Source organism: Corythoichthys intestinalis, chromosome 2 (genome assembly GCF_030265065.1).
Source record: "Corythoichthys intestinalis isolate RoL2023-P3 chromosome 2, ASM3026506v1, whole genome shotgun sequence".
In the NCBI taxonomy this organism is placed as follows: domain Eukaryota; kingdom Metazoa; phylum Chordata; class Actinopteri; order Syngnathiformes; family Syngnathidae; genus Corythoichthys; species Corythoichthys intestinalis.
This window is the reverse complement of record NC_080396.1, coordinates 60,209,471-60,351,267: the sequence shown is the minus strand read 5'-3', so window position 1 is coordinate 60,351,267 and position 141,797 is coordinate 60,209,471. Positions and strand designations below refer to the sequence as shown.

The 141,797-nt window shown below is 40.8% G+C and overlaps 4 protein-coding genes across 10 annotated transcripts; 1 reads left to right on the top strand and 3 right to left on the bottom strand.

Annotated features, from left to right (window-relative positions):
• Positions 1-61,649: 61,649 nt before the first annotated feature.
• Positions 61,650-74,322, bottom strand: csrnp2 (cysteine-serine-rich nuclear protein 2). 4 transcript variants are annotated; one of them, XM_057830707.1, is made up of 6 exons: positions 73,286-74,322; positions 67,645-67,815; positions 67,304-67,566; positions 65,384-65,485; positions 63,480-63,776; positions 61,650-62,500 (listed from the first exon to the last, which is right to left on the bottom strand). In XM_057830707.1, the coding sequence occupies exons 2-6, from the start codon at positions 67,802-67,804 to the stop codon at positions 61,862-61,864; spliced, it is 1,461 nt and encodes a 486-aa protein (XP_057686690.1). In that variant the 5' UTR covers positions 67,805-67,815; positions 73,286-74,322; the 3' UTR covers positions 61,650-61,861. The 4 variants fall into 4 exon arrangements, with proteins under 4 accessions (XP_057686690.1, XP_057686689.1, XP_057686691.1 ...); XM_057830706.1 differs by having other exon boundaries at positions 73,306-74,320; XM_057830708.1 differs by lacking the exon at positions 73,286-74,322 and adding an exon at positions 72,881-73,272.
• A 479-nt stretch (positions 74,323-74,801) lies between these two features.
• tfcp2 (transcription factor CP2) lies at positions 74,802-97,615 on the bottom strand. Its single transcript, XM_057830390.1, has 16 exons — positions 97,284-97,615; positions 96,819-97,002; positions 95,406-95,557; positions 92,971-93,047; positions 91,012-91,117; positions 90,629-90,735; positions 89,818-89,970; positions 89,608-89,718; positions 89,347-89,435; positions 89,213-89,261; positions 85,453-85,546; positions 85,211-85,301; positions 85,002-85,108; positions 84,422-84,564; positions 75,383-75,434; positions 74,802-75,299 (listed from the first exon to the last, which is right to left on the bottom strand). The coding sequence occupies exons 2-16, from the start codon at positions 96,938-96,940 to the stop codon at positions 75,262-75,264; spliced, it is 1,491 nt and encodes a 496-aa protein (XP_057686373.1). The 5' UTR covers positions 96,941-97,002; positions 97,284-97,615; the 3' UTR covers positions 74,802-75,261.
• A 1,675-nt stretch (positions 97,616-99,290) lies between these two features.
• pou6f1 (POU class 6 homeobox 1) lies at positions 99,291-112,293 on the bottom strand. 4 transcript variants are annotated; one of them, XM_057830722.1, is made up of 12 exons: positions 111,964-112,293; positions 111,312-111,391; positions 109,223-109,302; positions 107,726-107,897; positions 107,501-107,637; positions 106,987-107,215; positions 104,614-104,861; positions 104,401-104,523; positions 103,963-104,196; positions 103,743-103,878; positions 103,483-103,651; positions 99,291-100,205 (listed from the first exon to the last, which is right to left on the bottom strand). In XM_057830722.1, the coding sequence occupies exons 4-12, from the start codon at positions 107,886-107,888 to the stop codon at positions 99,860-99,862; spliced, it is 1,785 nt and encodes a 594-aa protein (XP_057686705.1). In that variant the 5' UTR covers positions 107,889-107,897; positions 109,223-109,302; positions 111,312-111,391; positions 111,964-112,293; the 3' UTR covers positions 99,291-99,859. The 4 variants fall into 4 exon arrangements, with proteins under 4 accessions (XP_057686705.1, XP_057686702.1, XP_057686704.1 ...); XM_057830719.1 differs by lacking the exon at positions 109,223-109,302; XM_057830721.1 differs by lacking the exon at positions 109,223-109,302 and having other exon boundaries at positions 104,614-104,858.
• Positions 112,294-116,590: 4,297 nt separating this feature from the next.
• dazap2 (DAZ associated protein 2) lies at positions 116,591-133,020 on the top strand. Its single transcript, XM_057825348.1, has 4 exons — positions 116,591-116,760; positions 124,147-124,265; positions 124,335-124,583; positions 128,800-133,020. The coding sequence occupies exons 1-4, from the start codon at positions 116,748-116,750 to the stop codon at positions 128,926-128,928; spliced, it is 510 nt and encodes a 169-aa protein (XP_057681331.1). The 5' UTR covers positions 116,591-116,747; the 3' UTR covers positions 128,929-133,020.
• Positions 133,021-141,797: the final 8,777 nt, after the last annotated feature.

The window sequence follows — 141,797 nt, the reverse complement described above, 5'->3', positions numbered from 1 at the left end:
ATTGACTGTTAACAAAAAAAGAATTTGATAGTTCTGTGATCACGCCCCAATATTACATTATTCAATTGATCAAAGTGCTGCATCCCTCTGAAAGGCTTTTCACAATTATCGACTTTTCAGAGTTAATTAAATGTCTTTTTTTTTTAAACCTCTTTTCATGAGAAGATTCCACCTAATATCTATACACACCTTGCTATAGGGTGTTGATCTCCTTTTAGGCCGTATCCTACTCCTACCCCGTGAAGTAGTCATTATATGATATGCAAAAGTATTCATTATATGATATGCATTACATCTAATAAGCATTCAAGTTTGTAAAAGCTTGGAATTAGAAATTAAGGATAAAATAATGATACCTTAGACTTCACGATCAGTTGACGAGACAGCACCTTCAGACAATGCACCAAGGCTTCCCGTATGCGCCCGGGCTGGGCAGAGCATCGTGAAGGCTTTTTCTGGGATAAATTCAAACACGCTGCGTTCCTACGCCGGATTTAAGTGGAAACAGGACAAAAGTTTTAGTTCGAACAAGCAGGAAGGAGTGTCTCAAGAGTTATTTGGTCGAGGATTCAAGGTAATTGTTCTATAAAATAGCACAATGCATGCACATTGAAACGTGAATAAAATGAAATGAATGGAAAAAATTTGCGTAACTTTAGCTTGAAATATTTTTGTGAAATGAATATAACTGCCAGTTTCTTTTTTTGTTGCTTTGAACCAAGAATCTAGAGATTGTTTTATGTTCATATCTATAGAAATTCTGTGATTTACATATTTATTTACAAGAATTTTCAACTTAAAAAGCTCATTGTTTTGTGATGGCTACCATGTTGGATTTTGTATCCATACACAATAGTGTAACTTGACATTCCAATAATCAGGTCATTTTCGGGCAATTGCCCGTATTTTGGAGACAAAAAAAAACTAGTAATTGAGACATTTCTGCATCCATCCCCAAAAAAAAATCGTCTTTTATTGATATTATGTAACATTTCAATCTAAAGACAACGAGGGCCTGATAACCGGCAACACGTGCTGAGGCAATCATGACACTGGAATTCAACCTAAATAAGTTGTGATTGTATATAGAAAAATGCAAATTTTTGTATTAAGTTTCTTATGTGAAAAGTAAGTGATTTATCAGCTGTTGAAAACGTACCGTAATTTCCCGAATATAACGCGCACTTTTTTTCCCCAAAATCAACTGGTAAACTCATGGTGCGCATTATAAACGGGTACATGGATGGAGACAGAAATATATATGTATTACATATATATATAAACCGATTTTTTTTCATTGACACGGCCACGTTGTGTTGAAGAAACGTATGCGGCCACCCGTTGCCGACCATTACGGTACGTGACGTCACCGTTTTGTTTCGGTAATACTTCACTCTAATCGGCCGAATGATTTCGTCTGTGTTAAATTCTGCTTTTTTCACTCTTCATAAAGCACAGAATTTTGTTTCTTGAACTCATTTGAGTCGACGTTTATTGCAGCTCCGCAATAGGGAATGGGACGTACTATGTCATTGTTTGGACGCGCCTCCATGCTGGCAATATGATTCACTTCCGGGCCGGCAGACTCAATGCGGATTGTAACGTGTGGTCGTGCTAAGCTAACTCTTTCGGTGTTTTAGAAAGAAATTATGGGTGTGTATTGTTGTGTTACCGGGTGCAACAGCTTCTCCTACGACTAAAAAAAGGGCGAGGAAAACTGGACTCACTTTTCACCGTTTTCCTGCATGGAGGACCAAATATCAGATCACGAAGGCACGACGGATGGCTGGGGCGCAGCGGTTCGTTGGAAAAGCATTTCTCTTGATCATATTTCTGCTGGAATGAGAGTGTATTCCCCTCATCTCTACTCTTGTAAGTTGAACGATTTATCCGTTTTGGTTTCAATACGTTTTTTGTTGTTGTTTTTTTAATGTTGTGTAAATCTGCCTCGGTAGCAATGCTAACCTTCTCCTCCTCCTCACCTACCTGTTGTGTTACTAGGAAAACCTGCATATGAAATGCTGACAACACATCCCGATTGGTCACCATATCTCTTCTTGGGTTATTCTGAGGTCAAGCGCACCACATCGGAGCGTTATGAGAGGTTGGAAAGGCGAAGAGTGCACGCTGAAACTTCAGTTTGCTCTGCTCTTACAAACACGATCCCAAGTGTTGTTGTGAAAAGTCAATAAAATATGAATACCAAAACATGACTTGAACAACTTCTTGACAAACTGTAACTGCTTGTTGTTTACTTCAGGTCTTCATAATAAACAGGTGTAATAATTACAAAGTCAGGTGACTTAATTTTGTTATTCTATTTGGAATATGCATTGACAATTTTTGGACAGTGTTGTAGACAAGAACTGGGACTGATAAGTTGCAATAGATTTATTTCAAGTAATGCAATTTCTCCAATACGATATTTGAATTGACAGTTTAAAATCTTTAAATTAGTGCAAACAAGGCCCACCCTCTGACGGTGGCAGCAAATATTATATAATTATAAGTAATACACAAATACAAGATCACAATAAACGTGTCTTTGTCAAAGCAGTTTAAAACACTATTTACTGGCCTTGGGTAAATTGCCAGACAGGATAAATATGTGCTTTAAAGTTCTTGCATTTCCATTTTAAGTATTGCAAGTACTAGTCTCCAACACAGTATTTGAACTGACAGTTTAAAATCCTTTTAGTACAAAATGGCCCACACTCTGGCAGGGGGCAGCAAATATTATAATACATAATACATTATAAAAAGCTATATACTATATAAATACAAGATCACAACAAAACCTGTATTTTTTCAAAGCAGTTAAAAAACATCCTGTGGCCTTAGGTAAATAAAGGTGTATAAATATGTACTTTACAGTTCTTGCATTTCTATTTTAGGTATTGCAACTTTTCCAACACTATTTGAATTGACAGTCTAAAGTCTCCATAAGTGCAAATAAGAATATTATAATTTAAAAATAATAATAGAATATATAAATTCAACATTACAATGAAACGTGTCTTTGTCAAAGTGGTTTAAAAAAAAAAAAAAAAAAAAAAAATACGTCACTGGCCATAGTTAAATAGCCAGGCAGAATAAATATGTGCATTAAAGTTCTTGCATTTTCACAAGTTAAAAGCCAGCAGTTCATCGACGAGAAGGGCAGACCCAGATGGCGTCTGCTGCAGGGGCTTGTTTAAGTCCGACACAGGACAAATGGAACCACTCCACTGAACAAATTTTCTTTGTCAAATGATCCAAGAAGAGAGATGGTGACCAATCGGGATGTGTTGTCAGCAGGTTTACCTAGGAACACAACAGTTAGGTGAGTCGTAGTAGGCGAGCTTTGCTACCGAGGCAGATTTACACAACGGTGTAAAAAAACAAAAACGTATTGAAACCAAAAGTGGATAAAGCGTTCAACTTACAAGAGTAGAGATGACAGGAACACACTCTCATTCCAGCAGAAATATGATCATAAATGCTTTTCCGACGAACCGCTGCAATCCAGCCATCCGTCGTACCTTCGTGATCTGATATTTGGTCCTCCATGCAGGAAAACGGTGAAAAGTGAGTCCATTTTTCCTAACCCCTTTTTTTGTCGTAGGAGACGCTGTTGCACCCGGTAACGCAACAATAAGTACCCATATTTTCTTTCTAAAACACCGAAAGAGTTAGCTTAGCACTACCACACGTTACAATCCGCATTGACTCTGCCGGCCCGGAAGTGAATCATATTGCCAGCATGGAGGCGCGTCCAAACAATGACGTAGTACGTCCCATTCCCTATTCGGACCATAACAAATGTAAGGACACACACTTCCTGTGTCCGTCAACTATATCGGTCCCTCGGGAAACTCAAACCCAAATAACAATAGTTCCTTTTGTTACTGTCGTGCTGACAGCTATGAGCTCTCACGGATTTCCGATTTACGTTCTCACTTTCATTTTACCGTATCAATCCATGGAAGAAACATTTATTCATCATGAGGAAACGAGCAAGTTATACAGCAGCCTTTATAAGAAAAGTCACATCTATTTTGTTTTCTCCTAGATTCTGGTAAGTCGGAGAAGTTGTCAAATCATATTATTACCGTAAATATTGTCAGTTCACGTTAATGTTTTGAACTACCAATGTGCTATGCTTGTGCGGTGTTTCACCAGTCAGTAAAATGACATCTCTGTTTGTACACAAGCTCTGTTTTCTTGTATTCTTCTATTTATTGGTGCTAAAATTAGGGTGCGCGTTATAAATGGGTACAATAATTTCCCCTAGATTTTACAAGTAAATTTGGGGTGCGCATTATACACGGGTGCGCCTTATATTCGGGAAATTACGGTATTTAAAAATTGCACTAAATTTAAAAAAATTAAGTTGCTATTTTGGGCAAAAACTTATTTGTTAAATATTGCTATTGATCCTGAAAATATAGGTATTTCTGCATTTGTTGATTTTTGTGCATCTAGCGTAAAATCTGATAATTTTATTGCCGTTTTAAGCTTTGTTATAACAAAAGAAATAATAATCTGGATTTTATTCGGGAAAGACTTTGATTTTTTTTTTTTTTTTTTTCATGCCATTCCTCAAGGAGACTCATATGCCTAAGAGGGTTGTTTTGGTTTTAAGTCGCTAGCAGCTTTGGTTTTGAAAATAATTTAAGTTTTTGAAAATAGGCCCCCTATGATGGTCAAAAATTGCCACTTGCCTAATAATTGTACACAAAGTGTATCTTGTATGAATGTTTGCCATTTGTGTGTATGTGAGAATGTATAGCATTTAGGGATAAATTATGCTGGGGTGTGCATTGGTGGATAATGTATGCTTCGATCTATCTAAGTGTTCTGAGCTTAAAAAAAACACACCAGTGGGGTTGAGATCAGGGGATGATGATGAACCCACTACTGTATCAGTGTTTTCTCACTTAGTTTATACCAATAGCAGCTTCAGTTTCAATAGTATTTTTTTCCACGTGGGGTCCTAAATTTCAGACTCCTTGACACCCCCGGGCTACAGCCTTTGCCCGCCCTCATTTAACCCTCTTTGGTGGGCTAACACTGGAGCGGTGGGGGTCTAGAGACAACCTGAGGCCAGTTATTAGCCAACTGTTAAGTCACAGAATAAACACCATTTTAGTGTTCGGGTACAGAGAGCAAATAAAAGCCCCAAGAGGTAGCTTAGTGGTTTGTACGCAACTCGGAACAATATGAGGATTTAATGTCTGTTTGGTCCTCGGGGCCATTTCCCTTTTCCTTTTGAATCTTATGCTGTCAAATGAGGGCAATGGTTTTAATGATGGAAAATGTGGGTTTTGGAGTGGGGGGGACACCCACACCGTTGAGAGAATTTGAGCTTCTGGCTCAGATGGACTCTCTGGCTCAGGAACAAGCCAGCTTGTGATCCAGACTCTAAGCTTGTCTTCCTTAAAAACACATATTGATTTTCCTTCCTCCTCCTGTTTCCTCATGTCTCTCCTCAGCTATGGCAGCACAAATGAAGCAGACAGGAAATTCCTCCAGTGTAAAAGCTTCCTGTTTCAGCAAAGTTCTTGTTCTTGGTCACTCTGGTCCACGCAGTCACTCAATTCCTATGGTATCCCCCCAAGTGATGCTGATTGTTCCAGACTGTGCGATATGACGCGTCGGATGACAGATGAGTCATGATGAAGCGGCGGAAGCCATGAGCTGGCCCTGGTTGCAGAACGGCCCGCCCTTTGTTTTCAACACACTCGCTTAGCAACCAGACGCAACGTGATTGTTAAAGATGAAGAAATCAGTGAAGGGGCTTTTCAGGGGGCACGTTTGTCATAGAAAATAATGCTGTGCAAAGAAAGGATTATCGCTATTGTAATTCCCAAACTAATTTTAGCACTCTTTAATGTCACACAAGTGTAAAAAGAAGTTAACCACTACCCCAAGTTTGCTGGGATAGCCACCAGCTACCCTTGAGACTATTGAGAAGTGGTGCAGAGAATAGATGGACTCACTGAGCAACCAAGGGGACTGAGAAGTGCGACCTTTCAACTATAAGCTACAATGCAAGATATATAAATCCATTTCAAGCTGTATGGTCAACATAGCAGTATTTTTGTAGCTCGTCTTTATTTCGCAACTTGGAATAAATAGTCAAAGTTGGTCACTTTAATGTCTTTGTTCAGTCCTCCACGTCAATCTGGGTGCGGGAAATAATATAGAGTGGCTTCTTGCCTGTGGCTCAACCCAGCCACATCAAAAGTTTGTATGTAGTTGGTATTGTGCACACCTCCTCTCGTCATACCCCACCAAGTGTATGCACAAACACGCAGAGTCACTGCACACGTATTATATAAAAACAGCATATTTCACAAAGGAAAAAGCCTCAATAGTAATAATACCCTGTGTTTTGTTGAAATTAATGGTCTCTCTTTACTTGTAACTTAATTGTAATGAGCAGCCTGTACAAGGAAGGGTACCGACTCCCTGATGCCCTGCTTGGCTAATTTGCACAATACACCAAGCTGACTCAGCACTGTGTTTCTCAGCTGTGTGAGTCTTGTTATATCATACACAAAGGTGCTTTATTACCTCATACAGATATTAATTTTCTATAGTGCTTTTCCTCATTGACTAGTGATCTGCAGCCTATGCAAATTACCTTTGAGCGAGAAAGTGGACCAAAGTAATAAAAAGAAAGTCTTGTCGGTGACATCCACGAGTAGTATTATTGTAACCCCATTTGTACTTAGCATGACCTCACCATGAAAAATGTACCAAAGATAAGAAATCCCACTACCCTTTTGCCAACAAAACAAGGTCTGGGGACTGAGATGGCCATGGGAGGAGCTTGATTTTGTGTCTGGTGAACCATTTCTGCGTAGATTTGGCCATATGTTTAGGGTCATTGTCTTGCTGAAAGACCCAGTGACGACCCATCTTCAGCTTTCGGGTAGAGGGCAACAGATTTTGATTTAAAATGTCCTGGTATTTCAAAGCATTCATGATGCCATGCACCCTAACAAGGTTCCCAGGGTCTTTGGAAGCGAAACAGCCCCACAGCATCACTGACCCACCCCCATACTTCACAGTGGGTATGAGGTGCTTTTCAGCATGCACATCTTTTGTGGCATGCCAGACCCACTTAGAGTGTTTGTTGCCAAAAAGCTCAATCTTGAGCTCATGGGTAAACCTCAACCATGAGAGACAGAATGTGGGGAAAAAAAAACAGAAAATCACATTGTTTGATTTTTAAAGTATTTATTTGCAAATCATGGTGGAAAATAAGTATTTGGTCTATACCAAAAGTTCATCTCAATACTTTGTCATGTACCCTTTGTTGGCAATAACAGAGGCCAAACATTTTCTGTAACTCTTCACAAGCTTTTCACACACTGTTGCTGGTATTTTGGCCCATTCCTACATGCAGATCTCCTCTAGAGCAGTGATGTTTTGGGGCTGTCGTTGGGCAACACGGACTTTCAACTCCCTCCTCACCCCGTGGTGTCAAAATGATAACAAGAACGGGGAGCAAAAATCCCAGAACCACACGAGGGGACCTAGTGAATGACCTACAGAGAGCTGGGACCACAGTAACAAAGGCTACTATCAGTAACACAATGCACCGCCAGGGACTCAAATCCTGCACTGCCAGACGTGTCCCCCTGCTGAAGAAAGTACACGTCCAGGCCCGTCTGCGGTTCGCTAGAGAGCATTTTGATGATCCAGAAGTGGACTGGGAGAATGTGTTATGATCAGATGAAACCAAAATAGAACTTTTTGGTTGAAACACAGGTTCTCTTGTTTGGAGGAAAAAGAATACTTATTGCACCATACTCACTGTGAAGCATGGGGGTGGAAACATCATGCTTTGGGGCTGTTTTTCTGCAAAGGGATCAGGACGACTGATCTGTGTAAAGGAAAGAATGAATGGGGCCATGTATCGAGACCTTTTGAGTGAAAATCTCCTTCCATCAGCAAGGGCATTAAGGATGAGACGTGGCTGGGTCTTTCAACATGACAATGATCCCAAACACACAGCCAGGGAAACAAAGGAGTGGCTTCGTAAGAAGCATTTCAAGGTCCTGGAGTGGCCTAGCCAGTCTCCAGGTCTCAACCCCATAGAAAATCTGCGGAGGGAGTTGAAAGTCCGTGTTGCCCAACGACAGTCCCAAAACAACCCTGCTCTAGAGGAGATCTGCATGGAGGAATGGGCCAAAATACCAGGAACAGTGTGTGAAAAGCTTGTGAAGAGTTACAGAAAACGTTTGGCCTCCGTTATTGGCAACAAAGTGTACATAACAAAGTATTGAGATGAACTTTTGGTATTGACCAAATACTTATTTTCCACCATGATTTGCAAATACATTATTTAAAAATCAAACAATGTGATTTTCTGTTTTTTTTTTCCCACATTCTGTCTCTCATGGTTGAGGTTTACCCCTCTCTAATATTTTCAAGTGGGAGAACCTGCACAATTAGTGGTTGACTAAATACTTATTTTCCCCACTGTACACACACATATATATATATATATATATGTATGTTATTATTATCATTATTATTATGGCCAGTTAGTCAATTTTATATAGGATCCAGTTAATTAAGATAACATGCATTTCTTTCATTTTTTTTAATGATGTCACATTTTGGTTAGTTACCATTGGAATAATAAAAGGTTTACCTCCCAAAGGATTTATTTTACTGTTTCTTTCAGGAGATATCTTGTCCTATATAAACGGAACAACCTACAGCCACACAGGAAATACACTCACCACTCGTTAAAGACCAAAAACTAACCATAGATACTGTAGGTCTAGACCAGTGGTTCTTAACCGTGCTAAAGGTACCGAACCCCGAAAGTGTCACATGGATTCACCGAACCCTTCAAAATTAGATAATAAAGCAATTTTTTTGTCAAATTCAAAACCGATATATCTAAGCTAGCAAGCTAATAAGTTAGCAAATTCCCGTTCAAAATTCTTCAGATTTTGACAGCACGTTTTATAAACAGGACAAAATTTGAGACCACGCTGCTCATTGGTCTGTTGTGTTCCCTCATACCAAGTGAGAGTCAACATTCCACTGAGCAAACCAGTTCCTCCTCTCATCAGATCGAGGACTAGACGTTAAAAGATAAGTCTGTAAAGTGGAAGCAAACTAGTCCAAAACCTGGTCTAAAAAGCCACTTTGCCTGGATTTAATCAGCGTACGAAAATAGGGCTCTGCGTTTCTTTACCTTCACCGAACCCCTTAGACTTACCGAACCCCTGGGGTTCGATCGAACCCAGGTTAAGAACCATTGGTCTAGACTGAAGCTTTAGCCTTTCACAAATATATCCCGGTAAATTCCTGTGTAAGGTGACGCGGGATTGCTTTCACGAGATATCCCTAGAATGATGCGGGTTGGACACTTTCACGGAGTTGTCCCGTGTTGCCCGCAGGCACTCTCTGTTGCAGGGAGGGCTGCTGGCGCAATTTTAAAACCCGGACATTAAGTCATTTTTGGTCGGCATCGGCTGTCACAATGTTGGTCAAATCGTATTTTGTTGTGGGAGCGTCCCCGACGTCATAACTGCGGCCAATTAAAGCTCATCAAGACTGTATTAAAGCCCAGGCGATCCAAGAGAAGGGTGCTGAGATATTAACTTGCTGGGTGCCATTTGATACCTCTGCTGCCCTTGTTTTGAAAACCCCTACGTTGTGTTGGTATTTGAGTGTATTTGTTTTGTTGTTTTATCGGCTCTCTGCTTACCGCTCAGGTTAGTATTACTGATCCCTCTCGACCTACTTTCACAGACCCATTGTGTTATTCCCCCTTTTCCACGACCGCGTGTATTTGTTTTATGTTTGCATTTATATTGTTCCGTCTTGGTTCCGTCTCCGTTCCAACGATGTCGAAATTCCGCGTGAAAATGATGTAGTATTCATGCCAGGCCCTAGGGAGCAACACTTAATGAAGCACATCCTTGACAACAGCCTCCTCAGACCGGAACACAACAACTCGAAACAATTGTGTCACACGTTTTTTTGTAAAACACTGCTATATCAGAAGCTTTTGCTTTAAAAGGCACAAAAACCTGAACATGTGGCGCACCACACAAAAAACAAGCCTACATTCCACCATGTTTGCTGTTGTGAATTTTTATTAGCAGTGACTGCGCATGCCCAAAGTGACGTGGGTGAGTGCTGACGTCATCGGAGCGAGAGTGTTCCATTTATATGGCTTATATGGCCACTTTGGAGGCCGCAACCATCTTCGCCTTCTGTTTTCACCATTCCACAACACAATCGTTGCATCTTGGTGTCGCAGCATCATCATGTAAACAGCCTCTCAGAAGGCCAGAGCCGAGATTTGAATCTCAAAACTATATGGCAAACCTGCTTACCACTACAAAAACCTTGTTGCTCAATTCATCATAGCTGTCAGCTTTTAGTTGCTACTTCTACGTTTGGTTGCAGAGAAGCTGCATTCACGACAACTATATTTTGGGAATCATGTGATTCAGTCACTAATTCAGCGATCCCCAATTGGTCTTAGGTGTACTGGGTCTGGCAAATTGATAACTAAAATAGATACATGAAAAAAAAACTTTGGGGAATGCCTGCAGGCATATTTGACATCAACAAACAAACATCACCGAGATAATCAAACCAGTTCAAGGCCCTTTAATAACCCTTGGGCATGGATGCTCATGCATCTACTTAAATCCAGAACTGCCTATGTCAGGTTTTCTTTGGACGGCCTATTATTCTCTCCATTTAATGGTGTACCCCCGTTGAGGTTGTTTTGTACACAGGCATCCATTTTATGGAATGTGGCTGCAAAATGTATGTATGCATGTGTGGGTATCTCGGGTGAGGCTGGAGTCCCCCTGGGTGTTGTTTTAAACATACACAAACGCACACATGCATGTACACACACGCACTTAGAATTGTTCACACATTCCCTCCAATTTGCTGTTGTTGTGTTCCCACACCCACTCACACCCACTACCCAAATATGTTTGACACAGTGCATACGGAAATAGTGGCCCCACTTTCCCTTAAGGTTAAACCACTCATGTGTTCAGACACAAATATAAACATGTCTTACTGTATATTAGTCCATCTTAAACATTGTTCTTTTTTATGTCAAATTTGGGTGTCCAGTGGTAAAGTAGTTGCATGTACCCACAAGAAATCATTGAAACAGAAAAAAGGAAACAACGCATTAATCAAACTGTCTTGTTGTTGTATTGTCCTTTATATTTTCCTTTTATGATTTGGTAGAAGTCATGTGGTTTTATTGCTTCATATTGAGTCATGTGGTGTTAAATTGGAATGCTCTTTCCCAGGTTACCAAATATGGTTCATCCAGTAGAAGGCCATTAGGCTTATGTCACGGTGACCATTTAGGAACGCCAATGAAAACAGCGGCGCTAATGTCATAAATCCGCCGCAATTAATCGGCCGTATGGCGACATATTTTTCTTCTACCTCTGGAAGTTCCTCAGGCGCGCTGCTTGTTTATACAAAAATTAACAATGTCGGGGAAATGCCACCCCTGCCTGGGATGTTAGATAGCGTACCACAACAGACGCCCTCGCCTCTCGCTCTCCGCACTTTTGTCAGCAATGAATACGCATCGGTGACACACTCCAAATTTGGATGAGTCCAAAAGCAAGAACAAAAAAATCTGCCCAAACAACACATACATTCAACATTATCATAATTAATATACTTTTTTGTGCAACACTGTTTGCAATAGTTTATTACAGCTCAGCAGAGGTTTGCTCATTAGCAAGCCTTTACATTCAAATAAATGTCATGCCTACACAACAGCCTTTACAGCGTGACAATGAGGTCCAAACATCCAGGGATTTTTTAAAAAAAAAAAAAAAAAATTGAAGACCCGGAAGTGTTTGAAAAAGGCTGCAATACCGGACATTGGCCAAACATGGATCTGGGTTTTTCTTGTTACAAATTAGAGCAGATTAGATTGACACTCTATTACAAACTTCCCGAACTTTTGAGTCTGTACTGTATGCTGACTAGGGATGTGACAAAATATCGAAATGGTGATATATCGTGATACTTTGTATCCCAAAAGGTTATCGATATGCGCCTGCCAGGAATCGAGATATCGTTTTAAAAAGGTGTCAATGTCTAAAAAAATAAATAAATAAAAAGGAACCAACAAGTTGCTACCAAAATCTTCCACCATAATAGTGTCTCAGTTAAATCTAAGGCTGCACAATCCATTTAGGCTGGGAATGTTCGTTCATTCGAAACCCGAGGATTCCCAGTCATTCTGTCCGATTTTCAGGGCATTTACAGGTCACTAGCTGTTCATTTTAGGGCATTTATAGGTCATTTCCTGTTGAGTTTGAGTCACTGCCTATTTATTTGAGTGATTCCCAGGTCACTTCCTGTTCTGTAACTCAAAATAAACAGGAAGTGACCCATAAAATACCCCAAAATCAACAGGAAGTATCTGAAAATCAACAGGTAAATGACCTTAAATGGCCCAAAATTACCTCATTGTCTGGCATTGGCTGCCACTCACGGCCATAGATGTTCAAGCCGTTTGAAGAGGGAGGGATGGCAGCGAATGAATGTTCACAGCAGAAGCTTGTTTTTCTCTTTATTAGTTGTTGTACAATATCCTAGAAAGATTTCCTGACCAATGGATCAATAATCGTTGCATCACCATATCGTCAGATCATCGTTATCTTGAGCTTTGTATCGCAAATCGTATCGTATCGTGAGGTACCAAGAGGTTCCCACTCCTAATGCTGACACTAATGCTTCATGACAACTGGGATTGAATTTGATGTACAACAATCATTAAGACCTAATCTAGTACTTAAAAAATAATTAGGAAGTGGGGGTCGAAGAATCTCTCGGACAATTTAGCAACTTTTCATCCTGCTGGCAGTTGGCTGTACCAAAGGCATAGTTTCAGGGTGCTGTCACACTAGCACTGTTTGGTCTATTTTAAATGGACCAGAGTACTTTTTCTCAGATAGTCCGCTTCGTTTTGTAAATGTGCACGCGCATCCGAGTTTGGACCAAACAACCGAACTCTGGTTCGCTACATAATCATGGGTCTCGGTCCGCTTTAAGCGCATCCTGCTTCGCTTGTGAATGCAGCCGGAGCAGGGTGCGCTTTGCAACTTTGTGTGAGCTGTGATGCTCCAGGCTGTGACGGTAAACGCAGGACGTCCTTGGAAGCACAGCGCGAACTCTATCAAAATCAACAATGGCAAGATGACAGACGATTAGCCATGGCCAGATGTTGTTGTGATGCACTAAGCAGTTGCATTTTATACACAGAATTGGGTCCTAATGTGGCGATTGTGTTTTGCATGCTGCTGCTGAACGTAGCGTGTGAGAGTGGCTGGCCGAGATAGGCGGAGCCATGAGCCTATTTTGTGAGTCTCGCTTTCCTGGAAGTGTTGACACTTTGACAGTCCAAAAAGTCACACAAGTGAGAGCAATAGCACACCTGTGTGACTTGGGGTCCCCTTCGTGGTTTAATTTTCCCCTATACATTTTTTATATACTCCAGTTCGCTCAGCATTGAGTCTGGAGGGAGTGACTTGCAATGCTGTGCTACATTGCGTTTTTTTTTGTTTTTTTTTCAAAACTTAAACTTCTGCTTCGCAAAACAGTCAGTTGACAAAAAAATTGACACATACAAATGCACGGTTATATTATGATTGCAAAATAAAAGAGTAATAAAAAAAATAAATAAATAAACTATAAAGACTTTAAAATGTAAAAATAATGCTATGCTGCATTAATTGCGTGGTGTTGTGATGCTCCATGCACCCTCCCCCCTAGAAGGGAGGTATTTCCTTTTCTGTTTGTTCAATAAATGAGTGTGCCTTTCGTCCACGTGATGCTACTCGTGAAGTTTGGTTGGCGCAGTGTGAATGCTGAACTTTTTCAACAACTTATTTGCAAGTGTTGCTGGGAGGTAGCTCTCCAACCGGACCCTGGTCCTCTTGGTCTAGTGTGACAGCGTCCTTATTCTTGAATTAGTGTCACCTGTGAAAATATGGCTTTAGGTTCAGCTGACTGCACTAACGGATCTTTATGTTGGTCAGTGTTATCTAAGCCAATAGCTTGGATTATATATGTTGACTTGTCTGGAAAAAAAAAAAAAAACAGCACACCTTTTGAAACAAATTACTTCTGCGTATTAAACTTATGTGGTACATATTTGTAAAACGATCACACTATCTAAAAAGTCCTGTACCTGAGGATGCTACATGCCAGAGGTAATTGAAGGTGGCTTGGCATTCGATATTTTCTTGATATAGAGAATTAAACTTTTCAATTTCTGATTGTGCAGTCGTAACTACAGTGTTAAACAAAAGGTTCACATTTTGGCCCAAAAATGCCTGCACATCATTGCATCCTCCGTCATGGGTAAAAAAAAAGTACAGTGGGACCTCTACATACGAAATTAATTAGTTCCAGGACCTGGTTTGTAAGTCGAAATGGTCATATGTCGAGCGGGATTTTCCCATAAGAATACATTATAATTCGATTAATTTGTTCCAAAGGCCAAAAACCCTACGCCAAATACTAAAAAACTAATAAATACTGCATGTACAAATAGCAATAACACATAAAAAAACAAATATATATAAATACCAATCATAATAATAATGTAATACTGATGATAATAATAATAATATAACAAATCCGCTTCTAATGTGGTGGTTGTATTTTGCATGCTGTTCCTGAGGGGCGCGCTAGAGTGGGAAGCTTTTACTTTCTCTTTTCATATTCTGTTGTTGTTGGCATCGGCTACAGCAGACAGTAGCCGTGTTGTGCTGCACCAGTTCTGAAATAATGATGGAAAATCTGACAAAGCTGGCGACTTCTTTGCCGATGTTACAATAATAATAACAGAGTTATCATCGAGATCGTAATAAACATATTCCAGCCATTGTCGAGCCAGTTCGCTGACGAGCACAACACGCTCATATTTTTTTATCATTTCCTTCTTAATTCCAATAGTAAGCATCACCTTTTCCCTTTTTTCCACCACCTGCACTAATCTACTTAGGACCCATGTTGATTTCTCTCACAAATAAAACAATGAAATTGCAATCATAAATCGTCGTATTCTGAGAATGTCGAGACTAGAGATGTCCCGATCCGATATTTGGATCGGATCGGACGCCGATATGGGCAAAAAAATGTGCATCGGTATCGGATCGGAACACGGGAAAAATTCCGATCCCGACTTCCGATCCAGTGTTTTTTAAAAAAATCTGGTCCGGGTTTTCCAGCGCACCAATTTACATAATCCATTCCAGTTTTTGCTTCGGTTTCCCTAAAATCCGGTCCGCATGTTACGGCACACCTTCAACACACTACCTTTACATTACCGTCTCCCAATTTACTGAGAGACTTTATCGGTAAAAATTAGTGATGCACGATAATACATTTTTCAACCGATACCGATAACCGATAATTTCCTCCTCATTCCAACCGATAACCGATAATGTCAAGCCAATAATTCTATTAAAAGATTTATGTAAAATTTTAAAGTATACACAAAAGAAAATATTACTGTGCAAAAATATGATTTATTGCTCTTTTTTTTCAACATAAAATATGAACAAGTCGTCAATTCCAACATCTAAATAATGACAGATTGTCTGACATTGTGTAATGGTAAACTTTTGGCGACAATTACTTACAGAGTAAATACCTAAGTTGCACAAAAATGCCTTTAAAAGTAAGCCATTCCTAACATATATAACATTAATACACTGCAAAATACACCTCCTTAAAACTAGTCAGTTTTAAGTGTAAATCTATTGGAAATAAGTGAAATTATCTGCCAGCGCTTCAAGTGTATGTCTCTCAGATTTCTTGGCAGAAAAATAGCTAGCTGAAAATAATCTTAACAGCCTTATTTTAAGCAATACATTATTATACTTAATCCTAAAAAAAACTTGGAAGAAGAAAAGATGTTGAATAATATTTGTGGCTACAGAATATTATTATTTCATTACAACAGGAATGTGCATATTTAAATTGACAAGTGTTAATAAGTGCCAATAAGTTATGATTATCTACTGTGACTGTAATTGAGCAGACAAATAAGTTAAATTAATTTGAAAAGTGATTGCTAATGTTATATGCTTTGTTGCACACTGTGAAAATGATTAACTCAAAAGAGCGAGATGTCATGTACCCATTCTGCAGTGCTTTGTTTACATTTGCGGCACTCACGACATTTGCTTTACAGCAGCTAAACTGATACACAGCAGTAGTATTTGGATGGAGTTGGAACTCGCATCTCCGTGCGTGTTGTTTTGTGCCTGAGTTTTGTTAAGCCGAAAATAAAGGCAGCGTTACAAAGTCATCTGACCACTCGTCATTTTACATACTGAATGCATTATTGACTGGCTGACTTCGTTTTCTCCATGTTTAAATTATCATCTAACCACTGTGCCGTCATGATAAGCTTGCTTACTGGACATCACTTTTCAAAATGTACGTGGTGAAAATGTGATTGGCATGTTTTTCATGAAGAATGGTGGTCGTATAAACTGCATTATTTTTTTTATCCAGGGCTTTGGCTCTCGGGTCATTTCGGTTTAAAAAAATCGTGTTCCGTCTCGGCGGCGGCTACATTCGTACCGGATAATCCGCCCGCACAAGCCGGTTTGCCGCGGCATATTCTGCTCGCACGCCGTGAGGGAACGCTCGAGAAAGCGGGGTGTTCGCCGGAGGTCCTGAAGCCGGGGAACCGGGCTCTGCCCGCCCCGCCAACGGCGTGGCAGCGGCGGCCTGCCGGACCAGCCAGAGCGGCGGGCTCCGTCGGAAGACGGCTACTTGCCGACTATCGGTCTCCAGTCGTGCCGGTGTTTAGCCTTAGAAGCGAGTTTACCACCCGCCTTGGGCTGCTTTCCCAAACAACCCAACTCTGTATCGTCACAAGCCACGTAGTTTAACTTAGTTTAGCATTCCCGCTAGCAGCAGCCTCGTATTCGTTCCAAAAATCTTTGTGATGCAGTTTTAAATGGATGCTGGGTTAGTGGTTTTGAATGAGGATGCTTTCTTTCGTCCTCGTGGAATTTCTGCGGTACATGTTTCGCAGATGGCGAGAGCGTCGTTTTTTTAGTAACAGCCGCCATAATATTCAACTATTTCTTGTCGTGTAAATCCCTCCTCCCTCAGGGGCTTCAGAGAGGGGTTGGGTTGAGGAGGCGCCGTGCTGAATTCTTCGGTTGTGCACATTCGGAGGCTAAATCAAGTATATAATTATCGGATTGCATTATCGGTTGAATTTTTTTATCATCTGGATTATCTGTGTGACGTCATAATTGCCATTATTGGCTGATAATTATCGGCGACCGATATTATCGTGTATCTTTAGTAAAAATGTCAGCTGTGTGGGATCATTTCACCCTAAAGGATGACAAAGACGAAGAGGCAGAGAGCAACATATGCCACAATAAAGTCAAGCACAGTGGTAAAGCTGTAAGACGTTTTAATGCAACCAACCTAATCAAGCATTTAGCGAAATACCACCACAAACAATATGAGGAGTATGTTAAGAAAACCGAAGACAAAAAGAAAGGTCCTACGCATCTAACACTGGCAGAAACTTTTGCTATGCGTGACAAACTGGCACTCAACAGTCCCAAAGCCCAGGGAATAACAAGAGTTATTGCCGAAGAATTCATTCTGGATGATGAGCCATTATCTCACGTGAAAAAAGACGCACCATCCAACACGCGATTCGGCCGCTGAAGATTCGAGAACGATTCACAAACATCCAAATTCCGATTATTGAAATATGTCAAGTAAAGCGGAACTAATACACAGCGCGGTCTTCGGGACGCAATGAGAAACTGACCGCATTGCGTCCCGAAAGTAAACATAACTTGTCTTAGACCCGGGTAATGCCAATGCTCAATTCACGGCTTTAGCTCAACTCATGCCGCTGGATAAAAAACACAAGAATACCTGACTTCTGCTGACAGCCGCAACAAACTACGTCAACGTTGTTTTACTGGAGATAATAGATATCATATGTATATAGAACCAGATGCTACACGACAGACCCGACCGCGTTAGCAACACTGAAGTATTGAAAACCAGATGCGTTAGTAAACAGCCGCCATCTTAAAGTAGAAGACTTCCCTAGTAGGCTGTTGTGAACCTTCCAAGCGAACTTAATTAACTTTTTATCTAAAATACTCCGAAATTGGCAAAATCTTGACTTGAATCTATCTTCAAAACAGTTTTAAAACTTTCACATGTCGAAAGTAGACAGAAGGGAAATTATGGAATAACGGGAGCAATTTCAACAACTTTAACAGTTGATTCGCAAAATTAAATGAATTGAATGTAGTTTAAAGCTGCTGATACAGAATAGGGACTTGAGTATTTTATTTACTGTTTTAAAATGTTAACTTGATACTGAAATAGCCATTTATTTAAACCTGAGAGGCTTTTTATACAATTTTTGTAACTAATGCACGAAACATTAAAAGCATCTAATAGCTTGGGGGATTTGTGGGATTTTCCACTGAGGTTGTTGGTGTGTTTTGCTTTTTTAAGACAGTTTACAAAATTATTTGCACGTTTTACTGACTGACTATGCCATTTCTGTTCGTTGTTTATAATGTTTTGTGTTTGTCTCTGAATAAACAGGTAAGTTTCTTGTTACCAACCGTTGTGTGTTATTCAAACTCACCTAATTCAGCTGGCTAGTTGTTATCAAGGGTACTAAAACCTTTTTCAACATGAGTCTGACAACTAAATAAGGAGGCTAAATAACTTTAAACTTTAACACATGCTCAGGTCGGTATCGGTATCGGCCAGTATCGGTATCAGATCGGAAGTGCAAAACAATATCGGTATTGGATCGGACGTGCAAAAACCTGGATCGGGACATCCTTAGTCGAGACAAATGACAAGTCAAATTTTATGTCAGATGTCGAAAGGATCGTATGTTGAATTGATCGTATGTCGAGGTACCACTGTAGTAGTCAGTAGGTTTGTTTGTTTTAAAAGACATGGAGCTTTATAAAATAAATAAAATATAAAAATATAAAAATATAAATATATATATAATATAAAAATAAAGTCTGGCGATGTCAACTGCCAGAATTTGTTTACAGTCAGCGCTTTGGGGTTCCCACCCACGGACTGACAGTGAAAATGCTGACAAACGCTGAGGAAAATATGGCAATTTTCATGGCAGCGACATGACCATTGAAATGCAAACTACAAACACTGTGGGTGACATTACCGGTGCTACGTCAAGTTCTTCTTTACAGTCTATGTGTGACTCTTGCAGACCTCCTTATACGCCTATTGTTGATGTTCACGCACTGTTCAAGGAACACTTGCCTTATATAGACGTCATCAGTGGGTGGCTATACAATCAGGCCTCTGTCACCTGGTGTGTGAGGTTAAATCCAGTGCAATTGGGAGGTCTACCGCAACACGCGGCAAGGACATCAGAGGACCCAAGGTGATTGACAGGGTAAAGTCAGCAGATTTATTAAGGAACCTCGGCGAATGTCATATCCACAGTCGGGATTAGGTTTCTAGCCAAACAAAGTGATGCTTGAGAACAAGCGAGTGGATGCAGACGGGAAGTGAGGTGTCTTCTAATGAAAGGCTGCGAGGTCAGCGGCGTTGTTATGCTTCAGACGTAGATTTTCTGAAATGTGACACATCCTCACGTGGAATCCACACCTGTTCTCTGGTCCCGTTTACCGCTCTGAACCGTGCAGTTATTTGTTCAACAGTCTGGTTAATATAAGAGCCCCTCGGCCCATTTTACAGCTGACCAGAGTGTATGTTTTCAATACGCAGTGGTTGTGTATGCTTATTATGTCTGGTTATTCTCTAGGAGCATCAGCAATGGGTGGTCTATTCCATTATTAGCCCAGCTGGTCAAGAAAGATGGCAGCCAAAAAAAAATCAAATGGCTTTACTTGAATTAACGTCAAAAGTCTTTGTCAAAATCCCAGAAGAATGAAGAATTTCAGTTCATTTGACATTCACTTTGAACACCCAAAATACTGCACATACCTGAGTGTCTTGTGAATGTATCTCTCTAAAGATGAACACAAATGTTGCCCCCGCTGTTAAATACTCATTGAACATGCAGTTTGCTGTCATTACGGAATGTAAAAACAATAATCTACATGGAGAGAAAACAAAATGATCCAGGCAGGAATTTTTATTGCAGCTGAATGGAGTTCAGGGATCTTGTTGGAAAATTTTTCCAAAGAGGCACTTTGCTTTCAGAACTGTCCTTAATAGTCAATCTGCTGCAGTTTATGACTCCTCTCCTGGCCGCAAGGAATCTATTCTTTCAAGCGCCAGTTGTGGGCTATAAATAGCTTCTCCATGATACATTCTCTGCTCACTTGTAAGGTAGGCTGAGCAGGTTTGTATTCAAGCATGTTCTTCAAACAATCCCAAATTTCCTGTGTTTGTGTTTAGGAATGTTGTGTTGTATGCTGCTGATGAAAAGCACTCTCATCATAAGACGAAAACAAAGTCGTTAACGCAGCCTAACTATTGCTCAGTGTAGTAGGTTTGACAGTCGTGCCCAATTACGGTCAAGGCACGAAATTCATTAAACCTGGTGTGTAGTTTAAATCTTATTATTGAGGTCTTGGCGAGGGAGCTTCTTTACTGCAGCAACAGTAAATCCTCTGTTGGAATTGGGATAGTGGTCATTTATAAATGAAAAACAAAAAAGAAAAAAGTCCTTTCTTTCACATTTTCGCTAGTGGAGCAACCAGCAGGAAGAAATTATCTCACCAGTGATTACCTTTGTAGAAAACTACACCAGAACAGTGGAGGCTTGCGCCACATGATCTAGTTAGGGGTTGAAAATGTCATGTTGTGAACCAAGCTGTGACTTTATCTGACCCACTGAAAAATGGGAAGAAAAAGCTGCAGTTAGTTTTCACTTCCTCCTATCATGGCAACAGTAACTGCCCAAAAATACAGTACATACACACACACACCCTCACCTAACCCTCATTCACATATGTAGAGTAAATACTAAAGACCTCTATGTAGGTTTTTTTTCTGAGTGCTAAGCTTGAAATAAATTGTAGTATTAATGGTTATTTATCTATATACCCTGCAGTTGCCTAGTGACCATCCCAGGGTGGATTTTCATCTCTTGCCTACAGTCAACTGGGATAAACTGCATCTCCTTATCTCGTGAAACATCTGTAATGTAGAATATTTAAACAATTGTCTCTGCTTTGTGCAGTTTAAATTTAATGTCATTTTTTCTTAATGTGTTAAACTGTGTTGTTTCTGTCGGCACATTTTTATGTACCAGTACTTTACCAATCATGATATTTTATTGATATTAAACTTATGCTGACTGGGGTAAATTGAACCCTGACTATTCACGGATAGGAATAGGAAACTAAGAATAATCGACTCCTACCCATCAAATGCTCTTCCCCCTGCCACAATGTCAAGATAGTATTATTCTAATACTATATACAGTGCTGCTCGAAAGTTTGTGAACCCCACAGCGATGGTCAGATTTTTTGTAAAAAAAACTAAAATAACCTTATTAAATGTTAAGTTATACCCAAATCCACAATACTGACATTCCAAATAATGGACTGAAACAAAAGAAATAGTTATATTGTCATTCTTTATTTAACAAAAGTGGTTGATTTAAGAAAAACTCAGATATCATGTGTGCAAAAGTATGTGAACCCCTTCAGTTAATAGGATATTGCGCCTCCTTTTGCAGAGATTACCTCAACCAAACGGTTTCTGTAGTGACTAATCAGCCTCTCACATCTACTTTGGGGGATTTTTGCCCATTCTTCCTTGCAGAACGCAGTCAGTTGAGAGAGGTTTGATGGGCGTCTGGCATGAACTGCTCGCTTCAGGTCCCGCCACAGCATTTCAATGGGATTTAGGTCAGGACTTTGACTGGGCCAGTCCAGAACACGAATCTTCTTCTTTTTCAGCCATTCCTTGGTTGTATTGCTGGAATGCTTTGGATCATTATCATGTTGCATGATCCACCTTCTGCCAAGCTTTAACTTCAAAACAGATGGCGTCAGGTTATGTTCTAGGATTTGACAATATTCCTCAGAATTCATGATTCCCTGGACTATGTGGAGTTGTCCAGGTCCTGAGGATGAAAAGCAAGCCCAGATCTTGACATTCCCACCTCCATGCTTCACTGTTGGGAGAAGGTTCTTTTGGTGGTATGCAGTGTTGACTTTTCGCCAGACATGGCGGTTTTGGTTGTGACCAAACAGTTCAATTTTGCACCTACATCAGTTGATGAAAACTCTTTTTAATTTAGTCTCGACAACACAACTGTTAAAAAAACCAAAAAAAACTACTGAATTGATTGATTAGGAAATCAGGTTGAAATAATAGAAAATTCCAAAATGTTGAGGGGGTTCACAAACTTTTGAGAAGCACTGTATATAGAATAATACTATAATATAGTATTATTCTATCTCACTTTTTGCAAGCTACGAGCCATAGGCTGTCACCTCGTAGTAATATTATTTTGACCTGGCTTTCTACAAAACAAAGTCTACCAACCGTGATTCTATACAGAGAAGTTTATCCCACATTGGAATTTTCCCACATATAACTTAACAGTCATTTTCGGACTTTTAGGTGCACTTGACTATTAGCCGGCACCCAACAAAGTTGACACAAAAACGGCATTTGTTCATAGATAAGCCGCACTGGACTATAAGCCGCAGCTGTTCTCCTTGTATTATGGGATATTTACACCAAAAGATATGAACCGGTAACAATTTATTTGACAAGGCATAATAAGACTGTCATGAGACCAACTGATTTATTCCTCTCTGCATCTCTGCTGCCACCTGCTGTCAACACTTTTTTCATTCAACAGCCCTCCTAGCATGCAATGCAGCGCTACAGATGTTAACAACAATAAAATTACATGTTCTGTGCTCATTATTTCTTCAGTTACTGTTCCGGTTGTTTCATTCATTGCTAGTTATGGTATTTGGTCACACTTTATTTGATAGTGGCACCATAAGACTGTCATAATTAATTAGTGTATAGTAATCATCATAATTATGACATGACACTGCCATGGGCTTTAATAAATGCTCATGACAGATATCATTTTGTGTCACCTGGCAAATTATCTTACTTTTTAATGAATGTAAAAGATCCGAGCTGGACATAAATGGAGTTAGTGACATAATTTGCCGGATGATACTTAATGACATCTATCATATGCATTCATTAATTATTAATCATAATTATGATGATCTTATGGCAGTCTTATGATGCCGCTGTCAAATGGAGTGTTATGTATTAACCCAATCATGACTCAATAAATCAACAAATAAGCTGCAAAGGACTATAAGCCGCAGGATTCAAAATGAGGGACAAAAGTAGCAGCTTATAGTCCGGTATGTTATTTCAAGGCAATTTCAAAAGATTATTTTTTGGAGGGTGGAAAATAACTGATCGGATTGTGCAATATGGGGTATTGGGACATGAACTCAGATGATTCACAGTGGACAGTTTTTGTGAAAAAGAACAAGCCAGTCATCTGCGGGACCCTCGCTTGTGTCTGCTTCTCATAAAGTGCAAACTTTGCGCGTTGGAGATGACCCAAGCAACAGAACTGCCTTATTTAGAGGATTGTTGAGAGGCAGTTTTGAGTCACAAGGCTCTGGGGGGACGTTCATTAGAGGAAATGAATCAGCATGGGAGAGAAAACGGTGTCCACAGTCAACAGGTATTACCATGAATGGTCAGCTCCGCTCACAAGTGAGACATTTTGTCTCCAGGTGGCTGGGATGAATCACAATATAAACTCATGTTCACACTTCCTCAATGAGCATGGTAGAGAAAAAGACAACTTCATGCAATTTGATTTTGTACCCCAAAGGAGCAGTGCCCAAAAAGACTGTTCAATATTTTCAAAGTCAACCCTGACCAGGATGGAAAAAAAGGTGATCAGATTCACATGTCCAACCACAGAATAATCGCACAGGATCTCTAAGAAATGGAAAAAATGCTGAGTTAATGTGAATTTACTCTGTATCTTGGTATGTTTAGTTGAACACAAGGGGATATGATTCCAGGAAGTAAAGAACCATTTATACACGTAGACGTCCAATCCATTTGGACTGGTATCATTTACTCACTTCCCATCAATACTCTTAATACTTTAAAATGGTCAGTGTCTTAATCTTAATCTAATTTTACTTGTCAGGTTTAAAGAATTGTGTGGTACTTCTCTTCTGGCATCCCTCTTATCAATCATGTATGCATGGCCAAAGTCTAAATTCCAAAAGGGGAGTTAACACACATCGGCCTCATCCTCACTTTTCACACTCGTCTGCTTTCAACCATTTCCGCTCAAGGATTATGTTATTGTCGGGCCATTTTTTAAAGAAGACAAACTAGGCATCTTGCATACATGAGTCAATATCCAAACCCTGTAATCACCACTTGTTGTAATTTGCGTCTTTCATCACAATTGCTGGTCTCTAGCCTGCTCAATTCTCAACTCCTGGCGTTGAACAGAAAATTGTACACTCTCCGAGGCCCAGTCGAGATAAGTCAATCAGGAATGTTTCATGCCAAATCCTTGAACGCTTCCAGAGAAACTCTGGAAATTATCACTTTAGAAGTTACGGTCCTCCCAGTGATGAGAATGGCCCGAGTGACGAGCCAAACAACATCCTTTTACTCAGAAAGAGTGCCAAATGTGTCATAAAGTTACTTTCCCTGATGTTCCACCACCATGGCGCAGCATGTTGTCATGTCTTTAATTGCTTCCATGACTCTCAGTTGTGGTGCGAGCCATACTGATGATGTTAGCCACAGGTGGAGGACAGGCCAGGCTCAGCTGGGTGGTGCTTTACTGGCTCAGTGAAGCTCAATGAAGGAGGCCAGGATGCCGATGACATGGGGATGTAGAGCTGAACGCACCTTAACTGAAGCTTCCATTTGTTCATCACCAATTTTATCCTCCCTTTTGTAATTCGTGGTGCTCTCTGTCTGTCTGGCTGGCTAGCATCTTTGCAATATGTACAGTATTTATTAAGGTCAAACATCTTCTTCTCACTGTATCCTTTTTGATATTGTCAGAGGACAAGAAAAAGCAAACACTAGCTAACTTTTTAACATTTATAAAATATTTTCATAACATTTGTGATAATATGCCGCCTGACAACTAGTTGACTGACACCTCTTTTATATCTTGAGGGGATCTGTATCGCTTTCACCGCACTACCGTATTTTTCGGACTACAAGTCTCACCTGAGTATAAGTCGTACCAGCCAAAAAATGCCCAACGAAGAGAAAAAAAACATATACAAGTCGCACCAGAGTATAAGTCGCATTTTTGGGGGAAATTTACTTGATAAAATCCAACACATAGAACAGACATGCCATCTTGAAAGGCAATTTAATATAAAAATACAATGGAGAGCAACATGCTGAATAAGTGTACAGTGTACACTGCATGAACAACGAAATGCAAATATACTGTCCTCACCAGGACGCTACGGCTCGGCCTGGCTATTCAGGGGCTAAACTCCCAAATGACGATGCTGGACGTCCGTATAATTTGCTGAATCAATTTCGTCCTAGATACCAAACAGGTTCGCATCGATGTAAATAAATGATAATTAGGTGCTTTTACAGCAATGACATGACACAAACGGTTAGCATGCGTTCGCTAGCATTAGCGCATCATTCAAACAACCACACAACTGGCTCTAAGTGTCCCATCGTGGGTGGAAAACACACAACAACAACAGAAAAGATGATACACACAGGCGTTGCCTCTATAGAGATATTTTACAAGCATAAACAATGAACGTAGGTTCGCCGCCGTGTTTCTCTCTCGCTAACTCACCCACTTAGTCAGAGCTACGTAGCTGTCGGTCTTCTTCTGGCGTGTGAGCGCTCTTCTTCACGTAAACAAGTGCAAGTGCGCCCCCATGTGGGCGTGAAAGCGCCACAAACTAAATGCATGCATTTCAATATAAAAAAGTCAATAATGCAATTGAACACACATTGCCAAAGGCAGAACGCGAACGTGACCATAGCTATTAAGTTATTCAGATAACTATAGCATAAAGAACATGCTAATTAGTTTACCAAACCTTCAGTGTCACTCCAAAACACCAAAATAACATGTGAAATGATATCATAATGTGTTAATAATTTCACACATAAGTCGCTCCTGAGTATGTCGCCCCCCCAGCCAAACTATGAAAAAAACTGCGACTTATAGTCCGAAAAATACGGTAATTAACTTTGAGGAGGGTGGCTGGAACCCTGCCACACAAAAAAAAACAACAAATTTGCTAACTGCTTTACAGTATACTTCACTTCCCCCCTTCCCCATCCATTATAAAGACGGAAGTCGATGCAAACGCTTTCCCGCGAATTCTGCAGAGCGACAAAAAAAATGAAAAAGCTGTCCGAGGAGGAAAAAAAGGCAGGCTACCAGGATATATAGAATAAACATTGGCCCGGCTTTTACTCGCTGGTATAACGCCCCCCCATCCTAACTTGTCAGCGCTGACGAGTTCGGGTGGGGTAGCCACACGGTTGCTAATCATCAGATGCTATTGTTTAGCCACAACTGGATTCATTAATTTATTACTATTCATCCTTTACACAGGCAACCGGTGTCAGGAATTCCGCCCCCTGAGCCCTGCTCCTCCTCTTGTGTGTATGTGTGTGTCTGTCTGCCATGATTGCGGGATTGGACCAATGGGTGAGCCTGTGTCCAGGTGCAGGTGATCATCGGTTACATCATACTTAAACCAGTCCCTGGCCTCATCTCATCGCTACATCAACAACTTTACTCCAAGAGTTTGTGACTCTAGCTACTGATAATCCCAGAATTCTGTATTGCTTTGCTTCAGTTTATTTTGCCTATGTTAACAGATCCTGCATTACTCACTTGCTCACCCACCAACTGCCCGCCTGACCATTTGGACACAGACTGCCTTCACATACCGCAATAAACAATTGTTACCACTGCCACCTTGCCTTCCTTCTCTGCGCTTGGGTCCCCCGCTCACCCAGAAAACCAACAACCGGGAGATTGATTTTTTTTTTCTGGATTGATTGATGATTTTACGACACTGTTGGTGTGCACTGGTCCTAATGGGAAACACAGCGCTGGTCCTCATGGGAAACACACTCTTCTATAAGACAAAAGACTACTGCTTTTGTAAACCAGCATCACTAAAAACACTGAAAAGTTACAAAGTGTTGCTTTGAGAAGCAAAAGTTGTGTCCCTTATTAAGCTTTCAAGTGACTCACTTTGTCCCTTATTAGCATCAAATTCAAAAATAGTGTCTTATTTTGAGAACGAACAAATACGGGTATGGTGCTTTACAGGAATATGCAGGGAAATGCTTTCCTCCGTTGTTTTCATGTTGTTCACTTTGGCCTCCATTTTCACTAATTGGATTATTACTGTGTTCTGTCAAATTCATTATATTTGGAGTGATCATTTGCGAAAATGTTATTGTTGAGGTAACTTTGAATGCACTTAAATTGCAAAAAAAAAAAAAAAAAAATACCTGAGAGTTTGTACTTTTTTTTTAAGTTTTTTTTTTTTTTTTTTTTTTTTTAAAGACAGTCAAAAAACACACACATAAAGGCTCAGGACCTCAAGCTTTGAAGTATAGAATTTTAAAAATTAGCAGATTTAGCTACAGGCGGCGCCTGGTTGACGTTATTGCTGCCAAAGGGGGGCCACAAAATATTAAATGTGATGGTCCTCTTACTTATTTTCCCCCTTCTGTCATTGTTTGCATGCTATCCTCATTAAAATATGAAAACCTATGAATGTTTGGGTGGTTTTAGATAAAGCAGCCACTGTTTTTACATCTGTGTGATTTAGACAAGGATCAGATCACATTTGATGGTGATTTTATGCAGAAATGTGACAAATTCCAAAAGGTTCAGATAATTTTTTATACCACTGCAGTATGATTTTTTTGGGTGGAATATGGTCAAAATAGCTTTTTGGGTATCTAAGGTTGCTGACTCCCGGCGCAGGCATTTTCTGCTTTAAAAGCATTTTTGTGAAACTGAAAGATTTGTGCGTCAATAATTTATGATTGTATATAGACAATGTAATTGTTGTTAATTAAACTAATGAAACCAACATTGGTAACATTTGAGCCAGTAGTGACATTTCACAGGAGCCTCTATTCTTAAGATAACAATTTTTAGTTCGCGAATGGTGGTGATTGTGTGTTTGTTTGTTTGTTTGTTTGTTTGCTTGCTTGCTTGCTTGCTTGCTTGCTTGCTTGCTTGCTTGCTTGCTTGTTTGTTTGTTTGTTTAGGGTTCCTGTCTAAGCTGTCCAAGCATTGGTAATTACCAAAGTTAATTTGTAACCAGTATTTTGTATTTCTAATTCTAAATTATCATTATTATTATTATCATTGTAACCAAAGAATTTTTAAATTTCGGGTTTTACAAAAAGTATGGCATTAAATATTTGGGAAGTCAAATTAGAGTTAAAAACAAGCTAAAAAGGACAGAAAAATGCAGTTGAATAGCACCTCAGAATGTAAGCATGGATGCACCCAACATTGTCAAGTGATTGCCTCAGGGTCTGCTGGAATGTTTACGACACTGTCTCCACAAAATCTAAGATCATTTTGTACTCTGAAGGCAACTTGTGCTCTTAGTCACCAAACAGTTTGTCTGCAAGGAATTCAAATGCGCTAACAGTTAACTCTTTAAACTCCTTTTATGGTGCATGGAGTATTAGTTGTAACTACTCCCCATTACTTAATCCGACTGAGTTATTCTTTGCCTGGAGGTGGAAGGTTTATGACTGACGTCCACATGTGCAAAGGGCCCTGAAAACAGCAATGGAAGGAGCATAAGACAACATAACAAGAGAACCTTGCGTAGAGTGGATTCGCTGTTCCAGGAGACACTTTCCTTGCAAGGGATGAGATCTGTTGTGATGTAGATGAAAATATGCAGTCAGACAGACAGGAATGTCTGGATGTGCCAGAAAGATTTACCTTTTTTCAGCTTCAATATGGACTGTTATATTGTTCCCATTTGTGCACAGCCCTACCAAGAGGGCTTTTCATAAGTTTGTGTAAATAAGTGACTGTCATGTATTTTTCTTTCGCACAATGAATTAAATTTCTAATGAAGTTAGAAAAATGAATAAATAAATAAGTGAAAGATGAATTTGTGTTGTACGTAGATATAAGTTCTAACCAGTCTTATTCCTCGGAAAACACTGAGAGATGAAACTATCGTATTGAAAACATGACAAAACCATTTGAGTATCTTGTTCAGAACCAATAGTGTCATGACTTATAATTTTACTGGGACTAACAGTTTCCCTGATATGAATACAGTGGTACTTCGACATGTGATCGCTTCGATAAATGATCTTTTCGACATCCGAGGTAAAATTTGACTCGCCATTTGTTTCTACATCCAATGACATGCTCGAAATATGAGGATTTATGACAGTGCCACAGTTTATTTGTTTTCCCGCGAAAGCGGACGCACAACAACGGGAGAGAAATCAACATGGGTTCCAAGAATTTTATTGCAGGTGGTGAAAAAAGGAAAAGGATGAGGCTTACCACTGAAATGAAGATGGAAATGATTGAAAAATATGAGCATTGTGCGCGCGTCCTTGAACTGGCTTGACAATACGGCCGTAGAATACGATCTCGACGGTCCTCCTCCGACCTCCGTTCACCAGTCTTTATAAGTTTAAGTGACAATTATTATTGTGGTAACATCACCAAAAAATCGCCAGCTTCGTCAGGTTTTTAATCGTTTATTTCAGAACTGGTGCAACACAGCATGCCTAAAGTCTGCCGCACCTGAACAAAGTGAAAGTAAAAGGTCCCTCTCTCTCACTCTGTCAAGTCAGCCACGCGGTGTGTTCAGGTTCACCACGCAAAATTTGTCCGTCTTATTAGAACCCGATTAATTACAGTATTACAGGTATTATTATTATTATTATCATTATTATTTTTATTACATTATTATTTTGATTTTTATTCATAATGTATTTGTTTTGCTTTGTGTAATTGCTATATACAATAGTACCAGCAGAATTTATTAAGGATTTAGTGTCGGTTTTCGGGCTGTGGAACGAATTAATGGAATTATAATGTATTCTTATGGGAAAATAATGCTCGACATGTGACCATTTCTACTTAAAAACAATGTCCTGGAACGAATTAAATTCGTATGTAGGGGTACCACTGTACTTACTTTTGAGGAATGGACCATTGTATTTCACTTTTGCAGTTTATCCACAAGATTTTGCAGTTGTGTTTTTTAAATGCACCAACTAATTAGGAAATGTTAATAGCGGTAAAACAGTAAATGAAAAGTTTAAAATGTGCCCATTTTATTGTTCTGCATTTTTTTCATACAATCACACACCCACACCTAAAGAAGGCATGTTCGGTATGAGCTTATCATTGGATTTTCCACTTGGGACCATGAAAGCAGTTTGGAGACATTTACTGCACTCAGATAACGGCAAAAAAAATCTGATTAAAAAAAAGATATTTAAAGAATGCTGTGGGGTTTTTCCTCCACTACTGTGTGAGACGAATGGAGACATACAGAGAGACAGATTAATTGTTTATTGATTATATTTAGAAGTGCAAATAGGGACAGTAATGGACAAATGGCTCAGTTCTCATTTATCATATTACAGTGTATCACAAAAGTGAGTACACCTCTCGCATTTCTGCAGATATTTAAGTATCTTAAGTATCTTTTCATGGGACAACACTGACAAAATGACACTTTGACACAATGACAAGTAGTCTGTGTGCAACTCATATAATAGTTAATGTATCTTCCCCTCAAAATAACTCAAAATATAGCCATCCATCCATTATCTTCCGCTTAATCCGGGGTCGGGTCGCGGGGGCAGCAGCTTTAGCAGGGAAGCCAAGACTTCCCTCTCCCCAGCCACTTCAGCCAGCTCCTCCAGCGGGATTCCAAGGCGTTCCCAGGCCAGCCGAGTGACATAGTGTCTCCAGCGTGTCCTTGGTCGACCCCGGGGCCTCCTGCCGGTGGGACATGCCCAGAACACCTCTCCAGGGAGGCGTCCAGGAGGCATCCGAACCAGATGCCCGAGCCACCTCAACTGGCTCCTCTCAACGCGGAGGAGTAGCGACTCGACACCAAGCCCCTCCCGGATGACCGAGCTTCTCACCCTATCTCTAAGGGAGAGCCCGGACACCCTGCGGAGGAAACTCATTTCGGCCGCTTGTATCCGGGATCTTGTTCTTTCGGTCACGACCCACAGCTCGTGACCATAGGTGAGGGTAGGAACGTAGATCGACTGGTAAATCGAAAGCTTCGCCTTTTGGCTCAGCTCCTTCTTCCCCACAACAGACCGGTGCAGAGTCTGCATCACTGCAGACGCTGCACCGATCCGCCTGTCAATCTCCCGCTCCCTCCTACCCTCACTCGTGAACAAGACCCCAAGATACTTGAACTCCTCCACTTGGGGCAGGATCTCATCCCCGACCCGGAGAGGGCATGCCACCCTTTTCCGGCTGAGGACCATGGTCTCGGATTTGGAGGTGCTGATCTTCATCCCAACCGCTTCACACTCAGTTGCGAACAGCCCCAGTGAGAGTTGGAGGTCATGGCTTGATGAAGCCAACAGCACCACATCATCTGCAAAAAGCAGAGATGCAATGCTGAGGCCACCAAACCGGACACCCTCCACGCTTAGGCTGCGTCTAGAAATTCTGTCCATAAAAATTATGAACAGAATCGGTGACAAAGGGCAGCCTTGGCGGAGTCCAGTCCTCACTGGGAACGAATTCGACTTACTGCCGGCAATGCGGACCAGACTCTGACACCGGTCGTACAGGGACCGAACAGCCCTTACCAAGGGGCTCGGTACCCCGTACTCCCGGAGCACCCTCCACAGAATTCCCCTAGGCACACGGTCGAACGCCTTCTCCAAATCCACAAAACACATGTTGACTGGTTGGGCGAACTCCCATGCACCCTCGAGGACCCTGCTGAGGGTGTACAGCTGGTCCACTGTTCCACGGCCGGGACTTCAGTGACTTCAACCCCAGAGATCGAAGAGCCCACCTCAGAGTCCCCAGACTCTGCTTCCTCAAAGGAAGGCGTGTCGGTGGAATTGAGGAGGGCTTCGAAGTATTCTCTCCACCGACTCACGACGTCCCGAGTCGAGGTCAGCAGTACACCATCTTCACTATACACGGTGTTAATAGTGCACTGCTTTCCTCTCCTCAGACGCCGGATGGTGGACCAGAATTTCCTCGAAGCCGTCCGGAAGTCGTTTTCCATGGCCTCACTGAACTCTTCCCATGTCCGAGTTTTTGCCTCGGCGACCGCCAAAGCCGCAGTCCGCTTGGCCAGCCGGTACCTGTCAGCTGCCTCCGGAGTCCCACAGGCCAAAAAGCCCGATAGGCCTCCTTCTTCAGTTTGACGGCATCCCTTACCTTCGGGGATTGCCGCCACGACAGGCACCAACCACCTTACGGCCACAGCTCCGATCTGCCGCCTCAACAATGGAGGTGCGGAACATGGCCCACTCGGACTCAATGTCCCCCACCTCCCCCGGGACAAGGGAGAAGTTCTGCTGGAGGTGGGTGTTGAAACTCTTTCTGACAGGGGATTCTGCCAGACGTTCCCAGCAGACCCTCACAATACGTTTGGGCCTGCCAGGTCTGGCCAGCAACTTCCCCCGCCATCGGAGCCAACACACCACCAGGTGATGATCAGTTGACAGCTCCGCCCCTCTCTTCACCCGAGTGTCCAAAACATGTGGCCGCAAGTCCGATGACACGATTACAAACTCGATCATTGAACTGCGGCCTAGGGTGTCCTGGTGCCAAGTGCACATATGGACATCCCTATGTTTGAACATAGTGTTCGTTATGGACAAACCGTGACGAGCACAGAAGTCCAATAACAGAGCACCACTCGGGTTCCGATCGGGGGGGCCGTTCCTCCCAATCACACCCCTCCAGGTCTCACTGTCATTGCCCACGTGAGCGTTGAAGTCCCCCAGTAGAACGAGGGAGTGCCCAGAAGGGGCGCTTTCCAGCACACCCTCCAAGGACTCCAAAAAGGGTGGGTATTCTGAGCTGCTGTTTGGTGCATAAGCGCAAACAACAGTCAGAACCCGTCCCCCCACCCCAAGGCAGAGGGAGGCTACCCTCTCGTCTACCGGGGTAAACCCCAACGTACAGGCACCAAGCCGGGGGGGCAATAAGTATGCCCACACCTGCTCGGCGCCTCTCACCGTGGGCAACTCCAGAGTGGAAGAGAGTCCAACCCCTCTCGAGAGGATTGGTACCAGAACCCAAGCTGTGTGTGGAGGAGAGTCCGACTATATCTAGTCGGGACTTCTCTGCCTCACACACCAGCTCAGGCTCCTTTCCTGCCAGAGAGGTGACATTCCATGTCCCAAGAGTTAGCTTCTGTAGCTGGGGGTTGGACCGCCAAGGCCCCCGCCTTTGGCTGCTGCCCAACTCTCTGCGCACCCGACCCCTTTGGCCCCTCCCACAGGTGGTGAGCCCATGGGAAGGGGAACCCATGTTGCCTTTTCGGGCTGTGCCCGGCCGGGCCCCATGGGGACAGGCCCGGCCACCAGACGCTTGCTTTCGAGCCCCACCTCCAGGCCTGGCTCCAGAGGAGGGCCCCGATAACCCGCGTCCGGGCAAGGGAAACCTGAGTCCATTAATATTATTCATCATAAGGGGTCTTGTGAGTCATGCTTTGTCTGGCCACTCACCTAGGACCTGTTTGCCATGGATGACCCTGCCAGGGGCTTAAAGCCCCAGACAACATGGCTCCTAGGATCATTGGGACACGCAAACCCCTCCACCACGATAAGGTGATGACTCACGGAGGAGTGAGGAAGTGAGTATACCCCTATGAAAAAACGTACATTCCTAAATGTCCAAATTGAGTACTGCTTGTCCTTTTCCCTCCAAAATGTCATGTGACTCATCACAGGAGTGCTGTCAGCATTGCTGCAGAGATTGAAGAGGTAGAGAGTCAACCTGTTAGTGCTCAGACCATACGCCGCACTCTACATCAAATTGGTGTGCATAGCTGTCACCCCAGGAGGACGCCTCTTCTGAAGACTGTACACAAGAAAGCCCGCCCGCCTCATCAGACCATAGGCCATGGTTCCAGTAATCCATGTGCTTTGTTGACATGTCATCAGGAAACTGTTTGCGGGCTTTCAATTTGGACATGTAGGGATATACGTTTTTTCACAGGGGTGTACTCCCTTTTGTTACCAGGGGTTTCGATATTAATGGCTATATTCCAAGTTATCTTGAGGGTAAGATAAATTAGCTATTATATGAGTTGCATACAGACTGCTTTTCATTGTGTCAAAGTGTCATTTTGTCAGTGTTGTTCCATGAAAAGATATAATTAAATATCAGCAGAAATGCGAGGGGTGTACTCACTTTTGTGATACACTGTATCATACAAGATCATTCTCCTTTATCCTTCTCTCAAACCATCTCCATTTCCACTTAATCCCCCACAGAATTTTCCACATTAGCTGGGAAGGCAAACGTACGTAAATGAGCAAGTACCTTAGCAAGAAACGGAAACTTAGCAAGAATTGCATTGGGGTCTTGTTCAAGACGTGTCCACGGCATGCATCAAATACATAAGTCTGCCACACTAGCTCACGAGTGTAATGTTATGGCCTGATGGTGAAGTGCTACCTCTATGAATGAAAATGCATTCCAGACTGTCTTCATGTTTAAGTGGGCTTCACAGCTGTCATTTATTGTTGTAGTTGTTTTCGTCCTGGCAATGATAGCTGCAGTAAGTAAATAAAAAATTAAAAAAACACTGACATGAAAGTAAAGTTATTATGGCAAATTTGTTGGGGTGTCCTTATTTATGTTGAGTACTAAACACAGAGGCAAAACAATGATGTCATGTACACACACATACCCGTCTCTGAGCATTCTTGTAACAAACCAAAGCAGCTGCGGCCCCAAACTCAACATACAAGGTTCACGTGTTGCTTTAAAACCATCATCAGCAAACAAACAAGAAAGGAGACCCTCAGGTGATTCCACAAAGAGCACGTTGATCCACCTGCTGGAAAGGAGGCGGAGCTCAGCAGTTTAGTCTGTGATTAGTAGTGTTTAGGTGCAGAAGGGTGACCTCTCCTCCCCGGGTGAGTGCTCACACTCTGCAGGGGCCTGATGAAGGGGCCCGAGAGCAGGGTCACATGCTGACACACTACGGTGCTCTCTAATCTACTGAAGCCAGACACGGGCCGGAGGGCGGTAGGATTTGTGGGGGGGCACGAGTAGCCAATTACTTGGATGTATCTCAACTCAAGTTGTAAGAGCAACTTGACTTACCCCATTGTGCACATCTCATTTCTCCGCTATTAAATCACTGTTGAGCAACGGAGGCCAATGCTCTGTGAAACAAACAAAACAAAAATGAAGAAATGTGTTTTTTAAGGACTGAAATCAAAATCCTGGTTCCCTTGTCAGCACAAAAAAAAACTGAAAAGGGTGCGTCTTAAAAACCAGTGCGCACTACTGACAATACTTTATGGTACTCATGGCAGCCAGTGTGGAAGGCCATAAACTAACCATGAACCATAACGCTCTGCTCTGACATTTTTGTTGTTCTCTTTTTTTCACAGCTCTCTAATTCCCAACCATCTCTCAGTCTTGGTTTTCATTGCAAAATCTGATCCACCAACGGGATGCTGAGTGGCATTGTTCAAACTAAAACCAAAGACCACGTCTATGTGATCCCAGTGGAAGTCTGGTGGGAAAAGAAGCATATGTCACGGAAGTGCTGAACCATAATGTTTTCCTTGGGAGCAGCTGGAGCGTGGGATGTATCCAGTGTTGACCTCCTGGCTCTTAATACATAATCTCCATGTCTACCAGTTCGTGCTGCTCAGGTAAGAAAAAACTATTACGTGACTTTTTAAAAATATACAGTTATAACTTCCAATACTTGATAAACAAGTCAACAACATTCGCAGAATATTTTTTCATAAACAACTAAAACGGCAATTTTTTTCTGATAGAGCCCACAATACATAAAGTAAGGTACATCTTGGTCTCACAAGAGCAATATAATGCAGCACATCACATACATCACAAACACGTTTATAAGAACCCTTGTTTAAATGTGCATGTGCGTGTGGATGATAGGCCAAACCGTAGAAAAAGTTATTTTTGCCAAATACCTTTCTACATGTAGACATGGTCGGACACTGCCCCAAAAAGTCCTTTTTCTTTCCTTCAATAGAGAGCGTTCGGGTGTGCACATCCACGCATGTCCCTGCGGCGGCAGCACTGTATAACCGAGCCTTCGCCTAGCCTCCGCTTGGCAAAAACTCTTTTCTAACACACTTCAGACTTGCTACTAGCAATAAAAAAAATCATGTTTGCTGTTTTTCCATTTCTGGTGCTGATCTGATGGGCGAAACGCTGTTCGTGCAAGCATGTGCACCATGCACAGGCTACAGTTACAGCAGTTACCAGTAGGCCAGACGTGGTAGTCGCGAGTAAAAAGTGACAAAGTCCATATAGCAGGTTAATGATATGATATGATATGATATGATATGATATGATATGATATGATATGATATTATATATATATACGTCATATGTAATACAAATAATAATAGAAATAACAAAAAAAAAATACATATATATGAGGTGGCGACCACACATAGGTACCAGTTCTATAATGGGAAAGAATTAGCCTCTAACAAAGACAAACTTCAAATTATGAACAACATTTTTCCCATCAAATAACTAAAAATAATATAAATTGGCAAATGTGGTTAGGATGATATATAAAATGATTCGTATTGTGATGGATTTTTTCAGCTTAATGATAATACTAGATGACCCCCAAAACAGGCCCCAAATTTAAATAGGCGTAATTTCTTGATTTTTTTTTCTTGTCGAAATAAAAAGACACTTTTTCTACAACTATTTTATTTTTTCAAAACATCATACATCGTATTAAAAATAAATGACTTTTGGCAGCAGTCTCTTTTTATTAAAGCTAGGTAATTTCTCAGTTTTGGTCGTTTTTAGTGACGCATGTGGACAAAAGCGGTAGTGTTTTGCCTTAAATGAAGATGTAAAAACCAGAATATGATTTAAAAGCTTAAATTAAAGCAACTTTTTGTGAAGAAAAAAAAAACTACTGTGTTTTGGTGTTTTCCATCCTGCAAGTAAGGGTTCAATGATGCAGCTGGACGGTGGGAAAAGTTTGAACAGAAACCAGTTTAACATTCCAGAGCCTTAAAAAGGTTCTTGCTTACAGTGAACTGTTATCTGTTAGTGCTTCCAAATGCTTACAAACATTGACATCAGCCGACAGATGCAGAGCTTCGATGAGCCAAAATGTCCAATGAGGCCGACAATCTGATGTGTTCTACGTAGATTGTTCCTGTCCCTCAAAGAGATACTAGGGATCCTCTTTCTTCAACTCCCCTAGAGATAGACCATAAATAACCCTTTCAAGTCATCTGGGATGTGTAATTAATTTCCAGGAATGGTTTTCCTACGATGGCAGTGTTTTGACCAGGCCTTTCTAGGTTGTCAGCTGCTGGTCCCACGCTGCGCCTGTTATCCAAAGAGCAACCTGAGCCAGGTCCTGAGATTTCCAGCACAAACTGACACAGTGAGGTTGTAAATGTGAGCGTTTGAGCGAGGGGGGAATATCCCTGTGAAAGCTCTCATTTTTCATTTTGATTAAATCCATGCAACACAAAACATACTGCATTCAAAACAGTAATATATATTTTACTGTGGTGCTTTGAGATACAAGTTTAATCTGTTCTATTGAGCTCAGGTAAGATGAAAAGGAAAAACACTAAAGAAAAAACATAATGTGATGACAATAAAATAGTTCAATAAAACACAGTTCAACAAGGTTACAACGCTATAGAAAGATAGAGAGATTTATTTTTATTATTAACAGACTCAATGTCCAAATCACAACAACACAGCACAAGCAAAAGATTTCAAAACCATAATAATGATAAAGATACTTGTATGCTTTAGTTCAATGTATTAAATCTTCTGTTATTGGTGTCTTTAACTTTAATTAACAGCTTCAAAAGTTTTTTGAAGTAGAATTGTTCACTCCTTCAAACTACTCCACTCATTTCACATAAAGCAGTTGCAATGTAAGTTAAACTGATTTAAATACGGTTACAGTGCTCAATTCTTGTGCTACCAAAACAAAATAAAGAATTGAGACGAATGAACAACCAATTGTATCCAGAAAAACTCTTAAATGGGGTCACTCGTATCTCACGGCAGCATTGTACATAATATACGATAATGATAATACGATTATGCGTTCAAATTATTGACATAAGACCTTATAAATGCACAAGTCATATTCAAAGTAAAATTCTTACATTCCTCTGTCAAGCAAGTGTAAAGTAAGCCTAACTTTCTAAATAAGATTAAAAACTTTCCTTTTTAATAGCTCCTTCTCTAAAAAGTTGTCAGTATTTGTGTCTGTTGACGTTTCCATGTGCCCCATATGCAGAGTGATGTGTATAGTTCTACTTACATAAATTTAAATCTGATGAGACTCGCCAATGGCCTCGCATGTAATGGGCCCGAGTTTCTCAAAAGAGTTCATTTGAGCAAAATTTGAAATAGGGCATGTCAAAATTAATATAATCCGTGATCTTTCTGGTGTTTTGAAGAAAGCCTGTCACAAACAGCGTTTGTAAACGTTTGTTTTTGACATCTGACTTTGTGTTGGTGTTTCCACGACAACATAGGAACACTCGATTTCACCCAACACTGTTTTGACAGGTACAACAGTGGAACAGGAAATGAGGCAATTGGGTCAGAACATTTTTTTTGTTTGACCGTGGCTTGTTTTGCCTGCAAAAGGTAAACAACTGAGATCTCAGGAATATGGCATTCACTAAGTGTGTCGTGACGGTGATTAGGGACTTTTTACATGATTCAGACCAAGCATGCTTTAGGGAATAAGATACATGGACAGGATGTCATCCCACTTCCTTTCCCAGATTCATGAAATGGTATTTTGCACTACTTCATTCTTGTCTCTTGGGATCAGTAGGGTATAATAACAGTGGAGTAAAATACCATGTTTCCTCAAGAGCAATTCTGTAGCTGAATTTGGGCAAGATACACCACACCGGTCACTAGTCAATAACAGTGCACATTCATTCAATCCCATAATCTCATTTAAGTGAGGTAGACTATTCTTGTCTGTTCTAAAGAGAATAAAATAGCAAAATAATGTAGACTACGTAACAGCAAACTACTGTAAATTTTACTGAATGTCCTCTTCCTTGGCTCTAATGGACACATTTGTCTCTTATAAGTAGTTCTAAAAATTCAGTGGAAGAAAATATTCGCCTGTAATGTGACTAAAAATGTGATTTCGATCATCAGAGAGCAATGTGCTGGTTAAAATGATGACGGATGCCTATAAGGAAATGCCTTCCAAAGCTGTCTCTAAACTATACACATGCCTACAGAAATGTAATGGTAACACTTCACTGTATATAAAATCTAAATGGGAAGGTGAATTGCAGACCAAAATTTCAGAGTGTGATTGGAGTCTATTATGCAAAACACAACACAGCTCTACGAGCTCCAAACGCTGGCGGGAGTTTGGCTGGAAAAATCTGACACGTTTCTTTGTCACGCCTCAAATTAAAAGCAAACAGACTGGACTACAACAAAAATGTTGGAGACAATGTGGAAGCTATAACGCCAATCACAGTCATATTTTCTGGTCATGTGCCAAACTACAATCTTTCTGGGACGATAGTATTGGACTTTTGGAGGACATCTTAAATTATAAGGTTCCCAGGGACCCACGGGTTCTGTATCTGGGATTGATCCCAGAAGGAGTTGTTATGAAAGAAGATAGGTACCTCTTCAAAATAATGATTGTCGCCTATAAGAAGGCCATTACAAGAAACTGGTTAAAAAGTTATGCTCCACAAACAGGACACTGGATGGACATTATGGAGGAGATCTACGTGATGGAGAAAATGACCTTTCATCTGCGAATCAAAGCAGGTGACTTTACGCAAAACTGGAGAAAATGGACATTATTCAAAGACAAAGACAATGCTCACTCAACTAAATGAGAATCTATATGCCCCCCTTGTACTATTTTATTTTGTTATTTTATGTTAGTTTGTACTGTCTTTGTTCCTGTTGTTCATATATATATATATAAAAATAACTAAATAAAGAGTTAAAAAAAAAAAAAAAAAGTGATTTCGGTATCGGTCCTAAACGCTTTTTTCACCGATACTGTACAGTGCTGGCCAAAAGTATTGGCACCCCTGCAATTCTGTCAGATAATGCTTTATTTCTTCCAAAAAAAATGATTGCAATTGCAAATGCTTTGGTAGTAATATCTTCATTTACAGTATTTAGCTTGCAATGAAAAAACACAAAAGAGAATGGGGGGGATTAAATCATTCTCATTTTACACAAAACTCCCAAAATGTGCTGGACAAAAATATTAGCACCCTTTGAAAAACCATGTGGTGCTTCTGTAATTTGTGTAATTAACAGCACAGTGTGTAGTGGCAGTAACTAAATCACACTTGCAGCTAGGTAAAATGGATTAAAGTTGACTCAACCTCTGTCCTCTGTCTTTGTGTGTACCACATTGAACATTGAGAAAAGAAATAAAGACCAAAGAACTGTCTGAGGACTTGAGAAGCTAAATTTTGAGGAAGCGTGGGCAGTCTCAAGGCTACAAGTCTAAACTCTAAAGACCTGAATGTTCCTGTGTCTACCGTTCGCAGTATCATCAATAAGTGTAAAGCCCATGGCACTGTGGCTAACCTCCCTAGATGTGGACGGAAAAGAAAAATTGATGAGAGATTTCAACGAAAGATGGTGCGGATGGTGGATAAAAACCTCGACTATCATCCAAACAAGTTCAAGCTATCCAGCAGTTCGAGGGTACAACAGTGTCAACCCATACTATCCATTAGCGTCTGAATTAAAAGGGACTCTATGGTAGGATGCACAGGATGACCCCAATTCTGACCCAGAAACATAAAAAAGCCAGGCTGGAGTTTGTCAAAACTTACCTGAGAAAGCCAAAAACGTTTTGGAAGAATGTTCTCTGGTCAGATTATACAAAAGCAGAGCTTTTTGGGAAAAGGCAATAACATATAGTTTACAGACCAAAAACAGGCCTTCAAAGAAAAGAACACGGTCCCCACAGTCAAACATAGCGGAGGGTCCCTGATGTTTTGGGGTTGCTCTGCTGCCTCTGGCACTGGATTGCTTGACCGTGAGCATGGCATTATGACAATACTTCTCAAATAGTGGGGCGCGCCCCTCCAGGGGGGCGCAGAGCCACGCCGGGGGTGGCGCATGGGTCAGGGAAACATACTTTTTTGCCGTATGAGAATAAAGTGTACTTGCATACCTATTATTACCATACCATATTATTAGGGCCCGAGAACTACGCGTACGAAGGCCCTATTGTTTTGCAAAGGATTTTTTTTTTTTTTTTAATTTTTCAGGGCAAATGAAAACGGCCAATTTGGAGGCCTGAACATGCACGAAAAGTCACCAAAATTTGCACATACGTCCGGAAAATTGTAAATTTCAATAATTTTGCAACGTTGCAAAAAAATATAACAAAATGGCTCAGTGGCGCCCCCTTGAAATTTTAAAATTGGCCTATAACATTAGGGTCTGTCAGCGTAGAGCAATGAAATTTGGGGGGTCTATACCTTGTCCAAAACCGCTCCAAAAAAGCATTTACATGCATATTCCAAACCCAACAGGAAATCGGTTATTTTGGATCAAATATGAAATTTTTATCGATTTACAGGGTGCACATTTGAGACCTTTTCGCCGAGGGAGTTAGTTGGATCATCTTCAAAATTGGTGAGACTGTTCAGGAGACATATGAAATCTTAAGTTTTGAAAATGGTGCGTTTTCATTCACGGGTCTGACCTGGGCGTGGTGCCAAAGTCAGCCATTTTTCGGCAAAATGACAAATTCAGTAAATGACTAATAGTTCCTTGACACAACGTTCAATCTTTTTCATATTTGCATGTATGTGTGGTATCCCACCCTTAAAACGAGTGCATTGAAATATTACCCATTAGGTCTAGCGCCCCCTAGTGAGAACAGGAAATGCCTTTTTTTACGAGACAGGTTCCTCCTCCAAGGGAAAAAAATCTGTTGACCTCAAACCTGCATCAGGGGAGCCTTAAGACCTGTGTTCAGGTGCCTGATGAAAAATATTGAGTTTTCGTTGAGGCGGAGGGGTCCAAACAGGAAAGTGAAAATGAACATCAACAATTTGTCATGCAAAAAACTTTGAACAGTCATAACTCGGCAGATATACAACATATCTGCGTCAAACTTCCCGTGTTTGTTGAGAGTCATACCCTGAAGGTTCTTGTAGGGGTCATTTGCATCAACTCTACAGTGCCAACTAGTGGCGACAGAAAGAAGTTTTAGAAAAGGCCTTTCCTATTGGGTTTTTTCAACATAGAGCGAGGAAATTTGGGGAGTAGATACCTTATGCAAAACTGCTCCAAAAAGTCTCTTGCACCCATATTCCAAATCCAACAGGAAATCGGGTATTTTGGATCGAATGTGAAATTTTCATGGGTTCACAGTAGGAGTTTACATTTGGAGGCTTGAATATGCACAAAAACTCGTAAAAATTTGCACATACATGCGGCTTTGGATAACGTTCGATAATCTTGCAATGTTACGAAAAAATGTAACAAAATGCCTCAGTGGCGCCCCCTTGAATTTTTCAAAAAGGCGTTTCCTATTAGGTTTTTTTAACGTAGAGTGATGAAATTTGGGGAGTCAATACCTTGTGCAAAACTGCTCCAAAAAGTCTCTTGCACCCGTATTCCAAATCCAACAGGAAATCGGGTATTTTGGATCGAATGTGAAATTTTTATCGGTTCACAGTAGGAGTTTACATTTGGAGGCTTGAACATGCACGAAAACTCACAAAAATTTGGACATACATGTGGCTTTGCATAACGTTCAATAATCTTGCAACGTTACGAAAACATGTAACAAAATGGCTCAGTGGCGCCCCCTTGAAATTTTCAAAAAGGCCTCTCCATTTAGGTTTTTTCAACGTAGAGGGATGAAATTCGGAGAGTCGATACCTTGTACAAAACTGCTCCAAAAAGTCTCTTGCATGCGTATTCCAAACCCAACAGGAAATCGGGTATTTTGGATTGAATGTGAAATTTTTATCGATTTACAGTGTGCACATTTTACACCTTGGCACCTAGGGAATTAGTTTGATCATTCTCAAAATTGGCGAGACTGTTCATGAGGCATATGAAATCTTAAGTTATCAAAATGGTGTGTTTTCATTCACGGGCCTGACCTGGGCTGGGTGCCAAAGTCGGCCATTTTTTCGGCAAAACACCGAATTCGGAAAATGACTGATAACTCCCTCATACAACGTTCAATCTATTTTAAATCTGGCATGTGTGAGGTATACCAGCCTGAGCAGGACTGGATTGAAAATTTACCATTTGTGCTTGGCGCCTCCTAGTGGGAACAGGAAATGCCCTTTTTTTACGGGACACACTCCTCCTCTAAAGGGAAAAAATCAATCTACCTCAAAGCTGCATAAGGGAAGCCTTAAGACCTGTCTTCAGGTGCCTGATGAAAAATATTGAAGTTTCGTTGAAGCGGAGGGGTCCAAACAGGAAAGTTAAAATGACTGTCAACAATTTTTCTCTCCAAAAACTTTGAACAGTCATAACTCGGCAGATATACAACATATCTGCGCCAAACTTCCCGTGCTTGTTGAGAGTCATACCCTGAAGGGCCTTGTAGGGGTCATTTGCATCAACCCTACAGCGCCAACTAGTGGCAATAGAAAGTCACTCGTTTTTCCAATACATGTCCAGTTCTTTTCAGGTTGGTCATTGTAGTTTCAAGACCTATTAAAATACTTATTTACGGCCCATGTCCACGTGTCTCTGTCTGTTGCCGTGACGACCCTTTATTCGCCATTTAAAGGAAATATTTTTTTTCAGAGACTCAGGCAGCTTATAGAGCCACAATATTTGGCACATTTGGTCGAATTGGCCCAGTTAGAATATTAATTTTGGTTTTGAATAAGGGCTTGGCTGCACAGCTCAGTAGTACCTCCTTTTTTGTAGTACTCTCTCCAATAGTTTTTTTTTTTATCTGTTAGGTGTGTGAATGTAAAAAGGCGACTTTCGAGCTTGTTAGGTTCTAATGAGATGATTAGAGAGGAGGATCTGCCACCACCCTGACCTGCACACAGTCCGAGTTGCGCTAGATTGCGAGGGTCCGTTCAGTCCTGCTTGCAGGCCTAGTTATTATTATTATTGATTAATTTTATTAGGGCCCGAGCACTAAGCGTGCGAAGGCCCTATTGTTTTGCAAAGGATTTTTTTTTTTTCAGGGCAAATGAAAACGGCCAATTTGGAGGCCTGAACATGCATGAAAAGTCACCAAAATTTGCACATACGTGCGGAAAATTGTAAATTTTGATAATTTTGCAACGTTGCAAAAAAATTTAACAAAATGGCTCAGTAGCGCCCCCTTGAAATTTTAAAATTAGCCTTTAACATTAGGGTCTGTCAGCGTAGAGCGATGAAATTTGGGGAGTCTATACCTTGTCCAAAACCGCTCCAAAAAAGCATTTACACCCATATTCCAAACCCAACAGGAAATTGGTTATTTTGGATCGAATATGAAATTTTTATCGATTTACAGGGTGCACATTTGAGACCTTTTCGCCGAGGGAGTTTGTTGGATCATCTTCAAAATTGGTGAGACTGTTCAGGAGACATATGAGATCTTAAGTTTTTAAAATGGTGCGTTTTCATTCACGGGTCTGACCTGGGCGTGGTGCCAAAGTTGGCCATTTTTTCGGCAAAATGACAAATTCAGTAAATGACTAATAGTTCCTTGACACAACTTTCAATTTTTTTACATATCTAGCATGTATGTGCGGTATCCCACCCTTAACACGAGTGCATTGAAATATTACCCATTAGGCCTATCACCCCCTAGTGAGAACAGGAAATGCCTTTTTTTACGAGACCAGTTCCTCCTCCAAGGGAAAAAAATCTGTTGACCTCAAACCTGCATCAGGGGAGCCTTAAGACCTGTGTTCAGGTGCCTGATGAAAAATATTGAGGTTTCGTTGAAGCGGAGGGGTCCAAACAGGAAAGTGAAAATGACCGCCAACAATTTGTCTCGCAAAAAACTTCGAACAGTCATTCTCAGCAGATATACAATATATCTGTGCCAAAACCTCCCGCGCATGAAATTTGGGGAGTCGATACCTTATGTAAAACTGTTCCAAAAAGTCTCTTGCACCCATTTTCCAAATCCAACAGAAAATCAGGTATTTTGGATCGAATGTGAAATTTTAATCCATTTGTAGTATAGTTGACATTTGGAGGCCTGAATATGCACGAAAACCCACCGAATTTTGCACATAAATGCAGCTTTGCGTGGATTTCGATAATATTGCGACGTTACAAAAAAATGTAACAAAATGACTCAGCGGCGCCCCCTTGAATTTTTCAAAAAGGCGTTTCCTATTAACTTTTTTTTAACATAGAGCAATGAAATTTGGGGAGTCAATACCTTGTGCAAAACTGCTCCAAATAGTCTCTTGAACCCATATTCCAAACCCAACAGGAAATCCGGTATTTTGGATCGAATGTGAAAATTTTATCAATTAACAGGGTGCACATTTGAGACCTTGTCACAGAAGGAGTAAGTTGGATCATCTTCAAAATTGGTGAGACTATTCAGGAGACATAGGAGATCTAAAATTTTCAAAATGGTGCGTTTTCATTATTGGGTCTGACCTGGGCGTGGTGCCAAAGTCGGCCATTTTTTCGGCAAAATGACAAATTCAGTAAATGACTAATAGCCCCTTGACACAACGTTCAATCTTTTTCATATCTGGCATGTATGTGCGGGATCCCACCCTTAACACGAGTGCATTGAAATATTACCCATTAGGCCTAGCGCCCCCGAGTGGGAACAGGAATTTTTTTTTACGAAACAGGCTCCTCCTCCAAGGAAAAAAAATCTATTCACCTGAAACCTGCATCAGGGGAGCCATAAGACATGTGTTCAGGTGCCTGATGAAAAATACTGAGGTTTGGTTGAAGCAGAAGGGTGCAACAGGAGAAATGAACAAGACTGAAGCCATTTCTTCTCACCACAAGTTTTAAACAGTCACAACTTGGAAGATCTACAACATATCTGCGCCAAACATCTCGTGCTTGTTGAGTCATACTCTGAAGGGTCCTGTAGGGGTCATTTGCATCAACCCTACAGCGCCAACTAGTGGTAATAGAAAGTCACTCGTTTTTCCAATACATGTCCAGTTCTTTTCAGGTTGGTCATTGCAGTTTCAAGACCTTTTGAAATACTTATTTTACAGCCCTTGTCCACATGTCTCTGTCTGTTGCCGTGACGACCCTTTGTTCGCCATTAAAAGGAAATATTTTTTTCAGAGACTCAGGCAGCTTATAGAGCCACAGAATTTGGCACACTTGGTCAAATTGGCCCAGTTAGAAGATTCATTTTGGTTTTGAATAAGGGCTTGGCTGCACAGCTCAGTAGTGGCTCCTTTTATGTAGTACTCTCTCCAACAGGGTTTTTTATCGCTTAGGTGTGTGAATGTAAAGAGGCGACTTTCAAGCATGTTAGGTTCTAATGAGATTATTAGAGAGGAGGATCTGCCACCACCCTGACCTGCACACTGTCCGAGCTGCGTGACGTCCGAGTTGCGCTAGATTGCGAGGGCCCGTTCAGTCCTGCTTGCAGGCCTAGTTCACTTTTATTTTTCAGTATCAAATGGTAAAAAAATCTACCATGAGTGTATTTTTACAGTTTGGATTTGACATTTTTTATTCAGGCAAATTGATGTGCCTTAACTCTTTTCCGTTTTCAGAGACAAAACAATCTTAGAAAGGTGGAAAAGCGCTATATAAGTATAACACCATTTACCATTTAGAGTTATACTTTATTCTAATTCTAAGTTGATTTATATTACTTTTTTCCCCTTTCATATAAAAAAAGACAATGTTATGCAGAGATGTACTTATAATAAGGATTTTAGAGACAAATGGTACTATTTACAGTTGCAGCAGAGATTTGGGCGTGAAACGTTTACGTCTTTGGGGGGGGGGGGGGGGGGGGGGCAAAAAAAATAATTGCGAAGCACTGCATTATGAAGTCTGAAGACTAGCAACAAATTTTGCAGCATAATGTAGGGCCAGTGTGAGAAAGCTGAGTCTCCCTCAGAGGTCATGGGTTTTCCAGCAGGCCAATGACCCAAAACACCCTCAAAAAGCACTAGAAAATAGTTTGAGAGAAAGCACTGGAGACTTCTAACGTGGCCAGCAATGAGTCCAGATCTGAATCCCATTGAACACCTGTGGAGAGATCTGAAAATGGCAGTTTGGGGAAGGCACCCTTCAAATCTCAGAGACATGGAGCAGTTGGCCAAGGAAGAATGGTCTAAAATTCCAGCAGAGCATGTAAGAATCTCATTGATGGATACCGGAAGCGGTTGTTCGTAGTTACTTTGTCTAAAGGTTGTGCTACCAAGTATTAGGCTGAGGGTGGCAATACTTTTGTCTGACCCATTTTTGGAGTTTTGTGTAAAATGATAATGATTTTTTAAAAAAAAAAACATTTTTATCATTCTTGTTTGTGTTTTTTCATTGCAAGCAAAACAAATTAAGATATTACTACTAAAGCATTTGTAATTGCGATCATTTGCTGGGAGAAACTGAGCATTGTCTGACAGAATTGCAGGGGTGCCAATACTTTTGGCCAGCACTGTATATCATTACCGAAACCCGAGGTTACTTTGATGCTGGCTAATAGCTCGGTAGGGTGCACTTCTATAACTGGTAGAAGCAACATACAAATATTTTTTGTAATATTAAGCATTTTGAACTCATATTTTTAATAACAATAATAAAATAAATCGCTAACAGTTAAAAAATATAGATATAAATAAAAAGTGGCTTAAGTCTGTGTGTGTGTTTTTTCTGTATATATATAAAAAATATTTTTAAATAATTATTGATTCCGGTTCCCCCTTCAGTTTTTACATAGTCGGTTTTCGGTTTTGGCCAAGAATTCTTATTCCGGTGCATCACTAATAAATATATCCCATGAAACAAAGGTGGTGCCTCAGACAATTGGCACGCTGCAGTTTAAGATTATTTTTTTTTTTGTACCTGTCCTGGTCAGCTGCTTAGAGACAGAGAATGGGAATCTGAGTGTGCTTATGGTCGGAACAGTTTTAATGTGTCACATGGGAGTCTGATATACTCTGATTGTGTTTGCTCACTATGCTTTATCTATAAGGAGAAAGCAGCAAAGAGGAAGGCTATTAGCGGGGACTGAAATAAAGGAAGCAGACAGAAGAGGAAAACAAACAATAACAAAAATACATTATTAAACCATTGAATTTTTGAAGATAGTGGTGCTATTGTAATCTGATTATAGTTAACAGTGGAAACTATGTGGCGGGCCTGTTGATCGAGGAGAAAGAGGAGGGAAGGTGCCGTTGAAGAAGTTAAAAGGTCCAGCATGCTGTGGTCTGCATGGAAAAGAACTATGCATATATAAGAGGATTTAAATGCCTGATGTTCATTGATTGTTGATGTTTTGCTATTGATGGTCTGCTTTTGGACAGGCAGCGCATTTTGTCGGTGACGTCTGAAGCAACTTGTAAAATCGTGGTACTTTTTTTCTGATTTTGCAAGTAGGGCCCCCCAGTTTGGGTGGTATCCCAATGATATTTATCCTGGTCTAAGGTTGGAAAACTCAGATTTACCACCTTTCTCGAATGCAGAATCAGTCTACGGAATCGTGCATTTAGAGGCTGTGGAAACAGACAGAAGAAATGGGTAAATGAGAGTTTCCACAAATTCCCTATGAAGAACAAGGAACAATACAAATTGTAGATAATTGCTGCTGGCTACAACATAAACACACCGGTGGAAAAAATATCACTCCACTCTGCAGCCTGTTACCTACAGAGCTACTGGATTACAAATGCTGCTGTTCAAACTGCAGGCATTGACATGCAATTGTAAGTTTTAATAACTTACTCCTGAAAACATAGCCAACACTATTGATTGCATGGGTCGGAGATTTTCATGCATGCATATGTTGTTTTTTATTGGTATGCTAAAACGGCCTTATTGAGTCGAGCTAGCTTAGCCAATCCGAAGCCCTGAAAGTAATAAATAACCAACTGTTATGTTTCTGGGTGAGCGGGGGACCCAAGCGCAGAGAGGGAAGACAAGGTGGCAGTGGTAACAATTGTTTATTGCTGTATGTGAAGGCAGTCTCTGTCCAGATAGTCAGGCGGGCGATTAGTGTGTAATCAGCAATGTTGTTAATAACGGCGTTACAATATAACGGCGTTACTAACGGCGTTATTTTTTTCAGTAGCGAGTAATCTAATTAATTACTTTTCTCATCTAATCTAATTAATTACTTTTCTCATCTTGGCAAGGCCGTTACCGTTACTGAGGCGGGAAAGGCATGCGTTACTATGCGTTACTAAGTTGGTTGAATAAAAAAAGTCAGAGAGACGGACTCACGGAGACGAGAGAGCAGAGCAGGAGTGGGGAAGACGCCGTTGCAAACGCGATGCTAGGTGGCTCCAATAATACCTGACTGTAGCCTACAAACTACACCCACATGATACGCTAGATATCACATATTATAGAACTAGATGCAAATGATAGAATCGGCTGCAATGGCAACATGTTTTAAGGACTACATGCGTTAGTAAACAGCCGCCATCTTAAAGCAGTAGACCTCTCAGGAAGGCTCTGTTGTAGAGATCCTTCCTAGTGAACCTACTTAAAAAAAAAAAAAAAATGTATCTAAAATGGTCCTAAATCGACAAAATCTTGACTTAAATCTATCTTTAAATGATGAAACAGTTTTAAAACTTACACATGTTGAAAATAGACAGAAGGGAACTAATGCAATAGCGGGAGCAATTTTAACAACTTTAACGGTTGATTCACAACTTTAAATGACTTCCACACATAGCAAAGGTTACTATCTAGTTATCGCAATACCCTTGTGTCTAGTTAAGTGGAGGGTAAAGAATTGGACTAGGGCCAATTGTCCCAAAAACCCTTTAAACTTCACATTGTGTGACCTTTTTTTTTTTTTTGATTGAGGAAAAACAAAACAAAACATGAAAATTATCACTAGTTACTTTGCCAAGTAACTAATTACTCTTAAATTCAGGTAACTGAGTTACTAACGCAATTACTTTTTGGGAGAAGTCATTTGTAACTGTAATTAATTACTTTTTTAAAGTAAAATTAGCAACACTGGTAATCAGGTGAGCTGTGAAGGCAGGAGAGCAGTGCAGGATCTGTGAACAAAGGTAACATGAGCTAAAGCAAGGCAATACAGATTTCTGAAATTTCCAAAGGCTAGTGTCACAAACTCGTCAAGTAGAGTAGTTGATCTGGCGATGAAGTGATGCCAGGGACTGGCTTAAGTAGGCTGCTAACGATGATCGACTGCACCTGGTCCCAGGCTCAACCATCTGCCCAATCCTGCAATCAAGACACACACGCCGCACGCACGCACACACACACACAAACAGGGAGGAGGAGCAGGGCTCAGGGGACTGAGGCCCTAACAGTACCCCCCCACAGGCGCCACTTGGCGCACCAGCCAGCCGACCAGGGTTCCGACGGTGAAAGTCACGGATAAGGGACCGACACAGCACATGGCGGGCGGGGACCCAGCTGCGTTCCTCAGGCCCGTAACCCTCCCAGTCCACCAAGTACTGGAGACCCCGACCTCGTCGGCGGACGTCCAGCAGCCTCCGGACAGTGAAGGCGGGATGCCCATCGATGAGCCGGGGAGGAGGAGGAGCTGGCACCGGTGGAGACAGCGGACTGGATGAGACTATATTTGGGACACATGGAATGTGGGGTGGACTTGAAGAAAGGCCAGAAGCTTGAGGCGAACAGCGCTTGGGTTTGGTTTACGATTGCGACGATTTCGTACGGGCCCACAAAACTCGGCGAAAGTTTTCTGGATTCCACGTTTAGGGGGAGGTTACGGGCACTGAGCCAGACCCGCTGTCCGACGTTGTAGATGGGCGCGGCAGCGATCAGCCTGAGCTTTGGAGCTTGAGGCTGCGCGGAGCAGGGCCGTGCGGGCAGTCTTCCAGACCCTAGCACACTTGCGCATGTGGCTTGTACTGATGGAACAGCACATTCAGTCTCCTGCCACGGAAACAGGGGAGGTTGGTAACCTAACGAACATTGAAAGGGGGACAAACCAGAGGAAGCACTTGGCAGCGTGTTGTGCGCATACTCGACCCAGGCAAGATGTGAGCACCAGGAAGAGGGATGCGTGCTGGTCATACAGCGCAGGGCCGACTCCAGTTGTTGGTTGGCTCGTTCTGCTTGCCCATTCGTCTGTGGATGATATCCGGAAGACAGACTGATCTTGACGCCCAGGGCTGCACAGAAAGCCCTCCAGACTTGGGAGACGAACTGGGGACCACGGTCAGACACAATGTCAGCAGGGATTCCATGAAGACGAAAAACGTTGACCAGCAGGTCTGCCGTCTCTTTAGCAGATGGGAGTTTGGGTAATGCAAGGAAATGAGCAGCCTTTGAGAAACAGTCTATGACTGTGTTACCCTTGGATGGCGGGAGACCAGTGACGAGGTCAAGAGCAATGTGCGACCATGAACAGGAAGTGGCTGAAGAAGACCGGAACTGGGCTTGGTGGAGGTCTTATTACGGGCGCAGACCGTGCAAGCTGCCACAAATGCTTTTGTGTCCCCTTCCATGGAGGGCCACCAGAATCGCCGTCTGATAAAGGCCAGCGTTCTACGCACACCAGGGTGGCATGTCAGGGGTGTAGAGTGCCCCCAATCCAGCACCTGGGCCCGGACAGAATCAGGCACAAACAAACGGTTCCTGTGGCCTCCCCCTAGATCTGCTTGTTGCGCTCTGGCCCGCTTGACCACCGACTCAATCTCCCAGTTGAGAGATGCCACAAAACAGGAAGGGGATAGAATGGGTTTGGGGTCTGGTCTTTCACCATCGGGCGCAAACTGGCGGGACAGCGCGTCGGGCTTGATGTTCTGAGACCCTGGACGGTAAGAAAGAGTGAAGGAGAAGCGGTCGAAGAAGAGAGCCCACCTTGCCTGCCTGGAGTTCAGTCTCTTGGCTGTCCGAATGTACTCCAGGTTTCAATGGTCTGTCCAGACGACAAATGGGTGCTCTGCCCCTTCCAGGAAGTGGCGCCATTCCTCCAAAGCAAGCTTCACCGCCAAGAGCTCCTTGTCGCCAATGCTGTAATTGCGCTCTGCCGCCGATAGCCTGCGGGAATAGAATGCGCATGGGTGTACCTTGCCATCCTCCGAGCGCTGGGAAAGCACAGCTCCCACTCCAAGATCTGAAGCGTCCACCTCGACAATGAACTGGAATGTTTGGTCAGAGTGACAAAGGATGGGTGCAGAACTGAACCGCCTCTTGAGATCACTGAATGCTGCTTCCGCTGCGGCAGTCCACTTGAATGGTACTGACGGAGAGGTGAGTCCCGTGAGGGGGGCAGCAACCCGGCTGTCGTCCCTGATGAATCTCCGGAGGAAGTTCGCAAATCCCAAGAAGCGCTGCAGGGCCTTCCGTGAGGCTGGTCTGGGCCAATCAGTGACAGCTGTCACATTGGCGGGGTCCATTTTCAATTCTCCCTACGGACCACAAAGCCAAGGAACGTGGTATGAGCGACATGGAATTCGCACTTCTCAGGTTTGACGTAGAGCTGGTTTTCAAGTAGCCTTTGGAGCACCTGCTGAACATGACCTACGTGTGCTGTGAGGGAATCTGAAAAAATAAGAATGTCGTCCAGGTATACAAACACAAATACGCCTATCATGTCCCGCAGGATGTCGCTGACAAGGCACTGGAAGACTGCAGGCGCATTAGTCAAACCAAAGGGCATCACCAAATACTCGTAGTGGCCACGGTGAGTGTTGGAGGCCGTCTTCCATTCGTCCCCCTCACGCATGTGGACCATATGGTAGGCTTGGCGCAGGTCGAGCTTCATGAAGACAGTGGCACCATGAAGGGAAGCAAAGGCAGAGTCGATAAGGGGAAGTGGGTACCCGTTTTTGACCGTTATGCTGTTAAGGCCTCTATCATTAACACAAGGTCGCAGGGTGTTGTCCTTCTTGCCTACAAAGAAAAAGCCAGCCCCCACCGGCGAACAAGATGGACGGATTACACCAGCAGCCAAAGATTCTGAGATGTATTCCTCCATAGCTTGGTGTTCCTGGCGTGAGATGTTGAACAGCCGTCCACTGGGAAGAGGCGCCCCAGGCTTCAAGTCGATAGCGCAGTCATAGGGCCTATGAGGTGGTAGCGTCTTGGCACGGCTTTTGCTGAAAACGGGAGCAATATCGTGATAACAGGCTGGAACAAGGGACAGATCTACCTGCTTCGGAGCTGGTTGTGCAACAGTGACCCTGGCGGCAGATCCCAGGCAGTTACTGAGACAAAAGTCGCTCCAAGCCAATACGCTGCCCCCCCCCCCCCTCCAATCGATATTGGGGTTGTGGGTCTTTAGCCAAAGGCAGGCCGAGAACAAAGGGCACTTGAAGATTCTCAAAAACATAAAACTTTATTACTTCTCTGTGGTTTCCCGAGAGCACTAAGGACAAGGGGGTGGTCTCCTGAGTCACACAATATAGCAGGTCGCCATTGAGGGCTCGAGCCTTGATCGGGGTTTTTAGGGGCAGTAGAGTGATCCCTATCTGGTCGACCAGGGCGTGGTCAATTAGATTATCGTTTGCACCAGAATGAACAAGGGCATATAACGGGATAGACTGTTCTCTTCAACAAAGCATGGCAGAAAGCTTTAAACGTGCGATTGTTATGGTTTGATTGGGACTCACCGGGCTGTTCTTGTTGGACAGTGGAGTGGCCCTCCTCCCCGACCGAACAGGGCAGTTGGCGACAAAATGATTTTCACCCCCACAGTAAAGGCACAAATTGGCACACCGCCGGCGCTCCCTCTCCTCAGTGGAGAGCTGGGCACGTCCCAGCTGCATCGGCTCAGGTCCTGCGCTAGGGCGTAGAGCAGACAGGGAGCCGTGCCCTCAGTAGAATGAAGGTGGGCGTGGGGCATGTGGCTGGGTGGACGAGAAAGCCAGTGGTCCCAGATGTCTCAAACGTTCCCTGTGGCGCTCACGAGACGACAATCTAACCGGATGGAAAGGTCAACGAACTGGTTGCGGTCAGCAGGCTCATCCCGGGCGGCCAACTCATCCTTAATTGAGTCGTTAAGCGCACCCCGGAAGATCTCTTGGAGTGCCACGTTGTTGAAGCGACTCTCGGCGGCAAGCGTCCTAAAGCGGATTGCAAACTCTGCCACGCTGTCTGTGCCTTGCTGGAGCGACATGAGGAGCTTTGCTGCCTCCCTGCCGCGCACTGGGTGATCGAACACCTTTTTCATTTCCTCCGTAAAGCAGCCAATGAGGTATGCTATTTTGCCATCTTCGGAAGCGTACATGTGGGGCTGCTGCGTGAAAACGAGTGCACATTGAACGAAAAATGCTCAACAAGTCCCCAAGTCTCCGTGATACAGGTAAACAAAGGTAACATGAGCTAAATAAGGCAATACAGATTTCTGGAATTTTCAAGGGCTAGTGTCACAAACTCGTCAAGTAGAGTAGTTGATCTGGCGATGAAGTATTGCCAGGGACTGGCTTAAGTAGGCTGCTAACGATGATCGACTGCACCTGAGCCCAGGCTCACCCATCTGCCCAATCCTGCAATCAAGACACACACGCACGCACGCACACACACAAACAAGGAGGAGGAGCAGGGCTCAGGGGACGGAGGCCCTAACACTAACTAACTGCACGGAATTTGTTGAAATCGACTCCACCGACTAATTAGACCCCTGCTAACTCAAAGATTAACCCTAATGTCAAAATTTCTGAACTTCCACTTTAATAAGACGAAACAATACAGTATTTGTTCCTGTACTTATCCTCAGATCTTGTAGGTTTTCTCTGGGTAGTCCCACTCATATTAAAGACACTAACATGTCCAGAGGTGTGAATTATTAGTCTATATGTATGTAGTAATTGTCTGGCCGCCAAAAGTCCCAAGGTGTGCCTAGTCAGCTGGGATAGGCTTCAGTTCATTCATGACCCTATAGACCCTACCCACCGACGTCACAAAACCACGTGCTCGCTGTATGGTTCCGCCCACTTGTCCGTCATTTTGTCTCTGTATTAGCATTGGTTTCAATTGATCGAGGAATTTAAAATGCATTTCATGGAAGACCCGGTGCTTTCTGATGCCGTAAACTCACTGGATGTGTTGCATAAAAGGCGTTATGTGGAAAAGCTTCGTTCTATACAGTCGCCAGATCCATATTTGATGCCCAAATCGATGTTTTTCGACCCACTGTCTTCGCCCTGTCTGCCTGACATCTGCTACGCTGATATTATCTTGTCCACACAAAATCAGCCTATTCTCACGAAAATTTGAAAAACTTCAAGAGCTTGGAGGCTTATAAATACTTCGTTGCTGGTTGGGTGAAACAGGTCCTCGTCCACGAAAATTCGGCAGGAATGTATCTTGTGCTTGGAAAGGTGAGTTACGAAATTTTCAATTCAAAATCTTTTGTTATTGCTAACATCCACTGTCAAGTCTAATGTATTTCATGTCGTTTGTCAATGGAGTTAAGGCTTTTAATGTTTATATGGTTTAGCGATAGCACTCTCACTACATACATACGTGTATGTTGTCGGCGATTAGCCTAGCAATGATCTTAATTGTGGTTATTTGTCAGCCCAAAACCCTCTAAGTATATCTTAAATGCATCTTACCGGATATAAAATGACTACTACATAGTCTGTGGTGATTTTTTGGTGCCCAGTTTTCACGTCCATTTCGCTCTCCTCTTTGGATCCCTCGGAATACGGTAAAACTTCAAGTCTCTCCTTCCATCTTCTCTGTTAGTGCAACCAACAGCCACACACGCCTTCACCATTTTGATTATTAATGTTAAGGAGCAGAAAAACGCGCCGTAAATAGGAGGAATGTACGTAGCCGTAACAGGTTAACACTATGTTTTGACGGACAATTGGGCGGTACCATTCAGGAGAGCGGAGTTGTGACGTCACGTGGGTAGGGTCTATAGAACAGGATTTATTGACACCGTGCACACACTGAATACGATATCCCAATTCAACCATTGACCTTTTGAGCCATGTTGAAAGCCATCTGGGAAATTAAAGGTCGGTGGGGGGCTAAAGTGCCAAAAACTACACATCAAAATATTTCATATTATAGCCTCCTCGGAGGTTGATCAGGAGGAATGTACAGTTTCCTCCTTTGGATAGCGAAGAGGTGAAGTCACTGCTTTTCCCCCTTTAAAATCAAGACCGTTCACATACTGTAGGGTTGCCCGCTGCTGTTTATGCACGGAGGCCCCGCTGCGAACACATTCTCATCCTATGAAACTAATGTCAAGCAACAATGCTGGGCACAGGGCCAGACACTGAGCTAATAGGATGGTTTTTATTACAGAGCTGGAAGCTATATTCTTTAAGTCGTTCACGTATATAATCGACAAGAGGTGATGGAAGTCCTTAAAAAAATATGGTAATGGTATCATTGTACCGGGACTATATGATCTCAGTGTGCAGTTTTCTTGTTACTTGAAGTGAACACAGCCTGCAGCCATGCAGTAAGTCTGTACTGCCCTCGACTGGCATAAAGAGTGTACTTCCTCCTCTGTTTTTTTTTTTTTTTTTTAATCAATTAACAGAAACGTTATGAATAGCAACGGGAATTTTCCTCTGGACTGCATGAAATTCATTACTTGCATAAACGTCCACATTGAAACACTGTAAAAACAAGAGATTCGATAAGTGCGTTGTGTTTGGGCAGTATCTTTCACTGTGAAAGATCAGTCTGTCACTCCCAGTCAATAGAGATTTGACGTCTAATGTCGTCAATGGCAGCCAATGAGTTAATATTGAGAAAGTTTTAATTATTAATTCATCTTAAAGTGAATATTTATAAGTAAATCAATATTGGAATAGTCATAATTTCTCAGAATGTCACACTAAAATATATAAACATAGAAAAACAGGGAAAAAAACAAAATAATTAATCGCGACCCTTGTTATATTACCATGTTCTACCCATAAAATCCCCCCAAAAATCCGTCTGTGGCCATTCACAGCTGTGTCTTCACACTCGGTGATGCATGCTACATGAGTTTTTGGATTGAAAAGAGTACGCAATAATATCCCGTTAAAATTGCGGCGTCTTTAATTCTGCCCTCATGCGCTCACCTCCAGTTAGGGTTTTGCTGTTAATTTTTTTTTTTTTTTTAAATGCCCTCCTGTTCAAAATTTTTCTTCCCCAGAAAATTGAGATTTTAAGCTTTCCAATGATGTATCACAAACACATATAAGACTATTTTGAGTTTGTCCAAATTGGGGGTCTCAGAGCGGAACTTCAAGTCACCAAGTGTTTTCCGCCATTTTTTATTATTTTTTTTTCTCATTATTCTAACCTAAATTTAGTGGTAATTTAAGAATACCTATGACAAGAATTGGGAGTAGATGTAACACTTTACATCGACTTCGTAATCGTGTCATCGGACTTGCGGCCGCATGTTTTGGACACTCGGGTGAAGAGAGGGGCGGAGCTGTCAACTGATCACCACCTGGTGGTGTGTTGGCTCCGATGGCGGGGGAAGATGCTGGCCAGACCTGGCAGGCCCAAACGTATTGTGAGGGTCTGCTGGGAACGTCTGGCAGAATCCCCTGTCAGAAAGAGTTTCAACACCCACCTCCGGCAGAACTTCTCCCTTGTCCCGGGGGAGGTGGGGGACATTGAGTCCGAGTGGGCCATGTTCCGCACCTCCATTGTTGAGGCGGCCGATCAGAGCTGTGGCCGTAAGGTGGTTGGTGCCTGTCGTGGCGGCAATCCCCAAACCCGCTGGTGGACACCAGCGGTAAGGGATGCCGTCAAGCTGAAGAAGGAGGCCTATCGGGCCTTTTTGGCCTGTGGGACTCCGGAGGCAGCTGACAGGTACCGGCTGGCCAAGCGGACTGCGGCCTCGGTGGTCGCCGAGGCAAAAACTCGGACATGGGAGGAGTTCGGTGAGGCCATGGAAAACGACTTCCGGACGGCTTCGAGGAAATTCTGGTCCACCATCCGGCGTCTGAGGAGAGGAAAGCAGTGCACTATTAACACTGTGTATAGTGAAGATGGTGTACTGCTGACCTCGACTCGAGACGTCGTGAGTCGGTGGAGAGAATACTTCGAAGCCCTCCTCAATTCCACCAACACGCCTTCCTTTGAGGAAGCAGAGTCTGGGGACTCTGAGGTGGGCTCTTCGATCTCTGGGGTTGAAGTCACTGAGGCGGTTGGTAAGCTCCTCGGTGGCAAGGCCCCGGGGGTGGATGAGATCCGCCCGGAGTTCCTAAAGGCTCTGGATGTTGTAGGGCTGTCATGGCTGACACGCCTCTACAACATCGCGTGGACATCGGGGACAGTGCCTCTGGATTGGCAGACCGGGGTGGTGGTCCCCCTTTTTAAAAAGGGGGACCGGAGGGTGTGTTCCAATTATAGAGGAATCACACTCCTCAGCCTCCCCGGTAAAGTCTATTCAGGGGTACTGGAGAGGAGGGTCCGTCGGGAAGTCGAATCTCGGATTCAGGAGGAGCAGTGTGGTTTTCGTCCCGGCCGTGGAACAGTGGACCAGCTCTACACCCTCAGCAGGGTCCTCGAGGGTGCATGGGAGTTCGCCCAACCAGTCTACATGTGTTTTGTGGATTTGGAGAAGGCGTTCGACCGTGTGCCTAGGGGAATCCTGTGGAGGGTGCTCTGGGAGTACGGGGTACCGAGCCCCTTGGTAAGGGCTGTTCGGTCCCTGTACGACCGGTGTCAGAGTCTGGTCCGCATTGCCGGCAGTAAGTCGAATTCGTTCCCAGTGAGGGTTGGACTCCGCCAAGGCTGCCCTTTGTCACCGATTTTGTTCATAATTTTTATGGACAGAATTTCTAGGCGCAGCCGAAGCGTTGAGGGGGTCCGGTTTGGTGACCTCAGCATTGAATGTCTGCTTTTTGCAGATGATTTAGTGCTGTTGGCTTCATCAAGCCGTGACCTCCAACTCTCACTGGAGCGGTTCGCAGCTGAGTGTGAAGCGGTTGGGATGAAGATCAGCACCTCCAAATCCGAGACCATGGTCCTCAGTCGGAAAAGGGTGGAGTGCCCTCTCCGGGTCGGGGATGAGATCCTGCCCCAAGTGGAGGAGTTCAAGTATCTTGGGGTCTTGTTCACGAGTGACGGTAGGAGGGAGCGGGAGATTGACAGGCGAATCGGTGCGGCGTCTGCAGTAATGCGGACTCTGCACCGGTCCGTAGTGGTGAAGAAGGAGCTGAGCCGAAAGGCAAAGCTCTCGATTTACCAGTCGATCTACGTTCCTACCCTCACCTATGGTCACGAGCTTTGGGTCGTGCCCGAAAGAACAAGATCCCGGATACAAGCGGCCGAAATGAGTTTCCTCCGCAGGGTGTCCGGGCTCTCCCTTAGAGATAGGGTGAGAAGCTCGGTCATCCGGGAGGGACTCTGCGTCGAGCCGCTACTCCTCCGCGTAGAGAGGAGCCAGCCGAGGTGGCTCGGGCATCTGGTTCGGATGCCTCCCGGACGCCTCCCTGGAGAGGTGTTCCGGGCATGTCCCACCCGCGGGAGGCCCCGGGGACGACCCAGGACACGCTGGAGAGACTATGTCTCTCGGCTGGCCTGGGAACGCCTTGGGATCCCGCCGGAGGAGCTGGTTGAAGTGGCTGGGGAGAGGGAAGTCTGGGCTTCCCTGTTAAAGCTGCTGCCCCCGCGACCCGACCCCGGAACAAGCGGAAGATAATGGATGGATGGATGGATGTAACACTTTACAGAGCAAGTGACTATTTTTGGAAATCCAAAAAAAAAAAAAAAAAGCCCTATTTATTTTTTTAAATTTAATTATTATTATCATCATATGCTTCGTAGAAATACAAGTTGGTTTTGGCTCTCAATAACTGTTTATTTTTTTATTATTATTATGACTTCGTTGCATTTAATGCATTGCCTGCCACTGACAGCGCAAGGCGTCCAATCTATTTTGACTGGGAAGGCTAGCAGATTGGAGGTCTAGAGCCATCAATGGCAGGCAGTCAGTTAAACGATTGCCCTATAAAGGGTTAAAATGAACATCGCTTTTTTCTTAAATGTGCACTTTATTTTGATTTTTTTACTAGAAAAACATTACTTTGTCCAATTTCAAGGAACAGTTTCATGAGACAGGCTCTTACAGCTCTTTTATGAGTCTTTCCAGCATTCCAACAATCACACTTTATCTTTCGCACATTCGTATACTTGTGCTGTGGTCCCAGATAAACGTGATCGCAAACAGGAAACAGCTTAGTGTGATGAAAGGGAGGCCACAAAGACGAGAGTCATCCTCTCAAGAGGCTGCAGACCACTGCTTTGGTGGAAATCACTTGGATTAAGACAAAAATTAAAAGCAAATATTCACACAAAACGCATACATATCAGCAACATCCAAAATAAAAGTTGATTTAGTGTTTGATTTTTTTTTTTTTTTAAAGATATTTAAATAGCATAAAAGTTAAAAAGTCACAGACAAAATGTTCATAATTAGCACAAGAATGTGTCGCAGTCAAGCAGCAGTCGCCTTTCTTGACCTCCTGCGTGGATAGTTACTTAATCTCCGGAGAGAGAGCAGTCAAATCTTTCACATGAGCACCTTTCCAAAACATATTTCCTGACTAATATGCTTTCCAAGCCTCTTAAATACAGAACATCAATGAACACATATGTACTCACACGTATCAAGCTGCATCACACAATGTCACATTTTTCTTTAAATGCTCTTTTCTTCATTATTACAAATCTCTTATTAGAGGAGACGGTGCAAAATTCTGTTACACAAAACTAGCATAGATAGATATAGTACTTATTATTCATGTGCAGGATATTGAAGCTTTTAGAATTTTGTAAAGCAGACCAGAGCTGCACTTTAGATTCATTTTTCTTTTCTCCTTGCAGAATACAAAGTACAACTGTCCGCCTAGCAGTTTGTGACGCAAATATAAGCATTTAAAGATCACGCAGAATCAGCGGCGTGATGGATGAAACGCAAAAACACGCGCTCTAACATAACTCCATGTGAATAAAAGTCAACCTTTTCCAACAGCACCTCATCCACATGAGATCCATCACACATAGATGTAATAATATCACAGGCATTGCAATTACTACACAAAGATTGCGTTTGTGAAAGACGAGCAAAGACGTTTTCGGTCTCGCGATCGCAACAATCGCTTGTACAGTACACGAAAGACAAGTATTTCCAGGATTATTAGGTCAGTTTACGCCGTCATTTGGCTTGACTGCAGCAAAGACACGTTTGCTGCGTTACAGATTTTAGCGATGTCGCTCATTTTTTTCTTAGATGTCTCCAAAGTTAGCAAGTAGGATCCTCCTTCATTTTTTTTTTTTTTTTTTTGCATAAGGCTGTGTTCACCGCCCCCAACACAATTCACAACGATAGTCATGTGACTGCATATACCATAACATATTACTCCTGATCTCCATGTGCTCCAGCCTACGCCATTGCAACTGATAAGGACGTGAAATGTGTTATTACTTCTTTGACGTTATTTGTGCAAAACATCTGCAGAGAAGCTCAGGCTAAACGTCAGACGGAAGCGGGTCCGTCAACGCCGCTGCGTCCATGTTTTCTTCTCGACCTTCTTTGTGGAGCTTAGATTGGTCACTTTGGAGACAGTTGCTTGAACACTCGTCACCTCCAGTGGCTTCTTGAGTTTCCTCCTCCGCCAGCTCCAGGGCGGAGCTGAGTTGGTAGTAGTGAAGAGGGGCGGAGTCTCTGAGAAGATCAGCTGGACTTTCCTCTTCTTGGTTAATGCAGAGCACAGCGGTTCCGGTTGGGAAAGGCCCCTGCAGGAGAACCTCCTCCACCTGTGGCTCCTCCGCCCTCCTCTCCTGTTCCTCGGCGCTTTGTAGGTGCAACACGGCCGTCTCGTTTTCCCTCTCAAGGATGTCGTCCTCTGCCTCCAAGACGCACGCACGCACCTCACTCTCTTCCAGGCCCGGAGACGAGGAACACGTAGAGAACGGGGACGACACGTGATCTGACTCGGTGTAAGTCTGCCCCGGCACTTGTAGCAGCACCCTCCTCTTCTCCAGGTCCAGCTTCATGATGGTGTGCAGGTAGTGCGTCCGGACACGCAGAGGGTTAAACTCGACACGGCCCGCTAAGTTGCCGCAACCATCTCTGGAGCAACCACACGGGAAGGACATTCTGTCCACCTGGAATGAAAAAAACGCATGCTTCAATCTGGATTGTCACTGTATCGGTCCAGGTTCATGTATCAATAGTTTGGTTTTATTTTTGTTATTTGCTACTTTGACCAGATTTTATCATTTATCAATTCGTTGACAAGGCAAAAAATTTCAGTGAATCTTTTTACTGGGCAAAAGAAGAGTTTGACTCATTGGCTTCCATTGACGGGCTGGCAGTGACCAAATATCTTTCGGTGCCATTGGCGGCAATAGACATCTAATCCATTTGAATTGGGATCGAATGATAGCGACCAGATACCAATTAGATTGGACATCTATTGCCTTCAATGGTAGCCAACGAGATTGAATGCAAACTTTGGCAGGAATATTTCTGAGGACAGTTAATTCATACATCAGAAAATCTTATACAGAAAATAAAGTTAAAGCTTTAAGCTCATATAATGCATATACATTACCCTCATTTCAAAATGGAAAACTGGTAATACAAAATGCCTGAATTTCAGGAGGGGAAAATAAGGCAAAAACCTTTTTATGCTTTCATTAACAGTTTTTTTTTCCAGACGTTTAGATATCAAAATATATTGCTAGAACGCAATGGAAACACTTGGAAGTTGTAAGCCGCAGGACATGACGTAGCAAGTCACATAATCACTTCTCCACACGCAACATGTTTTGAGCATTCATCTTTCTTTAGTAAATTCTAGCGGGATGGGACTTCAAGAGAGTTACGATGCTTTTTCGAAAAAGTTCCATGGAATCTGAATTTTATAATTTGCTAAAAATGTTTAAATATTGCTTTTATTTTGTGAAAAACTGTAACGGAAACACAATTACAGATACATTATATGTAGAAAATGTTCCCAGGAACACCACAAGAGAGAATGTGGGAATAATCACTGCCAGCCTTGTATCAGACGCAGAATGAATGATTCCATAAATGGCGCCAAGTACAAGCTGTCAGTAATCAAATTTGAAAAGTGCTTACCTGGCATTTGATGCCAGCCTGACTGCAGCCACAGTGTCGAGGGTCGCAGTACAGACGACAGTCGCAGCCACATTCCTCCCGAGACAAGCGGATGGCTCGAAGCTCTGCTTTCTCCCGGGCGTCGATGCGAGCGATGCCGGAAGCTCGCAGGAGAGCTCTGCGACGCTTGGTGGGTAGCGGCTGAAGGAAAAAGCAGTCATCCACCTCCACGGCGTCCACGTCGAGGTCCTCGTCCGACACATCGTCCAGAGTCAGCAGTTCTGCTTGGGCACACTCTAACGTGCCGTTCCGGGTCAGCTAAACAGGAAAGCCAGATTGAATTGGTAACTAAGTGAATAAAAGTGCAGCAAAAATAAATATGGATTTATACAAACCCTTTATCAGAGCGTTTCAACTGAAACTTAATATAAAAAGTTTCCCATTTACAGCATGACAGCTGTGGCAAATTTTTTTACACTAAAAATCTTGCCGGCCTTCCACACCAATCACAGTCGAACACGATCCTATCATCCTGTCTTTGTTGTCTTATAATCATCTTCTTTTGTCATGGGGTGAACTTTTTCCCACTAAGCTTATCACTGTGCAGTGTAGTTTTGGCAGAGTTGGAAATAGTTCTATAGTCAATGTGGTGGGTGCTGTGAAAACTCTGTGCGCCTTGTTAACACAACAACACCAAAGCTTGTAAACAGATGTTTTAAAATATGTGTGAAAACTTTACTATGTTGACAATTGCTTTCCTGCAAAGTATCAGTCATAAAGAATTTTATAATAAATTTATGACAGAAGTCGGAGTACATGTCCTGGAAGTGCTATGTGTGATCAAGCCATATTTTTGTATGGTGTCATATGTCAGGGAGGAGCTTCAAGACATATTAGTCCGTCTACTAGTAATTTTTCCACAATAATTTGTTGTGTTGTTTGCTCCAGTTTCACTTGATTTACTGAAATATGTTATCATCATATTTTAATACTATTACCATCTGCAGTTGAGGAGAAATGTGGTAGAGCTTCAAAGTACAAGCATACTACTATACAGTTTCTGGGTGTACGAAATTTGCACTGATGGACTGAATTTAATTTAAAAAACATTGAGATTCTAAAAACAACACCAACCTAAACTGTATGGATGTACGTGATGCTGTCAGTTAACTCGTTGGCTGCCATTACGGCAATAGTCATCCAATCTGTTTGAACTGGGTGGACTGGCAGTGATAATTCACTTCAATTCATTTTTGTATTGCTTCAAATCAATCAGCGAATTAATAAATGGGACAAATAAGTAAAAAATAAAAACAGAAAAAACATCAACAACTACAAAATTAAGTAGGCCTATATGAAGTTTCGGGTTGGCCTCAGTTTTCTTACATTTGGTTTTCCGTTCCGGCCAAGAATATTCATATCAGTGCATCCCTAGTGTATAATACAGTGATCCCTCGTTTTATGCGGTTAATGGGGACCAGAACCCGGCACGATAAGTCAAAAACCGTTAAGTAGCGCGCGCAACCACCCCCCCCTCAAAATGTTTTTTTAATTTTGTGTGTTCAATTCAGATTTAGTATTGGAAAGAGATACATACCGTGGGTATGAAAAATTATCTGAAACCTTTGGAATTTCTCACATTTCTTCATGAAATCACCATCAAATGTGATCTGATCTTTGTCAAAATCACACAGATGTAAAAACAGTGTCTGCTTTAACTAAAACTAGCCATTTATAGGTTTTCATATTTTAATGAGGATAGCATGCAAACAATGACAGAAGGGGGAAAATAAGTGAGTGAACCCTCTGTCTAAGGAGACTTAAAGAGCAATTGAAACCATTTTTTACCAAACATTTTAAGTCAGGTGTGTGCCCAATCACTGATGATTGGTTTAAAGCTGTCCTGCCCAGTAGAATACACACACCTGGTAATAATTGTCTTGATGAGAAGCATTGTCTGATGTGCATAATGGCTCGGTCAGAGCTGTCTGAAGACCTGCGATCAAGGATTGCTGATTTGTATAAAGCTGGGAAGGGAGAGAAAACCATATGTAAAAGTCTGGATGATCATCAATCGACAGTCAGAGAAGTTGTCTACAAATGGAGAGCGTTTGGCACTGTTGCTCCCAGGAAGTGGCCTTCCACCAAAGATGATGCCAAGAGTTCAGCGCAGAATACTAAGAGAGGTAAAAAAGAACTGCTAAAGACTTACAGATATCACTGGCACAGTCCAATACCTCTGTTCACACATCAACTATATTTAAAACTATGGCCAAGAATGGTGTTAATGGAAGGACTTCACGGAGGAAGTCACTGCTGTCTGAAAAAACAAAACAAAAAAAAACAATGTTGCTCGTTTAATGTTCGCAAAAATATATATTTTTAAAAATAATTCACAAAATATCAAATGTGATGGATCACTTACTTATTTTCCCCCTTCTGTCATTGTTTGCATACTATCCTCATTAAAATATGAAAAATGAAAATGTTTGGGTGGTTTTAGTTAAAGCACTGTTTTTTCATCTGTGTGATTTTGACAAAGTTCAGATCACATTTGATGGCAACTCTATGGAGGAACGTGAGAAATTCCAAGAGGTTCAGATACTTTTTCATACCACTGTATAAGAGATACATGTTTTTTCACTTTTTCCCCCAAAGTATATTTTTAAAAAATATATACATATATTTTAATAAATGGTTTTTAAGCACTTCAAATGTAATATTTATGATGATGTTTTAAACATGTTACTGTCCCTCCAAATTATTTTTAAACAACAGAAATGCTTGGCTTTATTAAATGCTTCATTGAGTGAGTCCACTCTAATCTGCAGAAGCAGCACACACACAGGAGTTGCCACAGAAACTGTTTAACAAGCTAAATGATGATTAACGCGGCGCTTTGAAGCTTTGGCTTCCAAACATCTGTGGCAAGATCAAACCCAAAAATCTGTCAACATCGTTAACTTTAATGAGCAGCTCCAGAGCTTGGGCTGACGAACAAAGAGCAGGGAGAGCGAGGGAGCGAGCGAGAGTGAGACTACATGATCGGCTCGGGACAGCTGATCTATATTTTATTTTTTTAATTGAAAAGAAATCACCGATGGACTGAGAGCGTGAAGTTTGAAGCGCGAAGTAGCGAGGGATCACTGTACAGTTAGTCTCCGTGTTACGAACGAGTTCCATTCCTATGCTGACGACATAACCCGAATTCCCATGTAAATCAGAATTAACCGTTTAAATACCCCTAAATTCCTCCTAAATCTCAAAACAGCTATCCAAAAAAATGTATTATATGTCGTTGTACTTGACTTCGTGGGCGCAAATGCTCTCTTCCTCGTGTTTGCAAATACGTTCTTCTTCGATTGTGCATGAGCTCTAGCTCGCGTGCGAAAGTATTTCCTGTTCTACACTTCCTGCCAAAATAAAAGCATGCATCACAAAACAAAACTCAACATTCTAATTAAATATACATTTAGCCAAAGGCAGAAAGGTCATATTGATAAATAAAGTAAAAATAAGATACTATGAGGTACAACAAGGTACTTTTTACGCACAAAAAAAAAAAAAAAAAAAAAAAAAAACGACTGGTTCATGGTACGTCGTAACCCGGGGACTACCTATATTGTATTAAATCAATCAAAGGCCCTGACCTGAATCATGGCAGACTTTGTATGTCGGGAAACATCATGTCGTTGTCCAAAAAATCTAGATCTTATCATATATCATTCAAACCTCTACTAAATATTGAGCGGGATTAGAGGACAGGTGGGCAAGTATTTCACAGAGACCGATTTCTACTGTAACCACAGAAGTGGCCCTTTTGTGGCTCACGTCAACTTATTTACCGTCAGCTTGCGTGCATTGAGCTTCTCCTGCCGCAGGTGCTGGCGTAAGGTGTGTCGGTGACTGCTCTCTTGCTCCCGAGCAAACTCGCCCAGCGTGTAATGACGGATAGACGAGTGGTTGTGGGCCATGCCCAGCGAACTGCCCCCTTGGCTGGGCACGCTGGTAAAACCCTGCCTCCGTGGGAAGTAATAAACTGTCACCGCATCGAAACGCACCCGCTTGCCTCGTGGCGACAGCTTGTGCTGTCTGAGGATAGACGTGGCTGAGGAGAAGAACATTTGGGTTGAACGTGAATGTTTCTTTTGGCATAGCATTTTCTTTTTTTGCCTTTCATTCTTACGGGTGAATTCTGTCCTGGAGGGAGGGTTGAGGCTGTCGCAGCTGTCGGCACTGTCGCTACTGGAGATGTCATCGTCAGAGTCTTTAGGTGTAGAAAAGAGAGAGCCATTGTCCACCTCTTCATATCGTCGTTTCAGGCTGAGGGACGAAACTGCCTCCATGGAAACTGCGTCTGAGGGTACAGAGCAGTACTCGTGATCACCAAGGCAAAAAAGCAAAAAAAAATCACTCAGCAGATCTATGCAGTCTGAGAACGATAACTGTAGCATGCAAAAACCGTAGCTGGGTGTCTGCAAAAGGGATGGGCCATTTGGCTATACTGTATTTCCATAATCAACCGCAGGAAAATTCATCCATTATCTGCACTCTATCAGTGTGACAAATGACTCATCTTGGGTACACCTTGGACTGGTCGCCACACACCAGTCAAACAACAGTTCACATAAATGGACAAAGAGAAATTTCTATAATTACTTCATATTTTTCCTGTAAACATGTGTAAATTATGCCCTTATTTGCTAAACTATTACGTAACATGAATTATTTGGATGCATTTAACAAAAGACATAATGTACCACACAAAGACACAGGAAAAAAGTGTGCAGAGGACGCTCTGCATAACTAAACCTCTGATGATAAAAATACCAACATGAACACCAAAGAACAAGGCCATAGATGTATCTTTTCTTTTCTACAACTTTGGTTACAAAGCTACTTCTGCCTGCAGCATCACCGTTGCAACTTGTTAGTGAAATTACATTTTAACCTCAATGAACTGCATGTACACTACAGAAACATAGTCTGCACACCTTTGAATAAATCATTTCACAACCATGATCTAAGCTTCATAGAAAAACTGTGAGAGCTGAATTTGAGTTGAATTTGTGTGTTTAGAGTGTTTTTATTAGGGATGTCCCAATCCGATCACATGATCGGAAACCATTTTTCAGAGGATCGGAATCTTGTAAAAAGGATTAGGTTTTTAATTTATTCTATATTTTGAAAAAAAAAAAAAAAAAAGATAAAAATCCTATTGTGCTGGCTGTAGTCTCAATAGTTTAGAGCTTACTGCCTGCTTGTGGTCATAATAATTCACTGCATACACAGTGTGACGCAGTTTGGAACACATGCTCATTCAGTTTTACAGTACACAGCCTGACGGTCGCATTGATGCTGTTGAGTGCTTTCTGTTACGTTTCTGCCTTGCAAACTATTTGTATTTTACATCTATACCAACCTGTTAATATGCAGTGTATGTGTTTTTATGGCAAAAAGCTATATGAATAAATTTTTTAATATTTGTATTATATATTGTATGTATAATTGTATGGAAGTTAACCTATACTTATAGCTTGTGGCTCAAGTGAAGTGTGGTGTCTACATGGTATTTGTATACCGGCGTGATTTGTACAGTTGTGTTGAATGCATGCATATTTCTTTGTTACAATTTTACCAAAGTAAACAAATTTCTTCATATAAAAACAAGAAAAGACCAATCCTTGTGTTTTATTGGAGGACATACAATGTTAGCTAGCTGTGGGCAGTGCACAAGGAAATGCACTGTATTGGGCAGGAGACATCAGGGGTCGCATTAACTGAATATTTTCCGTCGTTGACCGTTTTTTTAAAATGGTGACGGAAAAAACTGAAGTCCATCTGCCATTTTGACAGGTTGCAATTCACACCCCAGACCACAGGGTGGCGAGTGAGCATATTAATTAGCTATTGTCTCTCTTGATGCATGACGTCGTTGGCCTTACTCGGAAAAATGTCAAAGCAACTGAGTGTCCGAAGTTTATTCAAAAAGCCCCAAAATGACGATGGTGTTGATTAAAGAGGTAAAAAAAGAGGGACTGCACAAGCGGGCACGCAATTCAAGTCCATGCGCACCAGGAGGAAGGTGTGAGACTGCGTTCAGGCCACAGCAGGTGAACTGTTAATTTCATTGTTCCATATGTAGCCTACCTACTGGGGCCACAGTCAGCTGTTTTTGTCACTGCGGAGAAAAAGTTACATATTCATCTGCTTGACGTGTGATGGCACGGTGTGGATTCTCTGTTAAGCTTGTTCGGACAGAATATTAATTAAAAATGAATGAAAACTAAATACTATTGAATATGTCATTATTATCATTTTTTAAATTTAAGTGACGGGTAAAAATAGATTATGACCGGATTTTTATGACCCTGTCAGTCAAAATGACAGACAACGAAAAAGTCTAGCGCAACCTCTGAGAGACATATATATACAGTGCCTTGCAAAAGTATTCGGCCCCCTTGAACCTTGCAACCTTTCGCCACATTTCAGGCTTCAAACATAAAGATATAAAATTTTAATTTTTTGTCAAGAATCAACAACAAGTGGGACACAATCCTGAAGTGGAACAAAATTTATTGGATAATTTAAACTTTTTTAACAAATAAAAAACTGAAAAGTGGGGCGTGCAATATTATTCGGCCCCCTTGCGTTAATACTTTGTAGCGCCACCTTTTGCTCCAATTACAGCTGCAAGTCGCTTGGGGTATGTTTCTATCAGTTTTGCACATCGAGAGACTGACATTCTTGCCCATTCTTCCTTGCAAAACAGCTCGAGCTCAGTGAGGTTGGATGGAGAGTGTTTGTGAACAGCAGTTTTCAGCTCTTTCCACAGATTCTCGATTGGATTCAGGTCTGGACTTTGACTTGGCCATTCTAACACCTGGATACGTTTATTTTTGAACCATTCCATTGTAGATTTGGCTTTATGTTTTGGATCATTGTCCTGTTGGAAGATAAATCTCCGTCCCAGTCTCAGGTCTTGTGCAGATACCAACAGGTTTTCTTCCAGAATGTTCTTGTATTTGGCTGCATCCATCTTCCCGTCAATTTTAACCATCTTTCCTGTCCCTGCTGAAGAAAAGCAGGCCCAAACCATGATGCTGTCACCACCATGTTTGACAGTGGGGATGGTGTGTTCAGGGTGATGAGCTGTGTTGCTTTTACGCCAAACATATCGTTTTGCATTGTGGCCAAAAAGTTCAATTTTGGTTTCATCTGACCAGAGCACCTTCTTCCACATGTTTGGTGTGTCTCCCAGGTGGCTTGTGGCAAACTTTAAACAAGACTTTTTATGGATATCTTTGAGAAATGGCTTTCTTCTTGCCACTATTCCATAAAGGCCAGATTTGTGCAGTGTACGACTGATTGTTGTCCTATGGACAGACTCTCCCACCTCAGCTGTAGATCGCTGCAGTTCATCCAGAGTGATCATGGGCCTCTTGGCTGCATCTCTGATCAGTTTTCTCCTTGTTTGAGAAGAAAGTTTGGAGGGTCGCGATGCAGAAATCGCAGACATCAAGGAGTTGTCAAGAAATGACCTTTTGAATAATAAATATAATTAACTACCTTAATTTTATGGTTGGGTTAAAACAAAAGTGGTTGCGCACGTCCGTAAACGGGGATTTTTAGGGTAAAACGGACAAATTAAAAATAGTTCAGGGGCTTAATGCGCCATGAATCTGCTATGGCAGCATAGACATATTGTTCTATCAAACACAACAGTTGTTTTCCGCCATATACTGTATAAATATGGTGGAAAACACAAACAAGGCTGAAAAAGCAGTTTCTGGTCTTGCACCCCTCATTAAAAGAAACTGCTATATTTTAAGCCAAAAGAACTGTTGATAGAACAATATTTTCTTTTTGAAAAAAAAATGACGGATGGAACACATGCATCTGCAGGTTCCATGAGAAAAAAAAAAAAACAGGATTTAGCTAGGGTTATAGATATTAGAGCACTTATTACACATTTTCATTTTGACATTTATTTTTGCAAATTTGAAAAAAAAAAAAAAGGTTCCATTAGGACCTTATTCTTCAAATTTTGGGATTCTCAGATAAATGCTTCATGTTGCATGTCTTTAAGGGTTAAAGACGTGTGCATAGGTCTTATTTAGAATTTTGTATAAACCCAAAAAAATAACACTAGGAAATACATTTTTTGTTGCTTTGGGTCTAACAGCTGTTTGTAATTCATTTTTGAGTGCGGAATCCAAAACTGATCTCGGGTTTTTACTGTCATGTTTTTGAATCTATAGACCCCCATTTTCTTTTCATCTTCTATTTTGTGCACAAAATAGTACAACTGTAAGGGTTTGGGGGGATCTGACAGTGACTTCATACCCTACTTTGTCCTGTCTTCCTTCTTCCTGTCCTATCAGGAATAAGGTTTATGCCCTCTCCACGCGGTGTCCCCTCAGCAAATGAAGTTGTGATAAATTAACAAGGCTAATTCAGATTAACCATTCTGCATGTCGAAGCACTTGAAAAGGACAGGTTAAAAGAGGGAAAAACAGATCAATTTTGGATTATGTCGGCACCTAAAAATGTGTTTAAATCAGCTGACAGACATAAAACAACAGAAATTTGTGTTTATTGTTTTTTGTTTTTTTTTTCAAATTGTTGGACAGTATGATCCATCTATTTTCATTAGTCCAATGAAATCTGAGAATATTAACTGATAAGAGGTGTACAAATTTAGTTAAAACAACTCTAAATGATTTCTCAGTCATCAGAAAAGTGTCGATTGGTTGATTCATTGATGAACCGCCTTTTGATAAAGTCATGGTAATTGACAGAAAAAACGTTTCAAAACTACATTTTACCAAGAAACCGTGTCTCCTCGAAGATACTACGCAGACTTTTACTAAAAATTTTGGCTTTCGGTTCATGATTTTGGGAACAGCTGTTTCATAGCAATGCTGCATCTGCTGAATGGTGCTGTCATTTCTTAATGAAAACCAAATAGAGTAGTGTAAAGCGACCTACAATTGCAGCATTTTTTACCGCATTTAAACCCCCTGGAGAAGCTGTCAGGAAGTGTGCAGTAATCATTCATTTGGATTTCCGAGTGAAATGTCCTGTGTCACCCTTTCCCACCCACTCAGAAGCTCTTGAAGTTAAAACATTAGCATTGCGGCAAACGGAAGGATTATTTTTATGTGACTACATGAAGCATTTTAGTTGGTTTGTGCACGTTAAAAACTCAGCGCGTAATACCGAACAATAACCAATTAATGAAGGATGAATAGTCCATATGGGTGCTGCGAATGACTGTGCAGTTCATAGAATATTAAACAGGTTTAGCATTGTGCAACTGCGAGGTGGTCTGTAGAGATCAGTGACTGTATCAATGCAAAATTGTATTACACGTGACGACAGTAGCAGGCTCACAATGGCAAAGAAGCCTCTTTTCTTACCTGGATGAAAAACGGGGAGCTTGAATGCATGCAACTCGTACGTCCTTTCAGATCATGGATTATGTTAAACACTCGGTTAGGCTCCTTTTGGGTGCTGGGACCACCAACTCTAGCTTTTAAAGTGGTTGCCTATGCACACCACTTCTTCTGTATGTCAGGATGAAGCTACTTGGGCTCCATACTCATTGTTCAGTGGAGGGGGGGGGGGGGGGGGGGGTTGAGCCGCAGCCCTTTTGAGGATGTAGTTTAAAGGACATTTAAATGGACAGGCAGTCAAGTTTCATTTCCACGTCGCGTGACATTTTTTCTTTCTGAATCAAAAGTGTTTTCTAGTTATTAATAGGGGCTTTTAAATAGAGAAACCCGCTGACAGCTAGTCTTGGTCGTTTTTCGTCCTCTACTCACCCCCCCGCTCGCACACTCACAGGGCAGGGAACGGTCCACACGGCCGAGTTTCGTCGTTTCGCTTGGTCGAGCAGTTCCGGTTTCAATATTATCGTGGCCGACTTTGGGGCGAGAAGATGTTCTTCGAGCCGGTTTCGCCGCCCCGGCCGGCACCGGTTGCTAAAATTTAACAATGGCAGAGCAAAATTCTTCTCTGCGGCTGTATATATACTCCATGTGACGTCATATGCAGCCTTTGCGCCCAAAGAATTCTGGGATATTGTGTGTTTGCGGATTGTCTCTTTGTTTAACCGAGGTGATTTTAACCCTTCATAGGGCAAGTGACTTTTATTATTATTGTACAGAAAATAAAATAATAAAGTCGCTCCTACATGTTTGGACATCACATTTTGGGCCATCCAAATGAATGCCCTATGCAAAGTTAAATCATTATCAATCCTTACACGTTACACTTAAGTGCATAAAGTACCTAATTTTTCATTCACAGTTCTTTAATATTTTTGGGCAAAGATATAAAATCGGAAATGGAAAAATTGGGCTCTGCCAATTCACTTTGTGAGCTTGCTTAGAGAAATGCGGTAGTATAGATACCACAGTAACATGATATAACCATTAGCAGGGACAGATGTCCAAGCTGACTCACAGTACAAATGGATTGGACGTCTATTCCTGTCAATGGCATTTCAGAAATTACTGTATTCAATCAAATGTGTGAAAGGGTTCAAGGATTTTTCATTTAAGGAGGTAAGCTTAAGGGGGAACAGACTTTAACTCATTCACTGCCATTGACGGCAATCGTCATACAATCCATAGGAACTGGCTGGCAGTGCTGTCTCTGGCACCGAAACACGATTGTTTCCAAGCCGCTCCAAGTCAAATAGATTGGACGTGTATCGCCGTACCTGGCAGTCAATGTGTGTTTTATGAACACCATCAATGCCGTTCTATGAAATATTACTTTTATGGACCATTCAGGTATTGAATACTTTAAACAAAATATTTTAATGTAGCTCCCACCACTTGCTGTTTTTTTTTTTTTTTTGGGGGGGGGGGGGGGGGGTTGACTTCATATCATCAATTGCAAATATTACAAGGTACTCATTAACTGACGGGTCATTGTTTTTTGTTTTTTTTAAAAAAGTTTATTTTTGCTGGTATTTCATTGTAACAACACCATAACAATGTTGTATATGTATCAAGGTTGACAAGATGGAACAAATATCTAAACTGTGTAACTGATGATGGAAAGCGAGGACTACCATATCTCTCAAGCGCGATTCAGGTGTGCTGCACGTTAAAAACCTTTTTTACCATTTGGGTGCATAAATATAAAGATTTTACAACTCTGAAATTCTTTTTTTTTCTTGTTAGGAAAATACTTTGAAATCATAATCTTCTAAACATGAAAATGTCAAAGAAAGGTTAATTGACTGCTAAATGAGTCAGGAATTTGCACGTGCTGTTTTTAGTCACCCATCAAAGTATTGGAATTAATGCAACTACAAGCTAGTAGATGCTAACCGTGTTAATAGCTGAATTGTACTTGCCATTCAAGTCCCTGATGTCACTGGCTTTTAGCTTTTTTTTTTTTTTTTTTTTTTTTAAAGCTCCATCCCAGTCCAGCACCGTTTTATCTTAGCATTGGATTTTGTTTTTGTTGTTAAAAGAAACCAGTGCTTGTGAAGTGCCAAACTTTAGTACACCAGACACAGCGGTCGCACCAGCCAGCCTCACTTTGGAGACATACAAAAGGGCGAGGAAAATGCAGCCACGTTGGGGAAGGAACAGCAAGGTGGGAAGGCGTAATAGGCTTCATCACCATGGTAACAGAGTCAATCCCTCCCAAGTAAGACATGAAGAGGCCAGGTGCGCAATGTTCCTCTGAGTAGTCTCAAGAGGTTTCCTGTGGCGTCTCCATGTGATCGGAGAGAAGGGAGGGTGAAACTTAATAGATGAAAGGACAAACTGGTTCTGGTTCACTTAAGGATGATGTGGTAGCCATCATTTGAGTCATCTGCCAGAATAAATCCAAATTTCAGTGTGAAATACGAGCAATTACAGATAGAGGAATTGTTAGCAGATCAAACATTTTAATACCTTTCATCGTGTCCAGAACAAAACAAACTTCATCCTGGAAGTTTTGAATCATCTAAGAAGCAGAAAAATAGAGCCAATGTTGAAGATTGCAGTTTCATAAGGGAAGGCAAATTACTCTCATCACAAAAATTGCACAAAAGCATTCTTGCAGTTTACAAAGGGAAAAAAATGAATGCAAATTCTTCCAAATAGGGGCAACTCCACCTTCATCAGTTACCATTCAGGATTTTGAATAAGCACAGACTGAGAACAAATCACTTCAACCTCTTTGCTTCCAGAACATGTATGAACCAAAAAATGGAACCCCATGACTAACGCTATGGTACAGATGATGGTTAAAGTAGTCAAAGTGAAAGAAAGCCCATACCCACAGTAGTATACACTGCTGGCCAAAAGTATTGGCACACCTGCAATTCTGTCAGATAATGCTCAATTTCTCCCTAAAAATGACTGCAATTACAAATGCTTTGGTAGTAATATCTTCACTAACTAGTATTTGCTTACAACGACAAAACACAAAAGAATGAAAAAAAAATTAAATCATTATCATTTTACACAAAACTCCAAAAATGTGCCGGACTAAAGTGTTGGAACCCTCAGCCTAATACTTGGTAAGACAACCTTTAGACAAAATGACTGCAAACAACCGCTTCCGGTATCCATCAATGAGTTCCTTACAATGCTCTTCAGGAATTTTAGACCATTCTTCTTTAGCCAACTACTACTGGTCTCTGAGATTTGAAGGGTGCCTTCTCCAAACTGCCATTTTCAGATCTCTCCACAGGTGTTCTATGGGATTCAGGTCTGGACTCATTGCTGGCCACCTTAGAAGTCTCCAGTGCGTTCTATCAAACAATTTTCTAGTGGTTTTGGAAGTGTGTTTTGGGTCACTGTCCTGCTGGAAGACCCATGACCTCTGAAAGAGAGAGACCCAGCTTTCTCACACTGAGCCCAACATTACGCTGCAAAATTTGTTGGTAGTTTCCAGACTTTATAATGCCATGCACACGGTCAAGCAGTCCAGTGCCAGAGGTAACAAAGCAACCCCAAAATATCAGGGAACCTCTGTCATGTTTGACTGTGGGGACCGTGTTATTTTCTTTGAAGGCCTTGTTTTTTCCCCTGTAAACTATTTTGATGCCTTTTCCCAAAAAGCTCTACTTTTGTCTCATCTGACCAGAGAACATTCTTCCACAAACATTTTTGGCTTTCTCAGATAAGTTTTGGCAAACTCCAGCCTGGCTTTTTTACGTCTCTGGATCAGAAGTGGGGTCTTTCTGGGTGTCCTACCATAAAGTCCCTTTTCATTCAGATGCCGACAGATAGTACGGGTTGACACTGTTGTACTGTACTCTTGGACTGCAGGACAGCTTCAACTTATTTGAATGTTAGTCAAGGTTTTTTATCCACCATCGGCACACTATTTCGTTGAAATCTCTCCTCAATTTTTCTTTTCCGTCCACATCTAGGGAGGTTGGCCACAGGGCGATGGGCTTTACACTTATTGATGACACTACGCACAGTAGACACAGGAACATTCAGGTCTTTGGAGATGGACTTGTAGCCTTGAGATTGCCCATACTTCCCCACAATTTTGCTCCTCAAGTCCTCAGACAGTTCTTTGCTCTTCTTTCTTTTCTCCATGCTCAATGTGGTATACACAAGGACACAGGACAGAGGTTGAGTCAATTTTAATCCATTTTAACTGGCTGCAAGTGTGATTTAGTTATTGCCACCACCTGTTATGTGCCACAGGTACAGTGCCTTGCAAAAGTATTCGGCCCCCTTGAACCTTGCAACCTTTCGCCACATTTCAGGCTTCAAACATAAAGATATGAAATTTTAATTTTTTGTCAAGAATCAACAACAAGTGGGACACAATCGTGAAGTGGAACAAAATCTATTGGATAATTTAAACTTTTTTAGCAAATAAAAAACTGAAAAGTGGGGCGTGCAATATTATTCGGCCCCCTTGCGTTAATACTTTGTAGCGCCACCTTTTGCTCCAATTACAGCTGCAAGTCGCTTGGGGTATGTTTCTATCAGTTTTGCACATCGAGAGACTGACATTCTTGCCCATTCTTCCTTGCAAAACAGCTCGAGCTCAGTGAGGTTGGATGGAGAGTGTTTGTGAACAGCAGTCTTCAGCTCTTTCCACAGATTCTCAATTGGATTCAGGTCTGGACTTTGACTTGGCCATTCTAACACCTGGATACGTTTATTTTTGAACCATTCCATTGTAGATTTGGCTTTATGTTTTGGATCATTGTCCTGTTGGAAGATAAATCTCCGTCCCAGTCTCAGGTCTTGTGCAGATATCAACAGGTTTTCTTCCAGAATGTTCCTGTATTTGGCTGCATCCATCTTCCCGTCAATTTTAACCATCTTCCCTGTCCCTGCTGAAGAAAAGCAGGCCCAAACCATGATGCTGCCACCACCATGTTTGACAGTGGGGATGGTGTGTTCAGGGTGATGAGCTGTGTTGCTTTTACGCCAAACATATCGTTTTGCATTGTGGCCAAAAAGTTCAATTTTGGTTTCATCTGACCAGAGCACCTTCTTCCACATGTTTGGTGTGTCTCCCAGGTGGCTTGTGGCAAACTTTAAACGAGACTTTTTATGGATATCTTTGAGAAATGGCTTTCTTCTTGCCACTATTCCATAAAGGCCAGATTTGTGCAGTGTACGACTGATTGTTGTCCTATGGACAGACTCTCCCACCTCAGCTGTAGATCTCTGCAGTTCATCTAGAGTGATCATGGGCCTCTTGGCTGCATCTCTGATCAGTTTTCTCCTTGTTTGAGAAGAAAGTTTGGAAGGACGGCCGGGTCTTGGTAGATTTGCAATGGTCTGATGCGTCTTCCATTTCAATATGATGGCTTGCACAGTGCTCCTTGAGATGTTTAAAGCTTGGGAAATCTTTTTGTATCCAAATCCGGCTTTAAACTTCTCCACAACAGTATCTCGGACCTGCCTGGTGTGTTTCTTGGTTTTCATAATGCTCTCTGCACTTTAAACAGAACCCTGAGACTATCACAGAGCAGGTGCATTTATACGGAGACTTGATTACACACAGGTGGATTCTATTTATCATCATCGGTCATTTAGGACAACATTGGATCATTCAGAGATCCTCACTGAACTTCTGGAGTGAGTTTGCTGCACTGAAAGTAAAGGGGCCAAATAATACTGCACGCCCCACTTTTCAGTTTTTTATCTGTTAAAAAAGTTTAAATTATCCAATAAATGTTGTTCCACTTCACGATTGTGTCCCGCTTGTTGTTGATTCTTGACAAAAAAATTAAATTTCATATCTTTATGTTTGAAGCCTGAAATGTGGCGAAAGGTTGCAAGATTCAAGGGGGCCAAATACTTTTGCAAGGCACTGTAAGTATCAGGTGCCGTTAAATATACAAATTAGAGAAGCATCATATGATTTTCAAAGGTTGCCAATACTTTTGTCCAGCCCATTTTTTTGAGTTTTGTGTAAAATGATAATGATTTAATATTTTTCCCCGTTCTCTTATGTTTTTTCATTGTAAGCAAAAAAATGAAGATATTACTACCAAAGCAGTTGTAATTGCAATCATTTTCTGGGAGAAATTCAGCATTATCTGACAGAATTGCAGGGGTGCCAATACTTTTGGCCAACACTGTATGAACTACTGACTGTATAATTGAAAATAAATTTAATTTTTATTGTGGCATTGGCTCCCCCATGCAGAAGACAAATGCTTGGCCGTTAAGGCCTCATTCCTGCAGTTGCAATCTCAATATTTTTTTTCAAAAATGGTAAAAACATTTAAATTTCTTACTTTATTGATGCGTGGGGCAGTAGCAACTGCAGGAAAATGATCATTTGTAGTAAATTTCAGGGGTTAAAAATATTCCACAACATGTTCAATGGCCATATATTATTGTCGGATTATTACTATTCCCTGTCAGTTCTGCTCTCCGTCCCAGAAAACAAATAAGGTAGTTAAATCAATATTCTTAGCGGACTTTTTAATAAAGATACACGATAATATCGGTCACCGATAATTATCGGCCGATAATGGCAATTATGACGTCACACAGATAATCCAGATAATAAAAAAATTCAACCGATAATGCAATCCGATAATTATATACTTGATTTAGCCACCAAATGTGCGCAACCGAAGAATTCAGCACGCCGCCTCCTCAACCCCTCCCCTCTCTGAAGCCCCTGAGGGAGGAGGGGTTGAGGAGGCGGAGTTACACGACAAGAAGTAGATGAATATTATGGCGGCTGTTACTAAAAAAACGATGCTCTCGCCATCTGCGAAACATGTACCGTAGAAGTTCCACAAGGCCAGGGGTCGCGTTAACCGAATATTTTCTGTCGTTGACCGTTTTTTTAAAACGGTGACGGAAAAAACTGAAGTCCATCCGTCATTTTGACAGGTTGCAATTCACACCCCAGACCACAGGATAGCCAGTGAGCATATTGTAGCGTCGCCGGGGCTGTCACTGATGGGTTAATTTATGCACCAACGAGGTGCTGTCATTGGTGTGCTGGTGCACCTGCGTGACGCTCCGATTGGTGGACTAGATTGCGTCAGTGTATATAGTTGTCGTTGTTTTTGCATTGGTGAGGTGGCGGGAAGTTAATAAAGGAAAAGAGGAAAAAGGCTCGTGTGTTGTTTTCAAACTTCCGCTTAGCAAACGCTACAATATTAATAAGCTATTGTCTCTCGATGCATGACGTCGCTGGCCTTACTCGGAAAAATGTCCGAACTAGCATTCAGGTGTAGCAAACACGGAAACGTTAGGAAGCTTTGGAGAGCATTGTCTAAAGCTACGTTCATTCTACAGGTCTTAATGCACCAATCCAATTTTTTCGTGTTTTTCCGACTCGAGTCAGGCATTAACTTGACAGTCCGAACGGGACAAGTCGCATAGAAGTGGACCATTTCAAATCCGATCTGGGTCATTTTTTAATGTGGTTCAAATCCGATCTGGGCCACATTTTTCCAGACTGTCGCGGCGGTCTGTACCGTCCAGTGTCCCAAATCCGATTTCAGTTGTGCGTTATTAGCGCCTAGCTTGCAGTGAACACGGCTTTAGGGGAAGGGCCGGGCTTGACAAGTCATAAAAAAATAAAAATGGGTTGAGGATAAGCATGAGAATGATCGGTTTTCTCTCTGCTCTATGTGAGCTATATTTCAACATTTCCTACACGGCCGAAAGTCGGGAGAGGGGTCTGGCTGCAGCCCGTCTTGGAGAGTCAGGTATGTGTGTGTCTGCCCGTATGTGTGTGTGACATGCACGGACAGTGCGTGCATGCTATCGATCCATATAAACTGTGAATATAAGCCTAAACGGGGATTATTTATGTCTGTTATCTGTGTCCTCCTTTTGAAAAACAAAATATGATAGCCCTGGAATGACGGATGACTTGTCATTTGTTTTGATGCTTCTGCACACCGGCGCGTGTCGGACTGCGAATTAGAGCGCATGCGTAATACTTGAATGGTCTCAATGGACAAAGGCAGTCTGAACGGGCATGCCAAAAAAACGGATATGACAAAAAAATCGGATTTGTGCATTAAGACCTGTAGTATTAACGCAGCCTAATTGAATGAGCAGGGACAAACAGCTTGGAGTCAGAAGTACGTGCGCTATTCTCAAACCTGAACGCACCCAGAGTCTAGGATGACAAATCAACAGAGCAGAGAGTAGACACAACATGGCTGGTAGTTTCTTCAATTTATTCAGAGTTGAGTAAGTAACGCACCACTTTTGACCAACACTGCTATTGAATATGTCATTATTATCATTTTAAAAATTTAAGTGACGGGTAAAAATAGATTATGACCGGATTTTTATGACCCTGTCAGTCAAAATGACAGACAACGAAAAAGTCTAGCGCAACCTCTGCACGAGGCAGAAAGAAAGCGTCCTCATTCAAAACCACTAACCCAGCAGCCATTTAAAACTGCATCACAAAGATTTTTGGAACAAATACGAGGCTGCTGCTAGTGGGAATGCTAAGGCTATTGTAAACACAAGCTAAACTACGGGGCTTGTGACAAAACAGAGTCGGGCTGTTTGGGAATGCAGCCCAAGGCGGGTGGTAAATTCGCATCTAAGGCTAAACACCGGCACGACTGGACACTGATAGTCGGCAAGTAGCCGTCTTCCGACAGAGCTCGCCGATCTGGCCGGTTCGGCAGGCCGCCAGGCCCGGTTCCCCTGCTTCGGGACCTCCAGCGAACACCCCGGTTTCTCGAGCGTTTCCCCACACCGTGCGAGCGGAGCCAGGACCCGAATACGCCGCGGCGAACCGGCCGGGGCAGGCGGATTATCCGGTACGAACGTAGCTGCCGCCGCCGAGACAACACACGTTTTTTTTTTTTTTTACCTAAATGACCCGAGAACCAAAGCCCTGGATAAAAAAATAATGCAGTTTATACGACCACCATTCTTCATGAAAAAGTCATGTCCAGTAAGCAAGCTTACCATGACGGCACAATGGTTAAATGATAATTTAAACATGGAGAAAACGAAGTCAGCCAGTCAATAATGCATTCATTATGTAAAATGACGAGCGGTCAGATGACTTTGTAACGCTGCCTTTATTTTCGGCTTAACAAAACTCAGGCACAAAACAACACGCACGCGGATGCGAGCTCCAAGTTCCGTCCAAATAGTTCTGCCGTGTATCAGTTTAGCTGCTGTGAAGCAAATGTCGTGAAAGCCGCAAATGTAAACAAAGCGCTGCAGAATGGGTACATGACATCTCGCTCTTTTGAGTTAATCATTTTCACAGTGTGCAACAAAGCATATAACATTAGCAATCACTTTTCAAATTATTTAACTTATTTCTCTGATCAATTACAGTCACAGTAGATAATGATATTCTTAAATCAACATTCTGTAGCCACAAATATTATTCAAAATCTTTCCTTCCTCCAAGTTTTTTTTTTTTTTTAGGATTAAGTATAATAATGTATTGCTTAAAACAAGGCTGTTAAGATTATTTTCAGCTAGCTATTTTTCTTTCAAGAAATCTGACAGAAATACACTTGAAGCAATGGCAGATAATTTCACTTATTGCCAATCGATTTACACTTAAAATTGACTAGTTTTAAGGAGGTGTGTTTTGCAGTGTATTAATGTTATATACAGTGCCTTGCAAAAGTATTCGGCCCCCTTGAATCTTGCAACCTTTCGCCACATTTCAGGCTTCAAACATAAAGATATGAAATTTAATTTTTTTTGTCAAGAATCAACAACAAGTGGGACACAATTGTGAAGTGGAACAACATTTATTGGATAATTTAAACTTTTTTAACAAATAAAAAACTGAAAAGTGGGGCGTGCAATATCATTCGGCCCCTTTACTTTCAGTGCAGCAAACTCACTCCAGAAGTTCAGTGAGGATCTCTGAATGATCCAATGTTGTCCTAAATGACCGATGATGATAAATAGAATCCACCTGTGTGTAATCAAGTCTCCGTATAAATGCACTTGCTCTGTGATAGTCTCAGGGTTCTGTTTAAAGTGCAGAGAGCATTATGAAAACCAAGGAACACACCAGGCAGGTCCGAGATACTGTTATGGAGAAGTTTAAAGCCGGATTTGGATACAAAAAGATTTCCCAAGCTTTAAACATCTCAAGGAGCACTGTGCAAGCCATCATATTGAAATGGAAGGCGCATCAGACCACTGCAAATCTACCAAGACCCGGCCGTCCTTCCAAACTTTCTTCTCAAACAAGGAGAAAACTGATCAGAGATGCAGCCAAGAGGCCCATGATCACTCTGGATGAACTGCAGAGATCTAAAGCTGAGGTGGGAGAGTCTGTCCATAGGACAACAATCAGTCGTACACTGCACAAATCTGGCCTTTATGGGAGAGTGGCAAGAAGAAAGCCATTTCTCAAAGATTTGGTTTGGGCCTGCTTTTCTTCAGCAGGGACAGGGAAGATGGTTAAAATTGACGGGAAGATGGATGCAGCCAAATACAGGAACATTCTGGAAGAAAACCTGTTGGTATCTGCACAAGACCTGAGACTGGGACGGAGATTTATCTTCCAACAGGACAATGATCAAAAACATAAAGCCAAATCTACAATGGAATGGTTAAAAAATAAACGTATCCAGGTGTTAGAATGGCCAAGTCAAAGTCCAGACCTGAATCCAATCGAGAATCTGTGGAAACAGCTGAAGACTGCTGTTCACAAACACTCTTCATCCAACCTCACTGAGCTCGAGCTGTTTTGCAAGGAAGAATGGGCAAGAATGTCAGTCTCTCAATGTGCAAAACTGATAGAAACATACCCCAAGCGACTTGCAGCTGTAATTGGAGCAAAAGGTGGCGCTACAAAGTATTAACGCAAGGGGGCCGAATAATATTGCACGCCCCACTTTTCAGTTTTTTATTTGTTAAAAAAGTTTAAATTATCCAAGAAATTTTGTTCCACTTCAGGATTGTGTCCCACTTGTTGTTGATTCTTGACAAAAAATTAAAATTTTATATCTTTATGTTTGAAGCCTGAAATGTGGCGAAAGGTTGCAAGGTTCAAGGGGGCCGAATACTTTTGCAAGGCACTGTATGTTAGGAATGGCTTAATTTTAAAGGCATTTTTGTGCAACTTAGGTATTTACTCTGTAAGTAATTGTTGCCAAAAATTTACCATTACACAATGTCAGACAATCTGTCATTATTTAGATGTTTGAATTGACGACTTGTTCATATTTTATGTTGAAAAAAAGAGCAATAAATTATATTTTTGCATAGTAATATTTTCTTTTGTGTATACTTTAAAATTTTACATAAAGCTTTTAATAGAATTATCGGCTTTACATTATCGGTTATCGGTTGGAATGAGGAGGAAATTATCGGTTATCGGTATCGGTTGAAAAATGTTTTATCGTGCATCACCACTTTTTAATGTTCACAGATTCTTTATCTACACTTCATCGACGCAAAAATTTAAAATAAATAAATAGATAAAAAAGGATTTCAACTATATGACCAACGGTGGATGACAGTTGACATACGGACGCTCACCTCATCACTGACCAGCACGTGGATGCCAGTGGGACCCTGTTTGAAGATCTGGTTGATCTGTCGAGGTGAGATGTTGAAGAGTTGGGCAATTTTTTCAGTCAACTCTATCGCAGTCAGCTCCTCCAGGTAAATGGCATGATATACTGTAAGCACAGTGGAGAAGCTTTTATCCAACAATAATTATGGATTATAGCATCACTGTACCGGAACGCTGTCAATGTCTGTAATATGGATATATTTACAAGACAAGATAACCCCAAACAACCTTAAATAGCTGCCAAACTTATAATTGAAACCGCAATTAGTTGATGTTGTGGTTAAGGGGGGGGCAATGAACACAAATAATTGCTCCTTCTTTTGTTATCCAGAAAAAAACAAATAGGGACTGGACGAGTTAGAATCTCAGTTCATAGAAATATTTCTTCACGTATGGGCATTAGTATAAATGTCTACACTGAAATAACTTAATAAACGATCATTAATCGTCTTTAATTTTCAATTTTAGGTACTATTTTCTAATCCCCATTTTAAGATCTTAATGTAAGTTCTTTCACAAACTAGGAAACAAGGTGACACTGACTAAAAAAAGTGTTATTTGCAGCATCTCCGTTCTCATGTTTAGTCTGCTGGTCGCGTGCCTGCTGCGACTCCTGGCACACGTAGATGGTTAACCTTGGACGGACCACCCTGTACATAACACACAGTGGAAAAATTAAAAGGGAGTATTTTCAGTTGTTATTATGTTACAGAGACCTATCCACAAACTGTAGAACACCTAGCTGTACTCACCGTCCTTTTAGTGCATTGAATAGTCGTATGCCGTCTGCTGGGCCACAGATTTGAATGACATCCTCCCTGGTCAGCTTCAATAGATCAGCTCCTAGTAAAGACAACTAAGAACTTAACACTAAAAGAAAAAACAATCATGTCCACTGAATTTTATTACAAGCAGTTGAGCAAGCCTTTTTTGAGCCTATTTATTACACATACAAACTTCACGTCAAAACCTTTAACAGGGAATATGGTTTCACCTGAGAAGTTGGTGAAGAGTCGAGAGAATGGCGAGAAGCGGTTTCTGAGAAGCCACTGCTGTGCATCTTGTGGCGTCGCTGCAGGCAACAAATTCTTTAGAGGGGGGAAAAAAATTAAACATCAGTTTTGTAGCTTTAACAGTGAACAACTGCTTCGTATTTGCTCCATCAAAAAAGGTTACTTGGTATTGCCATGTCAGCATTTATCACTTAACGGGAACCTCAGACTTAAAGATTTGTAGGCTCTAATAAGCCAAAATTGTTCTCTTTTACTGAAATACAGTGGGGAGAACAAGTATTTGATACACTGCCAATGGGTTTTCCCATTGTGAGTGTATCAAATACTTGTTCTCCCCACTGTATGTATAGAAACACATCAAATATTGCCATTGATTTAAAGTGCATGTGACACGAAAAAGCATGTTTATTTCATAATACACGCGGTATTTTATGCTCCTGAATGATATGGACCGCTTGGATGTGCGTGGAAGCGATCGCTATATTTATTTAGTTTTTTGAATCCCGCGCCATGAAAATGACTGACTTCCGGCTTCGGTCTTGCATTGAGGAGGAGGGCGCTGTGACGTGTACAGTAGAAGGCATCCTCTTCACTATACAGCATACTGTTGTGTATGAGGACGAAGGATTCAGCTGATTTTGCGGATTAATACGTTTATTTTTCGCATCACGCCAGCCAAACGGCTGCAGAAAAATCATTCTGTATGAGAGAGAGGCGTATGCGCCTTTTTGGCGTTTCAAAAGGTTCCCATTCACCGTGGATATTGGCCAAAACAAGCCCGATGACTACTGTGGGAGCATTGGACTTACGAGGAAGTGAGTAAACATCTTGTTTAGTATTATGTCAAATATTAATACAGCTATTATAAAGTAAACACTACAAACTTTCTTTAAATAAAGGACTACTTACGTTTGATCATTGATAGGCATGTAAAAATCTCTCCTCATGCACATTAGCAGCACGTTAGCTGCACAACAACTGCAGCCACCCTCGTCCGGGGAACGAACTGTAAATTGCTCTCCGCCGGGTGGTTTGCCGATCCGCGAAGACAATCGACAACCCAGTCGTCATGTCAAATAATCCAGGCTAGTTATGTGTGATTTTCCGCTTCGAAGACTTTGAAACATCACTCGGTTCAGGTTAGCATGTCGGCTAGCTGTCACGCCTTTTGGTTTGTTTACATTCTCCGAAGCCGGGGAAGGGAAATGACAAATGTCCGATTTAGGTGTCATAAAATATCGTTCGGGAGGTGCAACAGTAAAGGTGGAGTCGACAGTTTTGACCATTATGGAGTCATTTTGCCATGTCGTTCTGAATAAATGCATATTTATTATTTCATATTCCATTTAGCACAAGACTGTTATTTGTCATGACCATGCCATTTATTTAGCTATTGGGAAAAAAATACTTGTTTAAAAAGAATATCCTGTAAAAAATATTGGAGTAGAGAGACTGAAACAATGACATTTTGCGGCTCTCTTCGTCACGTTTTCCTCTTTCTGAATAATTCCCCCTTAACGTGCTGACTGGTCCTTCTCAAGCCATTTATTTAGCTATTGGGGAAAAATACTTGGATAAAAAGAATATCCTGTAAAAATATTGGAGTAGAGTGACTGAAACAATGACATTTTGCGGCTCTCTTCGTTGCGTTTTCCTCGTTCTGAATAATTCCCCCTCAATGGGCTGAATAGTAAAACCGATGAGCCCAGTCTACCGCTGACGTCATCCACCTGTTGGGGACGCTAAAGCCCTATAATGGTAGGCGTGGCTAACCAGCAGATTAAAAGACTAATTTCTCGTCATCTGCCCTTTGCTAAATTGTTGTATATAGTCGAATCGTCTCAAAATATGATCCTAATTCACATAATAATGCCATTTGAGACTTTTTTTCTCATGTCGTATGCTCTTTAAGAATCTATAATATTCAGTACATGTTTTGACCTACGGAGGGCACCATATTTATGGACGCTCGGGGTGATGACGTATATTTTCACTGTCACTTGACGAATACTACCGGGTTACTGCAATTCCTTCTACACGGCAAGACATCCAACACATGCGCTCATCGGTTATAGCGGCAAGTACTTACTATTTATGTTTTTATTGCATGTTTTATTACCTTTAATTGCCTCAAAAAAGTGTTTCCCTCTCATACTTTTAAGCATAGTGTTTTCTTGTGGTAGCTTTAAAGCAGATCGTTGATCTGTTGACCACATCAGTCACGTAGCATATTTAAACCAGCCTTATTTAATATTAATACGTTTAAGTATTTTCTTCAGGCATCTTTAGTATGTTCTGTCTGTATGCAACTAAACAAGACACGCTGAAAGCGCATGGTAGTATTCTCGGTGTCAAATTTGCCTCTTGTAAGACGTTTAGCCGGTGTAGCACATTTTGGCAGAACACCGTTTTTTTTTCCTACTCTCGTCACGTCTCATCTTTCCTGTTCATTTTTCTTTTGCTGCTCGTTTTGTGAAATATCGACAGCACTGTCATGCTCATTAAGGTTCCTCTCGGGTTCAATTTGAAAGGGTTGAACAGATGACATGTTTATGTCGCTAGAGTCATACCCTGGAAGCCCAGCAGCGTAAGCATTAGACGTCAGCACCCTGCGACGTCAACAACAATGGCGACCTACTAGTTAAACAAATTTTACGAATTGTATAAAAACGCAAACATCAAGAGGGCTTTCAATATCAAATTATTTTAATTCATAGTAACGTTTATCTTTTAAGAAGTTGTCTTTTTATCTGTGGATCCAGTGTTGTTTTCGTCAACAATGACGATAACGAAAATATTTCGTCAACGAACAATTTTTTCATGACGACGTCACGGTTACGCGTTGAAAACGTGTTTTGGGAGACTAAAACATAACGAGATGGATGCCAGTTAACGTCTGACGACACGAGAACGAGATGAAAATTCACCATAGTTTCGGTCATAAATTCAAAATGTATGACATTTTTTTTAATTGTATGTGTACTTACTAGCACGCATTTAGCAGTGTTTGGTCGTGTCCTTCATGTGAAGTGCTGCGCCTCTCCCCCTCCATTAAGATCCGTTTTAGAAGTATATCCAAAAAACAAAGTTTCTTAAATGTCTACTGAAATATGGCCATTTCCTTAATAATTGAAGTGCAAATCCTACATTGTGCACCTTTACTTTTTGCTATCAGGGCTGATGAACTTATTGGCTGTCGTTGACGGCGATAAATTTCCAATCCATGTCGACTGGAGGTCTAGCAGCTGATGGCCATTCGTTCAACAAGCCCTCCAAGTTCAAATGGATTGGATGTCTGCTAGTGACAAACTAATAAAAAATGATTGATTGTAATGCACTTTGTGTAACCTTGTTTGAAAAGCGCTTCATAAATAAAATTCACTTTAAATACAGGTAGTCCTCCGGGTTACGACGTACCAGACTTTCGTGATTTCGACTTTACGACGCCGGAGTCTTGTCCGCCTTTTTGTCTCCAGTCGTTTTTGTTGTTGTTGTGTAAACAGTACCTTATTGTACCTCACAGTATCTTATTTTTTACTGTATTTTATTAATAGGACTGTTCTGCCCTTTGGCGAAATGTGTATTAATTTGTGGTTAATTCCGACCTACGCGGACATTTGGGTTACGTCGCCAGTGCAGGAACGCAACTCTAACTCCTAACCCGGGGACTACTTGTATTAATTAATAACATGCAGTTTTATACTGACAATGCCATGCTTAAAAAATGCTGCGTGTACTTACATCAACTACTTGAACCACAGGCTCAGGCTGGTGGATTGGTGATCCGTTTCTAAAAAGCAGGAACAGAGGAATGAGTGTGTCAGCAAACATGAAGGTAGCTGCGATTACGAGACTACACCAAGAATGACTTTTACCCTTCTACAACTGGGAAGCTGTTTTGTGTGCTGCTGAAGCCAGGTGATGGAGAGTTATTGACGTAGGGGACCTCTGGCCAGGGGGAACACTGTAAGGAGTCCAAATGTTCTGTTAGTGCATCAAGTGGCCCCACTGTATATTGCGGGGCTAACGCTGTGGGTCTAATAGAACAAGGAGAATTATGGAGAAATTTAGCAGTTCAGCAACTGTGACTGTTTAGAGATAATTTTACAATCGTTAGAGAAAGTTTATACCCTAACCTCTGTGAGGATTGTGGTTTCATAAGATGGCTGATATTTTTCTTTCTCTTGTGGCGCTCTCTTCTCCATCTTCTCCCTGTCTGTCTTCTGCTTTCTGTCCGCACCTTTAGGCTGAAAGAGGTAACATGGAGTCAGTTAACTGACAGCATGATGACATAAAACAGCAAATATAAGTTTTAACTTGTCCGCAGTCTCGCCAATTCCCTTCACCTTGAAAACTTTGACCTGGCAGGAAGCGGAATGGAGGTGCTCGGTGTACTCGTTGCTCTCGTTCTCTTTGAATGTGTCGATCTGGATCCGGAAGGGAACCCCTTTTTCCCCGCCGTGCTTGCGCATGGTAAATTCTGTGCTGATGCAGTGAACCTACCATTGTTGGAAACCACACAGATGGTAAGATGTAATACACGAAACAATCATGAAAAAAAACATAAGTTTTGTAAATTCATTGAAAATATAGAAGAACAGTTTGCAAAAAGACGTTGCGCTGTTTCACTTTTTTTCTATTCTTACAAATGTTGTCTTTTCAAATCATTGCAATACTATACTAGAACCCAAATTTTGAATTTTTTTGGGCAGCGTTCTAATAAAAATATGTATGATATTAGAGGTACAGTACAACATTAGCATTTAAAGTATAGATTGGTAGGGTTTATATACCATATTGTAGAACTGCTCCTTGAGCTGTCACTTTATCCTTGTAGACAGTTTTGTGTGTCCCAATGCCAAATGCCGCACACTATGCAACAATTTAGTCTCGTTCAGCTGTGTCACTTGTTGTGCAGTGGGCCTTAGAGGTGTGCAGGAACATTTATCAATTTGACAGCTGACTGCAGCAACCACAGCCATGTTGAATGGGACATATTTTAAAATGAGCAGGGATCTTGCTTATATCAATAATCCAGTGTAAAAAAAAAAAATTTGAAATGTTTCTGTAAGGAACTGACTGATTTGACTTGAATAAGACTGGCAATCATGGGTAACAATTTCAAGAAAAGAAAGTCAATCAAGGAGATATTGCTACCTGGATAAAAACAGAGGTTCTTTTAGACGGTTCCCAAAGGAACTCCACAGTGTTAAGCTGAGTAGGGTTAGCCCGAGGGTCGATAATGCCAACTGACATGGGGATATCTGCAACACATCAATGGCACAACAGGCTTTTTTTTTTTTTTTTTTTTTTTAGAAATAAGCAAGCTAATAACACACTGTATATGCACTCTGTTGCAAATATTGGGTATTTGCTTAAAATGAACAGTGAGTAGTGAAAAAAACTGATTCTTTTTTTATCTAACTGGTTCAAAACTCTAAAATGTCAGATTCTTCCTCTAGGAATTAAATGTTCTTTAAAAAAAAAAAAGTTTCTGTCAGATGAACAACAACAGTCCACAACCCTTTTCAGACACTTACCCAGGTCCAGAATGCGATCCCCGGGTCTGTTCCAGCGCCAGCCTTCCAGCTGCTGATGCTCTGTGTACTGAAGTCGGCGGTCGTGAAACACCACACGAATAATGCTCTGCAATATAGTTGCAAATGGTAGAGATTTGTGTTTTACAATCATTTTTTTTGTACTCTAATCTACATTGTGCAATATTAAGACAATCGGTCATTTTGTGTAGAATAGTTTACCAGTACTTGGGGCTTGTGGAAACTGTAGTTTTAAATCCAATAATATATTGTCTAATTTTATAAATAGGTGTTGCAAAAAAAATGAGGGAAAGAGTAAACAATTGAGTGTTCCCTTTATTTAAGTAGTGTGTATAATACCTAGGGATGTCATAATATTGTGATATCGTAATATTTAAAGTGCCCTATCGTGACCTTGTATGTATAAAATAATGACAAGTTGTTGCTTAAAATTTTGTTTTTTGTTGGTGATATACAGTGGGGAGAACAAGTATTTGATACACTGCCAATGGGTTTTCCCATTGGCAGTGTATCAAATACTTGCTCTCCCCACTGTACAACGAAGGTAACACACTTACCAAAGTTACAACAATTTTATTTAAATAGCACTTCTTCATGCTCATAAAATGCAGCACAAAGTGCTTTACATAACAAAACAAAAGCAAAAAACTGCACTTTGGAAAGTTAAAGCAAAGCGATTAAGGTGGTTATTAAACATGATGAGTGCCTGTATACTCGACCTGCTCTCTCTATTCACATCCCACAATGCATTGCACACATCTTGCAAATCACATTTTTAGAATGATGGGAATGAAAATCACAAAAATCATGTAACATACATATCTATATACAGTATTTCATAAGAATTACATAAAGTGATATGAAAACATTGGGGCACTCCTGACAATTCCATTCAATTCCATTTAAATATCTAGTCCTGGTATAATGTTGTGATTGTTTGTTGACCAGAATCTGTTGATTTTGAGTGTAATCCCTGAACACCCCCATTTTTAACAAGCTCCTCAATACAAGAACTCAGGATTTGAAGATATGTTTAATAAAACAAAAAACATCTATGGAAAATTGCACAGAAACCCCTAACGCCTATCACAAAGAACTTGGTCCGTAAGAAAAGGAAAGTTTCCCTTATCCTGTGTGCACCTCTCAGCCCCACCTATTAACTTTGTGTAATAATTTGATCATGAGATCACCACCGTTATGCTATTGAACCGTGACATGCAATTTTTGTTCTATCCCTAACACTTACGGTACTCACTGTGAATCAGAGAATCAAGGGCAAAATTTGTGTGTTCGAGTGTTTCTGTGTGTGTTGACATCCACTATCATATTGTAACATGGGTGAATGTTAGAAAATAATTATCACCAAAAATTATGTACACATGACAACCATTTATAGCTGAACCTCAGAAAATGAGAAAATCGCATGAATTGCCCAAATATATTAAATTTATAGATATTTCAAACTGTCCTGCTTCTGAAGCCCAGAAGCCACCCTGACAAACAGTGAACCAGCAAATTGCTGACAAAAAAGAAAAATAGTAATTCTGGTGTTATTACAAGAAAGCAGACAAAAAAACTTTTGAAGGGTGATTCTGTTGAGGGGGGTGGGGGTGTACCATTCACGAAATTATACTTCAGAAATTACTACAACTTTAATGGGAAAATGTTGATTCATCTAGCTCAGACAGACATTTTTCACCACTGCCATTGAGACCTGGGTAGAGTCTGATATCATGTTTGATGAGTTTTGAAGGGAACAGTGTCACATGCATCTTTAGTTCACAACCAGGCCAGTGTGTTTTTTTGTTGTTGTTTTTTTCTCAAAATAGCCAGTCCGGTGAGAAATTGAAGAAAACTTATATAAACACCAATAGTTAGTAAACATAAAAAAAAAAAAAATAACAAAAATACAATAATTTGAATTGCGACCGAGTAACGCACCTTGACCATTTTACCAGATATTTCTGGAAGTTCACCAATTTTCCGATTATCAAGCATGATAATTTCATAGGACTGCCCTGTAATGAGAAATGCACATGGAATAAAAAGTGGTTAACATAGAAATAGAGGTATCGAAATGAGTCCATTAATTTCTGTAGGTATATGTACATTTTGGTGCACAAGCACGAGTGAACACGACCATGGTTGTGAACCCGGAAGTGATTCACAGTCCGTAATCACATAAGGAAACGCTCATATTATTTGCCTCGTTTTTGATGTTTAATTAAATCTTTTTTTAACAAACAAAGAATGGATTTAAAGTAAAAAAATGTGTATAGGAACCTCAGTTTGTCTTGTTTTTACATTTTTACTATTAGAAGTGGCGGGTTGTTTGTTTCAAGTTTACCGATAATTTCTTTCAACAAAACCCCTTGCAGAAATATATAAAAATGTACAGTATATACCTTCAAACATAATACACTCGTGCAGCTAGGCATATGCCGCTATGAGATTCTGACGGTATGATAACTTTAAGCCAAAACATCACGGTTTCACAGAATTACAGCTCTAAAAAGTGTTACTTTGATATATCTAGCCGAAGTATTCCCACAACAGTGATTTCGTTTTCTTCGATGGAGGAAAAAAAATCAGGATTTTTTCCCTCCTCCAGCCATCGTGTAGCACAGCTGACGCACTGACACTGAGCAACAACCGGTGGGGGAGGGTTGAGCCTTAGCTGCAAGCCAGGGATTTCTCCATACATTTTTGGGACATAAAAAATAGCTAATACCGTAGGGACGGTATGATGGAAAATTTCTGTGGCTTTGAAACCTTGACGTTTTCATAACACGCTATACCTTGAAACCCGTAATCGGCACATGTTAATGAGCAACCCTAATATACAATTTCCCTCATTGCCTTTCTTCATTGTGGCACATTTTAAAGGCCACACCCACATGCCAAAGTTTGACGCTCAAGTCAGTGACTGTTACAAGGCTGATAAGCCTTATGAGTAGGGCAGAATGTACCATCAACTTAACTGTGAGCATTAACTAACCAATATTTTCTTGCAAAATAGTCAAATTTATCATTGACAAAGCTGTCCTGTGATACCTTATTAAAATTGGTGGGACAATGAACGAGTTGAAGACCTTTACCTCACACCAATCGTAACGGCAAAATAGTTGCAAAGTCAGATCTGGAGACCCGCTGAATTTCCAATGCACCCGCTGAAATAAACTAGCACTACTTTCCCGACCTTTAAATGACTATCTTTGTTATTGTTATAGAATAATGATCTTGGTAGAGAAGAGAGAATGGATGGATGGGTAATTATTTGAATGCATAGCCAACATGTAGCAGAACCTGAAGTAACCTCAGAAGTGCATATCAAATTCTTAACATTTAGCATTACCCAGAAAATATCACTCAGTTCCGAAAAGGTTGTTTACATGGTAAATGGTGTTATACTTATATAGCGCTTTTCCACCTTTCAAGGCGCTCAAAGCGCTTTATCACTCCCTCTCGTGCTTAATTGCTCTTTGTCTAAATAGAAAGCATATGTGTACTGTACAACAGCATGTACACTGCAAATTTGTTGTTCAGGACCTGCAGATTTAACTGTGCTTGTGGAAAAGACAGATTGTCGCTATCACACTAACCCTCCTCAAAGATGAGGACATACAGTGGTACCTTGACATACAATCGCTTTGACACACGATATTTTCGACATCAGACGTATAATTTGACCCGTCATTTGTTTCTACATCCGACAAGATGCTCTAAATACGACGATGATGGATATGAGGGATAGCAAAATATGATTGTGGGGTGCGCATCCGTGATATGACTCAACAATACAGCCGTAGACAATCTCGGCGGTCCTCCTCCGTTCGCCAGTCTTTATAAGGTGGCAATTATTATTGTGGTAACATTGCCAAAGAAATCACCAGCTTCGTCAGGTTTCTAATCACTTATTCCATCAACTTGTGCAAAACATCACGCGTAGCGTCCCCCGCAGCAAGTGAACAAAATGAAAGTAAAAAGGCTCACTCGGTCAAGTCAGCCACGCGATGCGTTCAGGTACACCACGCAAACACATTCGCCATATTAGAACCCGGTTTGTTACACGTATTATTATTACTATTATTATTATTATTCCAATTTTTATTCATATTTTAGTTGTTTTGCTCTTTGTAATTGATATTTGCAATAGTAACATCAGTATTTATTAAGAATTTAGTGTAGGTTTTCGGGCTGTGGCATGAATTAATGGAATTATAATGTACAGTATTCTTAAGGGAAAATCCTGCTCGACATACGACCATTTCGACTTACAAACAAGATCCTGGAACGAATTAACTTCGTATGTAGAGGCACCACTGTATTATGTAACATTTTAAGTACAGTATAGTGTCAGGGATCCATGTACTGACCTTGATTGAGGTAGGTGAGTGTTTCATCATGCAGTTTAACAGCTGGCGAGGTAGCAGCACACAGAACATACTGGAAGGGAGGGATTTCGTTGTCGGTATCTGGAGGCAAGTTGGATTCTTCCTGTTTGAAGATTGGCAGTGCAAGTACGTCGCTGAAGGTCAGACAAACAAAGAAATACTATTAGAATATTTATAGACTTGCAAAAGATGAACAGCAACACAAAACGTTTGTTCCTTTCTGGAAATGATCGATAAAGTTTCTTCTAATCATGGCAGCGAGCAAATACCAACGTATCTAAACAGAATCTAGTCTCTTTTCTCAACGCAGCAATGTGCAGCGCAAACATTAAAGTTTTATTTCTTTTTAATCGCTTGACAATTTCCATTGGAAGTGACCCAAATGTCATTGTTTGGGACCTTTTCGTTGGTCCTTTTCTTTGCATTTCTGAAGAATCCTGTTTTTCTTTACAGTGCAGCAGACTGGATTATTTGTAATATTATTTGCTCTGACTGGCTGTCATTGGAGTGGGTGTGTCCGTGAGAAGCTCGTGGGCTCGTAGTGACTTTCACACATTGCGGAGACACAGACTACCAAGTTCTTCAATGACACCAAGTTTCTCTATTTCCCTTCGAATCTTTACAGCGATAAATACATGTTTATTTTCTTTATATTGTATTTCAAATCAGGTTGTATCATGTAAATAGGTGTAAAACACGACCCATGTTGTTAATTTGTTTTTCTTTACTAAATCTGTAAAGAGCATTTTATCACATTCTATTACATTTTTACAGGAAAATGAGAATCATTTAATCAATGATAATTAATTCAATACTGAAAACACATAAGCTTAACTTATTGTTGGTCCAGCCTTTGAGCCCAGTAAATAAATTTCATGTGGCCACTAGTTGAATTATATAGTTGAATAATTTCCCAGGTCTGGCTTACAATGTTTTTATATTGCTGGAGACAAAAATGAAGCCAGTCTTGGATAATAAACACTTGTGGCATGATTAACAAAAACAGAGAGTGTGCTCTACAGATTTTTTTTTCTTTCGATTAAATAATTAAATAATCTAGATTGTTTTGACAAAAATACGGAGAAATGGCGAAGAAATTTCCCTGGGCCGCTCAAGTCGATTGTGCGAGATGTGTGCGGGGTGAGGAGGTTTCTGGCTGAGAAATGTGAACACTTACACACGCCATTATAGCTCCACGCATATCATCATATCTTATTTTGAGAACCTCTCCTCGGCCACCCTTGCCCCCTTTTCGCCCAAAAACCGGGCCACCTAAAGGCCAGTGCTCAGCCCCACTGGCAGTCCCACCTCTAAATTCCCCCAATAGAATGGCAGTTATGATTGCATAATCAAATGACACCTTTAGTATCAGTTTAGTGAAAACTGCTTTCATACCTCATGCTGTATGCCCCGGCACCGAGTTCCTGACCAATGCCCGACAGGCTGGCATCAAAGTCCTGGACCAGTCCAGACTCAATCACTTCGTCTGAGAGAGGCAACTTCAGAGCCCACGCCATGATGATTGTGTGCAGATCTCAATGGGGTTCGATTCTGGTAGCACTCTCAATCAAGTTACAACCTTCGTGAAGAAATCTTGAGCATTATTGCTCTTTATTGTATCAACTTGAGCATTATCATAAAACAACTGTTCCCAAAACAAAAACAAACAAGATTTTCAAAATGGCAAAAAAAAAATGAAGGTGATAATGGCGAGCACGCAAAGTTGTTATCTTAAAATAGTGGGGCAGTGAACTTCCACGCAACTGTAAAATAACGCAACACTTCACCACACGCTAAACACGGTTGGCCACTTATTTTCATTTGGACAGTGAAAGATCCGCTTAAAACTGCACGACTTACCTTACACCGAAGGCGAGCGTGGCTGCTAGCTATTAGTGCGAGGTTTTCATGCCATCACGTCGTGCGCCGTCGCCCCCCCAGCACTAAAATAAACATGTCTGGCTAGTCATGCTAAACAGCTAACCACAGCGACGCTAACAATCGGCGCCTCTTGGCTTGCGTACACAAGGTTGCACGGCAGCCTATAATTATTCACGACAGGAATGTATTCAACCAAGAATGGGCCCAAATACGTCGTAAATTGAACGTCGAATTATGTCTAGCTTTTCTTAATTTATAGAGTTTAGGAAAAGGAGAAACCGTAATGTATGTTCATGGCTCTTCTTCGTGTTAGTGTATCAAACCGCAATGCTGCCACCTACCGTTTGAATGTACTTCTAGTTCTGGGAATTTTGTGTAATAGAGCCTTCATCCTCACGCTTTTCCAATTCAAAACAAAAAAAAAGGAAACATTAAGTTCCATAAGGGCTTGAAATTTTCCACTGGTGTGACTGAGTGTGAATGCATTTTTTTGTGAATTTGGATTTTTAATCAGTTCATTTACATTATCAAGAGTCCAACAATATTTGTCAGACTAATTTGACCGCTTGTAATTTGCTAAAAATGATTTTTAATTCATTTAACGTAATAAATTTGTTGTAAATAATACAATATTACCAAAAATAATTCTAAAAACATACGCAAAATATATTTAAATTTATTATATATACATTATAAATGTTCATACAGATCAATTCAGCACAAATTAAAAATCCACATTTGAATTTTTTTCCTTCTTTTACTTCTATCTATGTATGAACTAGACCCGTTTAAAAGCAAATAGGGGCCATTGAAATAGTGTTTCTTAACTTCACTTCTTCAGTCTGAATGAATCCCAATGTTTTTGCTGCTGAGGCGGATTGGTCCCAACTCCCAACATCAAAATGTATGATCACAAAACCAAAATAATTAGTAAAGACAGTTTATTTACATTTTACAAAACACAACAAACTTAATATTCCCTTCCTGCAAAGGCTTACCTTTTAAGTCATGTAAGAGTTTTCGATACAATTTCTCAAATTTAGTGTTATTTAACAGTAATTGATATTTTTCCACGTTGAACACATATCAAGCAAAGCTAAAATTTGTTTATTAGATGTATTATGTCTTCTCAGAATATGAAAAAAAATCCTACATTATCTTGCCATCTTTCATGCCCAGCCACTCTGTTAGAAGTGTTGCAACATTTTGATATCTAAACAGTAAAATTTAAAAAATGATATGGCCCAACAATATTGCTGTACAATAATACAGTAACACACTGGTCACATCTTTTACCTCCTCAGGAGTCATCAATAAAGTGCAAAAAAAATCATTGACAAATAACAAAGGTGAAAAATGCATTGCCAGAAGGTAGAGAGAAAAAAACATCATACAACACATGCAACATTTACTCACAAAAAATTCCATTGCATCTGATTTATGCTAGACAGGTCCAAATGTATCTAAAATGTTACTGATGTCGGACAGTTTTACAAGTTGAATTGTTAACATTATAATGAATTACCATTTCATAAAACGAAGAACTCATCTAACTTGAGATCAAAGTTTTTTTAAATCACCAAACAAAGAGAGAGGGTACACGAAAACAGCAAGATTGTGATTAAACTTTGAAGAATTCTATTTAGAAAACATGTCTGCATTGGTGGCCTTACTGCATACACAATAACATTTCATTTAATAGACCTGGTACTTGAAACAACTTCAGACATATCAACTTAAACTAAAGTATTACCCAAAAAAGTCAACTCAGTGTACTTCAGATTTAATCAAGAAATGTCAAATTGTTCTACCTGGACCTACTGCAGGTTGTGTTGTGGCTCGGTTGATGTGGTGTCAATCTTTACGGCAATCAATATGACAGGGTGGAGTGTCTAGACACTCTGGTTTGTTGCGTTTCCTCACTCAAACAGTAACGGTGAAAAATACCAGTAACTTTATCACGACCCCCCCCCCCCCCCACCCCAATGAAGTTTAACATTCTTAACTGTCATAAAATGGTAAAAAAATAAAAATCAAAGAAGTTAATCACTTTAAAAAACAATGCAACACTATGTACTAACTAAAAATACTGAGGCCCATAATGTGCAAGGTGAGTTAGTTGATTGTCATGAATCAAATTTGAAAACAATTTTTGTTACACAGGTGTAAAATAAAAGTTAACAGTTTGATACCAGGTGATAACATGTATGGTTACGTAGAAGTCTTACTGGGGAAAAAAAAAAAGCCAAAGTAAAAGTAACATACTGTAGATGGTTAAAACATAAAAAGCCAAACAAATGAAAGGATCCCAGAAAGACTTTCGAGGAGTTCCATGCTTGATGTTCCACTTTACTCAAAATTCTGAACAATAATGCCACAAATGTTTGATCCTTACGTTTGCGTATTTTAAAGCAAAAAAAAATAGGAGGAACATGCATATACAGTATACTGTACACTCGTCCCTAAAACTCAAGGGCTCACTTTAGTACTGACTTGCATTAAGTCATAAATTGTTATTTTTTGTATATACAACAAAATCTACAATATTCACTTTTCTACTGTATCTGAAAAATGTTAATTTTGCTCGTGTTTTTCAGCGTCTGTCGTCGGTTGCAGAACCAAACCCGCACCACCTCTCGGTCGTAGTTCAGCTCCTTTGCAATTTCAGTGATCTCCTGGCCTGTTGGCAGTGAGTTCTTCTCAAAGTAGGAGTTGAGGACTTCAATTGCTTGAGGTGTAAAACTAGTGCGCCGCTTGCGTTTCTTTGACGGCTCGCCACCAACAAACTCCATCAGGTTCTGTTGGCCTTTCTGGTTCCAATGCTCAGCTTCAGCAAGCCACTTCTCCAACACTGGCTTCAACTTCTGGGCACTCTTGGGGGTGATGTCCAGCTTTTCAAACCTGCAACAGAAAGGCTTTTAAATTAAAATGACAACACCTATAGAGTATATTATGTATATTTAATGAGTGTTGCTATATAAATGATTAATGATGCAAACGTCACCGTAACGTGACAGACAATGGTTAGTATAAATAACCTTCATGTGAAAGAAGGTTGCTCTAAGTATCTAAGTAAACTACTCAATAATTTTTTCGACCTTTAAATTAAATAATGGAGAAATTATCTTTGAACACAAATTAAATAAACAACACTTAATGGTGCAAGTGAAAACATTTTATGTTTTTCTCCATAATTAAATATCAGTAAAATGAATTTCTGTATTTATGCTGTTGTTTTTTTCCCCTAATTCATCAAATAAGATTCTTTCCTCAAGAATGCACACGATAAAGGTCTTGTCAGTCCCTTTAAATAATGTTAATTTTGTAGTTAAAAACTTTTTTATAATACAAGTGAATGTAAGTCTGAATATAATATAGTGAGATTATTAGTATACCTAAATATTTAAAAAATCTGATATACACACAGTTAATGTCTTATTGTAATATTTCTAGGGCTGCAGCTATCGATTGCCGGTATTTTAGTACTCGAATAATCGATGAACTAGTTTGTTGGAATAATCGAGCAATTGCATAAGGAACATACAAAATTTAAATATCTGAGATGAGCCTCAAACAGTATAAAAAAAATAAATAAATGAGAATCTAAGTACAACAGAAGAACAATTAACTAACTAACATACCAAAAGTCCGCTAGATTAAATGCTATAAAATGCACTTTTTTTTTTCAATGCTCTTGACAAATGGTTCAAACACATATTCCCACAAAAACAGCTAAATATACCACTATCCTAAATTACAAATACATTAAAAAAAACATTAGCTTAAACAAAAACTTAGCTTATGTTGGTCTTAACAGGGAGCAGCTGGATTCAGCTATGTGAAATTAGTCATATAATATTCATTGTTGCCACTAGAGGGCAGTGTATGCACCCAAAACAACGCCACTTTAATTAAACGAATAATCGACGCAGCAAAATTTAATTAGAATCTTTTTTTCTAATCGAATTACTCGAGTTAATTGATTAATTGCTGCAGCTCTAAATATTTCTATCATCATTAAAATTTTGAATTAATACAATCAGTTCCAAGTTGCTCTGATGTCAACAGAGGATAGACTCAACAACGGAAAAAAACAAACAAAAAAATAAGTAATAAAAAAAAGAGGCTTCGCTTGACTTAAAGGGTATGTAGCGGCAAAGGGGGTGTGAGACATCAATAGAACCGTTATGTGTCAAGATAACAAATATTGATAAAGTTAACAAAAAAATCAATCACATTAATGACCAATTATCGAAAATAGATCGAAAATGACGAACATTTCCGAAAGTGTTCCGGAAACAGCCGAATGGGGCGGAGACGTCACGACAAGTGATTGACAGTCGAGGCGGAGCCAGGTGCCATTGTTTTTTAACGACGAGAGAGTAGCGTTGGGGTTTGTTTGACCAAAACATCACAAAAATGGTTCAAAACTGCTGTGCTATGTGGTGTACAAATAGTTATTTATCGGAATATAGTATCCATGAGTTCCTGAAGGCGAAAAAAAAAAGCTGGACTACACAGACAATGGGTAAAGTTCGTCCGTGCAAAGAGGGCTAATTTTCTAGACACAGCCTCCGGCACGCTTTTCTGTGGTGCGCATTTTCCACCTGAAAGCTTCTCGAACTATGGACAAGAGAAATCGGGTTTTGCTAAAAGATTGCTGCTCAAAGGAGATGCGGTGCCGACCATACAGGCGCAGCCACCTAAATTCCCCGAGATATCAAGAAAGAGGACGATGACTGGTAAAGGAGGCTAAAGCTAAGCAAAGGAGGGGAGCAGCCAAGCTCGAAATGGCCAGAGTGAGGACTCTTTTATAATAAAAAAAATGTCACGCATTGGATACAGGACTGGACACATGTATAAATGATCGTTCGTAAAATATATAGAACAAATCCTCTGATCCCATTCATATTTGTGTCTGTTGGCAGAGCAAAAAGCTATGATGGCGGAATAAATGATAATTATTCTATGCATTCCTTTATTTTGCAGTCATGGTGTATCAGCTTCACAAAAAGAAATGCAAAACAAATCATTGGTGTTTCCCACACGATCTGCTGCCGATGTTTCATCAGTGTCATTGCTCCCCTCAATGACCGTTTCATTACGCTGCATTGGCGTTCGTTTGGGCTCAAATTGGTAACCTAAAACACCGATTAAAGCTTCGTAACTCTCCTCGTAACCATTAGATGAACATTCGGTACGTCCTTCTACGTCGGATTCGTCGCTGAAACTAGAAACGAAATTGTCTGCCATCATCGCTGCCATTCAGTATTAAAGCACTGAGCCTTTTTCTTGTTGAAGAAACACCCCTCACTGTCAATTCTGAATTCTCTTTTATTGACGAGGGGTGTTTCTTCATGAGGGTACCTGGAATATGTGCAGGACGAACACAATGCATCAGCATAAACAGTTCAAAACACCCCTAATTCTCCGCTCACTAGAAGGAATTATATTGATGCAGACAGGCGCTGCCCCCCTAGTGGCCGGTGGCACTCTCTTCACTTGTCGTGACGTCACGCACACAATCTGCCAGATCTTGGGCACCGGTCGTTTTAGCTTGACAATCGAGCCAAATTTCTCTCAGTTTCTTGTGTGTAATTACACGAAGTGGCATGATATGAATACAAAAGGCATGCATTTATGGATAAATAATGGAATATTAAAATTTTCCCAGGGCACTACATACCCTTTAATTGATTTTTTATTGTCTTATGTCTTTTGGAAGAGTATGTACTTTCAGTGTTCTGTCATACGACTGCATCTTCTTTTTGCGGTACTAGGTGACATATGTGCAACACTGCATGCCGGTGACAATGTACCACTCAAACGCACTGCTCAAGTATGTTAATGTCACGACTACAGTGTGTACACTGTGAATCTATATGAATATTGATTACTCGGTGGAGAAAAAAAAACACTGATTACATGACACGTTAACATTGTGTAGACATTGAAACATGAAATATATCGAAACATGAAATCAACGGGGCAAAAGAAAGCATGCTGTAGCAATTCTCCTTTTGAAAATGTGTCTTTAGCACCAACTGCTTACAAAGCAAGATGACAACAACAGCAAAGTTAGTGTACTTATATAGCGTCTTTCAGGCAGGCGTCACAACGAACTTTGCATGTGTGTTCACATTTACGCACGCCTTCATACACCAATTGTATAATTCACCTGCAAATGGCGGACTGGCTGTAAGCTGGGCCCTCTGTAGCGGTCAAAGCCTGTCCAACTTGAGTCTGTGTCAGCCCCAATGAAAGCCTACGGATTTTGAAATTCTTGGCAAACTCACGTATTTCTTCCAGATTGATGCCCTCCTCGCTGCTGACAGTCTGATGGGGCTCTACCAGGGGTGAGATACAGTACATAAGGTATATAAAATTGGAAACTATTTTAGTGATCAGTGTTTGCATAAGAGGAGCTGATGTACATACTGCTGACAAGCTGGCCCACTTTTGCTGCATCGCCACAGGTGATGGGGAGCGAAGAGGATGGCGAGGTGGTGCTTTTGAGGACTGACGGCTGAGGGGCTATGACAACTGGCAACTGAGTGGCAGCTGTTGCCGGTGACTAAGAGGATTGTGTACAAAGCTGACGAATTAGAAATATTTTCCAACAAAACGAGATGCAACATGAATACAATATGATATGTACCAGTGGGTTTGATTTAGATGTTGTAAGTGGGACAGCAGCTTTGGGCAGAACAGCATTAGAGGCCCCCATCGCGGCGGCTCCATTCCCGACCGCGGCAAAGATCTGACCCTGGTTGTTGAGGAGCAGCTGCGGGGTGACAGTCTGAACCTGCAGACCCTGGAGGGGGAGGGTTGGAGTAGCAGCTCCCCCAGTTAGTGAAGTTGGGTTCACCAACAACGGAAGAGTTCCTATCACCTAGGAACAGTTTTTTTTAAAGTGAATTCAAGTATGCTTCAATTCATTATCCTTTCTGTATTATCACAGATGAATGTCAGCCACCTGTTATGAATTTAAAGACACCTAGGAACTCTTTTAACATGTGTGAAAGAATTCATATTTTTTTTTGAAATAAAAATGTTTTGTATTCCCCTCATTTTCAGGTTAATTCCTTAGACCAACCTGCCCCTGTGTAGTTGTCAGAATTTGACTTGGCAGGAGGTTGGACATAGCGTTGGTGATAATGGGGCTTGAAGTGAGGGAACTGAGAAACTGGTTCTGCACACCAAGTGATGCAGCATTAATCTGAGTGACCAAAAAATATTGTTAATATTTGGCAAATAAAGGAATGTACAATCAATCGTTGGAGCTAAATCATTATCTTGACTTTCTTACCAGTGCAGGATTGATGGAGAGCCCAGCCGTCTGCAGCGCAGCCACTGATATGTTGGACTGGGTAGCAACAGTAGTCGGTTGAACCTCTTGAGAAGCAGAGATGACAACAGGTGTCGTCTGGGACGTCAAGCCACCACAGGGCTGTTGCAAGGCTGTGTGCACTGGTTGCATGGAACCTGCTGGAGACTGGAACACCGCCTGAGGGCCGGTTTGTAGTTGAGGTTGAATAGAATTCAGAACAGTCGCTGCTGAAGGGAAAATGACACAAAGCAGTTTGTACATGCCACAGTGGGACAAATTCATTTTAATTGAAATATTTGAAATCAATGGATGTTAATTTTTAACATGTTAGAATGTTAATTTTTGAGAGTAGGAACGGTAAGTTACTGCCATACTTACTGTACTGTTTTATTTGTTATTAATGGCCTGCAAGACTTTTTCCTTTATGAAATCCCAAAGAAAATACATTTATAAAAACATTACTACATTAGGAATTCCTTTAAAGCGCTTTAAGATAGCACGTTACTTAGTTAAAGGTGCTATGAAATGGTGACCATGCCAAAAAAAAAAATGAATATGACATTACCAATACAATTTTATTTGTTGAAAATGAATTTGGCACTCAAATCTGGCTTTTTTTCACCATATCTAAGTTATTCCACCCAAGCCAATGCTTTAGGGAACACCCACTTTTTTTCAGCAATTCTGGTTTTGAAGATTTGATGATTATGTGTTGCTTTCTTGTGCTACGCTACCTAGTGCATGTTGACAGGATGACAGAACAGTCACACGGCAACAAGAGAATAGAAAACCTATGGATAGCATGCTGGCAGACTGCAAAAATCTGCAGAGTACTGAATTGTTTGGAGATTTTTTAGTTGGCGGGGCCAAGGCAGCTGAGAGAGGAAGACTAATTAGGATCTAATTAAGCCTGTCGCAATATGCAATAATTCCATTTATCGCGCGGTATATAAAACTAAAGACGGTAATTTTCGTGCTGCGATTTATCGCCTCGCGTGAACGTGCGCGCGCGACGCACGCGCTTGCAGCAGATGTGTGGCAGACGTGCTTGGCAGCGCTGTTTAAAGTTCAGCTTCCTTGTGCCACTCTGTTTTATTGACTTCTGGGTATGTTCGTTTTATACATTTGAGTTTGAGTGACCGTCATTTAATGGATGGAGGCAGGGCCGAGTGCACTGTCGGCGCACAGCAATGAGCGAGCGGAATGAGGAAGAGGACGAACCAGTCTGCAAAATGTTTTTGGAGGTTGTTTCAACAAAGATGGCCAACAGAATAAATCTACATGCTCATTTGAAACACTATTATCTCCAGTTTTCACTGCTTAGTAAGAAAACTGCATCGCAACAAGCGGAGCCTCCTCGTCATGTTAATTGACAATTAGTGGTATTCGCTTGATGTGAGAAATACAGACGACACCGCGCAAAATAGCGTTCCCTGACGGAAAGTGAAGTCCGCTACATTGCTGAAGAAATGAGACTGCTTTACCTCTGTTAAATGATATTTGATACCTTTGGGAGCCAAATTTTTGTTACTGCTACTTATTTAGTCTATTTTTCGCTGTTGTTGTTGAAGCGCAATTACTGTGACTGCAACTTTATACCTATATGCCTAAATGCTTCAGTTATTAAGTGCAATTTTATTTTTTCTTGAAAAAAGACATTTAATATGTGTTTCTGTAGCTGTGATTTCTTAAAAGGTATTTTTTAATTTAAAAGTAAACATATATTGCGTTTAAATGGGTCTACTTGATCTATTAATATATACTGTATTCTCACTGTGTTATTGTAAATTGGTTAAAAGGAGACGGGACTTGATAAGCATATGCTTCTCTCGTCAGCCCTTGTCTTTTCTTCGTTTTTTTTCGGGCTGCTCATATCACATCTTGCAACTGTCAATGATACCGATGATGATGACAATAAATAAAAATAAACGCTCCAAAAAAAATTTTTTTTTTGGGGGGGGGGGGGGGGCCAATAATATCGCATATCGCAATAATTTATGAGATAATTTATCGCCCACTAAAATTTGTTATCGCGACAGGCCTAGATCTAATTTCATTATTAAGCCTTTTGAGTCACTTTTTTGGATTGATTTGGTTCCAAAATATGGTCTGCTATCATTTTAAAGTCACTTTTTGCAGTATTTCATACCACCTTTAAGGATAACATGTGTTTATGTATGTCGTGCATATTAAGTTAATGAATGCTTAATAAATAAAATAATTCCTCCTGAAAGTGTACAAAAACTCCTGTTGATCTTCCCATGCAAGGTAACATGAAGTATAATAATAATAAAGTAAATCAAGTCTCAATTCGGCAAGGATAGTATTGTCAACAGTTATCCTGATCGTTACCTTGAAGGCCAGCAAAGGGCAATTTAAGGAGGTTTGCAGACTGTGTGGCGGCAGTGGCCAGTCCAGAGAGAGTGGCCACATTATTTGTAGGCAGGGTGAGAACAGCTAGACCCCCCTGGCCACCAATAGAACCTGCCATACTAATGGGGATAAGCAGGGGTTGGCCCAAGGAGCCTGTCTGGGCCAACATGCCTGTCATCAGAGAGGCAAGACTTTCTTGGGACAGAACCTGTGTGATAAAATAGCACTTATCAGGTTATGTCACACATCCCAAAAGTCCTTCAACCTATGGGAGAGGTTGTTTTGCATAGATTCTTAAATGCCTCGATGTTTGTATCACAGGGCTATGATACATTGATTGATTACATAATATTAATCAATTGATTAGTAATCGTATGGAATTTGATCAATCTAATGTTTTCATCAACCATCAAGTGATCTTGACTTTGAAAATCAATTGGATCTTTCCATTTTGAAAATGCTGCTGTTTCATAGTGAATACATGAAGCCATACCTGAGAACAACCTTGCACCGTGACAGGCACAGTGGCCGCCGGAGTCTGCGGTACCGATACGCTGATTGGCACAGTCGGAGTGAGGGTTTGAACAGCGGGGTGTTGCGCCTCTCCGGATGCTGCTTGCTGTTTACCAGCTTGTGTAGGATCACAGCAGGTGAGGTGTCAAGGCTGGCACACTTCATTAATGTAGAATTGAAAATAAAAAGTGATGCTCTATATTACCACCATTCTGCGGTCCAGCATGGTCATCCCGTGGTTGACTAATCTCTGGTTGAGGCCTACCCTCCTCTGTTTTGATCTCACTACTCTTCTCCTCAGACCCCAATGAAGACAAAGATGCATCAACCTCAACCTCTAGCACACGTATCGTCTCATGCCCAGACATCACGATGACCTGAAGGCAAAGGATTTTGATGACAATAAATGCACAATAGAAAGAGGTAGTGGAACTTTCAAGGCAAACATCTCCACTACCATAGACTCTTTTGTTTTAGCAGGCAAAGAAACCTCCAAATTCGAACCAAAGTCTGGAGTTCAAAAGTCTGCTGTTTTGGGATGCAAGGTAGTTTAAAAAATCGACTCTGAGATATATCACGATATTAAATCACGCAATTCTTGTATCGATTCAAAATCCGTGTGTATCGATCCATACACGTTTTTTTGGGGTGGAAATACACAATTCAGTGGCTGCACTTTTACTCCTGTCCACTAGATGGCATCACGCAGCAGCATTGCCTTGCAGTCTGCTGATGTAACAACAACAACATTAGACTAATCTGAGTAAAGATTTATGTTCGTTGCAAACTAGTGGTTTGCCACCATTACTGGGGTGTTTACACACCTATAGCAGCCCAGCGTTAGTCAATGTAAACAGTAACATTAACTGTTGTTAGATGAGTGCTGCGGGCAGCACACCTCAATAATGGTGGATGGGGTACTTCTGGTTGTTTTGCTCGGATTAGTCATCTGAAATTTGGGTTCATCTAGGCTTTTACTTCAAAAACGGAGACATGAAGTATTTAGAATCCAGCATTTAAGCAGGTTTGCCCTAAAGCAGGTTTGCACTAAAAAACAGAAAATGTTATAATGAAAGTCATACATTGTTCAAACATAAAACAAAAAAAATACTTGATTGCTGGATGAGGTTTCAGGAAATTGAATGAATTGATATGAATGTAATTTATGTCCATTTCAATTTTTTTTTTTTTTTTCAACTGATAAACAAATATCGCAATAATTGTCTGCAAGTGAAGTATCGGGATTAATCAGGATCGAATCGAATGGTGACCTGGGAATCGCGATATGAATCGTATTGCCAGATATGAGGCAATACACACCCCTATTGGGTAGATAGCAATGAGGTGGTAGATAATGTATTCCATTACGCTTAGCTAGATTTCACACAAAATTTTAAATTCATAAAAGGATTAAAAAGGCTATCATTGATTTAGATCTACATTAAAACTGGGAACAACTGAGGTGCAATTGTCAAATTTTCCTGTTTACATGCAAGCCAATAACATTAACCTGACGATTTGAAACTTAACTTTGTACAATTTATCCTGTTTACAGTTATGTAAAAATAAAAAGTTCTAGTCAGAATGACTCAGTAATTTAATTTTAATTACATGTAAATATGAAAGGCTGAGAAGCAAGGTGGCTGGCAGACAAAGAGCAACTTAGAGAAAGGGAGTGCTAAAGAGCAAGAAGGATTCATACCTGGTCACCTCTGGCAGGTAATTTCAAAGGACCGAGCTTAAATGGCTGAAAAAAGACTTCTGCACTCAGACAGTGAACAGCTAAAGAAGAACAAAGAAGCCAAGCATGTTATAACACAAATGAGGAAAGCATGAGTACAGCAACATTGAGAGACAATGGCAGACATCAGCCAAAAAGCAGCTCAAGCAAGACTGTCTTTAGAACAACCCTTAGCACACCGATAAAGAGCAATGCTTTTCATCCACACACAGCAGCTGTTTTTGGTAGGGATATCCCCATCTTATATTTTTGCACCCGAGTCCAGATCACCTGATTTAGACTCCCAAGCCGCGGCAATGTACATTCATCATTTACATCAAAAATAAAGTTGGTTATCCAAAGAGATAAATTTAAACTATCTTGATGCTAGACATTTTCTCATCATTTCTCATCCATCATTTCTTTTGGCAATATCCCTGTATCTCTGGAATATTTTATTGCTTTGTAGCCCTTATGAATGAAAAGTATAATGCTTTTTTTTATGTGATCGAACGCAATTTCTGAATACATCATTGGGCTAGGTGCGTCCCTAGTTTTTGGACTACGCAGCATGAAAGTGCTGCAGAGCGGAATTTATCATACATACAGACTAAAGCACATAAAGTATGACAGGAAATTGATGGCCATGCTTTTTTTCCCCCCACAGTTTGTCTCTATAATGATCGCATTTATGTTCCAAAAACAGAATAAGCAAAAGAAGAATCATTGATTTGTTCCAGTCTGAACATCGTCAACCGATATCACCTTATTGACTTTAAGAATCTACGTCTTTCCCAGCAGTCAAACTCGGTGGTGATTGAACGTGTAGGCTGTGTGCTTTTTTTTTGCACACACAGTGCTTAATTATTGAATCAAAAGCGAGCTCAAAGCTGAAAATGAAAGTTATATCCCATAGTTTTTCCCCAAGCGAGAATGATTACGAGCATATCCACAACCGGAAACTAATGTATATCGAATGCAAGTACAATGTTTAGAAGAATATCTAATTACACTTTAATATGCAAGAATGTAAGATGCACATCTTAAAACATTTTGTAAATTGCTGCTCAGTGTGTGGGACGAAGTTTTACAAAGACAAGGTTTGACAAAGATGATGTACTGTACATCTTTTATGGTTAGTTTGGTCAAGTCCTGGAAAGACATCATTCCAGTAATAATTCCAATTCAATGACTTAAACAGAAAACAACTAGGCAGCTTTTTGACAGTGAGGTTTTTTTTTTTTTTTTTTTACCCAAGATTAAATAGAATATATTTGCACTTGGACTGAGCAGCAGCAGAATATAAATGGGATTACATTTATATTTACTGTATTTTTCGGACTATAAGTCGCACCTGAGTATAAGTTGCACTAGCCACAAAATGCGCAATGAATAAGAAAAAAAAACATATAAGTCGCACCGGAGTATAAGTTGCATTTTGGGAGGAAATTTACTTAATAAAATCCAACACATAGAACAGATATTTTATCTTGAAAGGCAATTTAAAATAAAAAATACAATAAAGAACAACATGCTGAATAAATGTACAGAATGATAATGTTACATGATGCATAAACAACGAAATGCGAACGTGGCCGGAATTTTAACGAAACATAGCTTTTCAGATAACTAAAGCATAAAGAACATGCTAAGAAGTTTACCAAACCATCAGTCTCACTCTTAAACACCAAAATAACATGTGAAATGATATAGTGATGTGTTAATAATTTCACACGTAAGTCGCTCCAGAGTATGTCACACCCCCAGCTAAACTATGAAAAAAAGTGCGACTTATCGTCTGAAAAATACGGTAATTGATTGTTTTAAACTAAAGAAGTGGCAAACTAGGCACACCACCTAACAAAAATATTAAAATTACTACGATCGCGTCTCAGTTTAGCCAAAAACTCAGTGTCAAATATGGGCATCTTCATCTGAACATAGGTTAGTGCACATCAATGCATTAACCTAGTGGCATTTTATTATTGTTGAGAGTTGCTTAAGTTGCACTTGAACAAGGAAAGCTCAACTATCTGCTAAGATCGAACACATTCTTCGCAAAGTGTGTTACCTGTTCGTTGACAGCAAGCGGGGCATCACAGGTAGGAAGGTCCTGGGACTTCATGGCTTGGCTGTACTACTTCTATCCTCCTGCGTTGCAAATTGACAGACAAATCGGTCTATTTTGACATACTCAATTTGAGGGAATCACTTGGAACGTTTAGTATTCGTGTCTATTTATGGGGCAGACTATTTGAAGGGGCCTATAAACAGGCCCCACTGTGTTGCACTTGGCTGCAGAGAAGATGGGGGGCTGGAGGACTAATACTGATGGCGAGCATGAGGCGAATACAAAAATTGACAGTCAGAAAGGAAATCGGACTGATGTATTTCCCGCCACTGGGGTGCAGTTAAGACATGCGGATGTGCCAAAACTTTAGCAGGTGTGAATGGTCTCGCCACCATATACCCGCACCCCCTCATTCGAACCAATAAAAGTCTGGTCGGTCACTTTAGGACATCAGCTCTAGACTGCCATATTCGCCGTGATGATTCGGTCTCTTTATCATAAATATATAAATTATGCTAATTGCAAACATTGCATATTAACCCAAACTCATTTCCTGTCGCATTTTGACTGCTGAGCGCGAACGAAGCGACGAGATTCGTGTATTTGATGAGTATTTTTTTTTTGTTTTGTAATTTTTAAACGGTCAACTTACCGCTTCTACGGGGTCCTTGTCACAGTTTGGTTCAGTCGCAGCTAATTAAAAATGCATCTCAGCTCCCAGACAGGCGCAGTGGCTGCACACACAAAAGCCATTTGCATTGATAAGAAGGAGGGCTCCAATGTTTTGGGGGATCTGGCCTCTTGTCTCGACTCGCAGCAATGCCAACACTTCGCTTTATACCCCCCGCCCCCCCAAAAAGCCTCCAGGCACCTCACAAGCTCCCATGTGAGGCACAAAGTCGGTGAGAATCGCCAGAAATGTGCCCCTTTTGCCACTACGTCATGAACATAATTTATGCAAGAAAAAAAATCTTGCATTGAAAATGTCTGCCGCGAGTTGAGAGGCGCCGCGGCGCTCTTAAAGGGCCAGTGCACCAACTAATAATAAGGCGCAGACAAGGACAGCTCTATTTAGTGGCATTTGCATACTTTTACCAAAAACTCATGTATTTGGCAAATACTGGTCAATTCTCGTTTCAAGTAAACGTGAACAATGACATACGTATGTAGTCTTTGCTGTACTCATATTGAAAGACATACGTTATCCCTAATTTATAGACGGGAGAGGTTGGGAGCGAATGATCGCTGTTAGACTTCCTAGTCAAATTGATTCGACGTCTAGCGCCATCAATGGCACTAAAAGATGAGTATTCACAGTCTGTCCTCCCAATGTAAATGAATCGCACGTCTATTGTTGTCAATGGCGAGTAATGAGTTTATCGTAAATACTTGCCTATTTATTTTATGATTAATAAAAAATAAAAATAAAAAAAAAACAGAAAAGGGTAAAAACAGTAAATATTCTTTTTTTTAATTATTATTCAGAGCTTGAATAAAAAACTAAAGCTGCAATTATTCTCCTTCATTCCTTCATTTTTTTGCATTGAATACAAAAAATGGTAATTAAAAAAATATTATTTACAACTATTGCTCTTTATGGTGTATTGCAACTTTAGAGCGTTATTGGGGCCCATAGCTAGAATGTATTTCTATTTTTATCCATTCTGATTTTGGTTTTATCAACATTTTATTAATTTAAAATGGCATGAATACATGATTATTTTTTTTTTATAAGAATAGTGAATAATAATCTAAAAAATATATAAAAATGTAATTATAACTGATATCTGGCATATACATGCATGGATATCATATTTTGGGTCATGTAAGACAGGTCTTGATAAGGTCAAATTTATTTTTTTTTTTTTTTTGGCTATTACCTATGACTTTAATAAAGGTACTGCGTACTTTGCACTTTTGTAAAAGTTTATGTAAATGTTATTGTTATTTCCGTGCGTTTTAAGTGTCTGACCATTTTTTTCTTTTGTAGGTGCAGCTTTTCCTTACGTCATGGCGAGAGGACTATAGATTAAAATAGCCTCCTGGCCAATTCTGGCTTTTTTAGCCTTGTGTAATTATTTGTTTTGTGAAATTAAATTGTCCCTTTTAAAGTATTATCATTGTAATAAGAATAATATGACATGTTTATATTGACATTTTTTTAAATTTATAAATGTACTGTATATATTCAGAAAAAATATCCATCCATCCATTTTCAACACCACTTATCCTTGTCCGGGTCCCGAGGTGCTGGAGCCTATTCCAGCTGACCTCAGGCGAAAGGCGAACTACACTGGTCGCCAGTCAGTTGTAGGGTCAGACAAACAACCATTCACAAACATAATCCCACAGCCATGTGCCGAAGTCAGGCAAATGCACCACTACAGTGTAAGAGACTCCCTTAAAAAAAATAACACAACTAATGATTCATAATTTAAAAAATAATAATATAATCATAACTGGGGTCATGTAATATGGCCTATATGACCCAAAATGTGATGCCCACACATGTGGACGCCAAGGCTTAGGGTAAAGTTTTTATAAGTAACCAAAAATAGTCACTTGCTGTATAATAGTGGTTCTTAACCTGGGTTCGGTCGAACCCCAGAGGTTCGGTGAGTCAGTCTAAGGGGTTCGGTAAAGGTTAGGACACGCTGACTACGTACAGTGGGGAGAACAAGTATTTGATACACTGCCGATTTTTGCTGGTTTTCCCACTTGCAAAGCATGTAGAGGTCTGTAATTTGTATCATAAGTTCTCTTCAACTGTGAGGGACGGAATCTAATACAAAAAAACAAAATCACGTTGTATGATTTTTAAATAATAAATTTGCATTTAATTGCATGAAATAAGTATTTGATACATCACAAAAATCGAACTTAATATTTGGTACAGAAACCTTTGTTTGCTATTACAGATACCAAACGTTTCCTGTAGTCCTTGACAAGGTTTGCACACACCGCAGCAGGGATTTTGGCCCACTCCTCCATGCAGATCTTCTCCAGAGCCTTCAGGTTTCGGGGCTGCTGCCGGGCAACACGGACTTTCAGCTCTCTCCATAGATTTTCTATAGGGTTCAGATCTGGTGACTGGCTCGGCCACTCCAGGACCTTAAGATGCTTCTTACGGAGCCACTCTTTAGTTGCCTTGGCTGTGTGCTTTGGGTCATTGTCATGTTGGAAGACCCATCTTCAGGGCTATCACTGAAGGAAGGAGGTTGTCAGCCAAGATCTGGCGATACATAGCCCCATCCATCCTCCCCTCAATACGGTGCAATCGTCCTGTACCCTTGGCAGAGAAGCAGCCCCAAAAAAACGATGTTTCCTCCTCCATGTTTCACGGTTGGGATGGTGTTCTGGGGTTGTACTCATCCTTCTTTTTCCTCCAAACACGACAAGCCGAGTTTAGACCAAAAAGTTCAGTTTTGGTCTCATCGGACAACATGACCTCCCATTGCTCCTCTGGATCATCCAGATGGTCAGTGGTAAACTTCAGACGTGTCTGGACATGCACTGGCTTCAGCAGCGGGACCTTGCGTGCGCTGTAGGATTTTAATCCATGACGGCGTAATGTGTTTCCAATGGTTTTCTTCGAGACTGTGGTTCCAGCTCTCTTCAGGTCATTGACCAAGTCCTGCCGTGTAGTTCTAGGCTGATCCCTCACCTTCCTCATGATCAGTGATGCCCCACGAGGTGAGATCTTGCATGGAGCCCCAGAACGAGGCAGATTGACCGTCAACTTGAACTTCTTCCATTTTCTAATAATCGCTCTAACAGTTGTTACCTTCTCACCAAGCTGCTTGCTTATTTTCCTTTAGCCCATCCCAGCCTTGTGCAGGTCTATTATTTTATCCCTGATGTCCTTACACAGCTCTTTGGTCTTGGCCATTGTGGAGAGGTTGGAGTTTGTTTGTTTGAGCATGTGAACAGGTGTCTTTTATACATGTAACAAGTTCAAACAGGTGCAGTTACTTCCGGTGATGAGTGGAGAACAGGAGGGGTTCTTAAAAAAGAACTAAGAGCCGAAATATTTACTAGTTGGTAATGTATCAAATACTTATTTCATGCAGTTAAATACAAATTTATTATTTAAAAATTATACAATGTGATTTTCTGGATTTTTGTATTAGATTCCGTCCCTCACAGTTGAAGAGAACTTATGATACAAATTACAGACCTCTACATGGCTTGCAAGTGGGAAAACCAGCAAAATCGGCAGCGTATCAAATACTTGTTCTCCCCACTGTAAATCTAGGCAAAGTGGCATTTTAGACCAGGTTTTGGACTGATTAGTCACCAATTTACAGGCTTTATTCCAATTCTTTCAACCGCTAGTCCTCTGTCTGATGGGAGGAGTAACTGGTTTGCTCAGTGGAAAGTTTACTCTCACTTAGTATGAGGAAGCACAACAGACCTACAGGTAACATGCACTGCATTTCATAAAAAACAACATTTGCATTACATTTTACGCCATGAAAATAATATGCGAGGCAAGGATGTGATAGAATGAGAACGTCGACATGAAAAAACAAAAATAGAAACTGAAATGAATTGAGTTTAATTTCATTGTACAATGTGAAAATTAAATCAAAAGGCAAAATCATTTGTTAAATTCACACTGTTTATTGAGTTTGTGAGAAGATTCATGTTTTTTTCTTTCTTTTTTTTTTTTTAATTTAACATAATGACTTTGTTTACAAATTCGGTGATCATTTTGTGCAGGGGTTTTCAATAAGGTTTATATCATTGAGATGTAAACATGACAGAAACTGCACAGTCAAGGTGAATGCAACCAAGCAGGTTTAATGTTTAACAATATAAGATACATTCCTCCACATTTGAGTGAAAAATTCTAAGATAGGGTTTGGGCCAGTCTTGGTTTAGTGATCTGATGATGCTGCAGGAATAAAGAAAAAACAAACATTTTGTCCAGTTTAAAAACATGCTGTCTGAATGAGAAAAAAAGTTTGAATGGAAATTCACTTGGATTTTTGCTTGCTATCTTAGATGTATCGATTTTGAATTGGGAAAAAAAAAAACAACAACTGATTTTTCTAATTCCAAAGGGTTCGGTTAATGCACGTGAGAAACTTATGTGGTTCGATACCTTTAGCAAGGTTAAGAACCACTGCTCTATTATACTATTACTACTAGTAATATTATATGCCATAATGTTATAACAAAAGGTAAGCTATCCCTCCATCTAACCAGTAGAGGCCGCAACGACTAAAAACCAAGGAGCCGCGCTGACTTGACCGCCGAACGAGAACAGATGACGTCATAGCTGTCCACAACAACAAGGAGCAGGAAAAACAAGGAAGTGGACCATTGCGCTTTACCGCCGTAAATTTGTCCTTTTTAGCAATTCTGTGACAAGATACGCAGAGTGTCCTGTAATATTCTTACATAATCCAAACCTCAAACCGGACCGCAACAATGAACAACAAAGGTATTTGGCCGCGCATTTGTCTTATTTTATGCCCCGTCCACTGCTTGGCTATGCGTCGCCAAGGCTAAAGGTAGCAATGCTAATTGTTTTGGACATCCGAGGCTGGTTACATGAAAATACACGAACCATGGCCGTGGTAATATTGGTTCAACGTGATGAGTTGTGGTTAGCGATGTCAAATTAAAGGTTTAATCAGGACGTGGTTCAAACGAGTAAATATGTGGTTATGTCATGCCGTATCGCTCATTGTCAGGCAAGAATGTATTATTGCGATCTGCTTCGAACGAGGTGGGTTCGCTTTCGTTTTCCCAAGTAACAAGTGTGACCGTCAGTAAGACTGATATTAATATTCGTAATTGGTCGAACACAATTACTCTAAGGCCAGATGTTTTTTTCTTCATAATTGGTTATTTAACATGTGTAATCACACGCTCGGGGTAAGTTGTACGGTGAGATTTAGTCGATACTGACATTACGTTACGTATAACAAGGTAACATTGAACTGGATTTATTTTAAGACTGGTGAGCAATGAGCAAGTGTCTTATTTTTATTTCGGATACTCGATTGACGTAAAGAGCAATTCCTCTGAAGATTATGTACGTAGTTGTGTTTGTGTGTGTGTTTGTGTAAAATTTAAAAGAATTGATTGACATGAGACCATTTGGCCTGTTTGCCATGGTTCCATTCTTCTTTAGTGAGTTTCCTGAATTTTTGTTCCAACTTTTTCTTTTTAAATAAATGAGTCAATCGTACTAATGGAAATGGTATTTTGCTTTAGAACTTCTAATTAGTCGTGGGATATTTTGGATTTGTTCAAACAAAATTGTGAGTTTCATCAAGAAATTGTACATTTAACTAATTCAATGAAACCTGAGATGACAAGTTGTACACAGGGTGTGGGTGGTAGTTATGTTTCAAAATCATGTTTTCATCAATCATATTTTCATAAAAGTGTTGGGAAAACTGAAATGTTCTTAAATGCTTGACTCCTGTCTATGTTAGTATGATTGATGCACTTATGTAATGTCGTCTAATCATAAAGCTACTGGAATTTGCGTGGACAATTTTGTGTCAAACTTAATGTTGTAATGCCTCTGAAAGGTATGTACTGTATGAAGGTGTGTGTAAAATTTCAAAGAATTGATTACATGAGAACAACATTGTCAGATCTTTTAAAGATGATGCTAGTAGTGAGTTAAGTATAACTTTTTTGAGATAGATAATTGATACATCAAGCATTTCATGCAGTTGTTGTGGTATAACCAAATATAACTAAAGCTCAATTGAACACAATAAGGTTTTAAACAAAGTTTTTTTTACTGCAATGAGGTCCAGAAATGCTTGTATCAAATGTGGTACATTTGTCAATATAGAGGTTTTTCATCGTGACGTGTTTCCGCCCATGTGTAAACATTCCTCCATCTTGGACCTTCTGGTGGCGTCGTTTCCCACATCTGGGCAAAATTGGAAATTTCCTAGAAAATACAACGATTACCAACCGTAAATCAAGACAGGACATTATGTTAGCTTTCGAGCTGCCACATTTAGATTACCCGGATATATAATTACCTGATAATCATGAGGAGTACTTAAACCCACCAAACTTTAAAAGTCTACAAATGCTTTGAGGGCTAGAAATACTTTGTTGCAGGATTCGTCAAGGAGCTTTTATTGGCGAAAAACAGATCAGATTTTTACATCGTCGTCAGTATAGTGAGTGAATTTTTCATGTAGACTGCTCACACATAGATTAATTTCAAGCAGACCTGTCACCAGACGGGAAATAAGAAATGCATGCAGACTGGTCGCCAGATAAGGAATATGAAATGCAGTGGACGGCACAATAAACATTCCCCTCTGTCTCGACTATACAGTATTTTGTTGGTCCACTTTGCACCACTGGAACCTATCACCATTCAGTTACTTTTTAATCTGTATTATTTCATATTGTGTTATTTATTAGAATGGCAATTATTTTAATTTTGCATGAGGGAGCAACACAATCATAGCATCAGGAACGGCCACCGTCATTTCATTTGCTGGCATTGGTTGAAGGTCTGCAAAACAACCGTCTTTTGCTTTTCAGGAGTCTTTACATAGCTAAAGATGGATGGCATGTAATCGGGTGAGAGAGGATTGTTGCTTTTCTCTCCTTCAATGAATAAATACAATAAAGAAATAAAACCAGGATAAATGCACATTAGTTAGTATATTACATTACTACTAGGGCTGCAGCTATCGATTATTTTAATAGTTGATTATCAACTGGTTAGTGCAAATAATTGAGCAATCGGATTAGGAACATTTAATGCTTTGCAGAATAGATTTTAAGAGATGTAAAACAAAGACTTGCTAAGATTGCTCTTTAAAAGAGCATTAAACGCAAATACAACATAAAATTCCCAAGTGTTTGTTCAAACGATGCAGAATTGCACTTTCATTTAAAAATAAATTAAAATACCTTAGCTTAGCCTCAAACGGTATTAAAAATAAATAAATGAGGATCTAAATACAACAAAAGAACAATTGACTAGCTTGCATAGCATAAGTCCGTTAACTTAAATGCTATAAAATGTTAACTTTTTTTTACAACGCTCTTAACAAATCGTTCACATATTCTCACCAAAAAAAAACACGCTAAATATACCTATAAACTAAATTGTAAATGCATAAAAAACTATTAGCTCAAACAAAAACTTATCTAATGTTGGTCTAAACAGGGAGCAGTTGGATTCGGCGATGTTAGACAAGTTATAGCAAAGTCACTTTTGCCACTGGAGGGCAGTGTATCCACCCATATCAGTAAAATTGAATGCAAACACTTTCAAAACAAACCATCAAAACGCCACTGTAACTAAACGAATAATCGAAGCTGCATAATTTGATTCGAAGCATTTTTCTAATCGAGTTAATGCAGTACTAACAAGATCACACGAATCACTTTAGATCAAAGCCATTCTATGTCAGATTTTATTTCTCTCGCTGCACGCAGAAGTCTATGTCAGATTTTATTTCTCTCGCTGCACGCAGAAGTGCGAGGCTTTCTTCTTGAAGCATCTTTTCTGGCTGAGTGGTAGCTTGGCCCAGCAGCCCAACATGTGCAAACACAAACGTTAGCATAATTAAAAATGAAAATAATACATTTGCATACCTCCTATGAAATGGGCGCTACAAAACCTCAAACCAACAGTTGGGAAGAAGTTTACACATTTGATGGCAGCCACCCACTTTTCATGTCGCTCCTTCTCTTTTGGGATCCCGTAAAAGTACAGATTCTATGAATTCTCCTGCACATTTGTGCAGCCAAATGCTACGCTGTACTTAACCATTTCATAGTTTGTAATTTGAAAGGAGATCGCTGCAAAGCTGCAAAGCTATGGCGTGTGTACAAGCGACAAGCAGGGTGTCAGGTCCAAGATCTGTACGGTTGGGCATCGTTTGAAATTGAACGATTCCGGTTTCATGTTTCGATTCCGGTTGCGAACGATTCCGATTCTTTAAAGAGGCAGGGTAAAAAAAAAAAAAAAAAAAGGCAGGGTCAAAAAAATCTATAGTTTAAAAATGTATTCGTTTTTATTAATGTCTTAACTTATCGATTTTTTATTTTTATGATTTATTTATTATTTTATTTTATTTTTATTATTTTTTACCGGATTATCCGGTACGAACGTAGCCGAGACGAGACACGATTATTTTTTTTACCGAAATGACCCGAGAGCCAAAGCTCTGGATAAAAAAAAATAATGCAGTTTATACGACCACCATTCTTCATGAAAAACATGCCAATCACATTTTCACCACGTACATTTGGAAAAGTGATGTCCAGTAAGCAAGCTTATCATGACGGCACAGTGGTTAGATGATAATTTAAACATGGAGAAAACGAAGTCAGCCAGTCAATAATGCATTCAGTATGTAAAATGACGAGCGGTCAGATGACTTTGTAACGCTGCCTTTATTTTCGGCTTAACAAAACTCAGGTACAAAACAACACGCGCGGAGATGCGAGCTCCAACTCCATCCAAATAGTACTGCCGTGTATCAGTTGAGCTGCTGTCAAGCAAATGTCGTGAGTGCCGCAAATTAGGGCTGGGCGATATGGCCTTAAACATGTATCACGATAAATTGAGCAGATTTATCTCGATAACGATAAATGACGATAAATTCGCCCAAGCGGACTGTTATATAATTTGAAAATCTGAATCAATGCATGAAATACAGATTAACTATTTCTTGTTGATTTATTTACCAGCATTCAATTTGATATACTGTATTTAACAATTGTACATGCAGTCTAAACATTACATTTATAAAAATTAGGGCTGTCAAAATTATCGCGTTAACTGGCGTTAATTAATTTTTTTAATTAATCACGTTAAAATATTTGACACAATTAACGCACTTGCCCAGCTCAGACATATTTAAATGTCACTAGAGTGAAAGGCCCACCTGTTAATTGTGTTTTGCGGAGTTTTGCTGCCCTCTGCTGGCGTTTGGGTGCGACTGATTTTATAGTGTAAGTAATTATTGCCATCAACAATGGCGGGCTACTAGTTTATTTTTTGATTGAAAATTTAACAAATTTTATTAAAACGAAAATATTAAGAGGGGTTTTAATATAAAATTTCTATAACTGATTTAGAACTGATTTATTGTTATAATAAACAAATACAGTCCTTATGTACCGCATGTTGAAAATATATATCCATCTTGCGTCTTATCTTTCCATTCCAACAATAATTTAGAGAAAAATATGGCATATTATATAGATGGTTTGAATTGCGATTAATTACGATTAATTAATTTTTAAGCTGTAATTAACTCGATTAAAAATTTTAATCGTTTGACAGCCCTAATAAAAATGTATTGTAAGCAATAAGAATTCAAGTATGAACATTTATAACAGCGTGTATGACTTGAACAATGTACATTGTCAAAATCAATATGCCTGTGCAAACATGTAATTGTAACACAAATGACTTGCAGCTTGAACAGTACACTTCAAAAAGACAACTTATTGTTAATGGCTGCTGTGATATAATTATTAAATACAAGTGTTTACTTTATGGTTTAAGGGTCCCCCCCCAGTGCATTTTTTCATAAATGCACGCACAATAAAAATAGCTGGGGCCATTTCTCGGTCATTTTAAGTTTTGCCGTTGGATTGTACTTTATGCAGAATTCTTTACCATCACAAAAGCTATCAGAGGAATCACACACACACAGACAGATACAAAATAACGCCACATAGTAATTGCTAGATGCAGTCCGTGCCCAATCCACTCATTAAATTCAGCCGTTTCGACCAGGTTAGAGCCTCTATCCGACTCCATAACGTTCATTTGTAGCGTTAGCCGCTAGCTAGCGTTAGCCTGGCTACCAGTAGAAAGCACTGAAAGCACCATCTCCGGAAATCGTGAGAACAAAGGAGGACAGCGGGTGAAAGCCCGTCTGGATGCCACCAAGAGTCTACTAAATGTCGGTTGAAAGTTTGGTGAACCTCCCTTAAGCCACACTCCATCACGTTTTGCTTGTAGCGTTAGCTGCTAGCGTTAGCTTACCGGGCTTTTGTTTGATTGGCTTCCTGATGATCACGTGACTCCCTACGTAAGCACACTCACTGCTTTCTTAAAGGGGAATGAACATAGACGAACAACACAGAATCAAAGCGGGATGAAAAGACTATTTTCTTGTTTTATTAATTTACCGAATTTACCGACATGGTCAAAATTACGTCGGTCATCGTTAAGAATTTCGGTGACGGTAAATTTTCGGTTTACCGCCCTGCTCTACCGCAAATGTAAACAAAGCGCTGCAGAATGGGTACATGACATCTCGCTCTTTTGAGTTAATCATTTTCACAGTGTGCAACAAAGCATATAGCATTAGCAATCACTTTTCAAATTAATTTAACTTATTTGTCTGCTCAATTACAGTCACAGTAGATAATCAAAACTTACTGGCAATTATTAACACTTATCAATTTAAATATGCACATTCATGTTGTAATGAAATAATAATATTCTGTAGCCACAAATATTATTCAAAATCTTTTCTTCTTCCAAGTTTTTTTTAGGATTAAGTATAATAATGTTTTGCTTAAAATAAGGCTGTTAAGATTATTTTCAGCTAGCTATTTTTCTTCCAAGAAATCTGAGAGAAATACACTTGAAGCGCTGGCAGATAATTTCACTTATTTCCAATAGATTTACACTTAAAACTGACTAGTTTTAAGGAAGTGTGTTTTGCAGTGTATTAATGTTATATATGTTAGGAATGGCTTACTTTTAAAGGCATTTTTGTGCAATTTATGTATTTACTCTGTAAGTAATTGTTGCCAAAAGTTTACCATTACACCATGTCAGACAATCTGTCATTATTTAGATGTTGGAATTGACTTGTTCATATTTTATGTTGAAAAAAAGAGCAATAAATTATATTTTTGCACAGTAATATTTTCTTTTGTGTATACTTTAAAATTTTACATAAATCTTTTAATAGAATTATTGGTTTGACATTATCGGTTATCGGTTGGAATGAGGAGGAAATTATCGGTATCGGTTGAAAAATGTATTATTGTGCATCACTAGTTGCTAAGCCAACGAGGCACGTATCGTACGTAGATTACCATGCGCACATTTACACGCTGTAGTGTATATTGTACTGTAAGTCAACACACAATACAAACATGTTTTATACATAAAGTACTGTGGACAAAGTAAAAATAAGGTTGAGAAAAGTACAGAGAGAGATTCAACCACAGAGAAAAAAAATCGATACCTTTCTTCACCAAAACTTGCTCCTCCCGTTGCTCCATTGCTCCAAAACTTTTCTCTGAATCTCTGAGGAGGTTTTATTGACCTGGATGACAGTCTTGCTGTCATTTCCTCGCACAAAAAAAAACAACCTGCTGTTCTTCACTGTTTTTTACCGCTCTCCTGACTTTTCTACTTTGTGTCCATTGCGGTTGCTCAAGTGGTTGCATCCATAAATGCGCCACTGCCATCACATCAGAAAATAAAGGAGCTGATTCGCTGGTTTTCTGGCGGTAGGAGAGTGAGATTACAGCAATGACATCTGTTTGGCTGTCAAGCGCAACCTCTCAGCTTTCAGAAACCGTTGAATTTTTTTCGATTGCAAAAACCGTTTCAGAGTTAAGGTTCAAAGTACGCATGCGTAAATGTGTCGCCGCCGACACATCCATCGTTAAAGGGTTAACATAACACTCAAACATGCATAGAAAAACAAATTTAGTTGTAAATGAACAAACACTCTTTAAGTCGGCATTGGGGCATTATCCATGGGCATGTATAATTATAAAAAGCAAATTCCATCACTTTTCCAAGATTCACATTTTTGAATAGTCTAGTATGTGTGTGTTGCAGGGTCATATCCACAGCAGAGTGTGTACCCACAGCAAAGCACCGCACCCGTTTACCCCCCTGCTATGCAAATGTCTCCTCAGGCGCCTCCTTACACGGACACGCCTCCGGCATACTCTGAGGTAACCATAGGGATGACTGTGAAGAATGCATTTGTTAACATGTTAACATTTTCCCATGTGTTTCCACAGATCTACCAGCCCAGATATGTACTTCCCCCTCAGGTGACCGGCCAGGTGCCTCAAATGTCCTCCCCCTATGTTGGCACTCAGGTCTACATGCCCATGCAGCCACAGATGGCCGTCGGGGCAATGGCCCAAAATGTTCCCCTGGCTTACTACCCCATGGGGGCTGTGTATCCTCCCGGTTCCACAGTGATGGTGGAGGGCGGCTACGACGCTGGCGCTCGTTTTACAGCCGGCACCAGTGTTTCCATCCCGGTGAGTGTTGGTTGTCAGCATGTTGGCATACTATAAGAGAGAAGTAGATTAGGTTGGAAATTCACTACTCACAGGGATATAAATCAAGCCCCAATGTGAATCGAAATCAAATGTGTAAATAACAGAAAAATAGTAGTGATGCACGATAATACATTTTTTTTACCGATAACTGATAATTTCCTCCTCGTTCCAGCCGATAACTGTTAATGTCAAGCCAATAAGTTGCACAAAAATGCCATTAAACGCAAGCAATTTCTAACATATACAACATTACTAACTGAAAAAAACACCTCCTTAAAATTAAATTCCCTTGTTTTCAGTGTAAATCTTTTGGAAATAAATGAAATTAGCTGCTATCGCTTCAAGTAAATTTTACTCACTTAGATTCCTTAAAATAAGAAAAATAGCTAGCTGAAAAAAAGCTTAGTAGCCTTATTACAGGCAATAAATTATATTTAATCCTAAAAAAAACTTGTCAGGAATTTTCTTTTTTCAAGAATAGATATGGTTCAAAACATTATTTGAAAGCAAATTGTCCTTTAGGTGAAAAATGACCAATTTTTAGATGTATGGACTTAGTAAGAACAAAGCAATATTTACTTCAGGGAAGTGGAATAATCTGGCGTATTCATCTGTTAACTAGTCTTTAACACTCAAAACAAGATGGACAAAATTATTTGACTCGATTTAAGAAAAAAATAATTAAGACAATTAGACTGATTAAGATGTTTTAAATTTGCAGTGCACTGTGAATGCATTACTGAGCCGGGCAGTTCTTGTGAGTGCGGTTTGGCTGTTGAAATTATCATCTAACCACTGTGCCGTCATGATAAACGTGCTTACTTGACTGACATCACTTATCCAAATATCCATGGTGAAACTGATGTGATTGGCATGTTTTTCACGAAGAATGGTGGTTGTATAATGCAGGTAAGCACGCATCCGAAAAGTAGCGGGACTCCAGATGCTGTAAAAGCAGCCGAAACCCATCGTCCCCATCATCCATGACGGCTGGTCACCGAAGGCTATAAACTGCATTATTTTTTCATCCAGGGCTTTGGCTCTCGGGTCTCTTCGGTCAAAACGTCTCTCGTCCGACCGAGCCTGGCCTCTCCTCCTGCAAAATAAGCACCCGCGCCAGGCCTCAGTCCGGCCGTGGTGGCTAATAAGTTGAAATGGAGATGAGTTGGGGCGGCGCTGCCAAAGACCGAGCCGACGGCTGGTTGTCAAAAGCATCTCAAGCCCCGTAGCTTTTCCATTTGTTTATCTATTAGCTTTAGCCTTTGCGCTAGCAGCAGCCTGTTATTAGTTCCACAAATCTTTATGATGCAGCTTTAAATGGCTGATCATTTTAGTGGTGCTGAATGAGGACGCTTTCTTTCCGCCTCGTGGAACTTCTGTAGCACATGTTTTGCAGATGGCGAAAGCGTTACTCATTTCACACACGGAAAAGTAAACGCACACTTGTAACGGAGACGCCAAGATATCAAGCATTTCGTGTGACGTCACTCATACGACAGGGGCTTCAGAGGGAGGAGGGGTTGAGGTGGCGGTCCAGAATTGGACAAAACTGCGCATATTTGGAGGCTAAATCAAGTATATAATTATCAGATTGCATTACCAGTTGAATTTTTTTTTTAATCTAGATTATCTGTGTGATGTCATAATCGCCATTATTGGCCGATAATTATCGGTAACCGATAATATCGTGTATCTTTAAAAAATAGTACACAATTCTTTTAAAATCCTTGTGAATTTCCACTCTATCTAAGACATTATAAGGAAGATAGTTTATGTTCAAACTGATCAATTTATTCTGCACAGATTCCAAAGAGAGACGGGTTATTGGAAAGGGGGGGTGGTATACTAAAATCCTCATATGTTCACGAGCAAAAACTGAGTGAGGTTGACCATTTTTTAAACATCTGTGTTGGCAAACGAAGTCCAGCAGTTTTAAAACGTTTCTCAACAAAGAATTTAGAGATTCCAAGGTTCTACAATTAAAAAATATCAAAACAAAAGAATATGGGCAAATCTCTGCATTTAAGTGGCAAGTATAAAAAAAAACGTGACATTGACTTCCCAACAACATTGATCTTTAAGGTTCCAGAAACTCCATTAAAAAGCAGTATTATTCTACAAAGGATATGCTTTAAAACCCACCATAATCTTAGATGTTACTTCAATAAACGTGGATTACAATAAAAAAAAAGTCAAATCCACTTGAACTCCAAACTAGGCATGTGCCGGTATGAGTTTCTGACAGTATGACCTTAATGACCTTAAGACAAAATATCACGGGTTAATGGCATTGCAATTACAGCTCTAAAATATGAGCTGTAAATTCCAGATACTTGGGTTAAAAAAAAAAAAAAGAAAGAAAAACTTTTTTTCCCCATTGAACAGGATTTTTATTTTTCAAAACATTAGCAAATTGAAACATTAGTATAATGTTATGTTCAAATAAATTTAAAAAATGTAATTTTTATGAATAAAATCAAAATAAATGCAGTCCTTTAGGTGAGCCTAAACCCACAGCCGAACATTATTACCATCAGAACAAAAATAATTGCGGGGTGGGTGCTCGGTGGGTGGGAGGGGGGTGGGCGGTCGCGGAGGCGCCGTGGGTGGTCTGGGGCGGGGGTTGATCGGGGCCCTGACGCTTCTTCCGCCCTGGGGCCGGTGGTTCTGGTGGACGGGGCCACGCCCGCGGGAGCCTGCCTCTTAACTCACGCACTTCTCACTTCGGCACTGTAAATATTTTTCACCCTGGCACATGCTCATACATTTCTCCGGGGAGAGTTGGGACGGGGCTTTACAGTCCCAGCCCGACTCCCCCCTGTTTTTAATGCACCACACACCAAGGTTGTGGGATGGTTGGGACCTGTTGGGGGGGGGCTCACGGCTGCCTCCTCACCACAGGCCCCGCCATCCCTGCACCTTTTTTAAATGCGCCACACACATCATACTCCACAGGAGAGCTCCGGCAAAGGGCGGTGGGACGGGCGGCTGGACAGAAACTCCATGCTGCGGTCCCACTGCCCCAAGACAAGCTCTCCTATTTTAATGCATACATTGCACTACCCTCCCCTCACACCCCCATCACGGTGCTGGGTGATGGCTGCCAGTCGGGAACCTGGCAGCCACAGTAATAGGGTGGTAGGTGGGTCCCACACTTTTTCTATATGGCGTGGCTCCCGGGGTGTGGCCTCCCCTCTGCCTTGGCTGCCGGCCGCGGGAGTGGGTTGGGGGGTCGGGTCTCCGATCTTGCATCGCCCCGTGGCAGTTCCTGGGCGTTCTCCTGCCTCCGCCTTCCCCTCTCTTCTCTGGCTGGGCATCCGCCCTGCGCTCCGTCGCGGGTCGCTGGCTGGGCGCCGGTGTATCAGCAGGGTGTCGCCTGCACCGGCGGGGGACCCTGCCTTGCCTGGGGCTTGGTGGGCCGCTGGGGGTCCCGTGGCGTGCCGTGCCGGTTGGGGGGCTGTGGCTCGTGGCCCGGGTGGGCGGGCGGGGGTGGGTGTAGGCGTGGGGTTGGTGATGCGTCCCCTCCTGCCATCCCTGAAGGCCGGTTGATGGGCGCGCGGGTGGCCCGGGGGACCACCCTGGGTCCCGGGGGGGGGGACGGTGGCTCCTTTGCTGGGCGGCGGGAGGAGGGATGGGCTGCGCAGGATTTCTCCCTGCATTTTTGAGACATAAAAAATAGCTAATACCGTAGGGACGGTATGACGGAAAATGGGGGGAAAAGGTTCAGGGGTTTCACCTCCTCCAGCCATCGTGTAGCACAGCTGACTCACTGACATTGAGCAACAACCGGTGGGGGAGGGTTGAGCCTTGTAGCTGAAAGCGAGGGATTTCTCCCTGCATTTTTGGGACATAAAAAATAGCTAATACCGTAGGGATAGTATGATGGAAAATTTTTGCGGTTTTGAAACCGTGACGTTTTCATACAACAGTATACCTTGAAACCCGTAATTAGCACATGTCTACTCCAAGTATACCGGTAATCTGATAATTCCAAATTGGCTATTTCATAATCATTTTATAACATTGGCCTTTTAATCAAATTGCTGCAATGTTGTATAAAGTATCTGAAATTGAAATTTAGGTGAGCTCAAAAGTACCTTGACAGGAAATGCCTTAATTGTTCGGAAGTCCGCACAGTTCCTTTGAGGAATGATTGAACTGGTGTGGTTGATCGCATTCTCTTGTTTCCCCTTAGCCACCACCTCCCGGACATCCCCCAAATGCGGCTCAATTGGCAGCCATGCAGGGCGCCAACGTGGTGATGACGCAGCGCAAGAACAACTTCTTCTTGGGTGGCTCCAGCGGAGGTTATACAATCTGGTAACGGTAGCCGCTACCCGATCCAGCGCCCACCCCCTGCGCAACATCACGTACCTCTCCCCATCCGAAGGCCGCTTGGCCACAATACTGATATCACCTAATGGAATGTAATGTTTTCGAGCCCGTGTGAAAGGTACAGTACTCCACTTGTAACCAAGCGATCAAATGACAAATGCAAGTCTTAAATGTTGTAGAATCCATCCCATCATCCTCCATTGCGTTTAGCTTCCTTATTAGTTTAGGTCATGCCAGGTGACACTAGTGGCCTGTGCTTTAACACTAGTGGATCAGTAGGTTAGCGAGGCATTTAAACTTGATAGATTTCACAATGGTTAAACGTTCTATGGTAAGTTAAGAGCTCAAGATGTGGAAGAATCTTTATCCCCCAATCAATTCATATAAAAGAGCATCACAGCTATTCTTTGGCTGGCTAGCAATGAAAACAATGTTTAAAAATGTGCAAAGCGGGTAAGATCTTGAGCCCTCCGTATCTATACTAAACCTATTCTATATCAGAGGTTCTCAACGGGTCTTGCACTGTTGTGCCGCGGCACACTAGTGTGCGGTGAGAGATCATCAGGTGTGCCGCGAGAAATTATCCAATATCGCATTTTTATTGTATTTTTTTCGTCGTCGGGTGGAGTTGCAGTAGGAAGGACGGAGAAGGTAGAAGGTTTGGGTCGTGTGCAGAGGAGCAAGGTATTGCTCGTGTCGCGTTTAAGAACTGCTCGGATTTCTAGCCATCAGCCACCTTGCTGTCTGCGGCAATGAGGACCCCAGCACGTCTACTGTACATCATTTGAATAGACTCGTCAAGTGTTGATATACATGAAAGTGTCCTTTCCATTTTATCCATGTGTGACGGCTCTCAATCCTCCCCATGTTTTATACCAACACATTGTCAAGGCCAGCAAGGTAGCTGATGGCTAGAAATCCAAGCAGTTCTTGAACACGGCACGAGCAGCTATCTAGCGCCATGGTGCCAAGCAAGCTTAAGCATCATCTCCAAACGAAATACCCATAGCGTCAAAACAAGTCGATGGACGATTTTGTTCGCATTTGTGAAAACACAGAGAAACAGGCAACTTTTTTGATAAAAACTACAAAGGTAAATGAGGTAAATGAGAAAGCCCTCAAAGCCAGTTACTTTGTTGCTGAATTTGTTGCTAAATCCCAAAAGTCACACACTGTGGCAGAGACATTACTACTACCTGCCTGCAAAGCCATTGTCGACAAGATGCTCGGCCCTGATGCGGTTAAAGAAATTGCTAAAGTCCCCTGTCTGATAATTCTCAGCTTTTCAAGCCTAACTGCTATAAAAAATAAAAACCGAGAGGGACTTAGAGCTGTAGAAGAAGCGTTTCGTGTGTGTCTTTATTCAATTCCTGCCAGGATATCGGCTAAATCTAAACAGGCTCAAGTTTCACACTGAATAAGTACAAATATTGAGAAATTATTTTATAATTAAAACTACGTTACAGAAAGTAATTTTGGAACATTTTTTGTGGTGTGCCGAGATTTTTTTCCGATGTAAAAACGTGCCGTGACTCAGAAAAGGTTGAAAAACACTGTTTTAGCAGATGTCAAACCAAATTGTTGTTCGGAAATATTTGACAGCATTTAACATTCAAATGATTGTAGAAATGGTCAACTTTAGTTCAGCTACGATAAAAAGGCCATTTAATTAGACATTCCTGAAATTGAGCACAATTTAAGGAAGTACAGTACAACTGCAAATATCTGTAGTTAATATCCATAAAGTCTGAATCAGCATTTCAGTCATAATTGTTCCTCCAAACAGCAGCACAAGCCCAGAGATGCTAAGCTGCTGCATGGTAATTAAAATCAATATCAGGAGTGCAGTAAATACTTTTAAGATATTCATGACCGACTTAATTGAGAATCACTGGTCTAGAGACCAATATATTTCATTTCAGTCTGCATCGATAGATAAAAACAGTCGGGAACATTTCGAGCCACGTTCATGTAGTTTACGATAATAGAGCTGCCTAATGGTGAAGGTGAATCGCAGTTACAAAGTTGAACACACACAAAAAAAATCCCTACTTGTCTTTTTTGTTTAATAATCTTTGCGTGTAGTTAAACTAGATGTTGAAGTTTCATGTAAATACCAGTGTCACAAAAATTCTCCAGGAAAAAAACACATCAAGATTGAGCTCGTCTTTTACACAGTGTCTAAAAATATATATATATATATATTATAAACCGTATATATAGCAAGTAGCATTTAAAAAAATAAACTTTGAAAACAAATGTTCGAATGTACTTGCAGAAAAAGTGGTTTACTGTACCTTGTTGGGCAACCTGTAGATTTAACATAGTCAAGTGCCAAAGAGCACTGGGGCTCATCCCCATTCAATGAAACAAAACGTTCAAAGGAAAAAGGAAAGATTTAGTAAATCCAAATAGAGTTGACTGGGTCAGATGGGTTGGTGTGATATTTGTAGCGTTTAGTTCATTCTGTTTTAAAGTCGGGTACCCAGAGTTTATACACTAAATGTCTGAAATGTGCTTACTTGTGCAACTATTTTTCGTTTTAATTGGTATTTATTTATGTGAGATAGAGGCCCCTTTTCTGCATACCATTCGACATGTTTGCCAAGGTTCCTTGGATTCCTTAAGTGAGTCTCCTGAATTTGTTTTGTCTTTTTCTTTTTAAACCAATGAGTCAACTGTACCAAAGAAAACGGTATTTTGCATTAACCATTAATCAGTCGTGGGATATTTTGGATTTGTTCAAAAAAATTGTTTAATCATTAAATTGCACATTTGTACAAATAAAATCTGAGATTCACAGTTAAACTGACAAATTCTAGACAAGGGGTTGGTGGTTATTTTTATCATTGTGGTTTCGTGCGAGTGTAAGGAAAACTGTGAAATGTTCTGAGAGACAACAGCTGTCTATTCATGTTGCATTTCTCTAATGACGTCCAATCAGAAACCTATTGGGATTTGTGTGTGTGTGTGACTATTTTGTGCCGATCTTAATATTATAATGTAAAGTTTATCTAAAGGTGCAAAATATTAGCGGGGGAAATATCAGATTCAGAGCAAACTCTCGGATGTCGGTCAAGTTTGGCTCAATGGAGTCAATGGAGACTTGTGACTGGGCCTAGCCAATCACCACGCTGTATACTTTTACGGAAGCACTGCATTAGATGATGAAACCCATTTTAATTTGTTCAAGAGCATTTTGCGTGGTGAGGTTCCCTTGTGGAGGAAACTTTTGCCACTTATTTAAGTCCCAAACAGAATGATTAGTGTGGAAGAAAACTCTTTCCTTGACATCCAGGAATAGATAACAGCTTACTTGCGGAACTCACATTCATCTGTTAACAGAAGAGTTGAATCAAAATGCACTTAATGGAGACTGTTTTTATTCAGTCTGTATGCTGTGAGTTATGTACTTTATGGAACTACAGTGTCTGAACAAAAAGTTGATGTTTGCAGATTGTTGTTCGCTGGGTATCCGACTGATCAGGTTTTGGCTGCTGTAGCTACAAGGAAGTGTTTTTCAAAAGCTGTCACGGTACTTGTACCGCCAATGATGCAGATGCTGTGTAAACAGACATCAGTGATAGGATGAGCCTTTCAGGGTAAAGTTGGGGGGGAAAGGGTGCCTACAGCTTCCAAAACTTGAAATGGCCATGTTTAGTTTTGTATTCTTTTTCCCGTGCCAGCAATATGAAGTACTTCCTGTACAAGTGCAGCAGTAACGCCAACCGCGGCCGGACAGACTTCCTCTCTGTTGAAGGATCATGGACATTCCTGGTTCAGGGATTCTATTTCCGACGTTTTGTATTTAAAAAAAAAAAAAAAAGAAAAGGAAAAAAAAGCGCTGAAGCGACTTATTATGCACACGTTCTATCTTTTGAGATTGATTAAGGAGACGAGTGTCAACGACTTAGGTGCACTTAACTTTTTTATACTAAACTTAAGATTTAAAAAAGTAAGTTTAGAATAAAGGTTATTTTGGACATTTGAGAAGTTTGTTGTTTAAATTTATTCACATATGTAATGTATTGAAATGGGGTACACTGATAAATAAAGGACATTTGTTTTTTTGTAACGTGAATGCATGCTGTACTTTTTTTTCCACCTCATTTGATCAAGAATCAATAAATCACTCTGGTCCTTATTCACCATCTCTTCACAGCCAATGGCGTACCGCAAGCAACACGTCACTTTTGCTCATTAATATTTATGACGTTAGCAATTGTGGCTGGGCGGGTCAACCTCCTGTCTGTGCCCAATAGTAAATGAATGGAAATAGTGTACTAACGAGATGTTTACTGAGCTAAACCTACCAATTCTGTCCGAAAATGATGTCCCTGGTGCTAAATTCGCTGGTAAAGATGTGGAAGAACATAGAAATGTTCAGTTAAAGAGATGGCTTAAGTGTCGAGGGCTGAAAAGGACAGGAAATAGAGCTGAGCCGATATATGCCCGGTCTTTCTCATATCCTCTGGTTGTCTTGCGTCTGACGGTTCTTTGGGGCAACTTACATTGCTATTTTTGTGTAGCGATCACAAATGCTACTCAGTGACAGCCAATGAACACTTTTAATTTTTTCATTAATAACAAATCTTAATTCTTTTATTTACACTTCCCCTGTACAAAAGTTGTTTTTTTACAACAGAAAAGGCAACAGTGGCAGTCAGATACCATTTTCATTTTTTTCAGGTCATTCATTGTCAGACACAGGCATGAAAATGGGTCAGGGGTTAAAAAGGTGAGAAGGGTGTGGAGGAAATATGTTCCGGTACACTGTACAACCCAACAAAATATTGAGCTCTGTCGACCCACACTGTGTTTCAGCAGGGCCGTGCAGAGACCGGTGGAGGGGCGGGTGCTCATAGATCAAGAGGGGCACATGAACAAGTACTTAAAACACCTTAAAACAACATAACTTCAATGGCGTACCGCAAGCAACACGTCACTTCCGCTCATTAATATTCATAGCGTTAGCTACTGTTACTAAGCTGGGACAAAGCTAGGACAAGCCACCGATTGTCTCTAATAGGAAATGAATGGAAATCGTGTACGAAGGAGATGTTTACAGCGCTAAACCTACCAATTCTCTCCGAAAATGATGTGCCTGGTGCCAAATTGACTGGCATAGATGTGGAAGAACATAAAAATGGTCAGTTAAAGAGATGGCTTAAAAAAAGACGAAAAAAACGAGCTGACCTAAGCGTAGCTTTAGCTTTTTTTTATCGACGCGACTGACAATGACATTCTCCGGTTTCAACAAGCTATCCTTTACCATCAACTCTGTCTTTCTTATATATCCTCTGGTTGTCCTAAGTCTCTTACCGTTCTTGGGGGTAATTTAGTTAGCTTTGTGTAGCGATCGCAAATGCTACTCAGTGACAGCCAAAGAACACTTCCCCCTTACTAAAGTTGTTTTATATATATATATATATATATATATATATATATATATAACAGAAACGGTAACAGTGGCAGTCAGATACCATTGTAATTTTTTTCAGGTCATTCATTGTCAGACAGAAGCAGTACGGCACAACGTTACGCTAAAAAAAATAAAGTAAAAATATAAAAATGGCTTACCTCTTTGTCCTCTGAAAGACCATGCCAACCCAACATAATGTTTACTGCATATGAAACGTGAATGGATTTGCCGAGCTGGTGTTAAAGTCCGCGCAAGTTGCTTCGGTTTTCACATTTTTTCCTCCCGAGTTTTTGGTTTCCGTGAACGTATGAAGAAAACATCCTTCATGGTCGTAATGTCTAGAGTCGTTTCTACAAGTTCCAAAAAAGCAATGCGTGATCGGCGTGTTCGTTTTTGAAAGATTACCGGCGAAAAGTAGCACTTTTTACGTTGGGTCTATGCAAGGGCGGGTCTATAATGTCCCACTTTGGCTTTACTTCCGCTTTACGATGCGACGTCACGGTCTAAAAATAACCTGCGTGCAGTACGCCATTTTAACCAGTTTTAGATAATAATTGGCTGCAACTGTGACATACTTTAATTGGGAGGGGGCAACAGTGAATAGAAATCAACACTGTCATCAACACTTTCTGGCTGTGACTCAGTCAGTCTGCCTCTTTTCTTCCTTCAACCTCTGCATCAAAACTTACTTCCTCAACTTGTTCATCTGAGAACAAACCACATCAGATTGTCACTGAGCCACCAACAGGACAGTTTTCACAAAACTATTATTTCATTATTATCCATACTTAACAACACTAGCACCTAATAATAAAGCAATGGCATAAAATCATATAGAAAAATAACATTGTAATTATGTTTATAATTGTATTTTATACCTGACTATCCTTGCAAACGTATTCTTACCAAGTGTGCTATTCACCCAGCTGATGAGGTATCCACTAGAGGTGTGCATCGACACTGCCCTCACGATTCGATTCGATTACGATTCGGAAGGCCACGATTCGATTCGATTCGATTCAGAGGGTCACGATTCGATTCGGTTCGATTCGGCAATGCATTGCGATGCATTAAAGCCTGGGATGCATTAAAATTCTAAAGCAAAGCATATTTTTCGTGAATCATGAGCCAACACAAGCGGACAGACTAGGGCTGCAGCTATCGAATATTTTAGTAATCGAGTAATCGACTGAAAATTCTATCGATTAATCGAGTAATCGGATAAAACATATTTTTAGGTGAAGAGCAATTATAGATATACATGAGAAAACAAGACATTTTATCATTTTCAGTCAATCAATGTCTTTATTTTTTATGTGTATTGTTGAAAACAGCCAACAATTGCATCTCAGATGTAACTAGAATTAAAAAAAAGACTAATTCACTATATATATATATATATATATATATATATATATATATATACATACACACACCTAAAAATGCCTTTACGCTTGATAACACACATCGCTTAAAAGTTACGATTTTTTCCCACGTTTTTCAATTGAATTTTTATTTGTGTCAAGCCATTTTTAAGTTCTAGTAAAGTTTTAAGTTAGTCTAAACTGTAAGTCCTGATAGGATTTTGAATTTTTGCAGTGTTCAAAATAAATGTATGATACAGGCTGTATTGGAGCACATTAGGGACTAGTGCTACTTGGTGTTTTATCCAGCAATGACTACTGAGCTAAAATTGATAGTTAGCATTATTGAGTTTTTATTTGACACCCTCATCACTCCACAACGCTATGTTATGTTAAAGCCTGTATGTAAGACACGTTAGCCACGCATCGAAAGTGGTCTTAATTAATAGAAACCTAGCCCTCCGCAGGGCTAACGTTACGTGAGCTAGTAGTGACAGTAACGTTAATCTTATATATTAGCGCTTAGCGCTCTTTGTTAGCGCTTAGCGCTCTACTGCTTTAAGATGGCGGCTGTTTGCTAACGCTGCCCAGACGCGGCCTAGTCTGTCATTGTGCATCTAGTTCAACATACATGTGATCTCTATGAGACACATCAGAGCTAACTGCAACTAACGTAGCATGTGCAGGCTAGTATTTTGCAACGTCGGAGTCGTTTGTAGCGGCTGTCTGCTGCAGTAAGTTTTTTTTTTTTGCTTCTTCCTCTACGCACGTGACATCAGCGCGTTGTCCCGCATTAAAAGTAGTCCGAGCAAAACGTGATGCTTAGAGCTGTCAAAATAAACGAATACTCGAGGTGAATAAAATTACTCGGATCAGTTTTTAAACTCGAGTTACTCGAGTTGCTCGAGTATTCGTTTCAGCTCTAGGACAGACATTAAACAACTTATTGGCTCTTGTGTCACTCCTGGTTGAAGTCAAATGAAAATAGTATACTTTCATATATATCTTTAAAAAAAAAAAATCAGATCACAGCATTTAATTAGTGCTTTGAATGAGACCAGGGCTTTCTCTTTTTTTTTTTTTTTTTTTTTACACACAGTAGCAGCCTTTCACACAGTGCAACATCTGAACTCCTGTGCAAAATTAGTAATAACAGTCTCTGTATTTTAGTCACAACGACCTATCAATAAAAATATTCAAGTAAATATTAAAGAAAACGACAAAGAAAATATTGTAGTGCAGCAGCATCTTTATCGCAATATCAATCCAGGGATCAGTTCAGTTGCAAACAAAAACTAAATTGCAATGTAGAACAAAAGTAAAATGTAGGCCTAGCCTATCTTATATCTATAATATCTCTCGCTCCCTCTTCCTCCGTTTCAGCCATTGTTATGTTATGTCCTATCTCTCTGCTCTCTCGATTACAACTGCGCTTGTCTGTGACGTTACTCCAGTAAGGAAGCAGATTTGGGTTCCTCGTCCCCCCTGCATAGAGGTTAGATCTTGTGCCCAAACCCGACCCGACCCGAAATGTTAAGCATTCACGTTTCGGTGGGTCAGGTCGGGCTGCGCCGGACTAATAATTTTTTTTTTTTTTAAATGCGCAGAGGGCTCTTTTTCTTCTTCTCCTCCCGTTATTTCGTTGTGTGAATGCTTTTATAATTTTCATAAAAATATGTGGACTATTTAAATATTGAGTAAACTTGCGTTTTTTTCCTGCCAACAGAATTCGTTACGAAAGACACTTTTGTTTATGCACACAAAGGCAAATGTGATCCTTTTGAATCTTCTCCTCTGTGTGTCTGTAAAACCGTTTTTTTTTTTTTTTTTTATTAAACTTTCCCAGCGTTATTTTGTTGTGTAAATGCTTCTATAAATCTCATAAAAATATGTAGACTATTTAAATATTGAGAAAACTTGCGGGTTTTTTTCTGCCAACTGAGAATTCGTTACAAAAGACACTTTTATTTATGCACACAAAGGCAAATGTGATCCTTTCGAATCTTCTCCTCTGTGTGTCTGTAAAACCGTGTTTTTTTAAAAATATTAAACTTTCCCAGCGTTATTTTGTTGAGTAAATGCTTTTCTAAATCTCTTAAAAATATGTAGACTATTTAAATATTGAGTAAACTTGCGTTTTTTTGTCTGCCAACTGAGAATTTGTTAGGAAAGACACTTTTATTTATGCACACAAAGGCAAATGTGATCCTTTCGAATCTTCTCCTCTGTGTGTCTGCAAAACCGTGTTTTTTTTATATTAAACTTTCCCAGCGTTATTTCGTTGTGTAAAGGCTTTTATAACTCTTATAAAAATATGTAGACTATTTAAACAGTAAGAAAACTTGAAGAAATGAAAATAAATTGCTGCGTTTTTTTTTTCCCGCATCACTCGGCTCGGGCATGCAAATCTATAGTTAATTGATCTGGCCGGTCGGGCTTCAATACCAGCGGGCCGTGTCGGGTTGGGCTGAAATTCTTTAGGCCCGATCTAACCTCTACGGGCTTGCTTTGAATGTAAAGTAGCTCTCTCTGAGAATAACAATACAAATGGGGAAACCAAATCCATTTCATCACCGGAATTGCGCAGGGAAGATTTTTTAACGTACTTACATGTTTTAAAATGCACTGAATCGATTCAGCGTGTTGCCCGCATCGAATCGAATCGTCCCTGCCCCGCATCGGGATGCATCGCCGCATCGATTATTGTTGACACCCTTACTAATATATGCATCTTGCTTCTCAATGTAAAATCTGAATACATACATTGAACACGCACAAAAAAAAATGAAGGGGGGGTGCTACTTCGCGGTTTTCACTTGTTGCCACGGGTTCTGGTCCACATTAACGGCGAAAAAACAAGGGATCACAGAACACCATTACCATTTCTGAAAAGCTTTAAGAAGCAAGAATCATTCCCACCACTCGTCAGGCCGATGTTGTGCTGACACCGGCCGTCAGCTCAAGTCCCAGCCGAAAATAACGCGTCTCAGGCGGACGACAGGAGCGATTCGAGGCGCCCCCCTCCATCCGAGAGCATGCAGCTTAATTTGACTCAACAGAGCGTTTCTTCGTTTATATTACCGCTAAATACACAAGCTTGACGCCAATTTACTGGGAGCTATTTTTTCCACGGGAGATTTGGCTAGCTCTGGCAGTGTTCAACACAAGCTGCAACGAATGGCAGTAACTTTATTATATCGCAAAATATAAAAACGATTGAAACTATTACTCACCAAATTCAATCTGCTGGCAAATACAGGCAAGTGTGTATGCTGCGCTCTGGTCTGCCCCGATGTGGATAATGCCTGCTTTTTGTTTTCACAGCTTTGCAATGCAACCAAAGGCTCTCCAAGCACTCCATGTACACATAAAGAGTGCACGGAATAATGGAACGCAGTTTGGGCCGATGATTGGTTCTCGTCAGCGAAGCATCTAGAACAGGGGTGTCCAAACTTTTTGCAACGGGGGCCAGATTGGGTGTGGCAAAAATGTGGGGGGGCCGACCTTGGCTGACGTCCTTTACGTAGAACAATACATTTAAGCAAATTTTATCAAGCCATTCTGTGTGTCACATTCGCTTTCTTATTATTTTATAATTAATAAATTCAACAATCTTGCAACTCGCCTTTGTGGCGTTCTCTTTCGACTCTCGGGCTCTTACGAAATACTGCTGCTGTGAAATCAAACTAGCTTTAAGTTAATTCAATTTCTCGCTGTCTATCTTCCCTATGATCAAGAGAGATTGACTTTCCCTATAATCTTGTCGTACATGTCAGCGTGTCTTGTTTGGTAATATCGCCTCACATTGAACTCAACAGCGACTCTCTTTGCAAATAAGGCAGACACAGTTGTTGCGTAGTTTAGTGAAGAAATAGTCCAATTTCCATCTATCCTTGAAGCATCGGCCGTCGCAGTCAACTTTTTTTGTTTTGTTAATTGTCACCATTTTAGAAAATTGGTAGGGTCACACGAGGTAATGTTACTTAGAGTGCTGCTGCCTTTTAGTGGGTAAATGAGGAGCAGCATTTAGTGTGTAAGCTACTTCTTATGCTGGTAGCAGTACTACTGACCAATTTATTAAGTCTGTGTGCGGGCCAGACGTTATTGATTTTATGACAGAAGCTGAGGGGCCGGATGAAATTTGACCAAGGGCTGCATTTGGCCCTTGGGCCGGACTTTGGACATGTCTGATCTAGAAGGATTTGCTGACTGTCCAAGTGTCACTTTTTTAAAGGACCGATTTCTGAATTGCTCAGTTTACGTACTAAGTTACTCAGATGATGATAATAATAATAAAATCTCCCGGAAAAAAATTGTCCTCGGATCCACGCAATTCACGTAGGTCACCCTTTTTGAGAGAGATTTTCATGCCTGCAGACAGAAGCAGCATGGCAAAATGCCATGCTAAAAAATATCAAAATGGCTTGCCTCTTCATCCTCTGAAGGACCATGGCCCCCAACAAAATGTTGACTGCATATGAAATGGGAATGGCTTCACCTTGCTGGCGTTAAAGTAGTTTTTTGGACGTCCGCACAAGTTGATCCATTCTTCACATTTTTTTTTTTTTTGAAAGATTGCCGGAGAAAACAAGCAGAAATAACATGGTTTGTATGCGAGGGCATGACTATAATGTCCCACTTCCACGGCATTACGATGGCGACGTCACGGTCTAAAAATAGCATTCATGCGGTACGCTATTGGAGCACAAGCCTGGGGGGGGGGGTAAATATTGCCTCGACTACTGTGCTACTTCATGTTAATTTAAAAGAAAAAAAAAAGTTCCATCTCGGAACAAGAAACTGTGTGGGTAAAATGTCAGGGAGGAAAAATCCATGGAGGGTCCCAAACTTTTCTATTGTGAATGTAACACTGAAAACGTTTTACAGTTCTTTGTAAACTAAAAATGAATACAATCTTCAACAGTATCTTTTTATTGGCTTCCATATTTGTCAAACATGGTAGTCAAAGCATGTGAATAATCATACCAAACATTGTTTTCTTCATTTAAAACTAAAAGCTAGGCTAGAGATGTTTGATAAATATTGCGGCACACAAGTTCATTTGACACTTTCATGTACAGGTATGTCCAAAAAACAAAACAAAAAAAAACTTCCATTTCATGAAAGTTATTTTTCACTAGTAATTTCTAAGTCATTAAGCATAGTTTGACATATTTGAAGCCATAGTTTCTGGTAAGGCATATGTCTGACAAATGATTAAAACAAGGCTTTAGACCCAACAATGTTAATGACCTGAAGTGAAGATAAAAAATACTTTCACGATATTTTGTTGTTGTTGTTTTACCTGTAATACAGATCCTGCTTTAAATCCTTCCACCTGTTTCCTGCATGTCTACCAAATGCAACACATCCAAAAATACAACATTCCCGTGGATCTTTGGTTTCACACAGCCACTTCAAGATGGTTTGGCATTCGTCTGGTGCAGCACTTCTCTTGCTGTAACAATCCATCTAAGGGCGTTTAGTCTCTCAAATAAAGTATTCTTTCTTTTCGCCAGCAGTCTGGTTATTGCCCTCCTCGTTGGGGTCCTCTCCAGGGGCCAGCTCCCCTGTGGTCCTGTAGTCCCCCTTGTTGTGGCACATGTAATGATACATCAGGATTCCCAGCAGGACCACTGTCAGCACGATGAACGTCACTACCACTGAGGGGCGCACAAAAGGGATTCAGATTCGTCTTCGATCGCGATCAGTGACAACGGATCATGCCCGTGAGGAAATAATTACCTCCAATTACTGTCGCGTCTGGTTTTATGAGGGTCGGAGTTGTCTCCACTGAAACTACAGTTAAACAAACTTGTGAGTTTTGCCATTCAGTCGTTCAGTCGATGTGCAACACAACCAACGATGCTCCTGATTCGCATATTTAGAGTGCGGAGCGTGGGAATAAGGCGCATTCGTTTCTTCCTTGACAATTGCACCAGTTCATATTTGATATCATGCTGAACTTTACAGCTGAAGTGTTAACTTTTTAAAGGTCATATGGCACCACATGAGATGTTTTCAACTATAACAGGTTTGGGGCATTTTAAACATGAGATATAATGATAGCGA

Excerpts from the sequence above, each read along its gene's own strand:
- pou6f1 (XM_057830719.1), bottom strand. The coding sequence starts at position 111,365 with ATGAAGTCCCAGGACCTTCCTACCTGTGATGCCCCGCTTGCTGTCAAC. Across the intron at positions 107,216-107,500 it reads CGGTGCAAGGTTGTTCTCAG|GTTCTGTCCCAAGAAAGTCT; the intron begins GTATGGCTTCAT and ends TTTATCACACAG. Across the intron at positions 103,879-103,962 it reads CATCTAAATCAAACCCACTG|TCACCGGCAACAGCTGCCAC; the intron begins GTACATATCATA and ends CAATCCTCTTAG.
- tfcp2 (XM_057830390.1), bottom strand. The coding sequence starts at position 96,940 with ATGGCGTGGGCTCTGAAGTTGCCTCTCTCAGACGAAGTGATTGAGTCT. Across the intron at positions 95,558-96,818 it reads GCCGGGGCATACAGCATGAG|CGACGTACTTGCACTGCCAA; the intron begins GTATGAAAGCAG and ends TCTGACCTTCAG. Across the intron at positions 85,109-85,210 it reads TTCAATGCACTAAAAGGACG|GGTGGTCCGTCCAAGGTTAA; the intron begins GTGAGTACAGCT and ends TGTTATGTACAG.
- csrnp2 (XM_057830707.1), bottom strand. The coding sequence starts at position 67,804 with ATGGAGGCAGTTTCGTCCCTCAGCCTGAAACGACGATATGAAGAGGTG. Across the intron at positions 65,486-67,303 it reads TCAATGCACGCAAGCTGACG|CTTTATACAAATCAGCAATC; the intron begins GTAAATAAGTTG and ends CTCCCTTCCCAG. Across the intron at positions 63,777-65,383 it reads ATCAAGACAATTATTACCAG|CTGACCCGGAACGGCACGTT; the intron begins GTGTGTGTATTC and ends TTTCCTGTTTAG.
- dazap2 (XM_057825348.1), top strand. Across the intron at positions 124,266-124,334 it reads CGCCTCCGGCATACTCTGAG|ATCTACCAGCCCAGATATGT; the intron begins GTAACCATAGGG and ends GTGTTTCCACAG. Across the intron at positions 124,584-128,799 it reads GCACCAGTGTTTCCATCCCG|CCACCACCTCCCGGACATCC; the intron begins GTGAGTGTTGGT and ends GTTTCCCCTTAG.